Source organism: Equus caballus, chromosome 1 (genome assembly GCF_041296265.1).
Source record: "Equus caballus isolate H_3958 breed thoroughbred chromosome 1, TB-T2T, whole genome shotgun sequence".
In the NCBI taxonomy this organism is placed as follows: Eukaryota; Metazoa; Chordata; class Mammalia; order Perissodactyla; family Equidae; genus Equus; species Equus caballus.
Genome location: NC_091684.1, coordinates 100,419,254 through 100,532,633, shown reverse-complemented (window position 1 = coordinate 100,532,633; position 113,380 = coordinate 100,419,254). Strand labels below are relative to the sequence as shown.

Here is a 113,380-nt window from a genome sequence, read left to right as displayed (position 1 = left end):
TTTCCTCCATTCTAAGACTGAATAATATGCCAGTGTACATATCGACCACATTTTGTTTACCCAGTCTCCAGCTGATGGACTTTTGGGCTGCTTCTAGGTTGTTGTGAATAATGTTGCTATGAACATGGTGGTGGAAATATCTTTTCAAGACCCTGCTTGCCTCTCAGGTTTAAGATGAAATGAGTTTGTTTGCATGTTTTATTATCGCTTTATTTTAAAAAACATGAGCCTCTCAAAGAGTGAACAAATTGAAACGAACACTTCAGAGGCTGCAGGGCGACATTCATTTTGTGAAGTTTGGAAACTCAAAGCTAAGATTTTGACACTCATCAAATTCCTAAAGCTGCACCACCAGAAGGAGCTGGAACAGTCCTAAATGTGTGCCTTGCAGAGATAATGGGAATCTATTAATATAAATCATTTACTGGATGAGCCATCCATTGACTTGTTAGGAAACATGGGAGATTAGCTGCCAGGTGTGCAGAAAAACATCCTTCAAATCCAGTCATGATACGGTCGCCCCAGGAAAAACATTTAGAATCCATACATTTTCCTTTGAAAGAAAGGTTCGCTTTTCTCTCCTGGGTAGCATGTTTGAGAGGTCTGGCCAAGGCTGAGGCTTGCAGGCATGTTCCCAAATATCGGAAACTGCCCCTCCAGCACAGTGACTCAGTAGGGTGGTGGGTGTGCATTAGATGATTAATTTTTGAGCATAGGTGTGCCTGCTGGTTGGGGTGCAGAAGCGGCTTAAATTACTAATCACAAAATCCTCTATAGAGAAAACTGTGGTGGAACCTGGCTGATCCATTGAAACTTTGTCTCTGAGGCCATTTCCACAATCAGAATTCCTCTCTCAGGGTGGTATGGGGAGAACCAAGCCATTCTTCTTAATAACAGCTTCGATGCCCTCGTTTGGGAGTGTGGAAATGATGAGCAGTCTCTACCCTTGATATCCTAGACCAGTGGGGGAGGCAGAGAAAAGTGGGGAGTGTGGAAATAGAGGTAGGAGCTTCCATTCTAACCATGGGAGCCAAGAAGAGGGGAACTCACTCAGGCAGAGTGTGAACAATAGATCACACAGATAATATTTGACCTGGGCACTGAAGGATGAGGAGGAGTTTTACAGGCAGAAAAGCCTAAGGAAGGGCAGTGGAGAATAGCATGTGTGCAAAGATATCTTGATGTTTGGAAATGGGTAAGAATGGCAGTATGGCGGTATAACAGCGAGTGCGTGAGGTTGAGACTTGTGAAGTCCTCTTAGTGAAATGTGAATACTCCAGAACAGCACGACAGTGCCCCCAGGGACCCCTGCCAGGAGCCCTGGGCAGATCTAATCCCAATCCTCGTCTCCCTGGTACCCATAGTGTCTGACCAGAGAGAAGCCACAGGTTTTGCTGTGGGCCTGAGTGCCAGAACCAGAGATAGAGACTGGTATTGCTTCATGGGTGGCACAGGCACCACTTTCATGGCAACTTGGGGCGAGGGGGCATTCAATCACCAAAGAGGAGACCTTGCTGTCTTTGAGCCCCACCCTTTGGGTGGGGCTGAGGTGAGCGTGGAGAATGTCCACCCCTCAGCTCCTTCCTGCAGCAGCCCTGGCCACCCCAGCCCCTGACCTGAAGCTCATCAACATCATTGGGATGCAGAAGCAGCATCCACTGGCTCCAACCAGGTCCCTGGGTGGCCTGCCAGGGTGCCAGCAGAGGGAAGCTGTTGATCCTTTGAGCTCTCAGCCAGAGAACATCCTGCAAGACAACTGGAGGCTGGGAGGAGCCTTTTGTCTTCCCTCAGAAGGACTGGCTGATGGTAGCATGTCATTGTCCAAAGCACATTATCTGTGGTTCGGGAGACAAAACTTTTTATTTTCTCAACCAAGGCTCTTCTGTCTGGGACACATGCTATGCTGAACGGGACGCTAGGAAAACAGACAAAAATTTAGATGGTGTTAGGCAAACCTAGACTCTCTGTAGCCTGCTCCTGCCTCCAAACATCTTTCAATGAAACCGAGAGTCTCTCGGGAGAGCCTCTAATGAGTGAAGCAGCCTGTGTCGCAAGGCGGATTTCTCTTTGCCTGGGAGCCCTGAGTGTCTCTCCAGCTTCAATTCAAGTGGAGATGATTTTTAAAATAACAATTAATAATTAAGTGAGAGAGATGCAGAGCTGGGAAGACTACAGAGATCTCCCAGAGCAGGTGGTGGGTACCCAAGATGTGGAGGGTGAGGACACTTTTATTTTTTAACATGGTAGCTATTTTCTTTTTAATTACCTTGCTTTAAAAATGCCAACGTGAGTCTACACGTTGAAAAGTAAATCTTCCTCTCATCTCTTACCCCTGCACCCCCTCCTCCCCAAAATGTAACCATTGCTATTGATTTGCAGGGTTTCCTTCTAGACCTTGTTCTGTGCACGTACAGTGTCAGCGTGTGCTGATATAGACGTACACATGCTCAGACGTCGACACAGAGAGACAGGATGAGAACTGGTTACAGTCACATCTGACGTCAGCTGTTCCTTCCCGTTCATGGGGAGCAGAGAACCAGAAGAGCTAGCTCCCGGGAACAGAGAGGGAGGAGTACAAGCTTTCTGTCTGCCGCTGAAAGCATTGCAGCAGCCCCTCGGGAAGGAGACACAAGCCAATGCTTGGGGGAAAAGAGGCTGGAGGAGCTAGGTTCATGGGGACGATGAAATGTCTAAGACAGAGAGATAGGATTACGGGCGCCCCACCTGGTGGAGGGCCTGAGCCCTCTCTGTCGCCAGATTGCTGCAGCACCTGTGTAGAGACTGGACCATATGCACTAAAGCACCGAGAGTGGCTTCAGGGCCTAAGGGCAAGTGTGTCGTCAGTGGAGGGAACCCCAGGGGTGACTGACAATACAAATATTGATGGGGATGGAGCACCTGAAACTCTCACGGTGGGAACGAAAATGATAGTCACTTTGGAAAACAGTTGCAGAGTGTCTTATAAAGTTAAACATGCACTTATCACATGACCGCTCCTAGGTATTGATCCAAGAGAAACACAACGTATATCCAAACAAAGGTGTATACAGATGTTCTCAGCAGCTTTATTCAGAATTGGTAAAAAACTACAAACAAGCCCAATGCGTCCATCAACTGGTGAATGGATAGACGCATTTTGGCATCTCTATACAATGGAAGACTTGTCAGTGGTGAGAATGACTGATGCACAGAGCAGCATGGATAAATCTCAGACGTGTGATTCTAAGTGAAAGAAGCCAGACACAAAACACTACACACTACATGAGTCCATTTACATGAGATTCTGGAAAAAGCAACACTCCAGTGATACAAAGCAGATCAGGCTTCCTGGGGTTAGGGGCCTGGGAAAGGGATCGACCCCAAAGGGGCATGAGAGAACTATTAGGGGAAATGGAAATGTTCTGTATGGTGACTTTGGTGTTGGTAATACATGACTGTATACATTTGTCACAGCTCTTCAAATTGAACACTTAAAATTGGTGGCTTTTACCTCAGCTATAAATTAACCAAAAATGATAGTTTATTAAAGCTGACAAAACATTCTTTAATTCAAGCAAAAACGGTGAGAAGGAAATTGATACCAGGATTGAGAAATGGGCTGTCGCTATAGTTCAAGCAGAGATTTTTAGAAAATCATTAGGGAACAACTTTAAATAAATACATCTTAAAACGTAGTTGAAATGGACAACGTTTTAGGAAAAATATAATTTAATAAACTGAATCCATAGGAAAATTCTTAGCTGGTTTTACTCTGCTAGCATAGCCCAGATGCCCCCAAACCCATCAAGGACAGTGAGGGGTCTGAGGGAGCACAGTCCACAAGACTACTCACTTCTGACGCCAACTGCAAGTTCAGAGTCCTGAGGTTTGAGACCGCTCCAAGGTTTGGGGGAACCCATAGGCCTTGCTGAAAGCTGTTATCTCACAGTTACAGTTCATTACAGGGAAAGGAAACAGACGAGATCAGCCGAGGGGAGAAGCACGTAGGGCAGAGCACAAGAAAGAGCCACACTCCAAGCTTTCGGTTGTCCTCTAGCTGTGGAGTCAGGAACAATGACTTCTCCAGCAGCGATGTGTGACAACACGCACAGGGCGTTAGCAACCAGAGAAGCTCACCCCGGCCCCGGTGTCCAGAGTCTCTGTTGGGACTCAGTCACAAAAACCCACTTGGCTGCCCATGTGGCTGATCTCAGTCTCCCCACCCGAAGGCCCATTGTCGGTGCGGCTCAAAGCCCCCACCCCATCACATTGTTTCTATCTGGCTATACCAACTTGTTAAGTCAAGCAAAAGAAGTGAGAAGGAAATGGATGCCAGGGTTCAGAAATGGGATGTAACTATAGATAAAGTAGAGTTTTTAGAAAATACCACCACGGTGGTGCAGCAGTTAAGTTAGCACATTCCGCTTTGGCAACCTGGGGTTTGCTGGTTTGAATCCCGGTGAGGACATGGCACAGCTTGTCAAGCCGTGCTGTGGTAGGTATCCCACATATAAAGTGGAGGAAGATGGGCACGGATGTTAGCTCAGGGCCAGTCATCCTCAGCAAAAAGAGGACTATTGGCAGCAGATGTTAGCTCAGGGCTAATCTTCCTCAAGAAAAAAAAAAAAAAACAGAAAAGAAAAGAAAATACCACAGGGCCAGCCGCGTGACTGTGTGGTTAAGTTCGTGTGATCTGCTTCAGCAGCCCAGGGTTTCGCTGGTTTGGATCCTGGGAGCAGACATGGCACTGCTCATCAGGCCATGCTGAGGCGGCGTCCCACACAGCACAACCAGAGGGACCCACAATTAGAATCTACAACTCTGCACTGGGGAGCTTTTGGGAGAAGAAGAAGGAGAAGAAAAACAAAAGATTGGCAACAGATGTTAGCTCAGGTGCCAATCTTTAAAAAAAAAAAAAAAGAAAATACCATATTAATTTGAATTACAATGACTTTATGGTATATTTTGATATTTGGCAAGGCAAATTTTGCCTCAGTGTTCTTTCACTTAACTTTCATAACTTCTTTCAGACATTTATGTTTCCTTATAAAATTTGAATTCTGTATTAGTTAAGTTGCATTCAGTTACAAGTACACATTGTTATACTCCATGAGTTGAGTTTAATTGCTGTATAAAAATCTTCTGAAAGATTACATTATGATTTAGCACTGAAATGAAAAAGTTATTGTGAATGCAGAAATTCATGGAAACAGTAGTGGAACATAAATTCGTTAATAGTAAAGCAAATTTTATGATCAGAACGATTTCATTTTCCTATTTTTCTTGCAAAGCAACAATCAAAAGGTTTATAGAACTAAGAAAGCAAGCTATGCCCCCACCCACCCCCCCACACAAAGTCTCTTCTGTTTTGTTACTAAGATACATGGAAAAGGATTGTAATCCAATGGAAAATTTGCCAAATCTGTTGAAATACATAAAAGAAATTCCAAAGCAGTGAGAGGTTGGTGTCATCAATTCATGTATTTTGAAGGACTATCATTAAGACGCCAAACATCTGTTTGTCAAAACTCCTGCTGACTTTGAGCAATGGAGCACTCCTTAAGAAATGTGCAACACCCTATTCCTAATGGCTCAAGGAACAGCGTGTGACAAACGCAGACGTCAGTGACTCTGAGTCCAAAAGTGACAGAGTGGGACTTGGGATGTGAAGTTGTCTTAGGAACACCTTAACATGTTTGCTTCACTTATATTTTTCTTTTTAAGTGTGCGCACAACCATGTATGAGATGGGAACTGACTCAGATTTGGACCATCAGAGGGCAGCCGCAGCCTGGCCACAGCAACTGGCCCCTTGGGGTGAGGCTCGGGGTTTCCTTGCTCCTTGGTCTAACTGCCCTCTCCTCACGCTGGGTCTTGAAAGCCATCCTAGGACCACAAGAGGAACCAGCCGACACATCGATAAGACAGCAGAGAAGCAAAAGAACGTGGATCGTTGATGACGTTATTGGACTGCAGGGTCGCCTCAAGGCAGTTTGAGTTGGGTTTTCTCTTCCCTACAAGACAAAGCTCCCTAACTGAATGGGGCTCAGTAAATGTTCATTGATAGAAGAAGTGATGAGCAAGGACACTCAAGGCAGCACTACTTCCCCGACCAGGGGACAGAAGGATCCCACCATCCAGCCCCCAGTCAGTCACTGATTTAACTGGTGAATCGCTGGTTCTGTCTATGGAGGGCTCCAGCAAGAAGACCCTAAAGGCTTTGCTCTGAGGCACACTGTGGAAGTTAAGCATCTTTACAGACTTTTAAAAAATAAGAAAGAGTGGAATTCAGGAAGATATTTGGAGCTGATCTGTGCGCGTCCGTTTTTGTGCCTCATACACATTTCGACATCCTGGTCTGACTTTCAGGTATCACAGAGCAGGAATCCAGGCCTGAGACCATGAAGCCCAGCACCCATTTTATTTGATTTATTTATTTTTTTAAGATTGACACCAGGGCTAACAACTGTTGCCAATCTTTTTTCTGCTTTACCTCCCCAAATCCCCCCTGTACACAGTTGTATATCTTAGTTGCAGGTCCTTCTAGTTGTGGGATGTGGGACACGGCCTCAACGTGGCCTGACGAGTGGTGCCATGTCTGCGCCCAGGATCCGAACCCTGGGCTGCCCCAGCAGAGCGCACGAACTTAACCACTTGGCCACAGAGCTGGCCCCCCCAGCACCCATTTTAGTTTATTTTCACGTCGATGTTAGTTGTTTCTGGAACCATTCTCACTGAGCCCAGACAAACTGCAGGACCATCAGCTTAAAAAATGACGTTCTGCTGGTGGCGTGGATGACAGCTGAGTGAGCCGACGAAGCCGGCTGAGTCTAGACGTGGCTGGGACCCCGAAAGAATCCCATCTATACCCACATCTGCCTCCTGCCAGCAACATTTTCTGCCCACCCTATGGGATCTGTGAAGGACGGAAAAGTCTCCAGCTCCTGTCAAGAGAGTGACAATGACCAAGTTATCTGAGTTGTCACAAAGCTCCTAGTCGACCTTAATTTCTACTCCCTGAAATTCAAAATCTAGGTTATTCTCTGTCTTCACAACACTAGAATTACTTTTCTCTTTACAACTTGGCAGGCTGGAGTTTTTGTTTGTAATCCTTGAGCTTTGTGAGTGAGTTTTCCTGTGCCTGCTTGCCCGTAACTTACTCCACCGGCCTGGTGTCTGCTTTTTAATGAGTTCAGCTTGTGCCTTCTTGGACAAACGGGGAGTGCGAGTAGGGTGTTAATTAGCTATCAGATCTAGCCCGGCTTTTGAAGTCCAGCGCTTTAGAATGTTACAGAAGTGTTCACGTCATCATGGCTTTTTGCATTTCCTAATTATACCACAGCTGGATCCTCAGGGAGCTTGCCACCCCAGGATCCTGCTATCCCTGACCCCTGAATGGTTCTGTCATTAATGGTCAGCCTCTGGGGACCTACAGCCAAAGGAAACGGCTTCCTGTTTTGTTCTAAGCGGCGCTTTTGTCCTGCAACTTTCCTCACGGTTCACCAAACATCCTACTTCAGGATGGAAAGAATGAACCTTACAGGCAGGAGCAAGACAGATGCTCTGGGGGTAAACTGACTTCTTGTGACTGTACCCACATTGTACCAAATTACACGAAGTATTTTCGGGCCTTTCAATCAAATACCTACCCTTGCAAGAAGCCTGCATGACCACTCAAATAGATCCTCTCATCCTCAGTCTTGATCCACCCTCCATTTCACACTTCCCAAGGACACCTCTGCGCTGGCCCTGGGCCAGGCTCCGGGGTCCCCGAGGTGAAGCGAAGGGACTCATAGCTGGTTACCAGACCTCCTGACTAGGCTCTACCGGTCCACAAATTTACAAGGACCCCGGAGTCCGAGGGGAGGTCAGGAGGGTCAATCAGGGGAGCCTCTGGACTCTGTACACCAGTAGGGCTCTCCCAGGTGCAGTGGGAGAGGGCACTGCAGGCAGATGGCCACCACTGACCAGCGGGCTGTCAGGCCTGCTTTGCGGCTTCATTCCCGCTGCCCTGTGGCTGATCAGACTGTGCTCCAGTGATATTTTAAGTGTTGTATCGCGCATCAGCCCTTCCTCCCTCTGAAAAGGTGTTTTCCCAATCGCCCACTTTTATAACACAGTGCGGACAGCTAACATCTGAGGAGTCGATGAGCGACCGAATGAACGGATGAACCAGCGTGGTCAAAGCAGACCAGGCTGATTCAAGACATTTGCAGGCAGGCAGCATCCCGGAGCGGCGCTCCAAGCTACCACTCGCCACCCTCTGCCCCAGGGCCAGCATTGTGGTGTGAAAGCGTGGGATGGGGTCAGAGGTTAGCGATTCTGAATTTGCTTCTAAAGCTTGAAGGGACACTTCTCGGCATGCGTCGATCCTAAAGATTCCCCCTCTCTACGCCCCAAAACACCAAGCCATCAGGAAACTGCGCAAAAACTAGCTGAGGGCTAAAAGTGGCGGCCCTCGGCTCCAGGACAGGTGCCTCCGGATCCACGGAGGGCATCGGAGCCTCCTTGCTCTGGAAGGAGCCAGGGGTAAATTTCCATCACCCGCGAAGGACAGAGCAGAGAGCGCGCGACGAGCACACAACACGCACAGTCCCCGCGGCCGGAGGACGCCGGCGCATGCGCGGCGGACACCGCGTCTCCCCGGGCGGGCGGGCAGGCGGCGGGCACAATGTCTGCGCAGGCGCAGCGGGCCGGCAGGCACAGCGTTTGCGCAGGCGCGGCGGGCGGCGGGCACAGCGCGCCTGGGCAGGCGCGGCCGCCTGGCCCGGGCGGGTAGGGTCGGGCGGGAGCCCCGGGGTCGGCAAGGAAGGCGGCGGCACGAGACGCGGGGGCGCGCGCCGGGGTGCCCGCGGCAGGTGAGGTCTTTGGGCAGGGCGGGCGCGGGAGGAGCGGCAGTCGGTGCCGCAGTGCGCCACTCCGGCGGGCCGGGAGGCGGCGACCGCTGCACCTGCACCTGCGGCCCCGCCCCCGGCGCGGGCGGCGGGAAGACCCGGCGAGCGGGGTGTGGACCGGGCCGGCCCGCGCTGGTCCCCGCGCTGGGGAGAATGCTGGCCCCGACCCGCCGGCATCATAGGGTCAGAGTTCGGAGCTGAGGGCCCTGCCCTGGCGCGTGCGTCCCGTGGGGCCGGGGGCTGCGGGAGGTCCCGCCCTCGGCCGGTGCTGGCAGAGGGTCGCGTGTTTTATGGGGCCGCGATCGCTTCTGTTCTTGAGCATCTTCAGCATCCCGGAGGCGCCTGTTCGCCTCCGTCCCCCGAAGGGCACAGGCTCTGGACAAAACTGAAGGGACCCCAGCTGTACAGTGCGAGACTGAGCTAAAGTCTGGGGAGGAAAAGACGAACGCGGCACCCATCAGACAGTATGTCCTCGAGGTTGTGGCAGGGGCCGGAGATGAAGGAGGTGGAGGGCCCCTGACCAGGGCTATGGGGCACAGCACCCAGGGTGTCCAGACGTCAGGCTGGGGTCCAGTCCCTGCTGACTCTGGGCCTCTTTTCCTTACCAGGCCATGCTGTTTCTACAGGCCAGTTACCTAGACCTCAATTATGTTTTTGTTTTTTTATTTTAGTGTATTTTCCTTTGAGCTTGACAGATTGATTAAAACAAGAAAATAATTACTGAGGGTTTATTTTGAGAAGCGTTGTCGGGAGCCAGCTTGTGTGGTCTTGGATGCTCTGCCCCAGCCCAGTCCTGGAGGCTGAGAATTGGGATTCAGAATGCGAACCTGACTCTTCGAGCATACCCGGTCATCAGAACCCCTCCATTTCGTGTACAGACAACATTTAGGGGCCATCCTTGACTAATCCAGAAATGAGTAAGAATTCTTCCTCACATTTATGTCACTCTTTGTACGGTGGCTTACGAAGCACCACCTAGACGGTGAATCCTGATTCTTAGAACTCTGTAGAAGGTAATTCCGGAATCATTGTCGTTCTGCTGATGCAAACACAGTGCCGTGTCCAGGTTCCTACAGCTTCTGGGAATTTGAGTTTGATTTTAGCTGTTCTTGGTGTGACCCTTCCCAGTCACTCTCCTTCCTAAGGGCGTCCCATTGAGAAGAGACCTCATGCATTGGTCCTGAGGGGTTTGGAAGGCATTTCTGATGCCTGTCTTATCTGCTTCTGTCGATTAAATGGTGAGGACTGGAGTTCTGGGGCTCGAAGCCCTGGGCGCTGACAGCGTCCCAGAAATAGGGCAGCTCTCATGCCAGCTGCGTGCCTGCCTCTTGGTGAAATACTGAGCAGGGAGACATGCCAAGTCTCCCTCCGCTGGGGCTTGTGTGGCAAGAACTGTCTGGAGGCATTGGAAGGGAACCTCTCAGCTCCCCTCTGAGCTCAGTGGCCTCTGACACGGGAAGGTTACAACCGGGCAGTGCCCTTTGCCTTCTCTGGTGCTGCTGGTGGGGAAGGCAGTGTTGGCCGGCTGCAGGAGGGGCAGCGCACAGGATGCCTTGTGGAGGGGGCCTGAGACACGCCAGGGTTCCCTCCAGAGCTGGAACTTCCATCCCGGAGGCAGGCCTGCAGTGACACAGCGGGAGAAGTTGTTCACAGTGTTTCGTGTCCTTTGTCCTGATGTCCTGCCCTCATAAGAGAATGGGTGGGCCCCGCAAAGAAGAGAACCGCGTTGCTCTTCTCGTATGTCTTTCCTGACAACCCTTCAAAGTGCCATTGTTTGTAAGCAGGGGTCCCTGAGGTTCAGAGGGATGAGGCAAAGAAGGAGAGCCCAGGTTTTTCGTCCTGCAGCCCAGTGTCTTTCATGGTATTGCCCTACCTTCCCGTGACACTTGTAGAACTTGATAAAGCAGATGCCCTCAGCGCAGGCAGGAGGCTGTGTAAGGGAGTGGCAGGATGGCCAGGTGTTTAGGGAGCTCTGTAGCTTCAGGATAACAGATCAGAGGAAAGGCCTCTCCCAGCCCCCACACTCCTCACCCTTGGCAGTGCCTCCTGGTTGCCCAGGAGCTGATAGTGTCCTCTTTTTTTTTTTTTTTTGAGGAAGATTAGCCCTGAGCTAACATCCCCCGTCATCAGTCATCCTCTTTTTGCTGAGGAAGACTGGCCCTGAGCTAACATCGTGCCCATCCTCCTCTACTTTATATGTGGGACGCCCACCACAGCATGGCTGTGCCATGTCTGCACCCAGGATCCGAACCGGTGAACCCTGGGCCTCCCAAGCAGAACATGCACACTTAAGTGCTGCGCCACGTGGGCCGGCCCCTGATTGTGTCCTCTTGTTCTGCTTTCAGCATCTGTTCAGAACTTTGTGAAACTTTGTGAATTAGATAGCAGGACGGGGGGGGGGGGGGGGGGGGGGGGGCCAGAGCTGGGCAGTCACCCCAAGGAGCAGAACAGGAAGTTGGAGACTGAGGTAAGTGGGGGAGAGCTCCTTGCAGGTGGCTGTTTCCACGGTCCTTGATGACAAGGGTGGGTGGGAGCTTGTGGGGTCCTGGGGGCCTGGGTCACCAGGCTGCTGAACTGGTGTTTGCAAGCCTGTGTCTTTATCAGCTGGAATGGACAGGAGCTTGTTACCTTAGGGAGGAGAGGTGCAGAATGGCTTCTTGGCTGAGAACGGGTAGTGTGGCCTTAAGAAAACACTTGGCTTTGGATTGTAAACTGCTCGCAAAGCTCTGGACTGGGAAGGGCGGGTGCTCTAGCCGCCAGTGTTGCCAGGCCCTGCGCAGGAATGGTTTTGCTCTTAGCCTTCCTCAGGCCCGGGAGCCGACTTCAGGACCCATGGGCCCCCCTCCCTGAGCCGGGGCCCCCACACTGTTCCGGCCTCAGCAGGAGTGTTCAGTGCAGAATTAATAGCCGTGGACTGGGGTTGGGAGACCCAGACCAGAGTCCTAGCACAGCCACTGAGCAACCCCCCCCCCCCCATGTGACCTGGGACTAGCTAGCCCCTTCTCTGGGCTTTGGTTTCCTCACTTACTCAGAGAGGGACGGGCTGAATTAGAGCTCTGAGAGAAGGAAGGGGAACAGAGGAGAGCAGAGAAGGGAGATGAAGCATCCTTTCCAGCCGCTTCACTGTGGGCTGCAGGGCAGGGAGGCCCACTTGCACTCTTAGCTTCCTCTGTCTCCCTCAACACCCCTGTCCTTCCTTCTGCCTCAGGCCAGCTCATTCTGAGCAGGGAGGGTTCCCCGGGTGGGGCAGGGCAGGGCAGGTGTCCCCTGGCCATTTAGGATATGATGCTGTCTCTACTTGTTTCAGGCATGAATTAACCCACCCAGTGCTGATACTTTGTTTCATTAAGACTCTATTAGTTCCTGCGGGAGGCAGCTTCCTGAACAGGTAGGAGTTTGGCCTGGGGAGGTGGGGAGTCAGATGAGCACGCCCAGCAGGAGAGCAACAGCAGGAGAGCAACAGCGGCTGGTGCCCCCACGGCTCTCTGGCGGTCGTGACCCTGCAGTTGCAACCATGTGGTCCTTCAGAGCCTTTGGATGTCAGAACTGAGACAGCCTCCTAGATTTTCTCGTTCCTGCCTCTGTCTGTACAGGTGGGGAGATGCAGGCCCAGGGTCCTCGGGGCTTAGGTCAGATTGCCATGCAGTGGAGCTAGGACCCAACGCAAGGCCACCTAAGCCCCAGACAGGAGTGCTTTCTTTAAGCTCAGACCAGCCAGACTAGTCCAGAATTACCTTGTGTGCTGATTTGAAATTGAGTGGCTACAAATTAGTTCCAGCTCTCCTTCACTGTGGCATTCCAAGAGTACAATTCAGGTCATTTCATTAGATGTTTGATGACTACCAGTTACCGAGATTGGTGTCAGTGTTACTGAACCAGGGTCGTCCTGCCCGCCGCACCATTATGCCAATCACCAGGATGACGTGTTGGCAGAGAGAGAGGGTTTAATTACAAGGTGGCCCAGCGAGGATGCGGGAGAATCAGTCTCACGTCCGCCTCCCAGAAAATGGGGGCCTGGGGATGTTTATGGGGTAGGGGGCAAGATGGTCTGAGCTGTGGGAGTAGATGATTGGAGGTGAGGAGAGGTGAGGGAATTGATGATCTGCGCACGCGTAGGCAAGCTTCACCTCTTCATAGGACGCATGTTCACAAAATGGCAGCATGAGCATGAGCTGATGGAGTTTTTGCCCCTTGACGTCGGAAAGGTCACTTGTCGAGCATCTGCGCAGGCCTAGTTGATGGGTGCGTGGTCTCAGCCGGCCTGAACTGGACAGGGGGTCTCTCCTTGAAAAACCACTCTTAATTCCTCTGTTGATAAGACAGGGTTGGTGGAACTGGTGCTGGAGGGCCCACGGTTGCATTAAGTGCTAGAAATCCAGGGCTGAATAAGACAGCAGCCTCTGCCCTCAGACTGCTCTGCCGTATTGTGGAGACAGACGTGTAAATAATGAAAACACACTAAGTGCACTTGCTTGTGCAAGGGGCATAGGTGTGTGTGCGTTTGCACATGCATGCACACTCTGTGATCAGAGGTGAGGGGCAGTCAGTGGCTGGGGCTTCCAGGAAAGGCTGTGGAAGGAAGTGTTATCCATGCTGGGCCTTTACCCAGTTGGCGTGAGTGGGGAGGGCATTCTGGGTAAAGGAACGAGCAACCGTGCAGAGGCCTCACCAGAGCACTATCGTCCTTGCACGTGGAGGGTCCGCGAGGAGGCTGAAGCAGCCAGGGACGAGGCCAGAAAGGTGGACCCAAGCTAGGCTGTGAGGGGCCTGTCCGTGTGCTGCGGGGTCGTCGTCATAAGCTGCGTGAGCCTACCTCGAGCTGCACCAGGCCCAGTCCTGGGCTTGCGGCCACAGGGCAGGCACACAGTCCCGGGGCCCGGGGTGGACCGCAGAAGCGATGGGTGGCACGCTCAACCCGTGGGACGGACAGAACTTCCTGAGTGAGTGGATGTGGGCGCTGAGGGAGGGAGAATAGAATGTGGCGCACGCAGTTTATGGCCTGAGCGTTGGCTGGATGCCCTGTCATCCACGGAGCTGGAGAGTTTGGATGAGCTGCGACAGAGACCACGGGCCAGGCCCTGCAGGGGAGTGTAGGGAAGGAACACATTTCCTCTTCCCAAATGTGGGTTCGTCTGGCTGGAGAACGAATTAAATTCACATGAGACAGAATAGCAAGAGAAAATTAAACAAAGCTTTATGAGGAACCATGGCCCAGGGCCTTTCTTCTGGAAGGAAGAAAGGACACTGAAGAAGTGGGGTGCACAGAGTGGTTATATACCCCAAACAGGATATTTCACATATGGTTGAAATGTCCCTCCCACAATAGTCACAAGATTGCCCTGTCGGCACAGCGCTTGATGGACACAGCAGGTAGTGGGTCTGCTATCTCAGTGGGCATAGCCGGAGGCAAGTCTATTGTCTGGAGCTGGGTGGTCACAGGTGAGCGCAGCAATCAGTTCCCAGCCTAAGGAAAGATGCTTAATCCTTAAAGAAATGCCAACGTTGGGAGGGGGAGGGAAGTCAGTTACAGGAGGTTACCAGACAAGCACAATAAAATGCAGATTTAAGTCCTTGCCTTTGGTATTGATTAAGAGTTTTCTAGAGAGAAAGTCATCTCCTTTCTTCTTCCTGGTGCAGAGAGGGAGGCACCTTTACAGATAGAGATTTACCTTACAAATGTAAATGTGTCCTAACAAAGGGCAACTTCCGTTCCTCAGAGCCTCCTTCCCTGTCCCAGTTTATCAAAAGCAATCAGCCTCAAATAATCCTGATGCCAAAGAGACATATCTTGGGGTGGCCAATTTCAGGTCCCCACAGAAGCATTGACTCAGGAAGGGCAGGGGGAGCCGGGAAGCCAGTCCCATCCTGAGCTGGTGGGCAAAGCGCTGGAAGCAGGTGAGGTCGCCCAGGAAGGGCGTGTGGGTTGAGGGGAGCACTGATGTGGCAGGAGGAGAAAGGAGGCAGAGGGAGGTAAAGGATAGACGGCAGGTGGGGGTCCTCGGGGGTGGCAGCTGACTTCCTGGGTGTGGGGTGAAGACCAGGGCCAGGGAGCAGGCTGCAGGAGCAGCCACGGGGAAAGGGACGTCTTCCTTTGATTACGGTGCAACTCCGCTTCGGCAGTCTGCACAGGGTAGCGAGAGGGGTAACTGTTGCCATCTGCATGACTGCAAATGACTCACCCTTTGCTCAGCTTTTCGAAGGGCCGGGGGCCTTGGCAGCTCTCCCTTTTGATGTTTTCTGAGATTGGCTGTTGCAGCTGAAGGAGCCCCAGGGTTTCTGGGTGGCCCGGTGCTGCCTGTGGACAGTGGACGGTCATGGGCGGGGCCCTGCCGCCCCGCCTCCAGCCACCCTGCTTGCTCTGATTCTGGCTCCTCTGGGCCAGCCTCTTTGTCAGCAGGAGCAGGAGTGTGGTCGCTGTGGATGGTGAGTGCCTGTCCCAGGTTTGAGCTGCCAGGTCGGGAAGGAGGGACCACATGTGGGGCAGGGGAGGTGCCTCCCGAAGCTCTGGGCTGCAGGAAGGAACAGTCTGGAAATGGAAATGAGGAGGAACCCAGAGTGTGCAGACTCCAGCTTGAGCTGTGGGATGGAGTTGCATGATGTCACTGGGGGGCTTGGGGAGCCTCAGCGTCTGCCTCGTCCATCCCCCTCCTTTCGGAGTTGAGGGAGATGAGGCTGGGGAGGGATCGACCCATCATGGCCTCAGGAGTGCAGCTGGGTCTCCCCCTCACCCCACACCCTTCCCAGCCCAGGGCTGCCTCTCTGAGCTGCCACAGCTGTTTGCGTGTGGTCTAATCACGCCACAGCCCTTGGGCGGCTGGGAGAGGAGCCGGCCGCTGAGCCCCACAGCGGGGAACTGAATAAGGTCTGGTCGGTCGCTGTGTCAGGTGGGGCTGGCCCTTCTGTAAACAGCCTTGCTATTATCTTTCAGAGAACCTGACCCTTTCCTGAGCGGAAGTGGGAGAGAAGGGGAGGAAGAGAAGGGGCAACTGTCGTATGGTAAATTTCTTTCAGGGTAAACATGGTTTGGCTATATGGGATGGCTGAGAAAATAAGTGGGCCTTTTTAAATTCTCTTCAAGACAAAGGGGATCATGCCGCTTGACCTCCAGAACCCCACAAATGGATGAGTGGGGAGACAATGTCTGATGTGGAAGGACCACAGGCTTTGGAGCCCTGGGAATCTGGGTCGGGGGCGCAGTACTGATGCTACTCTGTGACCCTGCGCAAGGGTCTGAGCGTCTCTGAATTCTGGGATTGTTGGCCATAAAACAGGATCCCCTCTGCCTCACAAGACTATTGAGTGAATGCAATTAGGCTGAGCATGTCGCGTGATGCTAAGTGAATGCTGGTTTTCCTGGCCTCCCTCTCCCTGCAGTTGGGAGCCTTCAAGGCCCCTTGAAAATGCATCGTCCCTCAGCTGTTCAGGCTCCTCGCCGCCTCCCTGTGCTTGTGGCTGGGAATCGCTGCGATTCAGGATTCAGAGCGGCAGTGGCTGCGAGAAGGGCCAGGGTGAGGGTGGCTTTGTCGCTCAGGGGGCTTGGCTGTGGGGCTGGACCTGCACACGCTCTAGGTGTGTCCAGAAGTCAGTTTGCGGCTGCGAGAGGCCGGCGGGAGCAGGTGTTGGTGTGGAGGCCTGACGCCCAGCTGCAGGGCAGTCGTGCTTCACATCCTGGGGCTGCGGGGTCTGAGGACCAGGCACACGCTCCCCAAGGAGTGACCCTGCTCACACTTGCTGGGTCACAGCCAGAGTCGGGGTGGGGTGGGCAACGATGCTCCTGGGGGCTCTGCAGCCCAGTCGTGTACTCCAGCTCTTGGGCTTGACGTGCAGAGAGGGGGGCCTTTGGGACAGGGTCGCCCGCGTTCTGGGTGCCTTCGCCCCCAGCCAGCCTGCTGTTTCCGAGGCTTGTTCCGCCCAGGCCTGGCCCAGCTCTTCCATCCTGCCCCCGAGTCCCGCCTGCTCCAGAGCCCTTTCTTCTGGATGCTTCTGTGGCTGCCTGGACCAGACGTCCCTGGCTCTCACCCCATGTTCATGCCTGGGCCGAGCTGCCTCGCCGTCCTGCTTGAATTTCTCTCGTCCGTGTGCTAGGCCTGGTTCTTGAGGATGATGCGTCGTTCGGTTTTACATCCTCCTCACTTGGATTTATTGAACAGGGCAGGGCTGATGAGGGTTTGGAAATAGACGGAGTGGCAGGTTGGGTCCGCTTCCCTCATGCTCTTGAGATCATCGTGGACGGGCAGCGGGGGAGGGAGTCTGCCTGCCTCCGGAGCAGCGGTGGCGAGTTGGGAGGGCATGGAGCTGACTGCGCTCCACGGGGACCCCCTGGACTTCCTGAATGGCTCCCAGGAATTGAAGCCCTTCTGTGGGAGGGTGGGCCAGCCTCTGCACACTGACTCAGAGACGTTATCAGATCTGTCATCAGGGCCCAGGCCCTGGGCTCCTGAGTCAGACATCCGGGGCCACCTTGGGAGGGCGCAAAGGCGCAGAGGTTGGCCCGGCTCTGGGGAGCCTGCTGTTCACAGCAGGTGCGTGGGAGCTGCTGTTTTCCTTCTCATTGTTCTCTGAACTTTAACCTGGTAATGTGTAATTCGTCCATGGAAAGAATTGCAAGCCGGCCTGTGGAGGCGGCCTCCCACCTCTTTCGGTCCTCTGTGCGTCCTCGCTTCCATCATTAATGTTTACAGAGAGCCCACGTTGTACCCAGCAGGCACTGTGCCAGTCCAGGAGATTCAGAGATAAACTGAGGCACAGAGTCAGGGCAGAGAGCACTGGCAGAGAGGTCCACGTCAGAGTGTCGGGCACATCAGAGGGTGTGGGGAGGCACAGGGCCCAGGACTGAGGTGGGGTGCGTGAACGCCTCTTGGGGGTGGGAGTGGGGCTAGGCAGAGCGTCCAGGAGGACTTCTGGAGGAGGCGTCTGAGTCTTGAAGAATAAGATGGGCGAGGTCGGGCCTTCCAGGCAGAGGCGTGGAGCGCTGCTCAGGTGTGACAGGCATCGCTGCCCTCCCACCGCGCGCCAGGGAGCGGAGCTGGCCTTGAGTGGGGCCTGGCGCTCCCAGGCCTGTGCTTTGTTCTGTGGCTTATGACCAGCCGAGCACAAAGTCCTGAATTCTTTCCTCTGAGACAATGCTTCTCAAACCTTAATGTGCGTCTGTGTCGCCTGCGATCTGATTTAAGTGCAGTTTATGATATCTTAGTTCTGGAGTAAGGCTCGAGAGTCTGCGTTTCTGCATGAGGCCAGGGCCGCCAGCCTGTGAGACTCATGGTGAGTTAGGGAGCTTATAAGATGGAACTTTCCCCTCCCAGCACATCAGAAACACCACCCCCCCCCCCCCCACACACACACACACACACACACGCACTGGCCTCCCCTCTTTCTTCTCTCGTCCAGCGTACATGTGCCAAATTCCTCTGTCTTAAGTGCTGTTTCCATTTGCTCGTTCCCGCCCCCCACCCTCGCCTGGAAGTTCCCTTTTTTTTCTTAACTCAAATCTGAACTTCCCAGACGGCCGAAACACTGGCCTCCCCTCCTCTTCCCAAGGTCATCACCACCAGGTTGCTCCCAGCCCTGCCTCGTGGGGTGGATCCCACACGGCCCCTGCCTTGGCAGTAACGGCAGATTCCCAGGCCTCCGCTTAATCCTTTGGAGAAATGCTCTCCCCGGCCACGTCCTGCGAGGGAGAGGTGTGTCTGTGGTGAGGTGGGTCAGGTTATGTGGGACACACACACAGACACCCCCACCCCCAGGCCTGTACCCGGTGATCTCAGTGCTCAGGATCAGGCTGCTACTTAGGGAGGAAGCCTCCAGTATAAGTCAGATCCTAGGATGGCAAGGGGGCAAACGGAAGGATGGGCATTGTAAGCAGTTGGCAGGTGAGGGCAGGCCGGACGGGCTCCTGCTGCTGTGCGGTGGTGGGCTGCTTCTCACCTGGAGGAAGCCTGGTGAGACTCCTGGACGGGAGCTGGGAACCAGGCTGGACTTTCTGGTCCTGCCTGGAACTGCAATTCAGTTGCTGAGCTCCCGCCCTATGTAGGCATCTCTTGCCCAGCTTGCGGCCGACCCCAGTGTCCGGCTGTTTCTCAGCACACTCTCCCCGTCTCTACTCCCGCTCGTTTGACAGACATCCCTGAGGTTCTGGTCAAGGGAGGAAACTGTCACCCTGGTGTTTGACGGCGGCCACTCTGTTAACTTTACGATGTAACAGGTGGCGGATGTTTACAGATTTGCTGTTTTGTTGACTCTGGTTTTATGTATTGCAGCCGTTTGGGGTTTTTTTTTGCTCTGTTTTCACTCTGAGCCTGGTTTGCTTGTGTAATGAGTGAAACATAAAGTGATTCTCCCGGGGACAAATGTGCTGAGATTTCCTGCCTCCCAGGAGTGGGGACGCCCTGCTGGGCACCAGCTGGCGCTGCGTGAACAGGACACAGTGTCTGTTTCCCAGAGAGTCACAGACTAATGGGGAGGAAGGATGGGGTCACAGAACAATGGGACTGGTGTTCTGAGCATCCTCTGGTCACGAGGAGAAAGCTGCCCGTCCCCGGGGAGCTGGTGGCTGAGACACCGAGTCCGTGAAGGAAAACAGGCATCGAGTGAGAGGGCTGAGGAGTTGCTGCCCCCAGGGGACGCAGCTCATGCAGAGGAGCACCCCAGAGCTGGGGCCGCTGCCTTCTGAGGGTGCGGGAGGGGGCGGCAGGAGCAGTGTCTGTGAGGGCTGCCTTTTCTCAGTGAGCGCCCTGCCCTCATCCAGCCCCAGCCCTGCCTTGCTCTGGCCTCTTGGTTAGCCGAGCCCAGACGTTAGATTCCAGCTCTCTCAGGAGCAGTAATGTCTTCCTCCTTCCTCTCAATCTCCAGAAATGTTTTTCCTCCAGGATCCGAGTCTCTTCACCATGGGGATGTGGTCCATTGGTGTGGGGGCCCTGGGGGCCGCTGCCCTGGCCCTGTTCCTGGCCAACACGGACGTGTTCCTGCCCAAGTCCCAGAAGGCAGCGCTGGAGTACCTGGAGGACACAGACCTGAAGACCCTGGAGAAGGGTGAGCAGCCACCCCGCTGGTCCCGGTACTTTTCCAGAGCGCCGGGCTCAGGCTTACTTATGTTTTTCTTTTTAAAATAGCTCTCCCTTTTTTTTTTCAATTGAAAAGACAATATAACAATGTTAGGAAAAATGTAATAACGCTTTTTAAATCTCTGATAATTCTGTTGCCCTTGAATGGTTTTTATTTTTGCACAATTCTTTCCTTGCGTGTGCATGGCCATATGCGGGTGTGACCTTGGTGCCCGTGATATTAATCAAAAGAAGCATTTTTCACTTTCTGTTGTTGTCTCTCTGCTTGGAACAATAACTGCGCCATAATATTTAGTCATACTGCCATTTGCTTAACTGAACCTTCCAGAGTGTTCTGAGCAATTCTGGGCCCCTGGATCTTCAAATAAAGGAGCTCCCAAGTCGGATAAGTTTGGGAAACACTGTATACCCAATTCTGCGTCCCGATTCTCAGCACACAGTTGTGCTCGTGGCATGAGGCATCTGGCTCGGTCCTGGGTGCGCAGGGTCAGCCACTCCTGTGGGGCAGTCGCAGCACAGGAGGAAGCCCAGGCCACCCTGTTAGGACGGACCACCTGTCCGCCTCTTCTTGGGGTGCCGCCTGGAGTCCCAGCTGGAGGCCGACAGCTGCACATCTCGTGTGGTCAGCCTGTTGCCCCACTGTGTGCCCTTGGCATGGGGTTTGGAGCCAGGAGACTTGGGTCATGCCCCTGGCCTGGGTACAGTGGGCATGAGTCTGGTGCAAGTTGGGGCTCACTGACCAGGCGGTCTCCAAGTGGGGTCCTCAGAGGGAGCCCGCCATCATCTGTTCAGGACACGGGGAAGCCCGTCGAGAAAGGCAGGGTCTATGACTGCAGCTTTAGGACGTCAGCCACCCTCGTGAGGGACTCAGAAGCCCTGCCAAGGGAGGGCCCTGTTGAGCTGCATTCACCCAGGGTTTCCCAGACTCACCTGTTTACAGATGCCCCTCCCCCCCTTTTTTTCCACATCGCATCCCGCAGGGACGTGGCTTCCCCGGAGAATTGCTGAAGTAGTCACACTCCCTGAGCCCTCGCTGGCTCTGTGTTGCTGGACACTGGCGAGCACTGGTGCATCCATCTTTCCAGACTCGCTGCAGCCCAGGGTGCAGCTGCCAGACATGTGCATTACACACGGGGAAACTGAGGCTCAGGGAGGCCTGCATGCCCAAGGTCGCACAGCTGGATGTGGACTCAGTCTGACGGTGGAGCCGGCTTGAGCTCCCGTGCTGGACTGCCCCTCGGCATTTCCTTGTTGGGCGTCTTCTGCCCTCCGCTGTGAATAATATTGCAGTTAACATATTTAAAAAAATTTTTTTTTAAAGTTTCTGTTGACTTTCTTCCTTTGAATGCTCTTTAAAGAGTTGGTGTTTTCTTGGCCAAAGTGCAACATCGCTTTCAGACGTTGGCCTTGTACCTGCCCTGCAGGGTTGTCACAAGGCCCATTGACACCAGCAGCAAAGGAATTGGCCGCTTTTCCAGAAATGTTCCAGTTTGGGTTTTTCCAAGTTTGCAAGTAGATTGGATGGGGGTGGGGCCTTTGGGGAGACGCCGGGACCTCCCGCTGTTTGTTTCCCTCTGCAGGATTGATACCACCTGTCTGGGTTTCCTGTTTGCTTTTCCCTCATGGGAAATGCCTGTCCAGGTCCCCGGCTAGGCCTGCTGCCGTTTACGAGCTGCTTAGTGGCTTCTCTGGGCTGGCCTGGGAGGAAATGCTACTGAATTCGCTTCTCTTCCCCTCAGAACCGAGGACTTTCAAAGCCAAGGAGCTCTGGGAAAAGAATGGAGCTGTGATCATGGCCGTGCGGAGGCCGGGCTGCTTCCTCTGTCGGGAGGTGAGTGCGTTTGAGGGTCTGTGCAGAGGGAGGAGTCCTAGCGAGTGGGGCCTGCTGCATTTCCAGCCAGGACAAGCACCTGTGGGCCCACCTCAGCCCTTGGTCAACACAGGCCCAGTGTCTGTTCTTTGCTCTAGGTATTTCTATTAACTTCCCCTCTGTTTCTGTTGGTTTAACAGCTCACCGTAGCCTGGGGTGGGCAGCATGCCTGACTTTCCTCTGGGACTCCCAAGGCCGCTCCCTCTTGTGGTTCTATCCGCATTCTGGACCGTCTTCCCATTTAATCAGGGATGGGGACCAGGTCTGATTCCATGTCCTGATGCTCGGCACAGGGTTGTGCTCGTGGGATGAGGCGTCTGGCTTGGTCCTGGGCACGTAGGGTCAGCCTCCCCCGTGGGGCAGCCGCAGCACAGGAGGAAGCCCAGGCCGCCCTGTTAGGATGGACCTGCCTGTCCGCCTCTTCTTGAGGAGGTGCCTGGAGTCCCAGCTGGAGGCCGACAGCCGCACATCTCCTGTGGTCGGCCTGTTGCCCCACTGTGCGCCCTCGGCATGGGTCCTGGAGCCGGGAGACTTGGGTCATGCCCCGGGCCTGGGTGCAGTAGGCATGAGTCTGGTGTGAGTTGGGGCTCACTGACCTCGCGTCTCCCTCTGAGGAGCCTGTCATCGTCTGTTCAGACCGGAGGAAGCCTGTCAGAGGAAGGCAGGGTCCAGCCTGTCACCTCACAGATAGGTAAACCTAGGACAAGAGTGGTTTGGTGACCTATCTGTGGTCATACGGTTGGTTGGTGGCAGAAGCCCTGGGTTCTGAGATCACCGCCTTGCCTGGGGGAGAGCTGGGAATGACCCTCTTCTCGCTCCTGAGACAGCGTTGCTTCCCCAGTCAGTCTCGGCCTCGGCCCCGCCCGAGGGTCCTCCTTGCTCCTCCGGTCGTCCTCCCCACTGTGGGGTGCCTCCCCTCAGCCCTGCAGGTCTCCCTGGCTGTGCAGATGGGCTGGACACTTAGACCACGTGATGCCCTGCTGTTCCTCCCACCTGGGGCTCTCGTGCCCGTTGCCCAGTGGCTCCCCACCCCATCCCTGGAAAAGACGGCTTCTTGGTGTCATTCTTGTTCTACAGAGGAGGAAACTGAGGTACAGAGGCTGTGACAAAGTCCCGCTGCCGTCGGGACGTGCGTTGATTTCCTGTTGCTGCCATGGGGACTGCCCCACCACGGCTGTAGACAGTGCAGATTTGCCATCGGACAGCTGTGGCGGTCAGGCTTCTGCACGGGGCTGAACTGGAGGTGGCAGGAGGACTGCGATCCTTCTTCAGCTCTGGGCTGAATAATTTCTGTGTCTTCCCAGCGTCGGCCTTCGGCATTCCTCGGCTCTCAGCCCCTTCCTCCGTTTTTAAGCCAGCAGTGGCCCCTCGAGTCTTTCTCACAGCTCGTCGCTCTGGCCCTGACTCTTCTGCTTTCCTCTTCCACGTTTGAGGACCCTTGTGATTTTACGTGGGGACCATCCAGATAGCACAGGATAATCTTCCTTAGGATCAGCTTACTGGCAGCCTCAATTTTATCTGCTGCCTTAGTTCCCCCTTGCCGTGTGACAAAACATACTCATGGGTTCCTGGAATTAGGATGTGGACATCCTTCGAGGGTGTTATTCTGCCTCCCCCAAGAGGGGAAGTTTAAACTCGGGCCTTTGGGTTGCAAATCTGTGAAGCCTCCGAATGCCGACATGGAAGCCTGGGTGACTTGATTTCTCCAGACCAGTTAAACCCCAGAGTGGCCAAGAGCAATGGCTCAGATTACGACCTGTTTTCACGTGCTCTGATCTCTATCCTAGCAGAGCATTTTGTGGAAACTTGTGTTTCTAGAAGGATGGTTGGATGGCAGTCAGAGTTATTTTGAGTGACCGTGGGAGGAGGTGTGTGACTCAGTTTCCATTTCACGGCTTTGCACAGCAGCACACCCAGAGCAAAGGGCCCAGGAAGAGCGAGGAAAACCTTTCGTGTCACACACAGCTGGTCTGAGACCACATCAGACCTGTGGTCCTTTCTGCTCTGGGGCAAAGTTTGTGCCTCTCTGAAGCTCTTGGTATCCTGCTTCCTTAGCTGTTCTTGTTGTGGTTCTAGAAAATAAATGAAAAATTCAGTGTAGTTGCTGCCATAAAGCAACGTAGCTGTTTTGGAGGTGAGGCGGGTACATTTTAAAGGATCTGATTATGACACCAAATGTGAAAAAGGAATTTGTTCTTCACGTCAAAGCTGCAGCGTGACGCGTGCGGTTGTGTTTATCCGTCCAGCACGCAGGCCGTGTGAGTCAGGAGTGTCTCTGCTTGTCAGCTCAGCTGCATCTTCCCCGTTGTCCACCTTCGCCTTCACGGCTTCCCGCCTGGTGTCTAGTGCTGTGTGCCAGGCCCTGAGGGACCCAAGAGCTGGGAGACGCAGTGTCTGACTTTGAGACACTTAGTGGTGTCTTCATGGTGACACACAGTCAGTACAGGACAAGTCGCCAGGCAGGAAGGATTAGATACGCTGGAGAATTGGGACCTTGCTCCGGGCTGGACTAGCCAGCGAGAGCTCTTAGAACAAGATCCCTTTCTAGAGGGCAGGGTTTGAGCTGGAGAAAGGGGGGGTTATTGGCGGTCGGTGGGGAGCCAGTCGGCAAAGGTGTGGAAGCGGCCGTCCTCATGGCTGGGTGGGGTTTGTCAGATGGGCCCCCTGCAGCTTTGCTCCGTGCAGGGGAGGGGCTGGGAGTGAGGTGGGGGAGAGGCGTTGTGGCCAGGAGGGCAGACAGACAGTGTTTGGGTGCCATCTCTTAGTTACCGGATGCTCCCCAGGCCGTGGTTGGGACGCCTGTAACAGGAATCTAGCCTCTCCTTCCTGCCGTGGAGGAGACTAGAACCTGGGCTGATGTCCTCATGCCCTGCTGGGGCAGCCTTGCACCGGGCAGCCCAGGCCTTAATCGCTGCTGGCGTTCTGCTGCCTCTTTCTTCCGCACTCAGTGCCGGCCCCGCCCTGGGCCCATGGGGAAGAGGTGGTGTTGGCTGAGAACTCTAGGCACTCCTGTGCCTGAACTGCCCTGTCTTTGCAGGAGGCCATGGACCTGTCGCTGCTGAAGCCCAAGCTGGACGAGCTGGGCGTCCCCCTCTATGCCGTGGTCAAGGAGCAGCTCAGTACGGAGGTGGAGGACTTCCAGCCCTACTTCAAAGGAGAAATCTTCCTGGACGAGAAGGTGCGAGCGCCGTGAGCCTATGGGGCACGGGCTGGCGGGTGTCGCATGCAGGTGTGGGAAGTCAGTGGCCCAGGCTGCGTGCGTGTGGCCTAGAGCTGGAGGCTGGCCCCGCTTTCGGCCGCCCTGGGCTTGCAGGGGCTTTGCCAGCCCTCTGCGCAGAGCTGTTTTCTCAGTTATCGCTTGAGCCCTGCGTGCACTGGGACTGGGAACGGGAGCCCAGGAAATGCAGTCGGCCCTTGGCATCCACGGATTCAGCCACTGTGGACGGAGAGGCCTGCGGTTGTGGCTGCACTGAACCTGTACCGACTTTTTTTTCTTGTCATTGTTCCCTAAACAATACACTATAACAACTATTTATACTGTGTCAGTATTATAAGTCATCGAGAGATGATTTAAAATTCACGGGAGGGTGTGGGTCGCTTATACGCAGACACTCAGCCATTTTAAGAGTCTGGAGCATCCACAGACTGGGTTATTCTCGGCTGTCCTGGCACCACTGCCCCGCAGATGCTGAGGGATGCCTGTGCCTGAAACCCCATTGGGTTCCCCCACCGCAAGCCCCCATCCCTTGATCCATTGCAGCCACGTGTCTTCCCCCTCTCCTGTCACCTCTGCAGCATGTGGCGCTGTCGTCATCCTAATGGGCAAGAACCCTGGGCATGTGTAGCACGCGGTTAGAGTCCGAACTGGAGTCTGTTCCCGAGCTCGGGCCTCGAGTTGGGAACCTGGCCAGGCTCCCTGTGTCCCCAGGCAGCTGAGGGTGCCCTCGGTGGAGCCGTGTGTGTCGGGTGGAGAAGGACATGAACCAGCGGCTCTGGGTCTTTGTGTTGAACGCCCTGCTGGCCCTTTCCTCCTCGGGGAGGCAGGCCTTCAGCCTGCTCATCGGGACCTGTCTGTCTTACTCCTGCAGAAAAAGTTCTACGGTCCCCAGAGGCGGAAGATGATGTTGTTAGGGTTCGTCCGTCTGGGCGTCTGGCGTAACTTCTTCCGGGCCTGGGACAGAGGCATCTCTGGGAACCTGGAAGGCGAAGGCTTCATCCTCGGTGGAGTTTTTGTGGTGGGGTCAGGAAGGCAGGTGAGTCCCTGGTGTCCACTTCTGTGTCTGTGGGTGTCTGTGTCTGTGAGTGCGAGACCCCATATCGGGGTTTCCCAGCCTTCCTTCCAGAAAGCCAGAGAACATGGGGAAGGGGAATCATCCTTTACAAATCTGCTCTCTTGACGCCTCACACGTGAGTCTCCTCACTCATCACAATCGTGTCATGAGACAGTCTGAGAGCTTTGCAGGTGAGTAACCTGGGAGGAGGGCGGGTGAGGGACTGCCTCAGGGAGCACAGCTCATCAGTGGCACCACTAGGCCCGTACCCAGGTTCCTAATCTCAAGTTTTCTGTGCTCGAACGAAAGCACGGTTTCTGTTCTGTCAAGAATTTACTCCCTTGCCGTGGTCCTAGGTCATGAGCATGGACAGTAGAGTGAAGAGGAGAGAAGAAATGGAAACAGGCGCAGTCGGGGGAGGTGGCAAGAGGTGGGGGAGGTGGCGAGAGGTGGGGGAGGTGGTACGTGTGCTCTCCCTGAAGCGAGGGGCGTCTCAGACCTCTGTGGGCGGCTGTGTGGGGCGCTGGAGCTGAGGGTGCAGAGTCAGCACAGGGCTCTCAGGCTCTGTGGGCCCAGGGGCAGGTGGTTGATGCTCCTTGTCAGACTCCAGGCAGGCGGTAGCCGTGGTGACGCCCCTGCTGGAGGCAGTGCTGGCCGGTGCCGGCTGGACACAGAGCAGGGATGCGGTCAAGTGGATGTGGGCTCGAGGGCAGGGCAGGAGGACCTGGAGATGGGTGGCCTGACCTCTGGGCCTGTCTCTGCCAACCTTGGGATGACATTGACACCTTGCTGGGTAGGTCTCACTGCCAAGGTTGATCGTTGCATGCTTTTCCCAGTCTGGGAGGAATAAAAGCTAGTGGGAATAGAAATCCTGCAACTTTAAGCTTCACTTCTGATCTCTTCTTTTTAAATCTTAGTAACTGCTATTGCTTGTGTGTATTGAATCTGGCATGAATTAGTGTCTGATTTAACATAAACCCCTGCCAACTTGCTGGTAGATCTATCAGAACGTCTTAGGATAATGGCTGCCAGGAGCCCCTGCCTTGTTCCAGGTGCTCGTATGCGTGATCTCGTCTCCCTCACAGCCAGTCTGGGGTGTTAGGTGTTTTTATTCCCATCTCCCTGGAAGGAAATGGGCCCAGAGATAGGAAATAACTCAGCCAAGGATACGCCGCCAGCAAGTGGTGCAGTGGAAATGAGCCTCAGGACTCAGATCCGACCTCTCCCAGCGACCCTGCCCCTCCCCTGCCTGGAAACTCGCTCGGAGGTGGCTCCGGAGAGGCCTCCCAGATGCCCTGGCCCTGGGGTCCCTCAGCCTCTTCCCGTGCTGGCGCTCTGCCCCTACCTGCTCCCCTCAGCCTCTGGGCAGGGTTGGCCCACTGACCAGCCTTCTCTTGCCTGGTGACTCACCGGGTGCTCACAGGCTCCCAGGCCTGCCTGGCATGCTCTCTGTGTTGCTAGGTGTGGTGTTTGGCTCTGTTGGTGCCCCCTGGAGCTCCCGCCTTCCTCCTTCCTGGTGGGCGGGTGACGGGCTGGTGGGCTTCAGGGAACAAGGAAGGCTCCATGTTTCTTGGGGGCAGAGTTTTTGCAGTCCCTCTGTGCCAGGTGCCACTCGGTGGGGTTTCCTTCGTAATAGTAATAGTAATAGTAATCTCTGAAGCACCATTCCTTTAAAGAAGAAAGGCGTTTTCAACATGGAAAATGTGAAAATGGGACGGTAGAAGGTGGGCAGAGCCGGCCTCTCCTCTCAGCCACCGTGGACAGCCTGTCAGGTCAGAGCTGGGCCCGGAGGCCTTCGACTTGGTTTTTAGAAGATGGTGTCTTATTAACCTAGGTGTTCTCCCATTTAACAGTATGTTGTGAACGTTCCTGTGTCCCTGTCTGTCCCCTCAGTATGTTTGACGTCTGTGCCCCGCTTTACTAGGCAGGTGAATACAGTCTCCTGATGTGCCTCCCTGTGGTTGCCGCAGCGTGGTGGGGCTGCTGGCTTTTCTTAAAGTCTTTATACGTAATGGTACACGAACATGTGTATAGATGTTTACTTTTTTAATTTAAGATGCGTTCCTAGATGTCATGGTCAAAGAACTCTCTAGCAAGGATTCCTTGAGGCTGATCGCAAACCCATCATCCCGTCTGTTTTACCTCTTTAGAGTGTGTGGGGTTCCAGTGTCCTAGTGTGCTTCCACGCTCTGTTACCTGCGAAGCTTTCCTGGCCCCCTTACACGTTAGTCCCTCCTCACTTCCTGCTCCCGACGGGCTGCTTGTGCCGTCCAGATACCGTGAAGGCAGCGTCCGCCTTCCCGAGCAGAGCCAGGGCTGAGTCGGGTCTCTGCTCCCCGCCGCCTGGGCGCAGGCTTAACGGTCGGTGCCACCCTGGCCTGTTTCCTGAACCAGCAACTCGGGATGAAGACGGTGTCCCCTCTTGTTTCCTTTTAGGGCATTCTCCTCGAGCACCGAGAAAAAGAATTTGGAGACAAAGTAAACGTGGATTCTGTTCTGGAAGCCGCCAGGAAGATCAAACCGCAGACTTTGGCCTCTGAGGAAAAGTGATTGTGTCAAACGGCCCAGCTCAGGGACAACCCAGGGGCACTCGGCTGTGTTCACGGGGTGCGTCATCTTCCCACTCGAGTCCCCGAAGAGTTAGAAACCCACTCACACCGCATTCTCAGTATAGATCATTAACGTGTTTAGTGCTGTAGTCTGTTGAGGCCCAGCAAGGCCAGGCCTCCCAAACAAGGTGATAAAATCTAAGAAACCGATGGAGGCTATTTCAGCTGAAATCTGGACAATAGGAGGCCTAAAGTTGGACTGCTGCACCTCATTACAGCGTCTATGGTGTTTGGATGCTGTTATTGAAATGATTTTTATTTTCGTGTTTTCAGAGATGTAGGAAAATTTGATGATTGACTGGAAGAATAAGGATATAAGGTTTTGGGTCTGTTTTCTGTTGATGACTTGCTATGTAATGTTCAAGTGATATATAAAGGAATTGTGCTGCTGAGGGCTTGGTGACAGTAAATTCTAAAGTGAAATCTGTTTTTTCTTTGTCTTCCATTCTAACCTCAGAGGGTTGCTTTTCTAGAAGAAATGATCATCTCTGGCTCTGATAAACTTATGCATCAGAAATTGTCATACAAGTTGTTCTGATAAAACTAACAATAAAAATATTTACCATAAGGACGTCTGAATTTGAATCACTGGTGCCAAAGGCATTGAACCTGAAAGATCAGTGTTCTCCGGGGGTCAGGGGTCAGGGGGTAGTTCCTGTAGTTCTGATGATCTGAGGGGTTTGCAGATGAGCAGAATTCATCCTGTCACTCGTATTAGTGATTTTGCCATCTCTCCTGCAGGAGTGACTTGGGGATTTAAAATGGGTAGCTGCTTTCCTGCTGGTGTTCTTTTAGCCTGATGTGGGAATGAGGAGGAGAAGGGACCGAGAGGCTGGGATGGAATTTAATTCGTTGATTTGTTACGTTTGAAATTTTGTCACGTGAGTGAGTCTGACGTCAGCAACAACTGGAAGGGAGATCTGCCCTCGGGAGTCTGTGCCCAGCACCAGGTCGCCCTGGATAGGAAGGCGGGGATGGGAGCACAGAGAAGGGGGCCCAGGGGACCGGAGCAGCCAGCAGGAGGGGTGTCAGCGTTTACCCGGGAAGGCGAGAACGGAGACTGAGGTTGGAGGGGAAGCTGGGAGAGCGTCGGCAGTAAGTGTGCAGAGCAAGTAGGGGCAGCTGGTCCAGGACCAAGACCGGGCCTGGTGGCTGCATGGCGTGTGCAGGGCCCCCGAGGGGATGGGCTTCTGCAGACTTGAACAGGCTCCGTCCAGTGTCTCATCCCCCTGTAGCTGTGGGATAACTCAGATGAGAATTCTGCGGGGCCTGGAAGGTACTTGACTTTAAAAAGATTCTCTGGCAATTAAAGAAGAGTAGAGCCCGCGGGACGTTGCAGCAATGGATGCGTAAAGAGAAACCTTAACCATGGTCTCTGTCACCAGCTGTCTTACTCTTGGTCCTCGTGTGCAGGGGTCTCGTCTCTTGGGTTAGCGTGGCATCGTGGGAAGAGCCCCGGTCTGAGCCAGGAGGCGAGTTCAAGTTCTAGTTTAACGGTATGACTCAGCCAAGCTCGGACCCTCAGCGCTCTCGCTGGTGAAACGGGCATCACAGTTCCTGTCTCGCGTTCAGGGCTGTTGATTAGAAGTCGCTGAGGGAACGATAAACATTATAAAACAGCACTTCGCAAAGTTTCATCCACACGCTCGTCCCCTAAGGGTGTTGTTAAGATGGAAACAGTTAAAGAGAAGCCAGACATGAGTTAAAGCCAGTAAAGACAGACTTTATTTGTTAACTGCTGTAGTCGGGGAGAGGCCTCAGTATTGCACGGAGCTCAGGGCACAGGCAACTGGAATTTTAAAGGGAGAATGAAGGGATAGGGAGCAGGGACAAGCAGGGGCTTGAGCAGAGTCAGAGAAGTGGAAGTTACAGGGCCGGTGGGCGGTAGGGGGAATTGGTCCATGTGGTTAGGCTCTGTGTGTCTGCTAACGGGCTACCTTCTCAAGTTACCCTCCCACAGAGATGGGGAGATAGACCCCTGTCTGTCATGATGGTGACATCTCAAAGGGATGGCCCCCTGGTCCTTGAGAAAGACCCTCCTGGTTTCAGAAGCGTCTACATCTCGAAGGGACAGAGAAAGGATTTACACATGCAAATATTTTTAAGTAAATGCTTTAAGGAAAGGGAGCTCAGAGGCCTATGGTCAGGTGTTCAGCTGGAAGAAACGGTCAGTTCTTTTGGTAGCCTGGAGCTTTGCCAGGCGGGAACTCAAAGGGGGCTGGTTTGTCCCAGGGAACCAGCCTTGAGCTGCTGGAAACTATGCCAGTGTTTGCTCAAGTCTCCTGGTGTCGGGGGTGGACAGAATGACTTGTGCTGTAAAGTTTTACAGTTTTCAAGCCTGGGTGGGGGCAGAGTTTCTGCATTTCTACCCACTGCCTGGTGATCATTAGGTTCTACTGGGCGGTGGCTCACACTTCGAGAAGCAAGAATGTAAAAAGCCCTACAAATCCAAGACGTTAACATCTGTGGGCTTTGGGCTTGAAGCTTCAGCAGCCTTTGAAAAGCATCAGCAGGTTCCCTTTTCTTTATTTGATAAACAAATTGAGAGTCCATATGAATGCAAATGACCAAGACGATGCAAGGAAGAACTTGCTGGAAAGTTGATGGTTCTCAATTTGGATTCACAGGAGAGCCACCTGGGGGAGGTTTAAAAAATTCTGATGCCCAGTCCACACCCCCTGGCCCCTTAGATCAGAATCTCCAGGATTGGACCTAGGCCACTTTATTTCTTAAAGCTCCTGGGTGATTCCAACAGGTGGCCAAAGTTGAGAACCATCCTAAGAGAACTCTGTCAAGATTGGAAGGCCAGCACTCACACCTTTAGGAGGACTTACCTAGAACCAGGTTGTTCTGATAATCTCTGAAGAGTTCTGGAAAATAGTCTGTAGGTGTATGAAAGATGACATGAGTGGGGCCATATTAAAATGGAGCCAGAGGGCCTGCCTGGTGGGGTAGTGGTTAAGTTCACACGCTCTGCTTGGGCAGTCCGGGGTTCACCAGTTCGGATCCTGGGTGCGGAGCTACGCACTGCTCATCAAGCCATGCTGTGGCAGGCGTCCCACATACAAAATAGAGGAAGATGGGCATGGATATTAGCTCAGGGCCAGTCTTCCTCACACACACCCACCCACAAATGGAGCCAGAGTAGCCTTTTCAGAGGAATTGCCTTGCACATCTTATTTTCCTTACCTTCCAACTGGACCAAACCACCAATATTCCAAGTAGTCGGTAAGGACAAGAATATCGTGTGTGTAAGGACTGGACTTTGCTGATGACCAAATTGCTAACCAATCAGTGAAGTACAAACCCAGCCTTACCTCATCTAACACCAATGAACTCTTCTTTAATACAACTCACCTCATCCTCCCTTCTGTAAAAATCTCTCAGCCCCTGTCCTTTAATCAGAGCATCTTCTGGGTTTCTACCCGAATCTGTCTCCTGAATTGCAGTTCTAATTGGCCAAACTAATACCTGCTATTTAAATGGTGGTGATGTTTCCTTGGTTGACATGTCTTGGCACAGTGGGCAGGATCCAGAGCAGCTGACCCTGGGCCCTGGCACCACCTCGGTCACACGGGAGGTGCCTCCAACAGGCCCTTGTTCTCTAGCATTTCCACCAGCGAGCCTCCGAGCTCTGGCTGTAAGTTCTCCTGGATCCAAGCTTCCTATTTCTTTCCTTGAGGTTAAGACTAGATTCTATTGGGGCGGACTAACCGGTGCTGTCCTCCCTCTTGGAGGGGAGTACTCCATCCTCCTCTTCACTAGGCGGAGGATGTGAGTTGAAGGGCTTCTGGTGGTGAATGTTGTAGCTCTATTCGCTTTTCATTTTGTTACGGTGGCCACAGTCTCTTGCAATCTGAAATTCAGCTGTTCTTGATACCCAGTGCAGACCCCTTCGCTTCTCCAATCATCCACATGAGGGTCCTCTGACGCTGAAAAGAAGAGACATCGCTCCTTCTGACCCCTTTGAGGGGTGTCTGTAGGTGACGAGAACCCTAGCGGAGGTGGTGGGACTCTGTCCACGACGTGCGGCCGTCTCGCAGGGCCTTCCAGCTGAAGGACACACTCAGTCCTTGGGTCAGGAGGGGCTCCGTGCGCTCGTCCAGGATGTTCACGTCAAGGACTGGTCGTCCTAGCACGCTGAGCAACCTGACACTGCTTAGTGTCCAGGGTTTCCTGAGACACATCAGAGAGAGACCAGCGGCCCATGGGTGACACCTTGGGAAGTGGTCCTCACAAGCAGCACATACCCAACCCAGAACACGTACCCTCTGGCCTTGGTCATCCAAGAACAGCCGTTCCTAAACTAAGGAGAATAATTGCTCCGGAACAACCATAAATGATCAGCCTTCCTTGGGAACTCCAGCTGGTTTTATATTAAAGGACTAGCATCCTTCCTCTTGAAAGTTTTTGTCCCGTTACTTGACTGATAATACTAAAGATAATTCAAAATTACAGCGGCCACTTTGGGGCTCCTTTGAGCTTCCAAAACTTGTCTTTTGGGCACTAGATTTGAGAACCATGAGCCAGACAAATTAAATGCAATCTTTAATATCTAAAGAGTCAAGCACGCCACCTTTTGGCACACATGCTTAAAAATTATGGTCCAGAAGCTATAAATATTTACAAAAAAAAAAAACACCACCTAGCAAGACGTTACTAAGCTCATGTTGTGTCCTGAGAGCTTGGCTTGGTAACCATGAGGTTGGGGGCCAAAATACAGTTGGACAGAAGTGTGGGTTACACCCCTTTTGTGGCCAGATATGGCTGGGCAGAAATGGGGGCTGGAACACCATTTGCAGTAGGGCCCTACCAAACTATGCCAGCCTCGGGGGAGTTACGTTGGCCATGACAAGGGACATTCCAATTCGATAAGATCATTTGAGAACTGCACTTAAAGCGAAGACTTTGAAATTCCAAAACAGACTTACTGAAAGTTTTGTTGCAAAAAGCTAATGAAAAATTAGGGGCTGGCCCCGTGGCCGAGTGGTTAAGTTCGCGCGCTCCGCTGCAGGCAGCCCAGTCTTTCATTGGTTCGAATCCTGGGCGCGGACATGGCACTGCTCATCAAACCACGCTGAGGCAGCGTCCCACATGCCAGAACTAGAAGGACCCACGACGAAGAGTATACAACTATGTACCTGGGGGCTTTGGGGAGAAAAAGGAAAAAATAAAAAAATCTTAAAAAAAAAAAAAGCTAATGAAAAATTAAGATGTACAGGTACCTAAGAGAAAGACTAAACAAAAGTCCGTTCAGTTAATGGCTTCACAGACACCCCACATCTACCTTTGAAGGAAGGCCCCCTATGAGCCCCTCCCAGAGTTAACCAGACGCTGAGAGATTTTCTGGGAAACTGCTACATTATTCCCTTAAACAGTCAAGGAGAAACTAAAATTTAAAATGGAGTTGTTTACTACTGCCAGAAATAGTGACTTTTTTGTCCTGGCTAAAACCTGACAAGATATTTGAAAGGATTTAGTAACATGATCAGAAGTGTGGCTAAATTGAAAGCTGATGTTCAGAGCCTGATAGGAATTTTTTCATATATATGGCTTTCCTCCCTAAGTTAAAATAAAACTGTGTACCCGGAGGGAAAGAAGCAAATTAGGATGATGTAGTTGGATGCGCTGATCAACCTAGGATGTCGTTTAAGTTACAACCCAGATTCTAGGGACTTGAGAGCGACTGTCCGTATCGCACAAGTCTTTGCAAAACTGGAAATGCAGTTCTAGAGGCAAACAGCTATAGAAGCACCCTTGCCCCAAATCTAGCATCTTAGGTGTTTTATCCACAATTATTAGTAAAAAAAAAAAAAAAAGAAAAGCTTTGGCTATCCACGCAGATAAACTTACTTTATTCTATCTGTCAGAAACACAGCTTGGGTCCAACTGTGCTTTGATAAACTACTGAGTTTTGCATTATCCTATCTGTCTCTTGGGTAAAATTTTAAAACAAAACTATTTAAGGTCTCTGTTTGCATCTGTCTATGTATCTATGTATGTTACATATGTGTGATATTTTTTCTACCTCTGGAGGGTATAATTTCTGAAAGGGCTTTATTTAATTGGCTTAAAGTAAGTGCTTATATAAATTATTTCTAAATATACTAGAAACCAACCCGAATTTTTTCAAGTTAAATTTTGTTCTACTTATATTTACTAAAAGTCTAACAAATTTATATTATCTCTTATAAAATTTGACAGCCAAAAAATTGATGGCTGACTTTGTCTCATGTCTCACAAAGTTTTTGTAGGTAACCTAAATATAATTATTGGGAACAAGTAAACTAAATAGCTGTAAGTAAGATTAAAAGGTTTTTAGGTGAACTTTTAAATAATAATTATGTGTTAAGGTATATGTACTTAGAAAATCTTCCAAAATCTTTTTGGTAACTTGAAACCTTACGGTTTTACTCAATTAAGTTAAATGATGGAAATTTGTTGAGTATCTAGATCATTTCCAAATAAGATAAAATATTAGACATTAATTACTCAACATAGGTTTATCTGCCTTTGGCTTCTTATTATAGAGAAGCTAAAAAATATTTGGGTTTATTAATACACATGCTTTGTGCCATGCTGAGGAATTTTCTGTGAGAAAGCACGTGTTTACAGACAGTATTTATAAGTCTGCCAAGCACAGGGTGCTAATGTGTAAGAATAAGGGAAGCATCTCTGTATACAAGGAAAGTAAGAAGCATGTTTTCAGTAAAGAAGGTATAAGGAGTGGAGATATGTTTGTTTGTTTTGTTAAGAAAGTAAATTTGTCCTAAAGTAAAACTGGTTATGGGAAAGAAGAAAGTAATTTTTGTCCTAAGGAGATGCTAGGAAGGAGGGAGGGCATGGGACAAATTCTGAATGTAGAAAAGAAGTTTATAGGTTTGTGGAAGGCGAACCCTGAGAAAAGGTTTTGTGCATGGTCAGACTGGCTAAGACTGAAATGAATTTAATTAAGTAAGTGAATTTTAATATCAAAGGAAGTTGGTGCAAAATTAGAATTTGGGTTTCCCTCTTCTGGACTTCTGGTCTGCCCTTGATAAAGAGATTATGAAATGTTTTTCTTTACTTTTGAGTAAGTCTACCTAAAAGGCAGAAATTCTATGTTTTGTCAAAATAATTTCCTGTGGGGGCTGGCCCAGTGGTGCAGTGGTTAAGTTCGCACGTTCTGCTTCTCGGTGGCCCAGGGTTCACGGATTTGGATCCCAGGTGCGGACATGGCACCTCTTGAAAAAAGCCATGCTGTGGTAGGCGTCCCACATATAAAATAGAGGAAGATGGGCCAGTCTTCCTCAGCAAAAAGAGGAGGACTGGCGGCAGTTAGCTCAGGGTTAATCTTCCTTAAAAAAAAAAAGAGAGAGAGAAAATAATTTCCTATGTTCAAGAAGCTGAGGCCTCTCTATTTAGAGAGCTAAGGTTTTTTGTTTTTTTTAACTGTTTAACTCTCTCTGCTTGCCGTTAGCATCTTCTGTTGTCACTTTGGTTCAATGGCTAACTAAGCTTTGTTTCACAGTGATCTATGATCCTATTTGCCCAAGTGTTTTAAAACCTTTTGATATTTTCGACAAACTTCCCCAAAATTCAAATCCTATTTAAAGTCTTTCTTTTGACCTGAAAGTAACTTTGAGAATTTCCAGTAGACCCCTGAGACCTCTCAAAGAATTTGTTCTCTCTTCATATAAAAAGGGAGCTATTAAACTAATTAGGCTTATTTGGTATGTTAAATTACATGGGAAGCACTGTCAAATGATGATAAACCTTCTTAGGTTATATTTTTAAGGGTGAATGGTATTAAAATAAGTGTTTTAAAAATTATATAAAATTCCTAAAATTCTGATATGTCCTGGTATAATGTCATAATTCTAGTCACTATTTTAAAATGTTATACGTCATAGAAATAACCAGATTTCCTTGTCAACTGCATTTTAATCAGATCTTTAACCATGCCCCTTTAAGTCTTTTGTCATTTACTGACAGTTATTAATTTTAATCTGATGCTTTTGCAAATACGTTTCATCTTCAGAGAGATTCATGGAAAGCACTCTGACACTTACTCTAGAAGACAGGTTTCTGGTAAACTTTCAGATCGTAAAACTGAACTGGGTAAGAGTTTACAGAAATCTAACGGAGAAACTGATGGCTTCGTAAAAGCTCTAACGAAAGATCAAGAACATAAAAATTACTTGGGACTAATGAACTGAGGAGGGGTGCTAATGTTCTGTTTTTCCAGGTTTGAAGAAATCTTTTCTCTTAAGCTATCAACAATTTGGTAAGATATACCTTTGTGAATAAAAATGAAACATTTACTTTTTCTCCTGCCTGATCCCTCAGAATTCAGAAACTCTCAGTGAGTGTTCTTATTTTCATTTAATCAGGCCAAGTTTTTAATATAAAAAAAATTAGTTTTACTGTGATTATCTTTGGTTAAAAAAAAAAACGAGGGTAATTGGGGAGAGAAAAATTCTGTTGCATCTTTGTAGATGTTGGATTCTGGTCCTGTTAATTGTCTTGGAGGTTTTGTTATACACCTGTGGACTGCACGCCGCTGGCCTAAGGTGCTGCCTTTGGTCTCGCTGCTGTTTGCAGTGCCCCCTTTGGAAAACACGAAGTGACCCCACGTGGGATGGTCACTGGCAGGTCAGTGCCTGTTGGTGCACAACCTTCTGCTGATCGCTTGTTGTCTCATGCTCGTATCACCAGCTACTGTGAGTCTCTAATGTCTTATGCTTGAGCTCATCATCAACAGTTTGGTTAAAGACGTTTTCCTGGTTCCCAATGTAGGGTCTTGTTGGTCACAGTCTAGAGCCTGGTGACTGATATTCTGGAAGTGACATCAGAAGACAGCCCTTGAGTCCCATTGGAAAGGACCCCACCATGAGCTCCTGAGCACTGACCCTGCTGCACAGCTAGAAGGCACTGAACCTTAGAGACACATCTCGCAGCTAGAGAAGGCTCCGCCTGACATCAGTCCTGCACAAGCGCGGGAGGCCTCCGCATCCACTGGACCAGGAAGAGAAGCAGCCAGTCCGAGGCAGACGGCTTCCCAGGATGGCCAGACCAGGCCTGTGTGCCTTTTACTCACTGTCGCTTCTTGCCTTATTCCCTCCACATCTCCCAGTCTATTACAAAAGGGGGAAATCTTTCTTTCTTTCTTTTTTTTGAGGAAGATTAGCCCTGAACTAACTACTGCCAATCCTCCTCTTTTTGCTGAAGAAGACTGGTCCTCAGCTAACATCCCTGCCCATCTTCCTCTACTTTATATGTGGGACGCCTGCCACAGCAGGGCGTGCCAAGCAGTGCCATGTCTGCACCCGGGATCCGAACCGGCAAACCCCTGGCCGCCGAGAAGTGGAACGTGTGCACTTAACTGCGGCGCCACCAGGCCGGCCCCGGGAAATCTTTCTGACTGTTGGGTTTGTCATCAGAAGCTGCAACCTGTGCCTGAATCTACAGATCCTTTAGTACATTTAATTGCCAAGCTCTCTGCCACTCCTCCCTTAATTCCTTGTGCTGAGTGTCTAGAACTTAACCCCGAGGCATTTCAGAGCTAACATTTGTAACTGCTGTAAGTACCTCTTGTTTTAGTTGGGTAAACACCTCGGGAAGGCAGAATTCGGGCACAAGCCGAATGGTTCAATGTAGTGCCTACTGATGCCCTGGGTTCTTCGCCCTGGGTTCTTCAGTCTCTTTAGCTTGCTGCCCCCAGGCATTTCCTCCTGGTTCACGTCTATCTCCAAATGGGACTTAGCATTCTGTTTGTTATTACAGGAATTCTCATTGTTGTAAATTTTATCTCCTTTGCATAGCTGGATGTTGTAAAAAATGCTACTGCGATAATGGTCACTCAGTGCTTTGAAATGATTACTAAGGCTTGTGAATCTCCGTGGGAAACTTCAAGGAGCTGCAGGAGATGTTTACCCTTAAAAGAACTTGACAGCAGAGGCATCCTCTGCCCTGGCCCTCTTGTTGCTCAAATGTGGCCTGTGGCTCCTAAGGAAACCATGTTTCCTCCTACGTGGGACATGACATACTAGGCGTTAGCCTTCCTGGTGATGAGGGACCAATGATCCTTTGATGGCTGATCAGCAATGCTTTCCAATGTTTGACCAGTGATGCTTTCAGAGAAAGATCTGGATCAAGAGGGGAATGTGAAAGATGACATGAGTGGAGCCATATTAAAATACAGCCAAGCCAGCCTTTTCAGAGGAATTGTCTTGCACATCTTATTTTCTTTATTTTCCAAACTGCCAACATTCCAAGAAGGCGATAAGGACGAGAATATCCTGTTTGTAAGGACTGATCAAACTGGACTTTGCTGATGACCGAATCACTAAGCAATCAGCGGAGTGCAAGTCTAGCCTTTTGCCTGATGACCGAATCTTAAGGCAACCTATGAAGTACAAACCTAGTCCTACCTCATTGAAAACCAATGAACTCTTTAGTACAACTCATCTCATTCTCCCTTTTCCCATAAAAACCCTCAGCCCCTGTCCTGTAGCTGAAGCGTGTTTGGGGATTCTACCTGAATCTATGTCTCCCGAATTGCAATTCTAATTGCCCAAATAAATACCTGCTGTTTAAATTGTAGTGATTTTCCCTTGGTTGACAGGTGGCAAGGGTCAGAGATGGTGTGGACATGGACGTGGGGCGAGCCTGGGCCAGAACCGAACCTTGGAGCTAGAGAAGATTGGATAGGAGGGCAGGGTAAAGAGGTCATTTCAGGGAAGATCAAGCTCCTGAACCCAGGTGTAGCCAGAGGGACAGTAAAGAGTCCGTGTGGGAGAACAGGGAGGGGTCTGGTCTGTTTTGTTTATCTAACTCCGAGTCCTCTTCCCTAAAACACGGATTTCTCAAGAGCAGTTTCCTTTTCACATTGATGACTATCTTAAAATTAAATGACTACTCTACTGGGGGATAAAAGCAGTGCCTGTGGACATTTCTCTGTCTTTTTCCAGAGCCAGGCATATCCTGGGGCGATGAAGGGGTGTGGTGGGGAAGGTGAGCGTGGGGAAGAGGCTGTAGGGGGCTGTGAGTGTGGAGCATAGATGTAATCAGAGGGTGCAGACTGAGCACTTCGCAGTCCCGCCTCTGGTCCCTCCGCTCTCTGTTGCTAATGTCCCAGGGTGAGTAGGCAGGTGCGTATTCGTGAGTTTATGTTTGGGACAGAGGGGGAAGGAAAAGTTGTCCTGTTCTGGTTTAACTCCTCAAATCCTTTCTAGGTTTAAAGGAGAAGGGTTTGTTTCCTAAGCAATTGAAAGAACGAGCCCTGGATTTTGGGGGGGATCATTTCAAGGACATGGTCCTTCCTAGATATACCCAGTCACCTTTCTGTGTTACATAATGACGGTGTGGGCCAACCCCACGAACTAGTTAAGGGTAGGAGTCAGCTGTCCCCACAGGTCAGTAAGAGCACAGGGAGTGACGGGGTGTGCGTACTCCGTAGACAGGTCGGCCACGGAGGGCCTCTTTCATAAAATGGCATTCTGGCAAACGCCTGAAAGAAGTCAGGGAGTAGGTCTCAAGGGATATGGAGGAATAGCATTCCAGACAGAGGAAACAGCAAGCACAAAGGCCCAGAGGTCAGGGGATTGTTACGTTCAAGGAACAAGAAGGAAGCAAGTGTGGCTAGTGCAATGTGAGCAAGGGGGCAGAGGCAGGAGATGAGGTCAGAGAGTGGTGAGATGGTGGAGATGCGCACACGTGATTCTGGCAGGCCATGGTAAGAACTGAACTTTACTGAGAGAGACAGGAATCCACTGGAGAGTTTTGAGAAGAGAGTGACATGATCTGACGTATATTGTTCTGGCTACTTGGAGACAGTGGATTGTAGAGCATCAACGCTTCCACCCAGGGAGACCACTCGGGATGCTACTGCAGTAATTCATACAAGAGAGAATGGTGGCTGGAACCAGCTGGTAGCAGTGGAGTTGGTGAGAAATCGTCAGATGATACTTGAAGGCAGAGCTAAGAGGATTTCCTCAACACTTGGATGTGGGATAGAAGAGAAAGACGAGTCAAGGATGACTCTCTGTTTGGCCTGAACTGCACATGAATTTTGCAGTAAAGGGGAGCAGAAAATGACAGGATAAGGGAAGGTTTTAATGGGCTACGACAGTCACAGTGGATGAACCAGAGGGACAAGGGTCAACTCGGATGCGTCAACAAAAACTAGGGTGAAAAACAAGCTTCTGAATGGTGCACTCGGTAGGGTACAACTTACATACATTTTTAAGACATGCACAAAGTATTGTTTGGAGCCCCACACATATGTAGTAAAGTGTGAAAACACATATGGAATGATCAACAACGTGGGGCCAGGGTGAGAACCATCTGGTTGCTTCACATTCTAAAAAATCCTACTGCCCAGGCCAAATCCTAACCCAGTGAAACCAGAATCTCTGGGGACGGGTCCAGGCATGAGCATTTTTTAAAGCTTCCTAGGGAATGCTAACTTGGAGGCAAAGCGGAAAGCCACTGCCTTAAATCGAGAAACAACTGTGAAATCTTAGAGAAGCACAAGTTTTCCATTTTTATATCTAAGCCTTGGACAGAGTATCTTTTTTGGAGTTAGGCAAGAGATACCCATGCCCTAATTTCCACGTTGTTCAGCCAAGAAACATGAAGAAACAAACTCTCCCAAGAGGCTGGTTGGGCCCAGACTGAGGTCTTTCGATACCAAAGGAACTCCTTGGAGAAATGGCTGACTGCAGGCTTAGGGCAGAAAATAGACAATATGGACCGGGAACATCTTGTCACGCCAGATAGCAAGCAAGCTCTCAAAGACCACTGAAGGCTTGTAGAAAGAAAGGACTCAGGAGATGCCTTGAAGAGCTTCTCTCTTGCTAAAGTTGGGACAATTTGAGCATTAATAATAATAATTGCAATGGATTAAAACAAATCAGATATGTGTAAATTCATGAATTCATAATGATCCTTTGAAAATAAAGAGAAAGAATCTGAATGATGCTACAAAAGCAAGTTGTTTTAAAATCTGGAAAATAAAGAAAAGGAAATAAGCATTTATCCTGCCTTCGTTGCTTCAAAGTAGCCAAAGAGTAAATGAGAGAAGTTTCTCGTTACAGAAGCACTCACTCAGGGCTGGTCCGGCCATAATTAGAAGGCAAGAGGTCAAGGGTGTCCAGTAGGAGAGGCCGAGTCCCTGGAAATGCCCTGAAGACCTATCCTCCCAGCAGACGATGCCTCTAACTGCACCTTTTTCATCCAGCAAGACGTGCTCGTACCACTTCCTATTCCACATGTGCCCCCAGCACAGATTGAGTTAGTTAAAATCTTGATCCTACCCCCTCCCTTTATGGGGGCCGCAGGGGGAGTCAGAGTTCTGGGGAGATGATGTTACAAGACCCAAAGCTATCAGGAGCAGCATTTTGACAGAAAAGAGCTCTGAACTAAGCCTGCGGAGCTGGGCCGCCATTTGCCATGAAACCTTGGGCCGGTCTCTTCCTTCTCTGGGTCCCAGTAGGGGCTGTTCTAGATTTGGTAGCCACAGGCCCTATAGGTCCTTCATCAGGACCAAACCAGGAGTCCAGATCTCTGTTCACATCTGGTGCTGTTGTTGCTGAACCCATCCTCCTTTGGATCAATGGAATGGACGTTCCAGGAAGGAAGGGAAATGTTGGCCTTGTCCATCCTAGTGTCCTCAGCCCCCAGCACAGAGCCTGGCGCTCAAGAAATAATACAGCTCAGACGGCAAAACAACCATCCAAGTCAAATGAAGTCAACAGACCAACAAACAACGGGGAAAAGATGTTTGCAACTCACACGACAAAGGGCTGGTTTTCCAAATGCCGGTTCCTACACATCAATAAAAGGTTGACAATGAGAACTCCAGTTTCTGGTCTCGCATGTAAGGAGTTTGGAAGTTAACACCCTACCCTAACAACAAGTGAAAAATGGAACCACCTGAAAAAGCAACAACTCTTCTTAGGTCCATGAGAGAAGTGGGGTAACAGGGCGGACTGCTGCCCCCAAAAGTGGGGAGACCAACAGGTGAATACAGAGAATCACAACGTACCGGAGCAGAGGTCCACGTGCAGAAAGCTCTGTGGGGACCGGAGCTGGGATAGGAACACCTAAACTATAACTGATGAATTGCTGGAGGCTCAGTGTGGACAAGTCTGAGAGTCAAAAAACTCCAGGGGACAATGTCATGGGTTGGAGGGAGGGGTCCCCACACTTTTGTGAGATTCTCACAGTAAATATTGGAGAAAAATCCCTCCTGCTTCTCGTAGGGGGAGGTAAAAGCAACCATTTTGAAATACACCAGAGCATTTTGTTCCTAACAAGGGCTGCTCTCAGGAGAAACCACTTAACCAGAGCCTAGCCTGATGGGGTTTTATCAGAGCCTAACTGACCCGAGAACCTGCAACTCCAGCAGGTTCTAGCCTTCCTGTTCCAGCTGAAGGGGTGGGTTGGGGTTTATTAAGAAACGCTTGTGACGTTCACAGCCCAGAGGCACAGGCGCACTAAGAAACTGAGACTTAATCATAGGAACGTAGATCACTTCTCCCCCACACACATTCCTAAATTTTACCCCCGCATTTCTAAAGGACTACTAACAGCAACTTATTTTACCTAGCACATCACGTCTAGCGATCAAGAAAGAATTACAAGGCATACCAAAAGGCAAAAATTATAGTTTGGAGAGACAGAGCAAGCATCAGAACCAGACTCAGGGACGGCAGGGATGTTGGAATTATCAGATCAGGAATTTAAAACAACTATGATTAATATGCTAACGGCTCTAACAGATAACGCAGACAGCATGCAAGAACGGATGGATGCTGTGAGCAGAGAAATGGAAGTTCTGAGAAAGAATAGAAAAGAAATGGTAGAGATGAAGAAACCCTGACAGAAATGAAGAATGCCTTTGATGAACTTACTAGTAGACTGGCCATGGCTGAGGGAAGAATCTCTGAGCTTGAGGGTATCTCAAGAGAAACTTCCAAAACTGAAAAGCCAAGAAAAAAGACTGAAAATAATGGAACAGAATATCCAAGAACAGTGGAACAACTGAAAATTAGGTGTAATATACGCATAATGGGAATACCACAGAAGGAGAAGAGAGAAACAAAATAAATATTTGAAGCTACAATGACTAAGAATTTCCCTCAAATTAATGTCAGACACCAAATCACAGAACCGTGAAACTCAGAGAAGACCAAGCAGGATAAAAACGAAGAAACCCCCTACACTTAGATATATCATATTAAAATTGCAGAAAATAAAAAATAAATAAAAATCTTGAGCAATTAGAGGAAAAACACCTTACCTGTAGAGGAACAAAGATAATAATTAGATCTGACTCCTCCTGAGAAACCATGCAAGCAAGAAGAGAGCAGAGTGTAATTTCTAAAGTGTCGGGGACAAAAAAGAAAATACCAACCTAGAATTCTGTATCCTGTGAGATTATCCTTCAAAAATGAAGGAGAAATAAAGACTTTCTTAGACAAACACAAATTGAGGGACTTTGTTGCCAGTGTCTCTACTGGGCAAGAAATGTTAAAGGAAGTTCTTTAGAGGGAAAGAAAATCACATAGGTCAGAAACCCAGACCTACATAAACGAAGGAACAGCATCAGAGAAGGTAAAATAAAAACTTTCATTTTTCTTTTTCTTAATTGATCTAACAGATAAGTTTGCTCAAAATAATAATAGTGACAATATACAGATATTCCTCAACTTATGATGGGGTTGCTTCCCAATAAACCCATTGTAAGTTGAAAATATCGTAAGTTGAAAATTCATTTAATACACCTAACCTATGGAACATCATAGCTTGCCCTGTCCACCTTAAATGTGCTCAGAACACTTACATTAGCCTACAGTTGGGCAAAATCATCTACCGTGAAGCCTATTTTATACAAAACTTTGAATATCTCATGTGATTTATTGAATACTGTACTGAAAGTGAAAAACCATGGTTGGATGGGTACAGAATGGTCATAGGTGTATCACTTGTTTACTGTTGTGATCACGTGGCTGCGGCTTGCCACTGCCCAGCATCACAGGAGAATAACACACCACACATCACTAGCCTGGGAAAAGATCAAAATTCAAAATTCAAAGTACAGTTTCTCCTGAGTGTGTATCACGTTTGTACCATCGTATAGTCAAAAAATTTAAAGTTGAACCATTGTAGGTCAAGAACTATCTGTATTCAGTTACATATGCTTATATATATGCTTGTGTATGCTTATTATAAGTGAAATGAATGACAGCAATGAATGGGAGGGAGGAATTAGGATTATTTTGTTACTGTAAGGTACTCACACTGCACATGAAGTGTATAGTGTTATTTGCAAGTGGACTTGGATTAGTTGCAAATGTTTACAGTCGTGCATTGCATAACGACATTTCTGTCAACAACAGACCACATATATGGCAGAGGTCCCATGAGATTAGTACCATACAGCCTAGCCGTGTAGTAGGCTATACCGTCTAGGTTTGTGTAAGCACAGTCTATGATGTTCGCACAATAATGAAATTGCCTAACAATGCATTTCTCAGAAGGTATTCCCGTAGTTAAGTGATGACCATGCTGTAAACTCTAGGGCAACCACTAAAAAGAAGGGTAACTGATATACTAAGAAAAGAGAGAAAACGGAATTATATAAAATGCTCAATTAAAGCCACAAAGACAGAAAAAAAGTAGATGACACAAATAGGAACCCAAAAGGGACAACAAATAGAAAACAGTAACAAACATAGTAGATATTAATCCATCTATATCAATAATCACTTCAAATGTCAATGTTCAAAATACACTGATGAAAGAGAGAGATTGTCACAGTGGATCAAAAAACAACACCCAGCTGAATGTTATCTAGAAGAAACCCACTTTGAATATAAAGACACATATACATTAAAAATAAATGGATGGAGAAAGATATACAATGCTAACACTAATCCAAAGAAAACAGAAATAGCTATGATTTCTCTAGGGCAGACTTCAGAGCAAGGAAAGTTGTCAGGGATCAAGACGGGCTTCACATAATGATAAAGGGGTTGATTCTCCAAGAAGACAAAACAATCCTAATGTGTATGCAGCTAATAGCTGAGAGTCAAAATACATGAGGCAAAACTGATAGACCTGCAAGGAGAAATAGATGAGTCCACCATTATATCTGGAGACGTCAACACACGTCTATCAGAAATGGACAGACCCAGCAGGCAGAAAACCAGTAAGGACACAGTTGAAGTCAACAGTCAACTGGATATAACAGATATCTACAGACTGCTTCATCCAACAACAGGAGAATACACATTCTTCTCAAGCTCACATGCAACATTCACCAAGACACAGCAGAGTCTGGGGCCATACAACACAACTTCACAAATTTAAAACATAGAAATCCTACAATGTCTGCTCTCAGACCACAATGGAATTAAACAGGAAATGAGTAACACAAAGATAGCTGGAAATCCCAAAATACTTGGAGATTAAGCAACACACTTCTAAATAACATATGCATCGAAGAAGAAATCTCAGGAAAAAATTTAAAAATATTTTTAAGTGAATGAAAATGAAAATAGAACTTATCAAAATTTGTGGGATACAATGAAAGCCATGATTACAGGGAAATTTACAGCATTGAATTCTATTATATTAGAAAAGAAGAAAGATCTAAAGTCAATAATCTAAGCTTCTACCTTAGGAAACTAGAAGAAGAGCAAATTAAATCCAAAGTAAACAAAAAATAATAATAATAATTAAAAATTAGACCAGACCTCAAGGAAATTGAAAATGATAAATGAATAGGGAAAATCAACTAAACCAAAAGTTGATTCTTTGAAAAGATAAAACTGATAAGCCTCTAGCCAGATTAACTAAGAAAAAAAGAGAGAGGACACAGATTACTAACTTTAGGAATGAAAGAGGGGACGCCACTGCAGATCCCGTGGACACTAAAAGGATAATAAGGGACTACTATGAACAACCCTAGACCTACAAATTTGATAACCTAGATGAAACCGGCCATTTCCATGAAAGACCTAATCTGCCAAAACTCACACAAGAGGAAAGAGACAATTTGGACAGGCCTATATCTACTAGAGAAACTCAATCAATAATTAATAACCTTCTAGAACGGAAAGCACAAAGCCCAGCTGGGTGCACTGGTGAATTCTACCCAACATTTAAGGGAGAAATTATACCTGTTCTCCACAATCTCTTTCAGAAGAGAGAAGCAAAGTTAACACTTCCTAGCTCATTCTACAAGGCCAGCGTTATCCTAACACCAAAACCAAAGACCTTACAAGAAAAGAAAACTACAGACCAATATCTCTTGTGAACATAGGTGCAAAAATGCAAAAATCCTCTACAAAATATTAGCAAATCAAATCCAACAATGTATAAAAATAATTACACATCACAGCCTGGGGTTTACCCCAGGTATGTAAGGCTGGTGGAACATTAAAAAATCAATTGATGTAATCCATCACATCAACAGGGTAAAGAGAAAAAATCACATGATCATATTGTGAAAATTAATCATCAGACACCTCATTTAAAATGGAGTTGGGAGGCCAGAAGGGGAGCTGTCATGGCCTATGATGATGGCAGAGCCAAACAGGACGAAGAAAGACTCCCCTCTTGCCAGGCAAGAGCTCAGCCAATGAGAGACTGTCAGAACTCAGCCCATGACAAGCCACAGTCCTTCGAACTCTCAATTCCTCCAATGGACTCTTTCTTTACAATGGCCCTCCCAATTTCCTCTCCCACTCTGTAAAAGAGTTTCTCCTCCCCTTGTCCCTCGGACTTTGCATGCAGCTCACCATGGTTGCAGATCTCAAATTGCAATTCTTTGTTGATCCTAAATAAGCCCATTTTTGCTGGAGAGATAACTGGCCATTTGTTTAAGGTCAACAATGTCAACAGATGCAGAAATAGCATTTGAGAGAATCCAAAATCCATTCATGATAAAGTCTCTCAGTAAACAGGAATGGAGGAGAACCTCCTCAACTTGATAAAGAATATCTATTTTAAAAAACCCACATAGACAATCATATCATTTGCTCTCTATTCTCTTCCACTGACCTATGTGCCTATTTTTATGCCAATAACATACAATTTTGATTACTACAGCTTTGCAACATAGCTTGAAATCAGGAAGTGTGATGCCCCCAGCTTTATTCTTCTGTCGTAGAATTGCTTTGGCTATTCAGGGTCTTTTGTGGTTCCATGCAAATTTTAGGATAGTTTTTTCTTTGTCTGTGAAAAATCCCATTGGAATTTTGATAGCGATTGCATTGAATCTGTAGGTTTCTTTGAGTAGTGTGGACATTCTCACTATATTAATTCTTACCACCTGAGAAGATCGGATATCATTCCATTTATTTGTGTCTTCTTCACTCTCTTTCATCAATGACTTATAGTTTTCAGTGTACAGGTCTTTCACCTCCTTGGTTAAATTTACTCCTAAATATTTTATTGTTTTTTGATGCTACTGTACATGAGATTGCCTTCTTTTTTTCGTGTTATAATCATTTTTATTTCTGAAAAGTTCATAATAGTGGCCCTTCTTTTATTCATGATTTTAATAATTTGAGTCTTTTGGGGGGGGGCTGGTCTATCTAAAGATTTGTCAATTTTGTTGATTGTTTCACAGAATTGACTTTTTAAAAATTTCCTCTCTATATTTCATTTATTTTGGCATTAATCTTTACTATTTCCTTCCTTTTGATTGTGTTTGGTTTAGTTTGCTCTTCGTCTTCTGGTAGCTTAAGATGTAAGGTTAGGTTATTGAGTTGAGATCTTTCTTTCCCAATGTAGCTGTTTACACATTCACATTTCTATCTAAGCACTGTGTTGGTTGCATAAGTTTTGGTATGCCGTGTTTTTGTTTTCATTCATCTCAAAATATTTTCTGATTTCCCCTGTGATTTCTTCTTTGACGTCTTGGTTATTTAGGAGTATGCTACTTAATGTCCACATAGTTGTGAATTCCTCAGATTTCCTTCTGTTAATGATTTCTAATTTCATTCCATTGTGGTCAGAGAACATACTTTGTATGATTTCAGTTCTTTTAAACTTCTTAAGACTTACTTGATTGCCTAACTATGATCTATCCTGGAGAATGTTTTTAGGCACTTGAGAAGGATGTGTGTCCTGCTGTTGTTGGATGGGGCGCCCACTGGATCGCTCTTGCAGACAGTTCATTGTTAGTGTGTAGAAATGCACCTGATTGCTGTGTGTTGATTTTGTGTCCTGCCACTTTACTGAATTCATTTATTAGTCCCAGCAGTTTTTTCGGCAGAGTCTTTAGGGTTTTCTATATCATGTCCTCTGCAAATAGAGAAAATTTTACTTCTTCTTTTCTGATTTGGATGCCTTTTCCTTCTTTTTCTTGCCTAATGCTCTGGCTAGGACTTCTAGCACCGTGTTGAATAGAAATGGCGAGAGTGGGCATCCTTGTCTTGTTCCTGATCTTAGAAGAAAAGCTTTCACCTTTTCACCATTGAATATGATGTTAGCTGTGGGCTTGTCCTATATGGCGTTTATTATGCTGAGAACGGTCCTATTGATGTGGATCAAGGCTGCGCCAGGGGGAGAAGCCCAAGGTGTCCTGGCCTACATGCCGATCTATATGACCTGACTCATATCTAAAGTTATATGACCACACAATAACCAGACCCCACCTGCACTGATACCATTTAATTACCTCTTACATCATCTTTCCTTTGTCTTGTAAAGAAATAACTCACACACCCATGCCGTATAAATTTAGGTCTAACCCTCAACACATTGCCGCTCTTCACTGCCCACGGGTCCCGTCCCCATGCCTGCAGCTCTTGAATGCCCACGGGTCCCGTCCCCATGCCTGCAGCTCTTACTGCCCACGGGTCGCGTCCCCAAGGCTGCAGCTCTTACTGCCCACGGGTCCCGTCCCCATGCCTGCAGCTCTTACTGCCCACGGGTCCCGTCCCCATGCCTGCAGCTCTTACTGCCCACGGGTCCCGTCCCCATGCCTGCAGCTCTTACTGCCCACGGGTCCCGTCCCCAAGGCTGCAGCTCTTACTGCCCACGGGTCGCGTCCCCAAGGCTGCAGCTCTTCACTGCCCACGGGTCCCGTCCCCATGCCTGCAGCTCTTACTGCCCACGGGTCCCGTCTCCACGCCTGCAGCTCTTACTGCCCACGGGTCCCGTCCCCATGCCTGCAGCTCTTACTGCCCACGGGTCCCGTCCCCATGCTACTCCATGCTAGTCTCTGAATAAAAGAGCACCACTGCCAGACCATGAGAGGCAAAGAAATCCTTCTTTCGACTCCTAGGCTCGCCGAGCCAGCATCATTTCACCTAACTTGTTGAGAGTTTTTATCAAGAAAGGATGTTGAATTTCGTCAAATGCTGAACGTCCTTCTTTCCCTTAGGGCACAAGCTGGAAGAAGCGCCCCTCGCTTTTGCTCGCCTCTCATTGGCCAGGGCTCAGGGCTGCATGGCCACAAGGGGGGCTGGGAAATGCAGTCCTTCTCATGGACGGCTCAGACCCTGATCACCTCCGGTGCTTCTGTCCCTGAAAAGAGAAAACAGAATGGACTTGAGGGTTCAACCAGCAGGGGCTGCCATGACATATTGATGGGAAAATACATGAAAAACTGGTAACAGTACTGTCTTCCAGGAGCAGGAGACTGGTGTGTCTGTGGACACAGTGGGAGGAAAATGTCCCTTTTACTGCCCTTTCAAACTGCATAATTTGTTCCATGTGAATGTAGTAACTAATTACACATTTTTAACACAGTAATAAGAATAGCACTGCCCTTTGTGCCTGGTAAACCTCCACAGCCGGGTCACCAGCCAGAAGGCTGTGTGCCCGCCCTCTCCCGCCCTCGGAGAGGTTGCAGATGTGTGAGACTCAAACAGTGGGAAATTCACATCCTCTGAGGAGCAGGGGAGGCCCCGCTGGCCTGCGTGGGCAGAGGCCTGGACAGGAACACAGGTTCAGACAAGCACCTGAGGGAGCCAGGCCTCCTGAGCCTGTGAACCCCATGGGCGCCCCGGCCGCCTTGTGGCCTTCGTGACTGTGCCAGGCTTGCTCAGGGTAGAGAAAGGCCCACCTTGCTGCCAGGCCTGTGCCCAGGACTGCAGAGCAGGCGGAGGCGGCCTGCACCATCTGGATGGGGCCGGGATGCAGGGGGCGGGGGAGCTGGGCTGGAGACACAGGCAGCTCCTGGAGTGGGCGGTGCTACTCCCCTTTGAAGCAGGAACCCTTTGAAGTTGTGCCAGGCAGAGGCCACTGCCCATATCTGGCTCGCATCTCTTCCCCAGCCTTTGTGACTCAGGAGGGCCTGGGACAAACTGCAGGCCTGCGTGGGTGCGGGCAGGGGGCCTCCAGCACCGAAACCCTCACCCTAGAGTACTGGGCAGCCCCTCCCATGGGCCCCAGATGGGTGGTGGGCACAGCACGGAACAGACGGCCTCCCACCCCTGGTGCACAGACAGCAAGGTCCTGCTCCCTCCACTGGCTCCCAGCATCCTGCGGGGCTGAGGGGCTGTGTGTGCATAGAGAAATGTTGCCAGTTCCACAGCTCGTTCAACGTCCAAGGTAGGAAAACGGAAACAGCATCTCTCTCAATACTCACATACTATTTCTACAATTAATAAATTGAATTTTTATCATTCTAACCAAGTCGATGTCTCTGAACATTTAAACATTAAATGTAACCAATTACACTCTTCCCAATTCTGATGATTCAGTCTCATAAATGTTTCAAACGCCTTTAAAAATCGACAGATAAGAACACAATCATCCCGAAACCGGATCTGCCTATTCATACCCAAACCTGTTGCAAATGCTAATGTGGGGATCTAAATTGGTTTCCTTATTGCCTGTAGTCAGCAGACGGAATAGAGGTTCTGTGACCACATCCCATGCGTCACTGCCCTGTCCTGGGGGCCTCGGAGAGCACGTCATGCTACACCTCCCATCGGAGGCCCCTCACCAGGGCTCCGTGCCACAAACTCTCCATTCCGGGCACAGCTGCTGGACCGGCGGTGGGTCCTGGACTCTAAGTCAGCGACCCGTGGGCTGGAGAGGCACCTGCAAGGCCTGCCGGAAGGTTCTGCCTGAGAAGGGGTGGTGACAGCTGAGCAGAGCCATCAGCAGCTCGCTCCTGGGGTACCCGAATGTGCCTCTCAGAGAGGGCAGAGGGCAGAAGCTGCTGGCGGAGGAGAAGCAAAGTGAGACCCCAGTGTCGGGGTGTGAATGATGATCCGGGAGCCAGCAACGTGGGGGCACGTGCAGCCTGTTCTCTGGGGAGCTGGGCTGAGGGGCTTCTTCCTTCCCTGCGTATCCTCACAGACAAAGGGGACAGGCAAATGATGTTCTAGGCCGAGGCGACGCACGTGCACAGGACACAGCAGTGGCTCTGGATCTGGAGCTCTGTGTACGAGAAGTGAGGGGAGCAGGGGTGGGGGAGAAACTGAACCGTGAGGCTGGTCCGAGCCAGGCCTTGCCTGACCCCACGGGGAGCCCGGAGCCCGGATCACTCATCCGTTGTCCAGAACCCATGAAAGGGGGCTTCAGGCCCTTGGGCACTTCCCTGCTGAGCTATCAAATTCCAGCACCTGGTGCCGAGGGGCAGCCTGGCCGCCCCTGAGAGGTGACAGGCTGGTCCCGGGCGTGCGGGCGGCTGTGGTCAGAGATGCGGGCACCGCGACCAGGCCTGGTCAGCCTCCGTAGAAAAGGCACGTCCGAGGGTTTTGGGAGGGGATGATGAGGTCCGATTTTCAGCCCAGACCGGGGCTGGCGCTTGGAGAGTCATCCGTTCTGGAGATGAACACGAGCTGTGGCCAGGGCACAGACGGTGTCTGAAGACTCAGGTGCGCCGGGGCGGGACAGCCGGCGGGGGTGAGCGAGGGCGAAGGGGGCTTGGCGCAGTCTGGAAAGAGCAGCGGCACTCACAGGAGGGGAGATCAGGACACTGGCAGAGAGGCTGGGCGCCATATGCGGTCCCTCCCGAGCGTGCAAAGAGGAGAGACAACAGAAAGGTGGCCAGGAGGAGGAGAGCCCGGCGGGAGACACGGGCTGCTAGCCCTCCTCCCTCCCTGGCGCACACAGCAAGGCTGGACCGGCTCCATGCTCCGCCGCCCGCCCCGAGGTGGCAGTGTGCACGCGCGGCAGCTGCCCGGAGAGTTCCCGGGATGCAGGCTCTCGCAGCGGACCGCGGAAGCCCAGAGCTGTGGGGACAGCGGGGGCACTGTGACGCCTGCGACCCGCCTCAGCTCCATGCTGCTTCGGGGGGCACGCCCTCTCCTCCCTTCCCGGGGTCTTCTTGGCCCCTCCTGCAGGGCCTGAGCACAGAGGTCCCAGGGACTGCGCAGACCCACAAATCTCTGTGTTCATGACTGTCCAGGGCACAGTCTTGGGTGGGAGATGGTGACAAACGGGGCACTCAGGTCTGGGCACAGAGCCGACAGTTCTGGTTCTTCTAGTCACTTGTGGGCTGAGCAGCTCCCTCTGAGCCTCATTTCCAAGTCTGTGTTACCCGTCGGGGCTTTGTGAAGATCAGCTCACATGAGATTATTCCAGAAGAAACACTCTAGGCTGCCAAGCGACTTTCGCACTGTGTGTATCCCATAGCTCCCTGAGGGGACACGGCTTCTAGGGGGCAGAGCTAGGGGTTAGCCAGGCAGTCTGACTCATCGGGCCTTGCTCTTGACCTCTCTGATCTGCTCCCTCTCCCTGATGCCTGGTCTGGCCTCATCTGGGGCTCCTTTTTTGGCAAAATCATCTTCCCCCATTTGCAGAAATTGCAGTGTGGTTGACTCACAGACAGTCAGAGCAGAGAGGGCCCTGGGCGGCCACTGACTGAAACTTCCTCTCTCCCACCTTCCGTTCATGGATGGGACAACTGAGCTGAGGGACGATGGGACCCTTTGCCACCACTGCCTGTGAACACAGCCTTAGCCCCCATCATGAAAATGTGCTCCACTGCGTCTCATGTTCACACACAGGCCCCATCACAATGCTTTAGGGTCTTGTAGAGGACACCGTCGGAGGGCAGGGGGCTCATGGCTGAGGCTGCAGACGCAAACAGGAGCAAGAGGCCCTGGGAAGTTTGCAGATTCTTTAAGAGAGATTGTTCTGGAACAAATAAGGCAGGCATTGGGTGACAGGCCCAGGAATCAATTTCTTTGCTGTTCACGTGTCCCCAGGGCTCCCTGACTTCTTTTTCAAGAAAGGCGGCATTAATTCAAAACTGGCCCTGGAGGGAAAGGTCTTCCCGAGGTGTTGGTGCCTGGCTCACTGCCAGTGCCTGCACCCCGAGTCCTTCATACCTTCATGGGGTGACCCATCCTCACACTGGCCTCTTGGCCTGACTTCCTCACCTTGAGGGCCGCTGATCCTTCCTTCCATCTTGAACACCCACTCCCACGGATACATGCCTCTGTCTGTCCACAGCCTTGTGCAACCATACCTGTGTTCTGCAGTCACTGAGGACCCTCCAGCCCCCAGCCCCATCTTCTCCTTTCTCCCATCTACCAGCCCCTCCAGCTGTCACTTCTCCCCCTACCAGCCAAGACTCACGAGACACCTCAAGAGCTTTCTTTCCAATATTCTTGATGCCTCTGCACCATTGTTTTTCTATCATGCCTTCCTGGAAAACCCTAAACTTTGATCAATTCTACTCTCTGTTCTCTGTGCCTGTAGGAACCCCAGCGGCCGAGTACTGATGAAGGCTGTGTATTCTGAGATGTCACTCTGACTTTGAGTCTCCATTCTCAGCTAAGCTCTCAATCCTTCCCCAGGCCCTCCCGCTTGGTCCTCCTCAGAAGCTTCTTTCATTCTCTCCCAAGTTTCTCTGAAATCCTTGGGTCCCACCCACTCCCACTTACCTTCAGCAGGTGACAATTCCTCCCATTTGCAGTAAAAATGGAAGCCTTCACTCAGAGGCCCCCCACAAAATGCACAAACATCCGCATCCTCACTCAGCTTTTCCTCCTTCCTCCTGTCGCCATGGAGGCCCCTCTGCCCTCGTCTTTGACTGCCCTCTTCTGAACCCCGATCCTTCCCATCTTCTTCAGCAAGCATTATCTCTCTTCCTCCAGACTCTTCAATCTCTCCTCTTCTAGGGCCTCCTCCCTTCATCATTTAAACATATTCAAGTCTCTGCTTTCTTAAAAAAAAAAAAAATCTCTCCCTTAACCCCTCACCATCATCGTCTTCCAGCTAACGACCTCTCTCTCATCTTCATTTACTCTTCAGTTTACTAGTGGCTGGCTTTGACTCCACTATCCCACTGGAGCAGCTCTCTGAGGCTGCCAACCCCAGTGGTCACTCCTCAGCCTGGTCTTGCCGGCCCTCTCTGAGCGCTGGAGACCAGGGATCACTCCTTCCTTTTTGAAACGTTCGTTTCCCTTGACTTCCACACACGCCACCCTTCTGGCTTTGCAGGTCCCTCACTGACTGCTCTTTCTCCTTTCCTTGGTCCTGCTCCTCTTTCTCTTCCTGATCTCCTCCAATTTTGTCTTCTTCAGGATTCTGTCCTTGGTCCTCTTTGCTTCTCATCTCCCAGTCCCAGGATCATTTCCTCTACTCCCGTGGTTTTAATTATCATCCCTGTGCTGCTTTCTCAATATCCGTTCTCTTCTTCTTTCAAACAGGCTTGGAGACCTAATTTTTTTTAATTAGATTTTCCAGCCTCCCTTGGACCCACGGCTTGCCGTGTGACCAGACTTGGATAATGAGGCATAAGCAGCAGTCTGTGGGGAGCCCTGGGGAAGTTTTGCTTTCTAACATAGTCAGGTGCTGCAGAACACTTCAGTCAACGATGGGCCACGTGTATCAGGCCGTTCACAGCCCTCAGTGTCCCGAGTCGACCTGGTTTCAAGTTCTTCTTTTTATTCTGTCAACAACCTGCTATCGTTCCAGTAACCTAAGCTAGTTTGAGTGGGGTTTTCTCACTTCCAACCGAAAAGTCCCGACTAACGCTAAGATCCTTGGTAGTCTGGCCCCAATAAGGCAGTATTCCCGGATAACAAATACAGAGCTCCTTACACCTTACAGGATGTTTTACAAACGTTATTTCACTTGATTCTTACTATAAGCTTGGGGGAGGGGGGTTGTACTATTATCTTGACTTTACAGATGAGAAAACTTGGGCTCAGGGATGCAAACTTTCTGCTCAGGATCAAGAGGCTGCGGATTAGGAGAGCTTGAATTCCAAAGGCCCCCTTCCGTTCAAGCTTCTTCCCCGTGCCCACCCCTGGCCTGGCCACACACAGGCGGGGCTGCAGAGCAGAGGCCAGAAGAGCACGAGCGGCCCTGGGACCAGACCACATCAGGACAGAGCGGTAAGGGGGAAGTCAGAGGAAGATAGAGGCCAAGCTTTTCTATTTAAAACTTTATTTACAGCCGACTTCGGGGCCAGGGAAAGGAGAAGAAACTCTCAGCTTCTTTCTTTTCCTCCTTCCTGACTGCTTCTTGTTCCCATAATCCCAGTCCTCAGGCTTGCAGTCTGCGCCACAATTCAGCTATACTCTTGGCAATGACCGTTTGGGCTTCACCCCGAAACTAAGTCACTGGTTACAGTACAGCCCCTTTATGAGTTGGGACTGTGCGTGTCTCGAATCTTTTTATTTTTTAATAAAGGAAAATAAAGTGGGCCTGCTCTGCTTTGAGTATCCCTGATGCTCTCTGAGGCCGCCCCATATTACTGTCAAAATGGGTCAGGTAGAGCTCAGCGGGTCTCGCGTGGCAGCTGCGAATGGCAGGTGAGTGTGATCAGTAACTGGCAAGAGAGGCCTGGTTGGGGGCGGAGTGGAGGCCACGCTGGCTCTGTGGGCATTTCCCTCCCCCTCTTCACGCCCTGCAGCAGTGTGGCCAACTGGTCCAGAAAGGAGCTGTGTCCCAGAGGCATCACCCAGTCCACAGTTCACTAGCTTGGCTTCACCCTCTCCTCCTCCTTGCTCCAAGCTCACGACCTCCTTCACAGGCAGGATTAAGCAGAAATCATCAAGTGTGAATGATCATTTTTCCAATCCCAACCTTCCTTGGAAACATCTTCTCTGCCTCCCCACCCCCCTCCTTATAATGGCGGACCTATCCTTCTATCAGAGGCATCCTCTCCATGAGTGCCCATATCTCACCTCCTGTCCCCTTTTCTTCAGAATCATCGCCCCTGCCTTCTCTCTTGGGTCACTCCTGTCACTGCAAATCTGCTCTAGGAACTTGCATATTTTCACAAAACCCTCTGTGTTCTAAAAAAAGTTAAAATCAGACATGCGAGAAACAGAGCATTAAACAAGAAAGAAATTTCTTTCCTTCTCTCATATAGAAAGTCAAGAGGTGGGCAGCTGGGGGCAGGAATGGTGGCTCCTCAAATTTTAGGAGCCCAGATTTATTCTAACTCGTTCCGCTAACATCCTCAACATGTGGCCTCCACTTCCAACTCTAATATGGCTGCTGGAGCGTCAGCTGCCTATTTACACGTAACAGTGGGCGGGAAAGAGCGACAGCCGAGGGGAGCACACCGTTTCCCTTTGAAGCTGCTTCTCAGAAGCTGCACGTGGGCACCTCCACTTACCTCCTGTTGGCTGGAACGAGGCGTATTTCTGTGCCTAGCTGCGAGGGCGTCTGAGAAACTTGCTTTCGTTCGGGAAAGCCGCGGGGCCAGCTAGAATTGGAATTTGATGATGAAAGAAAAGGGGAAGAATGCCTGTTAGGGTCACCTAGCCATCTCTGCCAAGCTTCCTGTGATTCTTTCTAGACCCCTCCCAGTTCTCCGGTCCCTGTCAGACACACTGTCCACACACAAGAGCTCTGCCATGGCCTGGCTGCCATGCCACTACTCCAGCGACACTGTCCGTACCATGTCAGCTGATGACTTCCATGTTGCCAGAGTCAGTGGGTCCTTCCCTCCTTGTTCTACTTGACCTCTAAGTAGCACATGACACAGCGGACCACTCCTTTCTGGAAGCACGTTCCTTCCCCAGTGTTCAGGATACAGCGCTCTCCCCTTTCCTCCCCAGCCTCTCTTTCTCAGTCTTCTTTCCTGCTCTGGCTCCTGCCCGCCTCTTCTGGGTCCCTCTTGAGCCCTCTCCTCTTCTGTATCTACCTCCTCACCCTAGGCGAGTTGCTCAGATCTCATGGCCTTTACTATCTGTAAGATGATGCGTCCCAAGGCCCCACCTCCAGTCCAGGCCTCTCTTCTCAGCTCCTGGTGGCTGGACAATCGAATAGGATCTCTGACGGGCATCTCAAACTCAATATGGCCAAATCAGAACTCTCGATGTTCCTCCCTGAGCTGGAGCCCCTTTCCTCCAGGCTCCCCATCCAAGAAACGAGGCATTGTCCACCCTCTTACTCCAGCCAGAAACTTGAAAGTTATCTGTGGTTTCTCCATTTCCTCCCCCGCATCCATCCTATCCATGTGTCCTTACAAGTCCATGCCGAAAATAGCATCTCTCAAGTCTTCATCTCAGCTTGGCCACCAATTTGGTCAAATTGCGGTTATCTTTGGCCTGGGCGGCCACAACAGTCTACTTGTCTCGTTGCTTTTCTTTTTGCCCGCCACCCACCCAATTTATTCTTCACACAGCAGAAAATCAGAACATGTTAGTCTTCTGCATGAAACCCTTCAATGGTTTAATAAGAAGTTTCCATTCCTAGACGCAGCCGTGCACGCCCTGGCCCCTGCCCACCTCCGCCCTTCATCCTGGTTCTCTTTCCCAGGCTGCTTCTCCAGACACACTGGTTCTGTCTCAGCATCTTGACATCTGGAGTACCGTTTTCCTGGCCTTGGCACATACTGCTCTCGACATGGATGTCTCCGCAGGGCTTTTCCCAAGGCGCTCTCCTCATTGTTTTGACTTCAATTTGAACATCAGCTCCTCAGAGACACCTTCCCAGCCCTTATTCCCTATCACAGCCCCTGGGTCAGTCCCAGTGGTCACTTCAACTCACAATTATCTGTCTTCTCGCTAACAATAAGCTTTACCGAGCAAGGGTCCTCAACTGTCTCGCTTACTCATTTACATGAAAACAGGGCCTGGCCCAGATCAGGCACTCGATCAAGCACTCACTGTCTGCGGAACGGGGACTGGACAGACAGGTGCCCCACGGAGGTCCCTGAGCTGTCTGGGGCATCACATTCAGGCTGCATCCCCCTTAATAAAAAAAAACAGTGTCCTTTTCAAGATCTCCTCCCTACATTGGACGTAACCCATTGGCTGCGTTTACTGGCATCTGGTGCAACTAGCCTCCTAACCCAGTTCTAGCAGTCCCGCGTTTCCTGCTGCCCGGCATCGCAGACCACCTAGCCCCCCTCCACCGAATAAGGTTTAAGAATCGGGCGCTGCCTGCGCCTCGCTTTGCAGACAGGCGGGCCGAGACCACACAGGTCGGCCGTTCCAACGCCAGACCCAGCCGGGGGGCGCAAACACCCCTCCACCGTCCCTCCTCCCGTCCTCTGAAGAATCCTCCCAGCCATCTCCTTGGGAAGAAGGTGAGGCACCAATCTCAGCAGGCGGTCCAAAGAAGGCTCGGTATTTTTAGCACCAAGGCTGGAAGGAGCGAGTCCTTACCGCCCGGTTTGCAGAGAAATATGAAAATGTTAATTTCTACCCTTCTCTTGAAGCCTCTCCCCACCCCAGCATCCAGGGCCGGCACGAACACCTTCTCTTTGCAATACAGCCATCTTTCCTAACCCGGCGCCCCCCTCTACCCGGTCACCCCGTGCCCCTGGGGTGTCGCCTCTCCTCGGCCCCTACAATCGCGCTTCTGGCTCGGGACCGGCGGATCAGAAGCGAGGCCGGCGCGGCGTCCGCACAGCGCCCTCCACCGAGCGCCCGACAGCCACCAGCGCTCCGCCGGGGCCAAGCTGGGCCGGCGCCAGGCTGGGCCTGCGCCACGCACCCGCGGGGACAGGGCGGCCCCGCCTCCGGCCCCGCCCGAAGCGGGACAAAGGGGCGGGCGGGGACCAGGGCGCGCGGAGCAGCGGAGGGCGGGGCGAGCCGGGGATGGAGGGTGGCGGTGGAGGGGTGCGCAGAGGGCGGGCCTGGCGCGCAGCGGGGGCGGGGCGAGATGGGGGATGGGGGTTGGGAGTGGCGGTGCGCGGGGGGGCGGGCCGTGAGCTGGGGTTGGGGGCGCGTGGGGGCGGGGCGAGCCGGGGCGGGCCCGGAGCGGGGGGCGGGCCCGGAGTCTGGTGGGTGGGGGGCGCGGGGCGAGCCGTGGAGTTGGGAGCGCGCGGAAGGCGGACCCGGCGCGCGGGGGACAGGGCGAGCCAGTGGGTTAGGGGCTCGCGGAGTGGGTGCCAGGCGCGCGGGGGGGGGGCTGGGGCGGGGCGAACCGGGGGACGGAGGGTGGGGGAGTGGCGGGTTTGCGGGCGGGGGTTGGCCGGCGCGTGGGGGGCGGGGCGAGCCGGGGCGAGCCGGGGCGGGCCGTGCGCGGGGGGCGGGCCGCACCGCGCGGCGCAGGGAAGTGGCGCCCGACCCTCGGCGGCTGCTCCCCGCGCCCCGGCCCCGCCCCGCCCCGCCCCGCGCTCGGACGGCCGGAGTCGCGCCTCCCGCGCCGCGCCGCCCAACTTGCTCCAACTTCGTCGGCCGAGCCGGGCCGCCGTCGCCGCGCCCGGTGAGTGAGCGCGGAGCCCGCGGGCCGCCGGGCCCGGCCCCGTATTGTCTGAAGCTGCCCCCTGAGCGTCTCCCGGGGACGAGGCCCGCTCCCCCGTCCGGCTCTGCTCCTGGGCTCCGGCGCCTGCGGGGGGCGGTGCGGCTTTGTCTGCGCGATCGCTGCGGGCCGGGAGGCCTGGACGCTGACCCAGAGCGGCAGGCGGGCCCGGGCGGGGGCGCCGCTGCGGGGGACCGGCGTGTGCTCGGGGTGCCGTCGCCCGTGCCCTGCGCGCGTCCCCGGACGGCTGCCCGGCCGAGCGGGGGTGGGGTGCGCGGGGGAGGGGCCTGACGGCCGCGGGCTGGGTGCTGCCGCCTGTCCCCGGCTGCAACCCCGCGGTGGGCGCCCTTTCGGCTCCAGCGCGGCACCTCGGCCGCCGCGGCTCGCGCCGGGGTGGAGGGTGCCGCGTTCCGGAGGGCCGTCCCTTCCCGGCCCCGCCCGCTGGAGGTGCGCTCAGCGGGGCGGCCCGAGTTGGAGTCGGTGGTGACCCAGCTTCCCCGTGTCGCGCGTTTGGGGTTGAGCTGGGGAGCCGAGCCTGACTCTGGACCTAACTGCGGCTGCGGAGCGGTCTTGTCCGGGCTGCTGGTCCTGCCGGGGCAGGGTAGGGATCCGAGGGGGTAGGGTGTGTGTGTGGGGGGGGGGGGGGGGGTGTGTAGGGCCTTTGGTCCCGGCGGCGCTGGGACACGGATCGCAGGGCTAGAAGCGGTCCGTGCTGGGGTGGGGAGGGTCGCGGGCCGGGTCCTGGCCCGGCGACTGCCGCGCGGTGGGTGCGGCGGTGTCCGTGCGTGCAGGGCGTTGCACTGGAGCCTGTACAGCTGTGCCCTCCCGAGTGGTCTGCTCTCTGGGGGTCTTCTTCCCTTCTGAGATGGGGGTTGCCCTTGGGCCGATAGGAGTGCGGGGAGCTGCCTGCCCGATCCTCACAAGTAGCCTTCCCCCTAACCCTTGACCTCACAGCAGGAAAAGTTGGTGCCTGCCGAGTGCTCAGGCCACCCTTCCCTGTTTAGGAAGGGAGACCTGGTGCCCAGGCCGTCAGAGCACCCCCACCACCCCTGTGTCCCCACTGGCTTTGGCCAGCTCCGTGGTTGGCGGGTGCCTTTCCTCCTATGGATTCTCTTGTTCCTGGTCCCCCCAGAATGAAGCCCATACGTGTCTTGGCCTTACATGCTCTTATAGCTCCTCTCTCAGCTGCCTCCAAGCTTTGTCCCATCCTGAGCATCCTTCCTGACTGGGGTCAGGATTGGAAGCCTGGGCCACCAGAGGGATTTCCCCTCCCGTCATTGCTTTCTCTTCTGTCTGTTGCACCCCACGTTCCGTTGGAGAATTTCTTGATCTCTTCATCCCCACATTTCTGAACTCCACTGCTTGGACCACAAAATGGGATGTTCGTTTCATTTAACACAGCGTGCTGGGGAGCTGGTGGGGTGCCGGTGGCATGCCAGTGCTGCTCCAGGCTCACAGCTCCCTGACCGCCTCTGAGCTGAGTGGTCTTGGAGGCCAGCCTGGACGTGGAGTAGGTGCTCGTGGGTCTGAGCTGGGTCTCAGCTTAGCAAACAGGAGCCCCAGCCCATGGCTGCTCCACGAGGTTGTGCGTGCCCCTGGGAGGAGAGGGCGAGGGGAGGAGGAGGCCTCGGAGGGTTGGCCTCCCAGGGTGTCTCCTCCTCCACCAGCTGGGGGGGGTGAACCTCCAGGACAGGTGAGGGTGCCTCCCTTCCGTGTTTGGGACTGGGAGGACAAAGCTCGGGTCACGTGGGTGGAGAGGCCTGCCTTGCAGGTCCTGGTGGTGCGGAGTCCGGAGCAGGGCATTCGGGAAGCCCTGGTTCTGGAGGCATTTCCTGAGGCCTCGCTCAGGGCTACCATGCGTGTGGGGTTTTGACTTGTTGCTCAGTTAACGTCAGCCAGGGTAGAATTCGGGCTGGCCGTGCCCACAGAGCGCCCTTACGCCAGTGCTGGGAAGCTCTGCTGGGTCTGAGCCTGTGGAGGTTGCGGAGATGCGCACAGCAGTTCTGTGGGAGGCTTGAGTGTCATCCTGGTGAGTTCCCGGAGACTGGGACCCAGCGCTATCCCAGAAGTGTCACTTGGATTGACTCATTTGACCCTTGAAACCGCAGGGTGCGCAGGAGAATGCTAACATTGCATCTTGCAGATGAGGAACTGCGGCCCTGGGAGGCCACAGGGCGACTTCCTAAGGTCTCAGGGTGAGCGGGTTTCCTCTCTGGTTAAACACGGCCTTTGTGTTAAAGTCGGTCCGCACACCCGGCAGCCGGGCCCACAGCGGGACCCGAAAGCCCTTCATGCAGGTGCCCTTGCAGCCCTGCTTCTGACCGCGGGTCAGGGAGGTGCCCTGAACCCCGGCCGGCTGCCTGGGGATGAGCTTTTGTCTCCCCGAGGCTGGATGGGAGACCACACTGCCGGGGCGGAGGAGACGGGAATGAGTCACGCCTGTCTGTCTGGGAGCATCGCTTGCTGCGGGCACGCTCCCCAAGTCTCAGGCCGACAGCAACGCGGGTTCATGTCACACCACACCCGTCATACATCCACTTCGTGTCTCACCGTGGGACCCGTGCTCATTGATTGGGACGTTCCTGCGCCTGGACAGAGGGACAGAGAGTGTGACGGGTCCCACCTGGGCACTCACGGCGGCCGCCCAGAAGTGGCGTTTCGCTGGGCAGAGCCGTCCTGTGGCCAGACTTACCTTCGGGGGTGGGGAGAGAGTTGGAAGTGTCCGGTGCACGTTACTCACGCCCCCCCACGCCACCTCGGTGCCATCCCTGTGACTTCTTCCCAAGGTCCCATTGGTCATAAGTTAGAGAAACGCTGCTTAAGTCACAGGTGAATTGCGATGTCGTCTGAGGGGCAGAGGGACGGTGGACAAGAACGTGTGTGAGGGCAGAGAGAGCCCGGCTACTGCTCCTCTGGCCCCGGGGAAGCTCCTTGAGTTCCTGGGGTCTTGGGCTCCTTCATTTGTTCATTCGTTTGTTTGTGGCTCAGGACTAGCGGTGAGTCACGGATCAGGGATTCTTACTAAGCATGTGTTCAGCTCCGTGCTGGGGGCTATGAGCTGGGACGGCCATCCCTGTTTCCTGCTGCTGGGTCCTGGTGGCCCTTAAGGAAAGACGTTCATGTCCATGGGGATGGAGCAGACCCCTGCTCCCTTCACTGCCCGGCACTCAGCCCTGGACGTCCCGTGCTCTATATGCTCTATCTGGCTGTGGGTCGTAGGGGCAGCCAGGAGCAGGGAGGGGCACCCCTGTGGGCCTCGCCCTTCCCCTTCCGTTTCTGGGACTCGGGCTGAGCTTGCAGGCCCAGGGGTGTGGACGGGGTGGGTGGTGAGGTTCCTCCAGGATGGCACCCTATGAGAGCGGGCTCGAGTGTGGGGCTTGGCTGGTTCTCTGGTCTGCAGGAGGTGGGGGAGCACCGCTTTGTTAATTGCCTTCCCCCTCGGGCCACGCTGTGGGCCTGCCTTTTGTGCTTCTGTCTGACCAGCACCGGCTTGGTCTGGGTGAGTTCCAGGTGGAGGTGGTGGGACCTCACATTCTTCTGTGTTGTGGTTAACTCACTTTCTTGGTCACGTTCCCTCCTTTTTCAGGGTCTCTGCTTCCCCATCTGGAGTAGACGGAGATGTGCCGGTGGTCTACCATGGCGGTCCCACTCTCGGCTGGTGATCCAAGTCCCCAGGGGACCGCGTAGACCAGTGCTGTGGGAGCCCTTGGCCTGGTCGAGGCCTGCGTGCCCGGTCTGCCTGGGCCCCCGTTGTGGCAGCGTCCCCTCTGAGTGGGTCAGTGTGGGCATTCGCAGTATCTCTTCTCCGTTTTCTGTCGGCAGCGTGTTGGTTGATTCAGATGAGGGCAAGTGGCCGTGTTGGACCAGCACAGGGCCTGGCCCTCGGGGGTGTCCGGTCCTCTGCCAAGGGGCTACGAAGAGGAGCATCGCTGTCCAGCTCGTGGAGGGGACAGTGTGGGGCCAGCTTTTGAGTCGTGTCTACTTTGCAGCTGAGCGACCTAGACGGTCCGTGATTTTCTCCTCCCAGTCTTGGTCTTCTCGTCTGTGGAGTGGGAGGAGCTGCCCTTCTTGTCTCTCCCGCAGTCCCTCGAGCCTCAGTCCACACTTCAGGTCTGAGAAGCAGCACCTGAGCCCGAGTCAGGCCTGATGCTGATGTGGGGCTGATGTGGGGCTGATGTGGGGCTGCCGTCCCACGTCCCGTGACAGCCCTCAGCCCAGGGGCCGCCAGCAGCTGATTCTGGAGCCCACTTCCTCCCCACCACCCCAGGCTTGGCAGGGCTGGGCCACCCGTGCTGTGCCATGGCTTTTCCCTTGCAGGCAGGAGACCTGGCTGTGGGGGCTGAAGGGGGCCTAGGCAGGCCGGAGTTACAACTGCCCACTTTTAGAGGTCTGTCCCTCCTCTCTCTAAGCAGCCAGGGAGAAGGCTTGGAGCCTGGGATCTGCCCTCGCGAGGGCTGGAGGCACAGTCGTGTCTCCTGGTGCCTCCTGCCTGTGCGGGTGGCAGGGAGCCGTGGCGACTGGCTCTGAGTGGCCTCTGGGCCCCAGCTGAGAGGCGAGCTCCTGGAGCTGCCTCAGACCCTGCTCCTGGGAACTGGGGGGCTGGGGCTGGCCTTCCTGCAGGGTGAGATTCGAGGAGGGCCGGGACCAGCGGCCGGGGCGGGGGGGGGGTGGTGTGCCCCTCCCTGGGTTTTCCCTGACTGTGTCTCAGCTCTGGGGGCCCATGCTGCTCTCCTCTGTAGGACCCCGGAGGGAACCTTAGAAAAGGAGGTTGGAGCTGTTCCTAGTTCTGATGCCCGGAGAGGGGCCCTCCCGGCAGCTGGAGTTAGTGGGTGTCCCATGAATCTCTTTCTTCTATGCCTCCTACGCCCCGTGGTCTGAGCAGGGAGGGCAGGGGCTGCACCCGCTCCCAGGAAGCACCGTCCCAAGGCGGGCTCTGGCACTTAGAGCATTGGCCGCCCCCTGGGTGCGTGAGATCTGGGCTTGAGGAATACGTCTGCCTCAGCTTCAGGTTTGGACTTCCTGGAGGGCGAGTGGGCCCCACACCCGCAGCAGCGGTTCAGGCTGTGGTGGGCCTTTCAGCAGCAGGAGTGTTAGGGCCCCCATCTGGGGTGCCCGCCCAACTGTGCCCAGACCTGCTTCTTCTGTGCCCCCTGGCTGCCCACCAGCCACTCCGGGGACAGGCTCCAGGTGTCCACGGAGTGACTAGTGCTGTGAGAGACCCTGTTTCCTCTCCAGGTGACCTCCCTCGTGTCTGGCCAGCCTGTGGGTTGGCTGTTTGGTTTCACCCTTCGCCCCTGGGCCAGGCAGACGGGGTCTGTTCCTGGGGCTCCGTGGGGGAGGCCAGCTCCAGCCCCAGTCCAGGTGGTTCTCCCTCTCTGGGTGAGGGGTCCAGGGACACGTGGGGTCTGCATTGTTAAAGGAAAAATGATCCTGACGCCTGTTGAAACAGTAAGGCAGGCTTTATTCAGGGCTGTCAGATGGGTAAGGGCTGCTACAGGGGGTTTTGCTGTTGAGGGGAGAGTGGGCTCAATCCCGAGACAACAAGGAAAGGTAGGGGTTTATAGCCCAGGAGCAGAGGTGGGGCCGTTGGTGGATGGAAGATTTCCAAGAGGGTGGGGTGGGTCTTTCCCACTAGCCTCAGAGGATTGTTGTTGAAGGCGCGCTGAGGTGGTCAGAGATTACCTGGGGGTATTCCACTGGAGGGTGAGGAATTTGCTCAGCTATGGGCGGCGGATCCCGGCTAAACTGATTTGGCAGGATTCCTGCTAAAACCGAACTCTGCAAGGTCAGAGAAGGAACCAAGGTCAGGCTCTGCATCAGGGCCTGGCCGAGCTGGGTGGAGCAGTGCCATTTTGTCAGGACCCCAGGCCAGCTGTTGTCTTGACCTGGTTCTTGGCCTGAGCTGTCTCCACTCACTCTTCTTTCTCATGAGTGGTGTCACGCCCTTGTTTCCAGAAGCCCTAGACCCTTTCAGCATCTCTTGGCTCCTGTCCCTTTGCGCCTTCTCTCTCAGCTGGCTGGACTGCCCCTCTGCACCCAGGAAGTAGCCTGGCCTCAACTCCATTCCCTGCAGCTTACCAATGCTGGCTGGGGTGCCAGACCACAGCCCCTCCCAATGCCTGACCCTCTTTCCTTGGCCTCTGTACCTTGTCTTCTCTGCTCTCCCCATCCTAGGCAAACCGGTCTGACGACTTTGTGGATCTCCCCATCTTCCGGCTGAGGGACTGGATTGCCCAGTTCACCTGAGCTGGTGGAGGGAGGTGCTCTGGGAGCTCTCCGCCCCTGGCGCACTCCTGGTGGGACCCCCGGCTTCCTTCCTGCCCAGGGCCTTGGCGGCTGCATCCAGCCAGCCTTGTTCTTCCCCCTCCATGCATGGGGCTCCTCCGTGTTCTCATGGCCCCTCCTCTCTCCTTGCTCAGACCCTGCACGAGTGACCCTGTTTGGTGTGTCTCCTCCTCTTGGGGCTGCTGTGGTTTCAGCAGCCAGCTTTTTACGAACCAGGCCACCTGCTATTGTGAGAGGGAACGGTGTGTGACGAGAGCCTGCTGGGTGTGATTGGGGGCCCTCCCCCCTTCCTGAGAGCCCCACGGCCCGCTTCCACCCCTGCAGGGAACAGTGGTGGCGACAGAACCCGGCTGTGTGGCCGTCCTGCCTGCCACAGTCATTGTCTCCTGTCACCCCAGCTGCTTCCTGTGAGATAGAAGTGGTGGTGTGAGCACAGATCCGTTCTGCGGGGCGTGTCTCAGAAGAGGCGGTGTGGGGGGGGGCACGCATTCCTGAGGGGTCCGGAGGAGGGGTGGCATGGCCCAGGCGCAGGGCCCCTGTGGGTCAGGGTCGTCCTGAAGCGGCTCTGTGGGAAGACAGACAGACAGACACAGGGTAGTAGGATTCTGGGCGAGAGTGGCCCACTGAGGGGCAGGAACTTGTTCCCAGCAGCTGAGGGGTGAGGCCCCAAGTGCCGGCAGGGTCCTGCTTGTTGTGAGGTCCCATGTGTGTTCCTTAAGGTATCGAGCAGTCATCCGGAAGCATCATCCAGGATAGAGGAGCCAAGCCTGTACCCTCCCTCTCTCCAGCCTTCCTTCTCTGTGGCCTGGGCATATGGGCTTGAGGGCACCGGGGCATCTCTGTGCTGGGGTGGCCGCCGGGCACGGGGTGGGGGCTTCTGCTGGGTGGGAAGAGCTCGGTTCCTGAACCGCTCCGTGCCCCCCAAGTGGTGGGGCCATCAAGGCTCTCAGGGGCCTGTGTCCTGTTCCTCAGCAGGAGGACTGGGATGGTTACTCTGCTCCTTAGGGGGAGGGTCACTGGGAGGAGATATGCAGGGTATTTATTGTCACATCAGTTACAGGGAGCTTTTAGACAACGTGGGTCCTTTATGAGGAGTAAGCACACACCCATCTTATAGCTCCACTTTGCTGCTTCCATTTCCTGAAAGGCACGTGGAGTTTAGTGGTTAAGGAATTGGGGTTTTGGAGAAACTGTTTTTAGCCTGTTCTTGGAGTCCGGCCAGGCCTAGAAATCTGTTGAAATAGCTTTCTTTAGCTGCTAGAATTGGGATGGCTTCCTGCCTTGAGGACCTGTGCCTCGCTGGTGACTGGGAGGCCCCAGGAAGGGTCCCTGCCAACGCCTGGATGCCTGTGTTCAGTCCCCTCCCGCCACCACGGGGCGGCACCTGGGGGTCCGTAGTCTCCCGAGTGGCCTGGCTGCAGGTGGTCCCCGTTTGCCTGTGCCTTTGTCAGAATGTGCTCTGATCTTCCTGGGAACTTCCTGCTGTGGGATGTGGGGAGGAGCTGTGAGCAGGAAGCCCTCTGAGTCCCTGAGTCTCACTGTATTCCAGAAGCCGGCACTCCCTCCTCCTCCATTGTCTCTCCCCTCCTTCCCCGCTGCTCCTTCCTCTGCCACAAACTGCCAGTAGAGACGTAGAGGTAAAATTCCTGTGCCTCCAGCTACAAACTTCAGGGATTTCAAATGTCAGTTTAGGTTTAACTTTATTTAAAGAACATGCATCCATGGTGAAAAGCACATAAGGATGCACAGTGGAAGTCAGCACGGCCCTCCCGACCCTGCAGCTCAGCTCCCCTGAGGCCCCGTCGCAGATGCTGGGCGCCCAGCGGAGCAGCTCGCGCTCCTCTTTGTCCCGCTGGTGCACCGTGACGCTGTTCTGCTCCGTTCTGCTCTGACTGCTCTGCTCTGAAGTTCGTCTGGGGGCTGCTCCATCCCAGCACACACGGTGAGGCCGTCCTTTCAGTAGGGCCCCGTGCTTCTGTGTGGTGAGCCCGTTCACTTTGGCCCCTGTCGATGGACACCGAGTTTCTTTTAGTATTTGTTTCTGCGAGCCAGACTGCAGAGTGCCGTGCACAGGGCGCTGGTCTGTGGTGGAGACGGCTCTGCAGGAGTCCAGGCGGCGGGTACTAGAACTGGAGGGGATGCAGTGGGGAGGCTGCAGGGGCTGCGGTCGGGGAGCTGGGTGCCGTCTTGGTGGCACCTGTTGTTTGTGGCCTTGGCTGTGTCCCGTGGGCCCTGAGGTCTGTGCACCCCCAAGTGTGATACAGGATTGTGAAGGGTCACCCGAGCCAGATGGGATCTGGGGAGGGGAAGGGCTTCCCGTTTGTGGGTTTCAGCTGCCCAGGGCTTTGCAGCACTTGGCAGGGTGGGAGGTGGAGGCTGGGCATCAGCTTCTAGAAGAGCAAGTTCTCCCTTGGCTCCAGGGGTTGGTGTGAGGGTCTGGCCCCCTATCCCGGCCTCACTAGACCGTCGCTTGCCCGGGATGTCCCCATCTGCTGCTGCTCTGCAGCCCCCGTCAGCCCATGCTGCCCCAGGCTGCTTGGGGCCCCCACTGCTGCCCTGTGATTTTAAAAGCCTGTGTAGCCGGCACCTGGTGTAAATAATAGATGGGCCGTGAGCAGGCGGCCTCCTTTGAGAGCATTTGCAGGGCCTGAGCTCGCACGAGTCTTCCTTCCTGGGATGGTGGGGGATGGAGGGTGCATGTTGGAGCCTTCTCTGGGGATCCTCCCTGGAGTCCTGGCTGTTTTCCGTCCTGTGGCCCCCTTGTGCCTCTGAGATGACCCTGACCCTCCCCTCCGTGGAAGGAGGCAGGAGATGTTATGTTAAGGCTGGCTGGCACATAGCCTCTAAATGGCAAGGTGGCAGGTGTGGCCCTGAGCTGGCCGGTGTGAGTCCTATGCCGGCCCCGCCTCTGTGGCCCCTGCAGCTCCAGTTGCCCCATGAGCCCTGAGCCTCCCAGGCTCTGCTGTGTGGGCCGGGCCCCAGCACAGAGGTCGCCATTGTGGCTGGAGGGTGGCAGGGCGGGCTGACCTGTGGGGCTGAGGAGGTGGGGCCTGAGCTGACAGTGGAGCCATTCATGGGCTCTGCCCTGGTTTCCTGCTGCCTCCCTTTGTGGCCTTTCCTGAGGGGAGAGGAGCCAGCGGGGGTGGCCAGTGCTCCATTGTTGCGGGCAGCGGGAGCCCATTGTGCTTGATAGAGGCCCTTTGGTGCACCGACCTCGGCCATTCCAGGGCCTCTGTGTTCTCTGGTGCTGAGTGAGCTGCCAAGCCTGGGTCCCCATCCCTGGAGGTCACAAGGGGCGTGCCCTTGTGGGCACCTCTGTGAAGATTCCCCCTCTCCTCTCAAGTCCATTGCTGTGCCTGGAAGCCCCTGGGTAGGAGTTCTGAGCAGCTGGGCCCGGCGCTTTTCTTGTCAGCCACCTGCCAGCCGCCTCTGGAGTGGGTCTGCCTGCGCCCTCCGCCCAGCTGCACCCTTGGGTGGGGGCCAGGCACGTGCCTGGGTGGCTGTCCTGCAGGCCCCCTGTCCTTTGTGCCTGCGTGCTCGGCCCAGCGTGCCCTGTCCTCACTCCAGCGCTCAGCTGCAGAAAAGCCTGCTTGCTGGCGGCAGCCTGTGCCTCCCCCGCTGCCCGAGCTGCTGCCGCTCCTTTGTTCTGCACCCTGGCTGCTGTATCTTGGGCTGCTGCATCTCGGGCGGCACCAGTGGAGCCCTACGGCAGGAGGCTTCCCACTGAGCCCAAGGCCTGTGGGCCCCCACTGTACCCCAGCCCCGCGCTGTGCCCCCAGACCCTCTGCTGAGCCCCAGCCCCCCCATGCTGAGCCCCCAGCCTCCCCCTTGCTGAGCCCCCCATCCCGGGCTGCACCCCCAGCCCCCTCACTGTACCCCTAGTACCCCCGCTGAGCCTCCAGCTCCCCTTGTACCCCCAGCCCTCTGCACCCCCAGTCCCCCATCTCCCCAGCGGTGCTATTTCTCTCTGTTGGAGAGGGTGTCGCCCTCTTACGGGATCATAACAATGGTGACTTGTACAGTGGGAATGAGAGGTCTCACCTGTGTGTGGCTCCCGAGGGAGTGGAGAGGAGTGGGGAGGGGAGAGTGTGCTCGGGGCGCCTCAGGAGTGCTGGCCCCCGGCCACTAGTGGCCCCTCCGCCGAGAGCGACCGCTGTCCGGCCGGTCCTTCCCCATGGCCGGGTGCACAGGGCTCTGAGTGGGCGGCAGTGGGTGGGCACAAACGGCAGCTGCTGCTTTCAGCCTGTGGTTGTGGGGATTGTTCTCCGTCTCCCGCCCCTTGACGTCTCAATGCCTCGCTTCTCCCCCAGTTTTGGGGCAAAATGAGCTTCCTGGGGTCTGGTGTCACCCCGTGAGGCCGCTCCCTGGCCTCTGCCTGGAGGTGCGGCTCTGCCCCTGGCCCCTGCCTTTGACATCGAGTCGTGCGTGTGAGGACTCCCCGAGTGCTCACTACTGTTTTTGCATTTAGTGTTTTCTTTCACCCTTTAAAACTCCGTCCGTCTTACTGACTCATCAGCCGAGTCACTGATGAGGAGGCCAGTCCCCTGACAGGGCCGCCCGTGAGTGTCCCTGTTCCAGTGCACGTTGTGGGGGACTCAGAGAGCTGAGTTCCCGGGCAGGTGCGCTGACACGAGTGCTGCTTGTGGCACCGCCGGGCCTTGAGGTTGGGAAGGGGCGCGATGGAGGCGCTCCGTGCTCCAGGCTGGCTGGGGAGGCAGCCCTGGCGCTTCACTTCCGTGGGCGGGGTCTCTGCGATGGCGGGTCGCTCAGGTGGACTCTGGAACGTTCTCAGCTGTGACTGAGTCCTGCGACGCTGACGCCTCCCTGGTCGGTCCCTGCCCTGGACCTCTGTTGCCAACTCAGAACACGTTTTGGAAGGAATGTGACAAGACGGGACTAATGGGGTCTCTCCTTGGGGCAGGTCTCCCTCAGGCCCTTGAGGCCTTGGTGGCAGTGGTCGCCTGCACAATGTCTGGTTGCCCCTGGACACCCGCCACCCGACGCCAACGTGGACGCACTCTGTGGTGCTCAGGGCCGTGCCCCCTTCTCTTGGATCTGACGCCTTCCTTCTCGGGTGAAATTGAGTCTGCGGCAAGGAGAGGAAAGCTCTCTCCCAGGGTGAGGCCAGGCTAAGTAAAAACAAAGGGGTGCCTGGAGCCGCTGTGCCTGCCTGTCGCCTTTCCTCCTCTGGGGCCTGGGTTTACATTTGGTCTCTATTTTGTTGTGATTCCAGGGGGCAAAACCATCTGTTCGGTGGCATCCCTTTTGGGTCGTTATCTGCCTTTCCCTGCCAGCCTCTGCCCTGGGCCTCCCGTGCCAGGGGCTTTCCTCCTATTGTCGGCCTCCGGGATCAGCCTCCGTGCCACTGCTGGGCTGTGCTGCTGCCGTGCGTGTGTCACCTGAGGCCTGGACCTCACCCGAGGCCTGGACAATACCCCAGGGGCAGGGAGACCAGCTTCCCAGCTGTGAGATGGGAATAAAAATAACCTGTGAGGATGCAGGGGGATGCAGTAAAATACCCAACAGATGCCAGAATTAAGGCGTTCCTCTACGAGAGCAGCTCATGTCCCTGGAAACGGACACGCAGTGAAGATGGGCATTCCTCCCGTGACTTGCCTTCGTGGTGGTTTCTTCCCTCAGTGTTGTTGCATCTGTTGTGTCTGGGCATCTTACATCCTCACTGGCCTCACCGGGAGCTTGTTAAGATGCAGACTCTCGGTGTGGGGGGATCTTACCCACACTTGCTGAATCAGCCTGCATTTAACGGGATTCCCAGGTGATGTGCAGGACTTTCAAGTTGGAGAAGCCCCACCCCGCCCCATCCCTCCCCTCCCCTCCTCTCCCCCCTCCCCCTCCCCTCCCCTCCCTTCCCTTCCCCCCCTCCCCTCCCCTCCCCTCCCTCCGCCTGTGTTGTGGTTGTGCAGTCTTGCCCTCTGGCCCTTCTTAGAGTCGTTGACTTCTACGAGTCTGGCAGCCCGCTGGGCGTGCGTTCACAGCAGGTAGCCTGGGCGCTGGGGTGTCCCGGAGGTGGGCCCGGGGACCGAGAGAGCCGCCTGGGCTGGCAGCTGCGGGCGCCTCCCCCGAGCCTACCAGCGAGGTCGTCTTTGGGGCACAGAGCCGAGGGGGTAATCGGAGCCCTTTGTGGTTGGGCGGCCAGAGCCTCCTGGCCATCTGGCGCCGCTCGCCCCGCCCAGCCCGGCTGGACGACAGGATGAGACTCAGCTTGTCAACCTTGTTTGCTTTCTGCAGAAGCAAGGCGTTCTGTATAGAGTTGTTTTGATGTGTCAAAGTTCAAATAAATGGTCGAGAAGGAGAGCTATACATTTATTTCTGGTAGTGGAAGAAGTCTCCTGACTTAGCTGGGATTCCTGCCCGCCCCAGCTCTCTGGTGGATGGGGAGGTGCCTGCGGGGAAGGAGCTCGTGCCCAGGCCTGGGTGAGCCCCTGCGCTGGCTCGGGGAGACGGGGCTCCTGGCTTGGCTGCAGCCCTGGGGGGCCACTGCTGTAGGGACTGACCTGACTTTCCAGATTCCTTTCCCCTGTGCCTTTTTCAGCAGTTTCCCACCATTGATTTGCATTTTAAAAAAAAGCTGTTCCTCTCTGCCTCTCCCCAGCCCCGTGCTGCTTTTCTCTTGATGTTTTCAATGCACTTCCTTTTACTTACTTTTCTCCGGCAGGCGTCCCTCCCTGGGCATGTCTGTTTATTTGTTTGTTTGTTTTGTCCGCTCTCTGAACCTCTCCTCCCGGGCTGTTTGCGTGGCTCGGAGGAGGCCGGGAGCCCCGCCTGGCAGGGTGGAGAACGCACCCCGGCCGTCCTTGGAGCGGCTGTCCTTGGAGCAGGGTGGGTTGTCTGTGTTAAAACACTGTATTGTATGGGACCCTGCAACTTTGCATACAAAGATTTTTAGTGTCTTAGAGCAGCACTCTTTGTGCCTTCCAGGCATGGAGAAGGGGAGGAAAAGGAGTAAACGTGTGCAACTCTGCATTCTCTTACATAGTTTCTTTGTGGTGGGGGAGGGAGGTGTGGGTAGGCAGCCCCTACAACGGGGACATTTCGGGTCTACATTAGACACGAGGTCGAATCTTGCATCTAGCTGGAGCAGCTCCCGGAACGGCCGCTGAAGACGCAGCTGTGGGAGCAGTTTATTTCTCCCCAGAGTGTTTTGCTCGCTTATCACTCAGAACATCTGCGGCGTTTGGGAGCGGCCTGCAGCGTGACTTGCCAGCCCCGCAGGGGCAGCTTGCTGTGTGTGTGTGTCTGGGCCCAGTGGACAGAGCTCTGTCGATAACCCTCATTGGAGCGTCCGTTGTGCGTGACACTGCTGCCCGCTGCCACGCTGGGTTGCGGTGTCGTGTCCCCGGCTCCGGGCACAGCCATCCCTTCCAGACTGTTGGGCGTCCACGTGTAGATGTCTGCTCTGTGGGTGCTTCCTGACCAGCTTCCCTCCTCCCCCTCCTTCCTGTACCCACTTCCTGCTCTCTCGCACCCGCCCAACTCTGTCTTTGGAGAGGGAGCTGAGTCCCCAGCTGGCGTGGGTCTCGCTCTGAGCTCTTGGCCTCCCCGGCCGCCTCCTCGCTCGCACGAAGCAGGTGTGGACGCAGGTCCTGTGGTGTTTGTCTCCTGCAACAAAAGCTGTTTACCCCGAGGGACTGCAGAGCGAGTCTGCTGCTGGATTGCCCTGTGGATTGTCTTCAGTCTTGCCAATCTAGGGAGCGCTTGGCCTCCAGCCTTCGGTCGAGGGTCTGAGTGGACAGGGCCCCATCCACCCCTCCTGAGGTCTGGACGAGACAGCACCTGGCCTCCTGGGCCTTGTCCCCGTTGGAGATGTCACTGTAAACTGGGCCCAGAGGCACCACGTCTTGTGCGCTGCAGCTGCTGGATGTGGACGCTCCACGTCGACCTCTGTCTCCAGAAACAGGCCCACGTGATGCCCAGGGCCCCTGGCCCCCGAGCCGAGCTCCGCCCTCAGCTACTGGGGAGCCAGGAAGGTGCCAGGCCTCCTTTGGCCCAGCTTTCTGAGCAGCTGGGCTTGCAGCTGCGGGTCACTGCCCTGCCTTGAGGGTGGGCCGGGGCCTCCCCGGGGTGGCCTCCCTGGGGCCTGCTGAGTCATTCTCTGAACCTCTGTTTGGGACCCAGGCCTGTTTGTTGTCCCAGTGTTTTCGTTCCTTTTTTTTTTTTTCCCCAAAGGAAAATGGCCACAGACTCCACCTTGAGACCACTGATTCTGTGGACTCTCTCTTGCTCTGGGCTGCTTCCATCCGCCTGCAACTGGGTTCAGGATGGGCCTGTTTGGCGGGCATGCCACAGTAGTGAGGTCTCCTCCCGCAACCCCGGGAGGGCCCCTGGGACCTTGACTCATTCTGGCCGTGGCAGCAGTGCTCCCCGGGTTACGGAGGTGTCTACTGTTCTCACCCTGAGTTTCCGTGTGCTGTTTGTGGGGGAGGCTCCAGCCCAGGTGAGCATGCTCTGTCCTCCAACTTACATCAGCCAGTTTTAGGACCCGTTATGGTCTGAATGTTGCGTCCCCAATTTCGTACATTGAAATCCGAATGCTGATCCGACGGTGCCTGGAGGTGAGTCCACGAGGGTGGAGCCCTGGTGACTAGGATGAGCGCCCTAATAAGACCCCGCAGAGCCCCCCACCCCTCCCGCCATGTGTGGGCACAGTGAGAGGTGCCAGCCGAGGACCAGGAGGAGGGCCCTTGCCTACCATGGGGGCGCCCTGCTCAGCCTCCCGGCCTCCAGGGCTGGGAGATGTAAATGTCCGCTCTTGGAGTGAGTGTCCCAGCCTGTGGTGTCCAGCAGATGGGGGCAGGACCCACCCATGGTCCTTAGCAGGCAGTTGTTTCTCTCGAAGTTGCGAATGGCGATGATTTAATTCGACTAACTACTGCGTTTGTCACTTGACCTTGTGCTGTAGAGAACTTTCTCTTCTCCCCCATTTGTTTGTTTATCCATTTATTTATCCATGTTACAGTGGACTCAGGCCTTCTTATTTTATTCAGTGAGCTAAAACCCATTACTGTTATTTATTTTGGCACTTAGATTGTTCCAGATTTGGCCCATGTTGAGGCGGGGGGGGGGTCCCTTTAAACTGCCTGTTGTGGGCTCTTAAACTGTGTTTCTGGGCCTGTCACAGTCCTGCAGACCCGTCTCCATGCGTTATTTGGAAGGGCCCCCCCGAGAGAGTCTGATGTTCTGTGGAGTCTGGAGGCGGCCGGGTCAGCCATTGTCCTTCTCCCGCGTGCGCCTCCTGAGCCCCGTCCCTGAGCCACTGAAGACAGGCGACTGCTCTGCCCGCCGCCCTGCTGGCTTCTGGGTCAGGGCTGCTGTGAGCAAAGGCTCCTGTAGCTTAAAAAGTAACAAAAATAGTTAAGTTTGAAAATCTCTGGCCGAGGTGACCTCCGTTCCCGCCGGCGTTTCTCCTGCAGAGCCGGCCTCCCGGCACCCCCTCCCTTCCACACCCGTGCCTCCCTCTGAAGACAGCACCGGGCAGACATGCCCCCTCCCGGGGTGGCGAGGAGGCCCCCGGCGCTCCCGGTACGCAGCGGGTTTGGGTTGTGGGTTGTGCTGGTGGAAACTCACGAGGCTGTGTGCCAAGTTCAGAGTTTCACACAGGAAGCCAGGCACTCAGAACTGGGGCTGCCGGGGAGCCTGGGCGCCTCCGGGCTGGTGGCCTGGGCTTCCTGGACCTCCGCGTGGAGGCTGTCCCAGGGCTGGTGACCAAGGGCCAGAGGGCCCACCCTCACTCCATGGGACTCTGGTGCTTCTCGTGGTGAGGGGTCCCAGGCCTGGGCGCTGGGGAGTGGCTGCCTGACTGTGGCTGATTCCACGCTGATTCTGGCCGACCCTGGGTCAGGGCAGTGGGTGGGAGAATGGGTTAGAGCAGGACATAGACGCTTCTGACCGACGGCGAGTCTGAGGGAGCAGTGTGGGGAGCCGGGGTGTCAGCCCTCCTTCCTCCCGGGGTGGCGGTGCCTTGGGGCTGAGGCACGTCTCTCCTCTTTGAGACTCCCTGGGCAGTGGGGCAGCCCGCGCTGGCCTGTCACTGTGGCTCCTTCTCCCACAGACCTATTACCCTCCATGTCGCCTGTCCCCTCCTGGACTTCTAGGACCCGCCTGTCCCTTTGGCCTGTGTGTGTCCCCAGCTCTCAAGGGCCCTGAGGACTCCTTTCTCGGACGGTGGGAGTGTCCAGGGCCTGCTGTGTGCAGGAGGCCCCCAGCTCCCTTGGGAAGATGGCTCCCCTTCCCTATGCTGGGCCTGTGACCCGGGTCAGGTGTCGGTCCTGGAGCCTCGAAGGCCAGGTGCAAAGGTTGCATCTTGGTGGGTGGCTGACTCTGGGGAATGAGGGCATAGGTGCCAGGGGGTGTCTCGGGGTTCTGGCTCAGGAGATGGCCGTTTGGTGGTGTCCGGGTACAGCGCACTTCGGCTGGCTTCCCTGCTTAGGGTCCTGTGTGGCCCCAGTCAAGTTGCTGGCCAGGCTGCGTGCCCGTCTGCAGGCCCTGGGGAAGAAACCACTTCAAGCTCATTCAGGTCGTTGGCAGAATTTCAGCTCCTCACTGTTGTAGGACTGAGGGCCTGGTCCCCTGCTGACTGTCGGCCAGGGCTCCCCTTAACTCTTGGAGCATCTCTCATCCTTGCACGTGGCTCCACCAGCTCAGATGCGTCCTCTCTGACGGCTGCCCGCGGCTGGGAGATGGCTCTGCTTCTAAGGGCGTATGCACTTGCCTTAGACCCACTCAGATCACTTTCCTATTTTAAGGTCAATTGATTAGTCACCTTAATTACATGTGCAAAGTCTCTTTTGCCCCTTCTTTTATTTGGTGATACATAATACTTGCTGTTTTTTTTACGTTGCTCAGTAAAAAGATGGCAACTAAAAATGTCTTGAATCCTTCCTAGAGATCTGGGTAAAAATGGTGCATTGAGTGGATGCACCTCATTTTACTTTATCCTAGAACCGCGCAAAAGTTAAGATGAAGGGAGTTTTTAAAAAGGAATCAATCTATGAGGACAGGCAGAATGGGAAAGAAAGCAACAGCAAGGAAAAAATGTGCAAGCCAAGAATAGATGGATAAGCGACCCAGTTTCGAAGGTGGGAGTTGGTATCAGTGTGTTATCATCCTTTGGGGGAGGGAAAGAGCATCAGAGGTGGCTGCCTGCAGACTGTGTGAGGGTGGTCAACGTGGTTAGATGCCCAGTTGCCTTTCCCTCTGCGAGGCTTGGGGACTGCCTCTCCCCTTCAGTGGGATAAATGGGTGTTCTGTAACTCAGCCTCAACGTGGGGGAGCTCCCCACCCAACTAATGATGCTCAGACACCAGCTGGGTGCCCTGCAATTTAACTCAATCCTGATGCGTCAGGTTCCACAGGTTAAGGCTTCAGTCCCGTAAGACTGCCTGCCCCCTCCACCCCCAACGCCTGTCTCAAGCTCAGGCTGTTAGCTGTGCTGCTGACCACCTGGCTGTGAAATCCGAGGTTCCCACGGCGCACTCCTCAGGTTCGATCCATTTGCTAGAGTGGCTCACAGAAGTCAGAGAAACGTTAGACTTACTGGATTGCTGGTTTCTTATGAAAGGTGTGATAAAGGTTGCAGACGCACATCCAGATGGAAGCGGTGCATAAGGCAAGGTCAGGGAGGTGCACGCCTCTCCTGGCACCTCCACGTGTTCTCTCTGAACCCCATCCTTTTGGGATTTTTCACTGCATGTTCAGCCCTTCCTGAGAGAACGGGGGACGGAGGGGGGTGGCTGAAAAGTCCAATTTCTAATCATGGCTTGGTCTTTCTGGTGACCCGCCCCCATGCAAGAACCCACCCAGAGTCCCCTCGTTAGAACACAGACACTCCCCAGGAGATCCCGAGGGTGTGAGGAGCAGAGGTCAAAGACCGGCGTCAGAGCAAGAGACCCCCCCCAGCCTTCTTATCAGTTAGGAAATTACGAGCGTGTTAGGAGCTCTGTGCCAGGAACCTGGACGGAGACCAACGCGTATTTTCCATTCTCTCACACCGGATGTGGGGGACTCACTCTGCAGGAGGAAGAGCCAAGGCTCTGGGAGGCTCCAGGTGCTGTGGGAGGTTCACACGGAGACCACCTCCGTCCCCAGCCACCTGCCCCCACTTGGCTTCTCCAACAGTGACAGTCAGCCCCTCACCTTCCAGCCGGGAGATTGAAGGGGACTTCACTGGGGAGCCTGACCAGCCTGAGAGGAAAGAGCTAAAGATGCTGACAGTGGGATTCCCAGCACGTCACCCTGCACAGAAACTCACTTTTCTGAGGATTCAGCACTGCCAGTTAGTTTTTAGGCATTTACTCTTTTCTTTTCTTCTTTTTTGAAGATTGGCACCTGAGCTAAACATCTGTTGCCAATCTTCTTTTTTTTTCCCTCTTCTTCTCCCCAAATCCCCCCAGTACATAGTTGTGGGTCCTTCTAGTTGTGGCATGTGGGCCGCTGCCTCAGCATGGCCTGATGAGCGGTGCCATGTCTGCGCCCAGGATCTGAACCAGCAAAACCCTGGGCTGCCAAAGCAGAGCGTGTGAACTTAACCACTGGGCCCTGGGGCCGGCCCCAGACATTTGCTCTTAATCATGAGGTTTACCAAGGAGGACTAGACGTCTGAAGAAAGTACCAACATGAAAGGAAGCAAAACAAATAGGAAAAAAACCCCTCTTGAAAGGTATATTCTATTTAGGGAGAAGAACGTTTTGAAAAGAATTAGACATCTCAGATAGATAAGAGAAATACTGTATCCATGAAATAAGAACAGGATGCTATAAAAAAGGATAAATGGGTGTATCCATGAAATAAGAACAGGATGCTATAAAAAAGGAACATGTAGAAAACAAAAAATTATTGAGAGTTAAAAAATAAGGGCAGAGCAAAAATAGCGATAGAATTATTAGAGGGTCAAGTTGAAGGAGACTTCCAGAAAATAGATAACAGCAGAAGAGGTAAGAAAATTAAAGGATCTGCCAGGTTTCCCATATTCGTTAACAGGAGTTGGAGAGAGAGAGAACAGAGGAAATGTAAGTGGGAAAATCATCAAGAAACAATTTCCTGGAAGAAAAGCATATTGGTTTCCATATTGGAAGGGCTTATCAAATGTTGGGCCCGGTGGACGAAGGTGGACCCAGAGCAGTGCCCGGAGATCTCAGTCCGCAGGGAGAAAGGGGTGGTCTGCGCGTTTACAGAGAGAGAAACGGGTTTCATACGAAGGTCAGGAACCGGAGTGGTTCCGGTTCTTTGGTACACGGGGCGTGGGAGACGGTAGGGCAGAGCCGTCATTCTCCATGAGACAGATTCCAGCCTAGACGTCCACACACGGCCAAGCTTTTATCCCAAATCCAGGTACAAGGAAGATCTCTTCAGACATACAGGGTCCGGGAAACCTGCCTTTTGCCCTGAAGGATTTCTCCACAGAGGCGAGCGAGACTGGATCCCGTGGGCCGTACCCCAGAGGAGGCGAGGGAGTCTGTGCACCTGTGCACACTGAGGCCGCGGGAGAGATGCTTCCGGAAGAGAAGTAGAAATAGGACATCTGAGGTGAATGGACTTGCTGAGAGGAGACTGGGACTGCCGGCATTGAATTCGGGGTTGAAGATTAAGTTCGTAGAAAACTAAGCCAACAGAAGTGAGAGAATTGCTAACTCCGGAGAAGAAAAAGCTGCCCAGGGAGAGGAAGGTGACGCTGGCGTCCGTGGCGCATGTGGCCGTGGTGACGGTGGCGCTGTGGTTTGAGTACAGCCCTGTGCCGCTCAGCTGCGGGCGGCATTCTGAGAAATCCGTGGCTGGTGATGTCGTCATCGTGTGGACATCAGAGTGTGCTCACGCCCACCCAGCCGGTGCAGCCAGGACACACCCGGCCTACGGTTCTAATCTTAGGGGGCCCCCGCCGGGCGTGCGGTCTGTCAGCGACCAGGATGTCCTCATGCGGCGTGTGCCTGCAAATTGGAGGGCAGACAGGGGAAAGGAGCGGGGGCAGTTTGGGGGGGTAGAAAGAGTCATAGTCTCGTCTTCAGGGGAGGAAGGGGATAGAGAGCACTTGAAACTGGGGAACCAGGGACTAGTAATACAAGCACGTGGCGCGCAAGAATTTGAGAGAGCTGGTGTAAACCTTCGGGACTCAGCTAGAAGGCGAGCCTCCCTGGGGAGGGTGGAGGGGTGGCCCGGGGTCTCGACTCAGCCGTTTCCTCGGCTCAGCTTTTAGGGTGGCTGATTCTGATTTTGAGGAAGACTGAAACAACGGCAACTCTGGAGTGCGTGGCCTGTGACGAGGCCACGTCCTGTTTCTTGCAGCTCCGTGGTGCTGGCGGGTGTGCGTGGGGTTGATCGTGTTGAGGTGTGTTTCTTCCTGTGGGCTGTGGTGAAAGACTGGAGCGCCATCGTTTTGTGGTTTCTCGTCCCCAGTTCCCTTTTCACGCTTGTGCGTTGTTTACATGTCTTATGGTTGAGCATCTGCTACAGTTTAGTTGAAAAGCGGGGGCAAGGGCGAGGGAGGAGGAAGGGATCTTACAGGATAGTGCAGTCTGAAGGTAGACAAGCCCTGAGGATGGTGACCCTGTGGACAGTAGAGGTCACACATGGGGTCCAGCACCCTCAGCTGGGAGCAGGCTCCCCACCAGCCGTGGCCTCAGTTTCCATTTATAATACACAGGCGGTCATGGGAGTGCTACCCTGGAACTTTTTTTCTTTTGGGAGGGGGAAGATTAGCCCGGAGCTAACTACTGCTAATCCTCTTTTTTTTTTTTTTTTTTTTGCTGAGGAAGGCTGGCCCTGAGCTGAACATCCATGCCCCATCTTCTTCTACTTCATATGTGAGATGCCTAACACAGCATGGCTTTTGCCAAGCAGTGCCATGTCCGCACCCAGGATCCAAACTGGTGAACCCCGGGCCACCGAGAAGCGTAATGTGTGAACTTAACCACTGCGCCACCAGGCCGGCCCCTACCCTGGAACCTTTTTAGAAAATCACCGATAAGTCCACCCCTCCATGCAACCATTTTCATGCTTTATATTCCATTTTGGCCTTTAACCACATACTTACAGAGTGTTCCGTAATTGCAAACCCTGATATTCGGATTTCACACTTAATCCATGTTCTTCTGCTGCTGCTTTATTTTCTTGAGGCAAATGCTTAGTCGTGAGCTTGTTGGATTAAGGGTTTGACCTTTGTTTTGTTTTGTTCTGAGTGTCTGTGGCTGTACTGCCTACGAAAGGGCAGTGACTGTTCACTGTGCTGCCTGCGACGTGTGCCGCGTGGCCCACCATGGGCTGCCATCAGCGGCCCAGCCGTGCTGATTATGTTAAATTAAAAGGTGTAAAATGGCATCTCTGGACTGAAAGTTTCCTTTCCAGTGGCGTGGAGTATTTTTTCATCTGTGAATTGTGTTGTCCTCCCCTTTCAGTATGACGTCCGTATCCGTTGTCTATTTGTCTGAAACTGGAGTCATCTTATGATATGTGAATCTTTCGAATCGTCGGTGTTTCCCCTTTGTCCTGATCGCGGTAGCTGCAGGTAACTTCTCGTTCGTGTTTTCCTTTTTTACTTCAGTGTTACTTTAATTGTATGGGAATTTTAAGACTTTTTATGTGTCTCGTGTTGATATTTCTGTCCTTTGGATTGTTTTTTCCTGTTTGGCTCCAAGTGAAGGAGATCACGTCGTCCTGACTCTGTCCTCGTGTCTTTAACATTCAGAGCCATTTTGGCTTCTAGAAATTTGGTTCCTCTCAGATCGATTGCTAACCAGCTATCTCAACACCGTTACACAACTAACTCTCCCCTTGTTTTGAGAAGTCGATGTTTTGACAAGCACATGTCTCCTCTTTGCTGTGTAAATGCTCTGTTCTCTTTTAATAAGTTTTGGGGTTGAGACAGTTTGAGGTGTTGCAATTAAATTTTTCTAACTGTTTTCTGTGCATAAGCACAGTGGCTTTTGGTGCTGCCTCTCGGCCGCGGTGGTAGTTAATTAGTGCTCGTGAGAAGCTGGTCTGTCTTCTGTGAGGAAGCCGGGGTGCTGTGTGTGCGTCTTAGGGTGAATGGTCTCGGTGTTGGTTGAATGTGTTAGATGACAGAGCTCGGTTTTAATGTCCTGTGATGTGGCTCCATTTAGCAAGCAAAGCGAGTTGTCGGGGAACACGGTCACTCTGGAGCCATTTTGGCTGAATTTGCGTCAGCTCTGCTCTCTGGTCTCAGCCCCACTGCCTTAATTGCCTTCTTGGGGTTCTCTGGAAACGCGGGGAACTCCTCAGGTTGGCGGCTCGGGCACTCGTCAATGTTTCCCTTCCTTGAGGTTCTGAATGCGGTGGGCTGGACCTCAGCAGCTCAGTGTTGGCCCTGTGCCCCCGGACCTAAGGCCATGGGGCTGTGGGAGGATGTGGCTAGGCTGGGGCCTGGCCTTCCCGTCTCCTCCTCCACTTTCCTCGGGGCTGAGCCTCTGGAGACTGGAATCGCCTGGTGACGCTGAAGCTCGGGACCTGCTTCTCCGCCCACGGGCCGCAGCAGAGCGCAGCCCACGGGCGAGGGCAGCCTTTCTGCCACCCCTTAGGTGACGACGGCCAGGCAGGGACGCTCGAGGTCCCCAGCCTCGCTGGCCAGTGAGAGCCCCGTCTTCCCGTGGGGGCAGGACGAGTGGGTGAGGAGGACTGGGAGGTGCGCCTTCACCCTTCCCTCTCCTGTGGTGGGACGGGGAAGAAGCGTCACTGGGCCCCCGCCCGGGCCTCACTGGTTATCCTGGCCCCCACACGTGGGGTGATGCTGTGCGCGTGCTCGGGGCTGTGTGGCAGGCGTGTGAGGGTGGGCGTCTGAGCGCGGCCCCCGTGCCGTGGGGGGTCAGCGTGGCTTCCTGGCCGTTCCCTGGTGTGGATCCGGCTGGCGTCGCCCCGAGTATTGACGTTCCCGGGAGTGAGGGCTCGGGTCACGTCCTGCTTGTTGAGACCGGCAGGTGTGGGTTTGGACCTTGACGTCTGTGAAAGCAGAGTTGCTCCCGAGGGTTCGTGGGTCTCCGTGGGGTGAGGCCCGGGGAGCCCGGGGTGGATGGGGGAGGCAGTGCTGAGGCAGCTGGGTGCCCCTCGGAGGACACACTCGGCGCCCCTTCTCCTGCCGTCGGCTCTGCGTTCTCCACGCTTACGCGGCCGGCGCGTGAGCACAGCCTGCACCGCCGTCCTTTCCTGCCTCCTCCCTCGCGTGGCCCTCCATGGTCCAGGCCCATTGCTGCGTTTGGTGCCCTCCTCCCCTGCTGCTGGGCGCGGGTGGCGGTGGGTGGAAGGAGCGTGGATGTGGAGCCGCCTTCCGGTTCAGACCCTGGGCCCTGTTGTTTCTGTCCTGACCTTGGGCGAGGCGCGTGACCTCCCTGCACCTAGCGTGGAGAGGTCCACACCCAGAGGAGGGGGCGGAGATGGTGTCTGGGAGGGTCCAGGCAGGCGCGCTGGTGTTTGGGAGGTGCTTGAGCAACTCCCTTTCTAGGGCAGTTCTTGTCCTGCTGTCTGGGAAGCCGGCTTAGCCAGACGTGAGCCCGCCTGCAGCTGGCGTGGGGAGGAACCTGTGCCGGGGCCGTGCGGGGACACAGCAGCGACCCGGAACCGGCATCTGGCGAGCCGTGCCTGTGCCCTCCCCTCGGCACCAGTGGGGCGGGTGCCTGGCGAGCGGCGGTCTCACCCCACTCTTCCCCGCAGGTGCCGCGTCTCGGAAGATGCACTATTACCGATACTCCAGCGCCGAGGTCAGCTGCTGGTACAAGTACCTGCTCTTCAGTTACAACATCGTCTTCTGGGTGAGTGGGCCAGGGGCTGCGTCCCCTGCCGCGTCCGTCCTTTAGTCAGCTTCGACTCTCCCGGCCTTGCTTTGCCGGCCCCCTGGGAGGCTCGGGATGGGGAGGCGGTCAAGGTCAAGGTCGAGCCCAGTCCCCACGGAGCGGCGACAGTGAACTGTAAAACAGACTGTGGAGTGTGGTGACAGGAGGCCAAGGTGATTGACACCCAGAGGAGGGGCTGGCCTCGACCCGGGGGTCCCTGAGGCATGTCTGTCTCCCTCCGTCCACTCCCTGGGACGCCCCAGTGGGACGTGGGCCTCTGACCGTGGCCAGGCCCTGCCCCAGGCCCGGGAGGTAAGAGTGGACAAGGCAGTAGGCCTGGCCCTTGTGCCACTGGCGTTTAACCAAAAGCGGCATCAGCCTCCTGAGCAACAGAGGAGGGGAGAGGCGCTCCTCCACTCAGGAAGGGTGGTAGGAAGGGTGTTCCGAGGAGGGGACCTGTGGGCTGAGGCCCGAGTGCTGGTGAAGAGGCAGCCATGTGGGGGTCTGGGGAACGAAGCTCCAGGCAGGGAGAGCAGCATTTGCAAAGGCCCTGAGGCAGGAATGAGTTCGTCATGTGCGAGGGATGGAAAGAAGGGCCTGTGGCTGGAGCTGAGCGAGCTTGTGGGAGAGGGCACGCAGGTGAGGGCAGAGGATGACAGGGCCCAGTCGTGCACGGTGCAGTAAGTAGTTGGAACCATTTTCCGCTTTTTCTCCCTCTCGGTAGGCTGTGAGTTAGATGGTATGAGCTGACTTTGCAAGGGCCCGTGCTCTGAGACGGGGTTTGGGGGTTTGAATGGCCTCTTAGGCAGCATGTGGAGATGGCACCTCTTGTGTCAGGGACCATCCTGGAGATGAAGGTCTTGGCCACTCTCAGGGGAGGGGAGGGTGAGGATGGCATTGCCACTGGCTTTGACAAGGCGGTGAGTGCTGGTGGCCTTGACCAGAGCTGCTGTGCGCTCTGGGTGGTGGATGCCCACCTGGAGCTGGCGGAGGGGCCTGTGGGCATGAGACACTGGAGACCGGAGGCTCCTGACTGTTCTTTCAAGGACTCTTTCCTTAAAGAGGAGCAGAAGGGTCGGGGCTGGCTGGAGGTGGCTCACGGGTTAGAGGGCAGACCGTACTGTGTGTGTGGCCAGTGGGTCTGGTCCGGGAGAGGCGGACGTTGACTGCAGGGGAGGGAGGACCTGGCCATGCGCAGAGGCACCTGGTGGAAGCAGGGTTCCCAGTGGCTGTGGGGACGGGGCAGGAGCAGGACGGGGTGAGCGGCCTGGTGCTGCGCTTGTGTCCCCTGCGGACTTGGGCGTTTCATCTGTGGGCTGGAAGTCTCGAGAATGAGGCAGGCGTCGCACCAGACATCTCAGCCTTGGTCGTACAGTGTTGTCATCTGATGATTTGTCTCAGTTTTGAGGGTTTTCTGTCCCGGAGGAATAGGGTGGGATGCAGTGGCTTGACTGCTGTCGCCAGCTGCCTCCTCGCTGCCTGGCGGTGGGGATGCTGACGCTGGGTGCCGTTCCCGTGGGTTCTCCTAGTGGGAGGCCCGAGGCTGCCCCATCCTTGCTGAGGGTGGCTTCCCAGACCTTCCTGCTCCCTGCCTGGAGGGGAGCCCTCTGACCCCCCAGCAGGTGTGCACTGGAGGCCACCTGGCACAGGCGGGCAGTTCGACACTGGACCCTCACACGCCCAGCTCTCGTCCATCCCCCCAGCCATGCTTGTGGCTCGACTTATGACTCATCCTGATGTTTGCAGCTGGAGTGGGCCCTCCACCGCTGCGGACGGGCCTGGTGAGCTCCGTTTCCTCAGAGCGTTCCAGAACAGGGCCTTTGCTCCCGGGAAGCTTTCCTCACTTGCCCAGTGGTACGTGGGCAGCACTGACATCAGGCAGCGGGTTCGTGAATCCAGGATCCTAGCCTGTCGGTTCCGAGGCTGCAGGCTGCGGTGCTCCCGGAGTTTTGCAGGACCAGTGACATGTGTGGCCGAGAGGTGACCGTCGTCCACGTGTGCACTGGGGCAGAGCCGGCCGGGACAGAGGGCAGTCAGGAGCACGAGGCGGGAGGGTGCTCGGCTGGGAAGGCGAGGGGGAGGCCACGCCTTGCCGGGGGCACCCGGCCCCCCGCTGGGTCCTGGGCGTCATCGCTGTCTTCGTCTGTGCAGGAGCTGGGAGTGTGGCGAGGCCTGGGAACTGGGGTACAGCGGGTCATCCGGTGCTGTCTGGACTCGTCTGAGCTGAGGCCTCGCTGTGTTCCTGTCTCATTGCTCTCACCTGCTGGCTGCCTGTCCCACGGGGCTGCTGGAAGAGTGTGAAACTACAGGCCGGACCTTACCTCCTCAGAGAAGTTTTCCTTTTTAGGTGGAGAAAGTAGAGAAACAGAATAATACAGTGAACCGCTGTGCTCCCCTCACCTGGTTGCAGCCGTCGTCAACTCACAGCCAATTCTGTTTAATTTGTGTTCCCCCCTTGGGTTGTTTCCAGGCGGAGCACAGACAGGTTGTTTTGCACGGCGTTTTGTGTCTGTTCTGTTTCCATGAACTTGCAGAGTTCAGGGGGCAGGGCTGTGGCCGCGACGTGGGCCTGGCTCAGCGGGCGCGTGTGACTGTGCAGGTGGCGGCCTGCGGGTCCTGGGCCAGTTCTAGCAGCTGGAGCAAGTACGAGGCCCTATTTAGCAGTTTCCCCGTTCAGAGTGACTTTTACAGTAAACACCTGTAGCCGTCTTAGCAGGTTTTTTAAGCTCGCTCTCCCCAACTTCCGGGCTGCGATTTTTCCAGGGGACCGTTAATACTCGCTTGGGTGAGGAATGTGGATGCTGGTAACATCCGTGTCTGTTCTCACCAAGCGAGCAGGAGTCCTGGGCTCCTGTCACAGGGATGTCAGGGAAACACTGCTTCCAGCCCACAGCGTTGGAGGACACTAGCACTTCTTACCTTTTTTTTTTTTTAATTATATTAATAATCTTTCTTTGGTTGTGTCAGGCCTGTTTCTAGTGCAAAGTCGCACTTTGACACAGGGAAATGCAAATCAAAACCACAACAAGATACCATTTCACACCTTTAGGATGGCTCTTATTAAAAACCAGAAAATAAGAAACGTGGGTGAGGATGTGGGGAACTTGGAGCCCTTGTGCCCTGTTGGTGGGAATGTAAAATGATGCAGCTGCTGTGGAAAACAGTGTGGAGGTTCCTCAAAAAGTAAAAAATAGAATCACGTGTGATCAGCAGTTCCACTTGTGGGCCTGCACTCCGCAGAATGAGCTGGAGGTGGAAGAGATGCGAGCCCAGCCGTGTTCATGGCAGCGCCACTCACAACCCAGAGGTAGAGACAGCCCAGGTGTGATGGATGGATGGACAACGGATGATCGCCATGTGGCACGCACGCCCCATGGCTAGTGCTCATGATTCAGCCTTAAGAAGGAAGGAGCTTCTGACACCTGCTACAACGTGCGTGAACCTTGGAGACATTAGGCGAAATAAACCAGTCACAGAGGACCAGGATGCTATGATTCCACTTACACAAGGTCCCTTGAGAAGTCAAATCCTTGAGACAGACAGTAGACTGCAGGTGCCAGGGGCTGGGGGCGTGGGGTGAAGTTGCTTCATGGGGACGGAGTGTCGGTTCTCGAGATGAAGAGCATCCTGTGGATGCTGGTGACAGTTGTCCGGCACTGTGCCTGTGCCTGCTGCCACTGAGCTGCACTCAAAAATGGCTGCGACGGTCAATTTTATGTTATTAGCACAGTCGGGATTTACCCTTTGGCTTCCAGAGGAAGGGAGCTGGAGGGGGTGTACGGGAGGGGCGCCCTTGCTTGTTCTCACTGCCCCCCCAACCCCGGTCCCACACGGCATCTGAGCTCCCCTGGTGTGCTGAGTGAACCCGCTCAGACGAGGTCTGCAGCTCCAGCCTTCTTCCCGCACAAGCGCCCGGTTCATCTGCGGGCAGAGGGAGCCGTGGCCTGGATCTGATTCCCAGGGGGGTGAACAGTGAGGAGCTACAGCCCCTCAGAGCATGGCAGGCAGCCCGTGCTCGCAGGAGGAGAGCCCCGCCTCGGCCGTCTCAGGGCTCGGGCACGTCCGAGCCTCGGCTCCCCTGCTCGTAAGGGGCGGAATGAGGGTCCCGGCCTAACGCGCGGCCTGTTTCTGGGAGAGAGGCGAGCATGGACGTCTGCGCTGTGCCAGCCTGCCTCGAGGCCCTTCCTCAGCCACGGACGCCTCCCAGGCAGGGGGTGAACGTATGACTTATGCTCCAAATCGGGAACTTTTAAGAGAGAAGGAGAGGTTATTAGGAATTTTGCCAGAACAACAGGTATACCCCAGGTCTGTCCCAGGCAAACCAGGACGGGAGGCCATTCGACCCAAGATGGCAAAGCAAGTCCCGTGTGGAGATGTGGAGAGGCCTGCTTGGTCCCTGCGCCTGTGCCTAGCAGGCTCCCCTGGCCGGGTCGTCTTCTCTTCCTTTGGCCTTTATTGAGTTCCTCCTCTGACAGGGGACTCCCCACCTCCCACAGGGGCCCGTTGTCGCTGGATCACTCTGATAGAGAATTGCCCTTATTTGACCTGCGCTCTGTCCTCGGACCCCAGGGCCTGACCGCCAGGGCCAAATGCAAATGCCTTTTCTGCTTCTACTGTTTGTAATTCATGCAGACAAAGGCAAAAGTCGAGTGTTACGTATACACACACACTGTGTGTGGTGTGTTTTCACTTTTCCTGCTGAGAACAAGCGGTCCCTTTGCCTCTTCAGGTTTTATTTAATGAACTTCTTGAACTGCGTGGCAATTGTAGAGGCCTCCGCAAGGCATCTCACGGGGCCGCGTGCCCCTGTCTGCGTCACACACACAGCTCCATGTCATCATGTTCTATTCCAGCCTCACCTGGTGTCGAACAGTCCAGGTTGCTTCATAGTCTCCCGACTGTAGTCTTGGAAATCCTCACGTTGGGCATTCAGGTTGTTTCCAGTTTCTTGCCATCCTAGATAAGGACGCAGTGATCAGCTTTGTGTGATACGCATTCTTCCCTTTGGGGGAGGGGCGAAGTTCCCCAGGAAAAGAGAACATGCGTTTATTGGAAATGCCTCTCATGCTGTGATTTCAGGAGAAGGTTTGCTGGGCTGGGTTCCCGGGAGTGAGGACAGACGGGTCAGAAGGTGTGCGCGTTGTTTGACCAGCCTGGCGTTATCTATATGGTCGTGACTGCTTCTTCGGAAGGGCTGTCCCAGCTCACAGGCAGCAACCGCCCTGTCTTTGGCACGTGGAGTGCGTGTGTGTTTCCACAGGCAGACCCGCTGAGGCAGTCGGAGGGTCCACAGGGCTGGGAGTCGCTGGACTGGATCCCTGCGGGGCCTCGCTCTGATCCCACCGGCTCGGCCCTCCTGGGCCCTGGACCACCGGCAGGGATTTCCGAGGAAGGGCTGTTCCCGGCGCCTATGATTGTCGCTGGCATGTATGCTGACTCACACTTGCTCACAGGGGTGCCGAGTCCAGGGGACGGCTGCTGTGTGGGTCTCCATCCTTTGCTGGTACAGAGCCAGCAGGGCCCGGTCTGCTGGAGCCACCTGGCTTCTGCATGGAGTGCCCCAGCTCCCTCTCATTTGTGCCTTTTATTTTCAGAAGTACTTTTTAAAAGTTACCTCTGCTGAAGTGTGATTGAGAATAGCGTTTGTCCATTCCAGTGTGCAGCGCAGTGAGCTGGCGGCGGTGTCCCCTGTCACCCCAGCAACTCGGATCTGCCGCCTGCAACTGTATAAGTGCACGGCTCTGGCATCAGTACCTTCACTTTGTTGTGCAGCCGTCTCGCCTCCCATATCCAGTCTATTTCATTGATTTCTGCTCTTATTTTTATTATTTCCTCCCTTCTACTTACTTGTGGATTATTTTGCTCTTTTTCTAGTTTCTTAAGAAGGTGGAAGATCAGAGCATTGATTTCAGATATTTGATATTATACATTTTCTGCGTCCCACACATTTTGATGTGTTTCATTTGGCTAAAATGTCTCATACATGCATACTCTGTCTGCAGTGTGTCTTTTCCTTCCTGCTGTGGCTTCCTTTAAGAGTTCTCTTTATTACTGGATTTCCGCAATTTTATTACGACATATGCTGCTGTGGTTTTCTTTGTTTATTCTGTTTGGGGTTCACTGGGTTTTTGGATTTGTGGGTTTGTAGTTTTCATCAACTTCGGGACATTTTGACCATTATTTATTCAAATATACACCCTCGCCCACTTTTTTTCTCAGTCTCCTTGTCCCGCATGTCCCTGAGGCCTTATTTAGTTCCTCCCCCATCCTTTAGTTTCGACAGTTTCTATTGCTTTGTCTTCACGTTCAGTCGTTTTTTTCTGCTCTGGTGTCTCTGGATGTTAAACACGTCCAGCGAATTCTTCATTTCTAATGTTGTATTTTCTATTTCTAATAGTTCCATTTGGATGTTTTTTATATTTTCTGTTCTCTCCTCATCATGTTTATACTTTCCTTTAGATCCCTGAGCATGCTTACAGCATCTGTTGTAAAGTCTTTGCTAGTTCCATCTTCTCTGTCGTTCCTGAGTCTTTTCTGGTCACTGAAGTTTTCCTTGTTTGGGTCACATTTTCCTTCCTTCCTTGCCAATCCCACCTGAGTATCCTCGCTGTCCTGGTCCACTCGGGCTGCCGGAACACAGTCCCGTAGGCTGGCTGACCTGCAGAAGTTCATTTCTCTCAGTCTGGAGGCCAGGGGTCCGAGAGCAGGGGGCCAGCTCGGTCTGGTTGTGGGGCGGCCCCTCTCTGGCTTGACGGCTGCCTTTTTGCTGTGTCCTCACAAGGCAGACAGAGAGGGAGGGAGCGAGCGAGCTCTGGTCGGTCTCCCTCTTACGAGGGTGCTGATCGTGGGGGCCCCACCTCATGACTGCATCTGACCCTAATCACCTCCCAAAGGCCCCCCTCCAGATTCCATCACTCCCAGAAACCAGTGGGAGTTAAAGCTTCAACATAGGACTTTTGGGGGATGTTCAACCCCTAACACTTCCCTGTCAGTATTAAGTCTTTGGAGCCTGACGTCTTCTGTTCACTGTCATGTGAAACTCATTCATGCTGCTGTGTGTGGTCACAGCTCGTTCATTCTCTCTGTCGTGTCATGTTCTGTCGTGGGGAAGTATCACGTGGGTTGTTTACAGGTCATGCTGTTATGACCTGTTCAGGTAACAGAGAAACACGCCAGGGTGGGAGACCTGGACCCAGGATGTCCCGGCTCAGGTGACTGGCCGCAGGCAGTCCTGTCCTTTGTCTCCGGGTCCAGGTGGCTTTAGTGTGGCAGTTTTGCAGGACTCGGCCGACTCTGGCCTGCCAGCCCGACTGGGCACTCTGCCTGTTCTGTGCATGCGACGTTATCGGAGCATAGCCCCGCCCTTCGTGTCTGTGTTACCTGTGGCTGGTGTCCGCTGTAACGGCAGAGTCGAGCAGTGGCAGCAGATTGTCCAGCAGGCGAGGCTGGAACATTTACTGTCTGGCCCTTTGGAGAGACGTCGACCACGGCTGAGTGTCTTGGTTTTCTGCTGACCGTTTGTCACCGAGCCATGCCGGCCTGGCAGGGGCTGGGCTGGGGGGGTTCCTTCTCCCAGTTGCCTGGGGAGCTGCCCCTCCGCCTTCCTTCCTCTCACAGGCCTTGACATGGCAGTACCTGGGCGGGGCTGGCGAGGGTGTGCTCTGTTGTTGGGGACACAGATCTCTGGGGAGTCCTCCTCCTTCCTCCCCAGCCTGCGGGGCCTGCGTGGGTTCACTGGCTGTGCTGGGAACGGTGCACGTGCTCCTGGTTCTCAGAGCCGCCCTTCCGGCGGGAGGAAAGGCTGGCGTGTGACCGCTGTGTGACCCCCCCCACCAGGCCGGTTCCCCTGTGGTGAGGAAGCTGGGCCCCAGCCGCCCTCTGGCTCCAGGCCTTCCACACCCTCGGGGAAGAGGCTGACTCAGGCCATTTACCGTGGGGCTGTCTGAGGGGCCCGCCCTGCTCCGTCAGGGTGCCTGGTGGCCACCGCCTTAAGGGGCCAGGCCTCCCAGTCCCACAGGGACCCTGGGACTCCCCAGGGCCCACGGGGCTCTCAAGCCAGGTGGGATGTCGGGTCTCTGCTGTCTGGCGTCCTCTGGCTAGTGATTGGGTTGTTGCCGTTGCAGGTGGCCATGGCATCTCTGCTGTTCCCTGAGCTCAGCAGGCTGGAGTCGGGGCTCCTGTTCTGGGGGTGCCAGGACTGTGGGGTCTCCGCCTGGCGTGATGTGTGACGGCAGAGCTGAGGCAGTAGAGGTGCCTGGGCCCCTGGAGATCTTGGTCTCCCACTGCTCTTGCAGATTGCAGTCTTGCAGATTGGCAAACTGAGGTCCAAGGGAGCGGTGGCGTGTTCAGACCACAGGGTCAGCTGGGGACAGAGTGAGGCTCTATTCCAGCCTCCTTCACCCCCTACCCTGTTTTCTTCCCATCATCCTTTCCTATCTTTTTGGTTGTTGTTGAAGAAGAGTGGCCCTGAGCTAACATCTGTGCCCATCTTCCTCTATTTTGTGTGGGACGCCTGCTGCAGCATGGCTTGATGAGCAGTGCTAGGTGTGCGCCCAGGATCTGATCCTGTGAAGCCCGGGCCACTGAAGCGGAGCTTGCGAACTTAACCACTAGGCCACGGAGCCAGCCCCATCCTTTCCTATCTTACTTTACAAACCTGCAGGAGGCTCCATTTCCCAAGCTCGGCTTCACTCTCGTCTCCAGAGGCCTCTGGAAAGGAGGGCCTCGTCTGAGGACAGAGGCTGGTGCAGGGGGCTCGTGCGGGGTGGGCGCAGAGTGGGTCCCCAGCCCCTGCCAGCCTCCCTCGCAGGTGGGGCTCACATGGCGTGCTCTGTGCCCTGGCACACCGGGGCCCTGTAGTGTTGTTGCCTTCGGTCCTTACCACCCTCCTGGGACCCAGAAAGGCTCATCCACGTTTTGCAGAGGAAAACATCAGCTGGAGAAGTTCCTGGTCTCGCACCAAGTCCATTTGCCCCGCAGGGCTGGGATGGGAACTTGAGCGGCCGGCCTGTGCTGGCGCCCAGCGTGCTCTGGGCGGCCTCGAGTACCAGTGGCTCACTCTTGCTTTTGCTTCTGGTTTTCCCGGAGGCGTCCGCAGGTGGCCCAGGGCAAGGGGCTCTGTGCATGTTGGCCGGGGAACTTGCAGGAACCGGGACCAGAGGGGAAGGGCTGCACATGGTGCATTGCTGTCTGTGGTTTGCCCCGAGCTTGCTGAGGAAGGTCCTCAAAATTGCCTAAGTCCTTTACACACACAGAGACGAGGTCTTGCCAGGGGCCAGGGCCACTGACTCTTGGTGATGAGGGCTGCTTTTGACCAGCTTGGTGTTGAAACTGTCCTGCAGTTCAGCAGGGCCTCACTGGGTGTCTGCACTTCCTCTGTGATGTGAGCCTGCCTCGTGAAGTGCTACAGGCTTGCTCCTGTGGTGAGGGACTCCTTGTGGCTTCCAGGACATGGCACGGCTGGACCCGCCCAGAGCTCCCTGAGATCTTACCCCTTCCTTCGTAGGGGCCGTCACCTAAGGTGGAAAGTCAGCCATCTTTGCAGTGACCCCAAAGAGGCCCTGCTCCCTTGGCCACCCACCCTGGTTGGGACACAGCGTGACCTGAGCTCACCACCTGCCGATGGGGTCACTGGCTTCAGAGTTACCCAGCCCAGCGCCCCTTCACGGACTCTCCCAGCACTGGCCCGTGACTGCTGCGTGGTGGGGATGCAGGCTGCCACTCGCTGCTCCTGGCGTTGATGGCTGCCCTGTGAGTGGTCAGGAGGCCCAGAGACATGAGGTTTGGTTCCTACCTCTGCCACCAGTCAGCTGTGTGACTCTGAACAGATCACCAAATCCTCCCACATCTGCGCTTTCTCACTGAAAAATGGGGTAACGGTTCCAGCGTGAGGGGTGTGGAAGGGGTTCCTTGGGGGTAGTCAGTGTTTAGTGTCCAGCACCGGGGGGGAGGGTGGTGCTGCTTGCCAGGGTGGCCACCATGGTATCTGTCCTGACGGTCTAAGGCTGGCCTCCTTTGGGCTCGGCAGGAGTTGGGCCCCGTTCTTTGGGAGGGAATTTAATTAGATCGTAGAAGAGAGAGAAGGCTGCTGTGAGGCTGGAGGGCGCCCAGCTGAGCTGTCGCTCCCACGTGGCTGGCAGCCGGGGAGACCGCCCGGTCTGCCTCGCCGAGTTCCAGGGATGGGCTCCGCCAGCGAGCGTTTGTGCCACCGAGCGTCTGTGCCCATTCACGGGGCTGCTGTGTGAGTTCCCAGACAGGTCGCTTCCCTATCTAGTCCTTCCTCAGTCTCCTCGTCTCTGAGACTTCTGTTGGTCCCCAGAGTTCCCGCCCGGGGCCAGTGCTGGTGGAACCCGTGACCTGACATGTGACGCCCCCAGTTCCTGTCTTTCTGGTGCAAGTTAACTTGAGTTCTTCCTTTGAAACAATGGAGGAAACCTGAGCCCGTCTTCTCAGAGCTGGTCCTTGTGTGGGAGGAGAGCTGTGCTGTGGGGCTGGGGCCGGCTTCTCAAGCTGGCCGTGATTCTCACCGTCCATGTCCCACCGTGGGGTCGGGGGGTGGATTGTCACGGGAAGCAATTCCAGGGCCTGGAATGCTCGCTGGGGACCCTGGGGCTGGGGTGGACAGCCTCGTGGCCCTGTCCTGCCGTGATCCGAGCGCCCTCGTGGGGCCTGACCGCCGGGCTGGGCTGGGCTTTGGATTGGGCTCCACCTCGGGGTGCGCTCACTTGCGCCTGCTCTGTGCCTGCTGTGGCCAAGCCCTTCTGCAAGTTTTTGGGATACAACCCAAACAAAAGAGAAGCAGGCTGCCCTCAGCCCGAGTGGGGGAGACTTGACAGACAGACAGCCAGCCCTGTGGGGAAGGAGGTCAGGAGCGGTGGACGGGAGGGAGCTGTCCACCTAGGACAGGAAAGCGAGGCTCTGAGCAGGGGAAGTTTGAAGAGCTGAAGGAAGGGCTGGAGGAAGACAGGAAGAGGTGTGGAGGAAGGGCCTTCTAGGCCAGGGGGCAGGGGCAGGGCTCCAAGGGGGAAGAGTTCAGTGAGGTCAGGACTGGGTTACAATGCCTGGGTGGGGTGGCCTGGGGGCGGGGGGTGGGGGTGGGATGTGGGCCTGCCTCCGGAGTGGGCCATGGCGAGTAGTTTATCCTGGTGTAAAAGGAGGTCCCTGGAGAATTTTGAGAAGGGGAGTTACCTGGTCTGTATTTTTAAAGGATTGTTCTAGTTGCTTGGGGACCTGTGGGAGAGCGCGAGGAGGCCCCGCAGGAGGAGGGTGGGTGGGAACAGAGTGGGAAGAAAGGGGCCCAGATGCACCATGTATGATGAAGGTGGAACCCAGTGTGGGATTGGAGGGAGAGGCGCCAAGCTGAGGTCAGGCTTTCTTCCTTAAATGAGTGGATGGACGGTGGTGCATCTCAGGAGGCGGGGAAGAGTTAGGGGGCTGCCCGTGGGGGCTGGGGAGACCAGGGCTCTGTCTGGGGCGTTATGATGTAAGTGTGGCTCCGCATTCGCGACAGGCCAGGCAGATGCCAGGGGCTTTGATGCGGGAGGGTTGTGAGTCAGCAGTGCGGCTGCGTCTAGGCCATGTGAGTTGCAGGTCAGCCCCAAGGCTGGGGCCCAGGGCCAGGACCGAGCTGGAAGGCGCCCGGCCTTCAGAGGGCCTGGAAGAGGAACCAACCTAAGAGACCAGAGACGGGGAAGGAGCGACAGGGGTGGCGGAAGACGCCGAGTGCACTGCGGCCGCAGAGCCAGTGCTGGGGGCGCCGAGTGCCGGTGGTGTGGGTGAGGGCAGGTGAGCGGCCAGCTTTGTAGGAGGACCCCAGTCAGCCGCGGGCACCGAGGAGTGGTGGGGCTGCCGGCAGGACTGGTCCCCTCGGGCCTGTTCCTGCGCACTGAGACGCCTGGGGAGGGCAAGGAGGCCGTCCCGCACCCCGTCCAGAAAACAGACCTTCATCAGCGGGTCACTCCATGGGAGGAGGAGGATGGGAGTCCCAGTGGTGGGGTGGAGAGGCCCCGTCACCTCCCTGGAGCGCAGACCCCAGGTCCCGGCGCGGGCTCGGTGCAGTCTCCAGGGCTGGACTGGGGGTGCACCCAGCCAGTATCTGCTGAGTCACTTCGGGAGTGAGGAACCAGTGACCCAACAGAGCCTGGTGGCAGGCCCTCCTCCCCTGCTGGGGTCTAGCCACCCCGCGGCCGCGCTTGCTTCCGCAGGTGCATGGAGGGGACCCGCACACAGGCGCGTGCCCGCCCGGGGAAAACTGGGTGCTGCGCCATCTGTCAGCATAGTGGGCGCATGCGCCTTTCCTGAAAGTGGTCTGTGATCCAGAGGTCGAGATCCCCGGGGCTGCTTTAAAGGCCTTTCTGTCCCCTGCAGCCGCTGGGGAGGAGTGAGTGAGCAGGAAGTTCAGGGGGCTGTGGAGTCCTGAAGCCTGAGGATAGAGACCCCAGGCCGGCGTTTATCCTGGGGGTCCGATGAGCTTTTATCCTGGGGGTGCGATGAGTGGCCCTAAATGCTGGCCCAGCACAGCGTATTCTCAGAGGCTCCTTGTGGTGGTGACATGCAAGAGAAGCGAGGCAGCCCCAGGGGCTCTTGTGGGCAGCGGTCGGGGGGGGGTGGGGGTGGGATGCCGCCTTTCCTGGGTGCTCATTGCTTAGTGCAGGCCCACCTTAATTCTGTAACTAATGCTCAAGTGTTTGTGTGCCCCATGTGGAGTCGGTGTCTCGGGGAGGGGCCTGGGCCAGGCTGGCAGGTGGCCTGGGCAGCTGCTGTCTGTGCGCAGTGTGTCTCGGGGCTGGAGGTCTGGGGCGGCCGCAGGGCGGTGCCCGGTGGTGCGGAGCCTGCGAGAGTGCCTGGGGTGGGGGTCACAAGGGGCGCAGCCATCCGTAGCAGAGAGTGCCCTGGAGCGAGTGGAGGGGCTTGTGGGATGGGGAAGAGACAGGGCGTGGCCGCATGTCTAACCCAGGGGTCTCTCCCGGACGGTCTGCTGCCCCTGCTCTCTGGATGGGGCTGTCTGGGTTTGGAGGAGCATGTCTGAGCCGTCAGGGAAGGGGGTGCGGGTTGTCTGAAGAACTTCAGCGTCCCCTTGTCCTTGGGCAGAGAGTCCCCGTCACCTGCAGGGGCCAAGGGCTGCCTTGCCCCCCTCCGCCTGTCATGGACGCTAGCAGGAGCATTGCGGTGAGCAGCGAGGACCCCTGTGAGAAGTGCGTTTTGACTTCCGACCTAACTGTCTCTCTCTCTCCCCGCCGCCCCTGCCCAGCTGGCCGGAGTCGTCTTCCTCGGAGTTGGACTATGGGCATGGAGCGAAAAGGTAGGTGTAACCGTCGCCAGGACCCTGTGCATTGGCCGCCAAAACCAGACCCCTTCCTCCAGACTCCCCCCGACGAGTGTCTCTTGTGCAAGGTAGTGGTTTGTCATCATTAATCTTTGCAGAGCAGCTCCTGGAAACAGTCACTGAAGGGACAGTGAAAACCCCTGGTCCTCGACTGGCTCTGCTCCCTGTGGGGGGTCTGTCCCAGAGGGCGGCTGATCTCTGAGCCCAAGGGTGTGCAGAGCCCTTTCTTCTGTCCCCAGAAGCCCCAGGTCGCCTGGGGGCTGGCCCGCAGCTGTGTCCAGGGCAGGCCCGGGCCGCGTCCTGACCCATCTGTGCCTCTGGGAGCCTGCAGGCCCCTGGACACGTCGTGTTTATCCCTGAGGTTCTCCTCCTCGCCCACAGAAAGAGCCCCTGAGGCAGGGAGTGGACACCTGTGGGACGGGCAGATCCTCACACACCTGTGAACTGCCCCCACCCTGTCCGGGAGAGTTGGGGAAGGGAGAGTGGGCTCTGACTGTCTGCTAGGACAAGGGGCGGTGGTAACCTGGGGAGGGGACTAGAGCACGTGGGCAGGTGGAGCCATGGTGGGCCGTCCAGGAGGTGGTGAGGGCTGGCAGGGCCAGGGGAGGAGCAGGTGGAGCTGGGGTGGGTGGTGGGGGTGGGACGTGAGAGCCGGGGGGGTGTTGGGGGAGGTGCTGGTGGAACGTGGTGGGCAGTGTGTGGGGGGGTGGTGAGGGCTGGGGGGCATAGGGGGAGGAGCTGCTGGAGCGTGGTGGGCCGTGGGGGGTGGGGTGTGGTGAGGGCTGGGGGCATGGGGGGAGGAGCAGGGGGTGGTGAGGGCTGGGGGGCGTGGGGGGGGAGGAGCAAGTGGAGTGGGCTGGCTGAACCAGGACCCTCGGTCCTTCAGGAGACCTCCCTTCACTGCCTGGAGAAGGAGGGGCGCCCAGGTCCACGGGCTCTCTTTCTGGGGCCCTAGGACTGCGGGCCATGTCCCCGTGCCGTGGTGGCTCACAGCGCCACCGTGTGGCTTCGCCGGCAGGACCTGAGTGGAGGCCCGCCATCATGGTCCCAGGTCCCAGCTCGCTCTCCTTCCTCCCGTGCGTCCTGTACAGCTGCCCTGTCGCTTGTGGTTGCCACTAGCCACAAGTAACTATATTTAAACTAGTTAAAATGAAATACAAGTTAGCCTCGTTTCTTCAGTCCTGCGGCCACGTTTCAGGTGCTTGGTCGCACGCACGGCCAGCGGCCACGCTGTGGGCAGTGCAGTCTGTGCGCAGCGCCGCCTGCATCTGCCGCGGCGGCCTGTTCTCCACCAGAGTGTCCGTCTCAGGAGAGTGGGGTTCACTGCGAGCTGCGGGCCAAGTTGGGGCACTAATAATGCCTGTGGCTCCAAAGGGCCTTGACCACAGGCTCCTCAGGCCCCCCTCCACCCCAGGCCTGGCATAGGCATCCTGCGAGCTCCCAGGGAAGCACGGGGTCTGCCCGGGGGACGCATGGCCTGGATGGAGACGGGACCGCGGCACGTGAGGGCCCGGGGCGGGGTGGTCGAGGATCTCCTGGGCAGAGGGGCCTGTAGGGGGCAGGTGGGCAGGGGCCGCACTGGCCTGGCTTCTAATGAGACGTCTGAGCCTGCGAAGGCGGCTCCCTACCCTCAGTTCCGTTCCACACACAGCCCCGCCCCCCGGGCACTCTGGCTCCCTTCACGGCTGATCCTGCCCCCCTTGCTCTGCCCCTTTCAGGGGGTGCTCTCCGACCTCACCAAAGTGACGCGGATGCATGGAATCGATCCGGTGGTGCTGGTCCTCATGGTGGGCGTGGTGATGTTCACGCTGGGCTTCGCAGGCTGCGTGGGGGCGCTGCGGGAGAACATCTGCCTGCTCAAGTTTGTGAGTGGCCGCGCCATGGGGGCCGGGAGGGGGCGGAGGCGGGCCCTGCTGGGCGGGCTCTCACCAGATCTGGTGGGCGGCGCCACTCTTACCAGCCCCCCACTCCCCAGTAGTGGGGGTGCGGTCTTCTGTATCCCGCTGCCCACCGAGTGGTACAGCTACAGGGAGCAGGCCAGCCACGCCAGCTCCTCTTCCCGGGAGGAGTGGGCCTCTGACCTTCCCTCAGGTTGAGAACAGCTTGTCTGTTCTGCCCCTCACCTTTGCCCTCCGGGCTGAGATGAAAAGATGTGCCAGTGATGGTGGGACATCGTTTCCCTCCTGGGCGTGTCAATCTACTGGGTGTGTGTTGCAGAATCCTTGATTTCCTGGCAGAACGCGGGTTACTAAGAGTTTGGGTTTATATTTAGATACAAATTCCTTTTGAAATGCGTTCAGTTAAAATTAAATGGCACCTGGTGGGGAAAACACATAATCATGTTTTACAATATATTATTTGTTGGATTTATTAGATCAAGCTTTCTCTTTCCTGGGCTTAACTTAAAAAGCAAAAAACGTGTTTTTTTTCCTAATTTTTTCCTCTTAAAAATGCTATGTTTAGCGTCATCTGTGTGAGTGGAGATTGCATTTTGGAGGGCCTCGTATGTGTGTGCATACGTGTGTGTATGTGTGGTTGCGTTGTGTTTCCGTGAGTGTGCACGTACGTGTGTGCGTGAGCGCGTTTGCATGCATGCATGTGTGTGCACGTGTTTGCATGTATGCGTTTGTGTTTGCGTGTGTATTTGTGCATGTGTGTGTACATGTCTGTGCATCTGTGTATGTGTGTGCATGCTTGTGTCTGTACATGTGCGTCTGTTGATGTGTGTGCACTTCTCTCTGTCTTGTCTTGAAAGGCCCTGTGTGTGCCAGGTATGGTACAGCCACTCCTGTGCTGCACGGCCGTGGTAGAGGCTGTGTGGATGTGTTCTGCGGGCAGAGTTGGCTGGGTGGAGGCAGTACCGCTGTGGCTGGGGGCCCTGCAGGAGGCCCCTGCTGTCGAGGCTGGGCAGCGTGCTCTGGAGAGGTGGTCGTGTGGTGGGCTGTCACGTCCTCACAGGCGGGGTGGGTGTGGAGACGCTGGCAGCTCATGGCTGTAGCTAGCTGGTCGGGAGCTCAGCCGTCCCGTGTGCGTTGTGCCCCCTGGGCAAGCTCCATGGACCGAGCGGCCTCGTTCCCCATCCCTGAAGCGCGGGTGACGAGAGATGCCTAGCAAGTCGGATGGTGGCGGTGGGGAGAGTGGTTAGAAGGGGTGTCTGCGGCACAGGCCCTGCCCTGACGGCGCTGATGGCCTGGCGGGTGGGATGGCCATCCCTCCCGTGGGGCTTTCCTCCTTGTTGGGGGGCTGCCTCATAGGGCACAGTCGGCACTTGGCCCGGAGCTTGCTGTGCTTCGCTCCTGCCCACAAGCCAGGGCGGGGCGAACACCCCGCTTTGCAGACAGGCGGAGTTGCTGGAGGGACCAGCTCGCGCGGTGGGCTCCCCGCGTCCCCCGCGGGCCTCCGTGTGGAGCGCCGCGAAGACGGGTCTCGGGGTCCGCTGAGCACGGCCGCCGGGCTGCAGGTGGCTGACCGCGCCCTCACCCTGCAGTTCTGCGGCGCCATCGTGCTCATCTTCTTCCTGGAGCTGGCCGTGGCCGTGCTGGCCTTCCTCTTCCAGGACTGGGTGCGGGACCGCTTCCGCGAGTTCTTCGAGAGCAACATCAGGTCCTACCGCGACGACATCGACCTGCAGAACCTCATCGACTCCCTGCAGAAGGCCGTAAGCGCGGTGGGGCTCTCGCGGTGTGGGGGCTCGGGGGTGCTCAGCGGGTCTCGTGGGGAGGTCGGTGGGACTCGTGGGTGGCGGGGCTCTCCCGGTGTGGGGGCATGGTGGGACCCATGGGGGGCTCGGGCGGGCGCATGGGGTGCAGCACTGCCTGTGGCGGGTGGGGCTGGGCCCGTCGGGGGCGTGTGGGGTGTGGGAGGGCTGGTGGAGGGTGGGGCATGGCCCGTCGGGGGCGGGGCGGTGGCGGCCTCGGTGGGGCTGGGTCTGGGGGGGGGGGGGGGCGCTTGCCGGGCCAGGGTAGGGGCCTGGCCAGCTTGGCTTTTGCTTTGCCTGCCTGCACTTGCTCCCGTGCCCACCCTGCTTGGATTGGGCGGCAGGCGCGGCCTCCCTGGCTACCCTCCCCCAGGGTCGGTCCCCTCCTCCCCTGCCTGGGGGCCCGGGCGCCGCGGGCACCAGGGCACCGCCACCTCCCTTGGCGCGTGACCTGCCGTCTGAGGCTTTTCCTGCCCCTCCCTCCCCGGGGCCTCTTCCCCTTCCTGTCTGAGGAGGCCGACCCGCCTGGGGGGTGCTTCGGCCGGTGGAGAGGAATGTCACCTTCTGGGAACACGTCCTGGGCTTTGTCTAACCAGTCCCAGGTCGGGGCCTTTGCTCCATCTGGTGTCCATCCCCCTCGTGGGCGGCTGTACCTGGAGGCTGGGGCCAGTGTCCCTACCCTGGGAGGACCCCGTGCCCCCAGGCCAACTGCGCTCTGCCAGAAAACCCAGCTCCCTCAGGACTGAGCACAGCGCCATTCGTTCGCAAGTGTTGAAAATAACTGCGGTCTGCCCTCCTTATTAATCAAGACTCCTCTTGCCCTTATTCTGGGTGTCATGGGATCCAGCAGAACCCATTTCTGTGACCAGAGACCCTTTCTGTGTTGTTAAGGGTGGCCTGTATTAGCCTGTGACAGTCACCATCCAGCCGCTTTCTGGAGCCCTGCTGGCCACCTCTGCCTGCCTTCGGTTCTGCTCTGTCCACTCAGAGCCTGGGCTTGCTGGTATCCAGCATGCTGGCTGGTTCCTCTCCCCAGCCTTGAAGATGCTGTCCTTTTCTCCATTGCCTGCCTTTTTTTTAAAAAATAGTAAATTCTCAGTAAATCACGGTGCTTCCTGTGGCGAGATGTTAGGGAACCGAAGAGCTCCTGGAACCCCGGGGTGGAGTGGGTCGACAGGTTCAGCTTAGAAGTGAAGCCACCGGAAGTCCTGGGTGTGTGTTGTGACATGGCATGGCCATCAGTTGCAGGGGCAGATGCAGCTACGAGTCTGCCCTCCGGTCGGGACGCCATTACCGGCACAGCGCTGCTGTCGGTGGGGCTGGTCTTACGGGTGTTCAGAAAGATGGGTGTTTTCTTTGAGCTGCACCAGCTGTGGGGGTGTGGAGGGCTAGAGACCCCGGTTGGGGCAGAGCGTCGATGGTGTTACCATCTGCCCAGGCCCAGTTCCTTCCTGGGAATGACAGGCAATAGCTGGTTTATGTAAAGAGGCAGAAGGGGTCACCAGGCCCGCTGGAAGGGGATTGGGGAGGAGGACGCGCTGCCCACAGGAGGGTCCCCTGGGGTGGCGGAGGGTGCATCTCGGTGCGGAGGGGCCTGCAGGGCAGGCCAGAGGGGAGAGCCCAGTGTCAGGAGGGATGGAGCCGGTGCTGGTGTCCTGTGCGCAGCCTGTGATGCGTGTGGCCCGGGAGGTGGTGTGGCTGCAGCCTCCTTGTAGGGGCTGCCTGGGTCGTGTCACTCAGCCTCTCCGTGCATGTGGGAGGTCAGGGGGTGGTCCACGTTGGCGTACTTGCCCCGGGACCGACCCCTGGGTGAGCCCAGCCCTGTCGGAGACCCTGACGTTCTGGCGTCTGGTTGCAGAACCAGTGCTGTGGGGCGTACGGCCCTGAAGACTGGGACCTTAACGTCTACTTCAACTGCAGCGGCGCTAGCTACAGCCGCGAGAAGTGCGGGGTGCCCTTCTCCTGCTGCGTGCCTGACCCTGCGGTGAGTCAGCCTGCGCCTGGGCCGAGCACCCCTCCTGGGGCCAAGCGTCCCTGACTCAGGGTCTTGGGCCTGGATTAAGGCTGGATGAATGCCCTGCTCACCTCCCCCCACCGCCCCAGGGCTCCTGAGCTCTGAGCTCCTAGATGTGTAAATTCCAGGAATGCCTTTGTGTGGCCCACCCTGGCCCTGTGTTCTGGGTGAGGCAGGAGAGAAACAGTCTCCTGCTCCCTCTGGGCGCCGGGACAGGGTGCTGCCAACCGGCCCGGGCCTGCCCTCTCCTTCCCCCCTTTCTGGAGGAAACGCCCGTCCTCCAGCTCGCCCTCCAGCCCGCGGGGGCAGCGGGACAGCAGCATGCATTACCATCGGGGGAGAGAGAATTCCCCTGTTCTTTCTTCACCTGTTTTCATGCCCAGGTCCTTGGGTTCCAGACCCTGAGCCCCTGCGATGACCCTTGAGGGAGCACTGAGCGTTTGCCTGGACTGAGCCTGAACAGAGCAGAGCCCATCCCAGGGCACAGTGCTGTCCCGAAGGCCTGGCTCTGGGCCCTGGGGCGTCGTCTCTGTCCCGTGGGCGAGTCCCCACCCAGAGTGGCTTGCGTTCTGGGAGGTTGTACGGCCCATGTCTGAGGTCTCCACTTGACTGTGAGATGTTTAACAAGTGTGACTTTTACCTCCTGGCCCCAGGGCTGGCAAACTGTGACCCCCAGGCCGAATGTGGCCTGCTCTCTGCGACCTGTGAGCCCAGAATGGTTTCAGCCATTTTTAAATGGTTGAAAATAAATCAGAAGGGTAATATTTTGTGACACGTGAAAATTACATGAAATGCACATTTCAGTGCCCGTAAGGAAAGTGTCATGGAAATATAGCCGTGCCCGTTTGTTTACGTGCTGCTGATGGCTGCTTTCACACTACAGCAACACAGCTGAGTAGTTGCTGCATAGACAGGTCTGAAATATTTACTGTCCAGCCCTTCACATGAAAGGTTTGCCAGCCCCCGTCCTAGCAGGAGAGGTCCGCTGGCAGCGTGACTGCAGGACGTGAGCCAGGATGGAATCTGCACCGGCGTTTGGTTGTGAGGTTGCTAGAGCTTTCTACCGTCATCTTCTTGAGATCAAAAATGGCTGATTTTTCTTGCTTCTCTTACAGCAAAAAGTCGTGAACACGCAGTGTGGATACGACGTCAGGACTCAGGTGAGTCCGGCGTCAGGAGTTCTCCGGGTGTGTTCCCTGTGGTCCAGCTTCCTGATTTAGCCCGGGTGCCAACTGGAGTGGGAAACCAGGATGTGGCCCAGAGGTGCCGTCTGAGCGGAGCACATGTGCTCCCTTCCTTGTTGGTGGCAGCAGGACTCGGGGACAGCAAGGGCCGTGATTTCCAGCCCCATGGACTGTAGCCACAAACCTAGCCATTGCTGCATTAGTGGAAAGAGGTCGGACGAGAGTTCTGGGCGACAGACTCTGAGATCCGGGTGTCTGTGACATAGGATCCTGGATGCAACTGCGCAAGCGTGGGGCTTGCTCCAGCCGCCGTCCGGGGGCAGCGTGACAGCAGGAGGACGTGGGGTCTCAGGGCAGGAGCAGGCCCCGTCCTCCAGGACTTTCCACAGGCCGCAGGGGTGTGCACCTGGATGAGCAGAGTCCACCCTGGTCCTCGCTCTGGTACCTGTGGTGATGAGTGACTGCTGTTCTGAAGGGGGGGTGTCTCGGGGAATCGCTGGACGCCCTTCTTGCTGGCCGTGCCACGCGGGACGTGTCCCTCCAGTGTGGGAAACCTGCCGTCGCCCTGCAGTGGCCTCCGTTTCACAGGGAGGGGCCCATGTCCACCTCAGCTGCTGTCTCCACTTAGGAATCTCGCTGCCCCTGGATCGGTTTCTGGGGCTGCTGTCGAAGTACCCAGAGTGGCTTAAGCGGCAGAAGTCATGTCCTCAGCATTCTGGAGGTTAGGGGTCCAGACCCAGTGTCTGCAGGGCTGGTTTCTCCTGAGGCCTCCCTCCTGGGCCCATGGACAGAGCCTCCTGCCTGTGTCCTCACATGGTCTTCCGTGTCTGCATCCTGCAAGGACACAGGCCTGTTGGATGGGGGCCTGTATGACCTCAGGTTAACTTGTTCACCTCTGTATTGGCACTGTCTCCAACCATAGTCACGTCCTGAGGCCCTGGGGTTACGACTTGGACGTGTGAGTTTGGGGGACGCAGTCCAGCCCGACACCACTCCAGGGAGCTCCTGTCCCATCTGCATTGGGCTGGGCAGTGAGGCCCGGGCTGGCTGCTGTGCAGGTGGTGGGCATGTGTGCCTGGGGAGATCCCGCGCTCAGGAGCCGCCATCAGGAGGCAGGATGGGAGGGAGCCAGGTGGCACATCTCCGGCTCCTGGTGCCAGCCTCCCCAGGCTGGGGACAGTCTGAGCAGCCACTGTCCGTCCGTCCTTCTGGCCAGCTCCCCAGATGACACTGAGCCCCCTTCTGGCTTCTACCCCTAAAGGCCCCTCTTCCTCTCCAAGCCCCACCCCCTTTCTCCAGGGGTGGGCTGTGAGGAACGGGGACTGAGCTGACCTTTAGGTCTGTGGGGGGCCAGCCCAGTGGCCTGGTGGTTAAGTTCAGTGTGCTCAGCTTTGGGGACCCGGGTTCCCTTCCCGTTCCTGGCGCAGACCTACACCACTCATCTACTAGCGGTGGTGCTGTGGCAGCGGCTCACATACAGAAAGAGTAAGATTGGCACAGATGTTTGCTCAGGGCCAATCTTCCTCAGCAAAAAAAAAGAAAAAAAAGAAAAAAAGAAAAAAATGAAAAAAAAGAAAAGCCTGTGGACACCCTGACAGAGGCAGGTCCAGGTTGCAGCAGGGAGCCTGGCTCAGGGAGGTTGTAAGGTGCACCCTGCCCAGGGAGGGACTGGGCCCGAGACCTGCCTCCTGGGTCCTCGTTCCTGCGGGCTCTGCACTGCCCTGTGGGAGCCCGTGGGAACTGGGTGGGCATAGCCTGTGGCCATGTCTCAGGCCCTGGTGGTGTTCCCTGCAGCTGAAGGGCAAGTGGGAGGAGTCCATCTTCACGAAAGGCTGCATCCCGGCGCTGGAGGGCTGGCTCCCACGGAACATTTACATCGTGGCCGGCGTCTTCATCGCCATCTCCCTGCTGCAGGTCTGTCCGCCCTCGGTGGCTCACTCTCCCGTCTGGGTTGGACCCGGTTCCTCACATGAAAGACATTGGTGGCTGAGGGGGCAGCAAGGCCTCGGGTGGATGGGCTGGCTTCGGCCAGGAGAAGGATTCGGGGCAGGAGGTCAGGAATTCAGCGAGGCAGGGACGTGGGCAGTTCCCCTGCGTGCCCTGCTCTGGGTTGGGGATGCTGTGTTGTGTGGAGGCCCCCACGGATGAAGCGGGCTCCGACCTCACCTTGCAGGGTCACCGAGGGGGGTCTGGGCCCCAGCTGTTCACACCCTCCTCCACGCAGCCGACATCTCGGGGGAAGGCCCCAAGACCCAGCCATCTAGAAAAGGAAGGAAAAAGTTTACTTGCAAATTGGGCAGGGGATTCAGACTTCAGAAGAACCGGCTCATCAAATACAAACCACGAGAATTTAAAGGGAGGAAAGAAAGCAGAGTCCTGGGGTTCCCGTTAGTCTGTTCCTGGTAGAAAACTTCAGTCTTCCCACGTGACTGTCCCCGTCCCCAGGGTCAGAAGGTAGCTCAGACATCAGCACAGCCCAAATCAGGGACAGCCTGGGTCAAGATGGAATCCAGGCTTGCAGGGAACATTCAGGATTTAGTTTTTGGGAATTAGAAAGTCAGGTTGGCCCTGTTACTTCTGGTTTCACCGGGCACCGCGTGCGTCTGGCCAGTGGTACATGGCGTGCACAGTCGTGCTGGGCACAGGGCCGCGTGCCCGGTGCTGCTGTGGCATCTGCTGGCTGCCCTCTGGGCTCTAGGGAAGCAGCAGCACAGATCCCGGGGCCCACTGGGGATGGGGGTGGGCCTCACCTCCCCGCGGGCTCGGATTGCTGTCTCCGCAGGGTGGGCGCGGGAACGTGAGCAGCACGGGGTGCCTGCACCCTCTTCTTCTGCGCCCGCCCTCTCCCTCTGAGCTCCGCTCTGTGCCCCCCTCTGCCCCGCCCTCGCCCTCTGGGTCCCCCTCTGCCATGCTCTCTCTCTCTGCACCCCCCCATGCCCCGCCCTCTCTCTCTGCGCCCTCCCTCTGCCCCGCCCTCTCTCTCTGCACCCCCCCCTCTGCCCCGCCCTCTCCCTCTGCACCCCCCCATGCCCCGCCCTCTCTCTCTGGGTCCCCCTCTGCCCCGCCCTCTCCCTCTGCGGGGGGGCCCCCCTCTGCCCCGCCCTCTCTCTCTAGGTCCCCCTCTGCCCCGCCCTCTCTCTCTGCGCCCCCCTGTGCCCCGCCCTCTCTCTCTGGATCTCCTTCTGGGCCGCCCTCTCCCTCTGGGCCCCTCGCTAATGGCAGCTGCTCTGCTGGCTCTGGTTGCAGATATTCGGCATCTTCCTGGCGAGGACCCTGATCTCGGACATTGAGGCAGTGAAGGCAGGCCATCACTTCTGAGGAGCGAAGACGAGCGAGCAGAGCTGAGCCACGCCGTGGGGGCCTCGGCCCTTCCCCTCGTCAACTGGTCCAGAGGGAGGGAGCGGCCGCCCGAGCCGGAGCCGGCGGCCCGTCTTCAGCATCAGCGTGATGTGCCTCTCTGCTGCTTCTTGCTGGTGCTGAAGACGAGGCCCGTCTTACCTGCACAACTGTGTGACCAAGACCCCTGCCGGGCGGGGTCTCCCAGAGACAAGATGTGTCTTCACGTGGGGGCGGCGACTGAGGGATGGTCGGGGCTCGCGGCTGCCAGGAGGGCCTGACCTGGTGCCCTGGAGCGTCTGCAGACACTGTGTGCCGTGGGTGCCGGCCGGGGGGACAGCCGTGTCTGGGAGCGGGATGTGGGTGGGGCCCGGCAGGTATGGACGAGGCCCCGTGCAGCCTGTGATGGGGCTGGGGGGTGGGGGGCGGGGCACGTGCAAGTGAGTGGACGCCTGAGTGCCGGCCCTGCGGCTTCTGAGGGTCGGGCACGTGTGCGATTCTCTGCCACCTCGCGTGACATAGCCTGAGCCAGGGTGTGGGATGAGTTCTGGGACCCAGTCCCTCCCTCCCTGCAGGCGGGAGCTGTGTCCGGTTCCACCGCGCTGGGCCCCATGATGCGAGGAGTAGGGCGGGTCCCCCGACAGCTGGCCCCCTTTTCTAAAGTGTGTAAATAGTCTATTTATCGGTAAGAGTGTTCTCCCCCGCTTCTGCGTGCCCCGGCGTTGTCCGGAGCAGCTGCCAGGCGCCTGGGAAGAGGCCAGGCTCGGTTCCCTGCAGCGGCCCGTTTGCTGCCTGACAGCCGGGTGCTGCGCGCCCCTCACCACCTGCGCCCTGGCAGCCCACTCTCCCCGGCTCGCCTCACTCCGGTCTCGGTGCTACTGAAACTCACCCACAACTTGAATCCTGTGCCCCAGCTGCAGCCCAGGAGCCAGCCAGAGCCGGTGACGCCTGGGGCCAGGGCTGCTCTCGGCCGGGTGCACGGGCTGGTCGGCCTGGGTTGCCCCCCTACCCCCGGGGAGGAGCTGTGCGGCCAGCCCAGCCCGCGCTGCCAGACGCCCAGACTGTCACCCTGGCTTTCGAGGGGACCTCTCCCCAGACCGGGGCGTCTTCCGACACTGTCCACCCTTCCTGTCCGGGCTGTTCCGGGCTCGTTCCTGGGAGTGACATCTGTCTAGTGTACCCGATACCCCGGGGGGATGGAGGACCGCGTGCGTCCAGCTGGCTGCTTTCTGACGCCTCCCTGGACCTCGTGCCAGTTCTGTCCTCATGGTCCAGGGGTCGAGTGCTGCCTCCGCCTCCTGCCCAAGTGAACGTGCTGGTGTGGTGGGTGCCACTGGGTGTGTGTCCATGTTGTTGTTACAATTTTTTTTTTTTTTTTTTTTTACAGTTTTTCCCGTAGACTAGGGGGAGAAGAATGCTTGTGTTTTAGGAACTGTGATGCTTTTCTTTGACTGCCAAACTCTTTTATGGAATATATCTTTATACTAATGCTGGTGTCTGGTGGTTTTTGTTCTGGGTTACATCTATGTGGCATTAAGCATCTCAGGGGAACCCTGGCTGCCAAGGGAACCAGCGGGATGGGGTGTGGCTGACACAACAGGAGGTGGATGTGGAGGGTCCATGGTGGGTACAGGCTGAAATGAGTGGCACCAAGTGAACTTTTAGACTCCCTGTGCCCCTCCCAGTTGCCTCTGTGTGGAGGGTGCAGCTGGCACAGGCTGGCTCGGGGCTTAGTTATGTTTAGCTAGAAGCACGAGGTTGAAGAGTCTGACCTCACAGGCCCGGAGGAAACAGGATTTTAGGTTGTCTCTGTCCGCCCCAGGCAGAATGATCCAGGCCGAAGGGTGCAGGGACGCTGGGCTGGACCCTGGACGCTGCATGAGCTGCCGGCCCATCTGTGGAGGGGCTGGTGGCAGCGCCCCATCCCCGGGGTCCTCTGGCCCGGCCTGCCCTGGGGGAGTCGGTGGCCGTAGATGCTGACTGCTGGTGTGTGGCCAAGCAGCTCCTGGGGGGCTCTTGCTGTCCCGTCTGTTCCGGTTGACTGGCAGCTGGACCCCTCTCGGGTTTTCACAGGGCCCGGCCCCGTTCAGGGTGGGGTCTAGCTGTGTCTTTTCAGGGAGAGGTTTGTTTTCAATTCGTTCACAGGACTCTGGTGATTTTCAGCTGTCTCCCCTGGCTCCTTGTGGCTGGATGAGGGTGGAAGAGAAACGCAGAACAGATGTGCACAGGGGAGTCCAGGTGGATATGGCCCTCTGTATGGGGCCACTGGGCAGCCTCCTGCCACTCCGCAAGGGCCCAGCTGCCCTGAGTCCCCAGACAGTGACAGGCCAGCTGTGACCTCTCAGCCCCCGGTCGCTCTTGCTGCCCAGTCTTTCCTTGCCCCCCTGTGCCTCACCTGCCCACCTCCTCCCAGGACTTCGCCATGTTGGTTGTCCCACCTCCTCTCCTTCTGTCCCCATCACGTGTCCACATCCCAGGCAGCTGCCTGTCTGGGCTCTGTGTACCCGTCTCCATCACCACCCGCCACTCTCCTCACTTGACTGACAGCTGTCACTCCAGGCGCCACACTCTTTTGGCCTCGGCAGCACCTGACAGTCTGGACCACCCCCTCCTTGGAGTCCCCTGCGTCTGGGCCCAGGGTCGTGGGTGTCTGACCCTCCCTGCCATCCTCGTCCTGCCTCCAGCTGCACCTGCCATTCTCGGCTCACCTGCCTTCAGGGGCTCTGGCTGCCCACAGGGCCGGGCTGTGAGCGGGGAGAGAGACCGTCTGTGCTGATGCAGGGGGCGGGAGCAGCAGCAAGCCGGGGGAGAGCTTTCTGGGCTGGGCAGGGGGACTGGACGCAGCCTTCTCTCCAGGAGAGACTGTGCTGGGGCCGCCGCTGGGTAAGGGGTATGCTTGTGAGTGTAGACCCTGCAGTCTCAGGGCCCCAGGGGAGAGCTCCCCACAAGAGGAGGCTGGGTCAGAGGCCAGCAGAGGAGAGTGGCCTCGCCTCAGCAGCAGGGACAGCAAAGGCCCAGAGAAAGGGGAGGGCCGTCACAGGGGCCCAGCACCCAAGGCCTCCTGTCCTGGAAGGTCCCGCCAGGTGTCGGGTGCTCAGCCCTGTCTGGCAGTGGTTCAGCGCCCCTGGCTGCACCAGGTGAGTGCAGAACCATATGACCTCAGGAGTGGGCCTCCGGGTCCAGCGCAGTGTGTGGTGTCTGTGGCCACAGGGTCGCAGGGCGTCCAGGTTGTCAGCCTCCAAACCGTGGTCCCCTGTCCCCAGTGGTGGGTCTTGGTGAAGTGCTCGCTGTGCTTGTCTGTCACCCAGGAGGATGCTGCGTGCCTCCCAGGACAGGCTGGCTGGCTGTACGCTGTCCTCTTTCACCGGGGCGTTCTCCAAAAATCCAGAGACCCACACAGCTTTAGGGCCTTCTCGCTCCTTGTAAAGTCAGCCCCACCTGGCTTTTCCCCCTCAAAGGCTTCAGTAAAGGTCTGTTCATTCTCTCATCGCTTTTGGGGTCTCCAGGGTGCCTCAGGAAGACCCGAAGCAGCCACTGAAGAACCAGGCTGCAGCACAACTTTGGGAGGAAGGAAGGTCATGGCCGCTTAAGGGGCTCTTGTTCTGACCGAGGCACCAGCATTAGAGACCCAGCCTTGGAGGAGGCAGTCAGCGTGCCCTACAAGGTCCGGGTGGGTGGTTCCGCTCTGAGCTTTGCCCCTGTGCTCCGCACCTGTGTTCCAGCAGGGCTTTTGGGAACACAGTTCATAACTTCCAAAATAAATTATCACCTGAGACTGTAGCTTTGCCACCTTGAATCACTTTGAAACTAGTTTTTTTTTTAAATGTATGAGTAAAGCAATCCAAACATGGGACAGTGTGAAACGACACTGTCTTGTCCCCGGAGGCAGCCACCAGTGAGCTCCAGTCCGGAAGGGCCTGCATATGTTCAGAGGCCTTCTTCACACAAATGAGAAGTACGTTTTACACTACAGTTGATTCTACTTAATCCGTCTCAGAAGCCTGTCTCTCTCCACCAGTGCATCACCGCCTGCGGTGCGTTCCGACGGTCATGCCCCAGTGAAGGAAATTGCTCTGCACGGGGTGTGTCTACAGGCACAGGTAACAGAAACCCGATTTAGCCAAAACCACGAGGGGAGGGTTTTGGCTCCTGGGACTGGAAAGTCCGGAGGTGGGTGAGTTTCAGGGCTGGTTTGACTCTTGTGGCTCCATGATGCCCGCAGGATCTGGTTTCTTCACCTCCCTCTGCTCTGCCTTCCAGAGTCCCCATCCCCCGAGGTGGAGGGAGGGAAGACCCCACCCGGAAACCTCAAGCCTGGTGATGGGGACAGCACGGCAGGGAAGCCATTGAGGGAAGGGCCCCCCAGGACCTCCTGTGCTTGTCGGTCCCACTGAGACCGAGTGGTGGGGAACAGCCCCCATGGAAGGGCGTGAGCATTAGGGAGGCCGCCAACAACCCACATTCCACGTCTGTGGGTGGGCGTGTCAGTCGGTGCCGTGTTTTGCTCTTACGAGGGCTTATAAGACGCTGCGGTGTTTTGTTGTTGGAATTACTTCCTAGAAGTGTTTGTAAGGGCTAGGGCCAGCCTGTCGCTGCCAGGCTATGGCTGATGTGTGGTGAGGGTGCCCTGAGCATCCGTCATGGAAGGGCTGGTTCTGGGCCGAGGAGGGTGATTGGGAGGGAGTGATGTCTCTCCAAGGACTCCCCCCAGTAGCCTCTGGCCTATGACAGCACAGATTCCACAGGGAGGTTGTGCAAGAGGGGCAAGGTGGCCCATGCTGTCCGCCTTGGCCTTCAGAGGTAGCTGGTCCTCTGGGACTGGAGGAATTTGGGCAGTGTCTTCCAGCGGAGGTCGGGACCCGTGCTGAGATTCTGTGCCACCCCCGAGGTTGCACGGGGAGGGAGCCCAGGACTGGGCAGACACCAGCCTGGCATCTGCCAGGTGTCTGGAGCTCCAGGATGTGGTGTTGTGATGTCACGTCGCAGCCTCATCTCTGCGAACGCCCTGGTGCCCTGCGATGGGGCCTGGGGGTTTGGACAGCTCACCGCCCAGTTGCTGCCCCGACGGCCGGGTGGGTCCTGCTCCCGGAGGAAGGCAGCCCCCTCCCAGAGAGGCAGGTGCACACACAGGCACAGCTGGACGTGGAGCCAGGGCAGTGGGGAGGGGAGGAGAGGCGTTGACACTGGGAGGTCGTCCCCATGGGAGACGGGGCTCTCATGGGATTGTCTGTTTCCTCGAGTGCCAGCAGGCTCCTTTGGATGGGAACAGTGCTGAGCCTGCGTCTGAGCTCGGGCTCAAAAAAAAACCCCCCAAAACCCAAAATGCCTTAGTGCCCAGCTTCTTCACCTGTAAAGTGGAGATCACTGGTTTTATTTCACAAGATTTCAGAGTCTCAAGTGAGTGAGTGCGTGTTGATGTGAGAGCTTGGGATAATTGAGAGGTGCTGAG

The 113,380-nt window shown here is 55.2% G+C and overlaps 2 protein-coding genes and 1 long non-coding RNA gene across 28 annotated transcripts; 2 read left to right on the top strand and 1 right to left on the bottom strand.

Moving 5' to 3' along the window:
- The first annotated feature begins 8,682 nt into the window (after window positions 1-8,682).
- On the top strand, window positions 8,683-29,250 carry PRXL2A (peroxiredoxin like 2A). Of its 13 annotated transcripts, none has more exons than XM_005602747.4 (7): window positions 15,112-15,295; window positions 15,801-15,868; window positions 19,738-19,900; window positions 21,672-21,763; window positions 24,840-24,980; window positions 25,891-26,055; window positions 28,510-29,250. In XM_005602747.4, the coding sequence occupies exons 2-7, from the start codon at window positions 15,866-15,868 to the stop codon at window positions 28,621-28,623; spliced, it is 678 nt and encodes a 225-aa protein (XP_005602804.1). In that variant the 5' UTR covers window positions 15,112-15,295; window positions 15,801-15,865; the 3' UTR covers window positions 28,624-29,250. The 13 variants fall into 13 exon arrangements, with proteins under 13 accessions (XP_023504737.1, XP_023504729.1, XP_070121994.1 ...); XM_014733888.3 differs by having other exon boundaries at window positions 19,721-19,900; XM_023648969.1 differs by lacking the exons at window positions 15,112-15,295; window positions 15,801-15,868 and adding an exon at window positions 8,683-8,836.
- Window positions 29,251-56,258: 27,008 nt separating this feature from the next.
- LOC138923915 (uncharacterized) lies at window positions 56,259-57,337 on the bottom strand. Its single transcript, XR_011438263.1, has 2 exons — window positions 57,223-57,337; window positions 56,259-56,623 (listed from the first exon to the last, which is right to left on the bottom strand). It is a non-coding gene; the product is annotated as an uncharacterized lncRNA (long non-coding RNA).
- A 2,501-nt stretch (window positions 57,338-59,838) lies between these two features.
- Window positions 59,839-109,419, top strand: TSPAN14 (tetraspanin 14). Of its 14 annotated transcripts, none has more exons than XM_070265830.1 (9): window positions 59,839-59,922; window positions 84,258-84,355; window positions 97,626-97,676; window positions 99,419-99,565; window positions 101,188-101,358; window positions 103,256-103,381; window positions 104,527-104,571; window positions 106,390-106,509; window positions 107,842-109,419. In XM_070265830.1, exons 2-9 carry the CDS (start codon window positions 84,275-84,277, stop codon window positions 107,911-107,913), a joined length of 813 nt encoding a protein of 270 aa, XP_070121931.1. In that variant the 5' UTR covers window positions 59,839-59,922; window positions 84,258-84,274; the 3' UTR covers window positions 107,914-109,419. The 14 variants fall into 14 exon arrangements, with proteins under 14 accessions (XP_070121931.1, XP_023504710.1, XP_023504724.1 ...); XM_023648942.2 differs by lacking the exon at window positions 59,839-59,922 and adding an exon at window positions 60,089-60,266; XM_023648956.2 differs by lacking the exon at window positions 59,839-59,922 and adding an exon at window positions 60,510-60,903.
- Window positions 109,420-113,380: the final 3,961 nt, after the last annotated feature.

Bases quoted from the DNA above. Each gene is read 5' to 3' on its own strand.
- PRXL2A (XM_070265881.1), top strand. From the start codon at position 19,338: ATGGGGTCACAGAACAATGGGACTGGTGTTCTGAGCATCCTCTGGTCA. The intron at 19,459-19,720 runs GTGAGAGGGCTG...CTCAATCTCCAG, and splicing joins TGAAGGAAAACAGGCATCGA to AAATGTTTTTCCTCCAGGAT. The intron at 19,901-21,671 runs GTGAGCAGCCAC...TCTTCCCCTCAG, and splicing joins CCTGAAGACCCTGGAGAAGG to AACCGAGGACTTTCAAAGCC.
- TSPAN14 (XM_070265798.1), top strand. From the start codon at position 73,996: ATGTCTGCTCTGTGGGTGCTTCCTGACCAGCTTCCCTCCTCCCCCTCC. The intron at 97,677-99,418 runs GTAGGTGTAACC...TGCCCCTTTCAG, and splicing joins TATGGGCATGGAGCGAAAAG to GGGGTGCTCTCCGACCTCAC. The intron at 99,566-101,187 runs GTGAGTGGCCGC...CTCACCCTGCAG, and splicing joins ACATCTGCCTGCTCAAGTTT to TTCTGCGGCGCCATCGTGCT.